The sequence below is a fragment of the Onychostoma macrolepis genome, chromosome 11 (genome assembly GCF_012432095.1).
Source record: "Onychostoma macrolepis isolate SWU-2019 chromosome 11, ASM1243209v1, whole genome shotgun sequence".
NCBI classification, from domain to species: domain Eukaryota; kingdom Metazoa; phylum Chordata; class Actinopteri; order Cypriniformes; family Cyprinidae; genus Onychostoma; species Onychostoma macrolepis.
Genome location: NC_081165.1, coordinates 12,661,019 through 12,805,197, shown reverse-complemented (window position 1 = coordinate 12,805,197; position 144,179 = coordinate 12,661,019). Strand labels below are relative to the sequence as shown.

Below are 144,179 nucleotides of genomic sequence, written 5' to 3'. Positions count from 1 at the left end.
AAAATTTTTTGGTAAACGGGTGCAGTGACTTTGGTTTTCAAAAAACGCAATGGACCAACACCAGCAGATGACATTGCACCCCAAATCATCACAGACTGTGGATACTTAACACTGGACTTCAAGCAACTTGGGCTATGGGCTAATATAAATGATGATCTCCACCCTTCCTCCAGACTCTAGGACCTTGGTTTCCAAATGAAATACAAAACTTGCCCTCATCTGAAAAGAGGACTTTGGACCACTGGGCAACAGTCCACTTCTTCTCCTTAGCCCAGGTAAGATGCCTCTGACGTTGTCTGTGGTTCAGGAGTGGCTTAACAAGAGGAATATGACAACTGTAGCCAAATTCCTTGACACGTCTGTGTGTGGTGGCTGTTGATGCCTTGACCCCAGCCTCAGTCAATTCCTTGTGAAGTTCACCCAAATTCTTGAATCGATTTTGCTTGACAATCCTCATAAGGCTGCGGTTCTCTCGGTTGGTTGTGCATCTTTTTCTTCCACACTTTTACCTTCCACTCAACTTTCTGTTAACATGCTTGGATACAGCACTCTGTGAACAGCCAGCTTCTTTGGCAATAAATGTTTGTGGCTTACCCTCCTTGTGAAGGGTGTCAATGACTGTCTTCTGGACAACTGTCAGATCAGCAGTCTTCCCCATGATTGTGTAGTCCCTAGTGAACCAAACTGAGAGACCATTTTGAAGGCTCAGGAAACCTTTGCAGGTGTTTTGAGTTGATTAGCTGATTGGCCAAAGACTTAAACTACTTCAGTCTGTGTGCACTGAATGTATTTAATACACGAGTTTCACATGTTGAATTGAATTACTGAAATAAATGAACTTTTCCACGACATTCTAATTTGAGATGCACCTGTATATAGAGAAAATGGTCCCACTTTATATTAGGTGGCCTTAACTACGCTGTACTTGCATTTAAATTAATCATTTGGTACAATGCACTTATTTTGTACACGTTTTTACATTGTACTAATATTTTTAAAAATACCTATATGTAATTACATCTGTGAGAAATCAGCCCAGAACTACACGGGAGGAGCTGGTCAATGACCTGAAAAGAGCTGGGACCACCGTTTCCAAGGTTACTGTTGGTAATGCACTAAGACGTCATGGTTTGAAATCATGCATGGCACGGAAGGTTCCCCTGCTTAAACCAGCACATGTCCAGGCCCGACTTAAGTTTGCCAATGACCATTTGGATGATCCAGAGGAGTCATGGGAGAAAGTCATGTGGTCAGATGAGACCAAAATAGAACTTTTTGGTCATAATTCCACTAAACGTGTTTGGAGGAAGAAGAATGATGAGTACCATCCCAAGAACACCATCCCTACTGTGAAGCATGGGGTGGTAGCATCATGCTTTGGGGTGTTTTTCTGCACATGGGACAGGGTGACTGCACTGTATTAAGGAGAGGATGACCGGGGCCATGTATTGCGAGATTTTGGGGAACAACCTCCTTCCCTCAGTTAGAGCATTGAAGATGGGTCGAGGCTGGGTCTTCCAACATGACAATGACCCGAAGCACACAGCCAGGATAACCAAGGAGTGGCTCTGTAAGAAGCATATCAAGGTTCTGGCGTGGCCTAGCCAGTCTCAGACCTAAACCCAATAGAGAATCTTTGGAGGAGCTCAAACTCTGTGTTTCTCAGCGACAGGCCAGAAACCTGACTGATCTAGAGAAGATCTGTGTGGAGGAGTGGGCCAAAATCCCTCCTGCAGTGTGTGCAAACCTGGTGAAAAACTACAGGAAACGTTTGACCTCTGTAATTGCAAACAAAGGCTACTGTACCAAATATTAACATTGATTTTCTCAGGTGTTCAAATACTTATTTGCAGCTGTATCATACAAATAAATGGTTAAAAAATCATACATTGTTATTTCTGGATTTTTTTTTTTAAGATTATGTCTCTCACAGTGGACATGCACCTATGATGACAATTTCAGACCCCTCCATGATTTCTAAGTGGGAGAACTTGCAAAATAGCAGGGTGTTCAAATACTTATTTTCCTCACTGTATGTCCACAGAGCTGCCCTGTGGAGAAAGGCGGACCAACTGCTTGTTTGTTTCGGTCCCCAAAGAGAGGTCATCCTGCTTCCAAGCAGACCCTCAGCCGGTGGGTAGTTGATGCCATCACTGTTGCCTATGAGTCCTCTGATCTCCCCTAACCATTGGGGGTCAAGGTTCACTCAACGAGAAGTGTGGCGGCCTCTAAGGCCTTTCTGGCAGGTGTGCCTATGCAGGACATCTGCAACGCTGCGGGATGGTCTACACCCCTCACCTTCGTCAGGTTCTGTGACCTAGATTTGCGAGCCACTCCAGGCTCCTCTGTTCTCTTGCCATAGCTGTACTCTTCCACACTAGGCAGGGATTTGCAAGTCTGGGGGCGTGGACATCTCGTTGTATGTAACCATGGTTCCCCGAGGGAATGAGACGCTGCGTCGCAGGGCCATACCTCCGGCATCCCTACTAGAGCTATGCTTCATTCCTAGAACCTGAAGCCGGCTGCACCTCACATGCTTTTAAGCTTCCTGCTCATGACGTCACCCGCACCTGACGTCTGGACTGATTGGAATGATTACACATATGATTCAGTGCTTGATATCGCTGAAAGGTGCTGCCCTACTGTTTTCAACGCAGCGTCTCGTTCCCTCGGGGAACGTCTCAGTTACATACGTAACCCTCGTTCCCTGATGGAGGGAACGGAGATGTTATGTCGTGACGGCATAGGGGATTTACTTGGGAGCCCCAATCATCTCTGACTACAGAGAAAACGCCAATGAATATTGGCTAGTAGATTTTGCATACCTGCGCCACTCCCCGTGCACACGGGTATAAATAGGCGGCAGGTGCATCCACTCATTAGGATTTACGCTGTGGAGCCGAGAACGAGTCCCTGGCAACCAGCGATGGTTCGAAATTGTGGCATGGGGACACAACGTCTCCGTTCCCTCCATCAGGGAACGAGGGTTACGTACGTTACCGAGACGTTCCCTATCTGTCGGTCACTACGAGTTATGTCGTGACGACATAGGGGTCCTATGGAAAGCGCCACAACCTTGTGGCATGCAGACCCTGACAAGCGAGCGCATGACAGACAAATGCCATGCGAAAGGTCGCAACCTTCCCATCGCCCCAGCGCAAATTCGCTAACCTTGGTGCCCGCAGGGACCACTGAGTACATAGCTGCTGGAGATAGCCAAGCCGCTGTTCCTTTCCCTACAGAAGTCGGAAGGGATTTCGATCTTCAATGAAAGATAGCTTCAAGACTTTCCTATTTGTTGTTACAGCTTGGCAGTAACGACGGGAAAGCGAGCCTTCCAGAGAAGGGCGCTACGGAGGCCACATCCTGCCCGAAGGGAGGTAACATGTGGAGACACTTATATGGACTACCTAGGGGGTAGGGAGGAGAGCTGCCAGCAGGGCCTGACAGATGGCTCTGTGAAAGGGAAGACACGGGCTTACCGTGAGGGAAACCTTTCCATGGAAGAATACACATATGGCATTACCCAAAGGGAATCAAGCCATACGGACACCTATCCCAGTACAGGGGCTGACCGGAGACCCAGGCGAGCTAATACAAGTACTGGGCCTGGCGTCAGACTGCTCCGCCCAGTCTGACTGCCGGGGGTGCTGGAGGAACTCCACCAGGGTGAGGGGGTGAGGGGGAATGGCGCAGCAAGCGTGACACTGGCCAGCTCTTCCCGCCACTTACCTGTACTTACCTGTTACCCAACACACGGGAAGAAACTGGCTTGACGCGGAGATTGTAAAATCTCGCGAAGATGTTCGGTGTCGCCCAGCCGGCAGCTCTACAGATGTCTGCCAGAGAGGCGCCGTGCGCCAACGCATAGCAGGAGGCAACACTCCATGTGGAGTGAGCCCTCACCCCCAGGGGGCACGGCTCGCCTTGAGATTGGTACGCCAAGGCCATGGCATCCACTATCCAGTGGGCCAGCCTCTGCTTGGAGACAGCCTTCCCTTTCTGCTGACCTCCGAGGCAGACAAAGAGCTGCTCAGAGCTTCTAAAGCTCTGGGTGTGGCCCACGTATATGCGCAACGTTCTTACGGGACACAGTAATGCCAAGGCTGGATCTGCCTCCTCCGAGGGCAGTGCTTGTAGGTTCACCACCTGATTGCGGAAGGGCGTGGTGGGAACCTTAGGCACGTATCCAGGCCGGGGTCTCAGGACAACGTGAGAGTAGACCGGCCCGAACACAAGGCACTCTTCGCTCACCGAAAATGCTTGGAGGTCCCCGACCCTCTTGATGGAAGTGAGCGCGGTCAGGAGCGCTGTCTTAGCAGACAGGAACTTAAGCTCAACTGAGTCCAGCGGCTCAAAGGGACCCCTCTGAAGCCCAGCCAGGACAATCGAGAGATCCCAGGGGGGCATCAGGGGTGGCATAGGAGGATTTAACCTCCTGGCATCCCTCAGGAACCTCACGACGAGATCGTGCTTTCCCAGGGACCGGCCGTCCACTGCATCGTGATAGGCCGCGATAGCAGCCACATACACCTTCAAGGTGGAGGGTGACAGCCTACGCTCCAACTTTTCTTGCAGGAAAGAAAGCACTACTCCAATCGTGCATCTTTGGGGGTCTTCTCGGCGAGAAGAACACCAGTTCGCGAACAGACTCCACTTCAGTGCATAGGCTTGCCTTGTTGAAGGAGCTCTAGCCTGAGTGATGGTCTCTACCACAGTCCGTGGGAGACCGCTCAAGTCTGCCGCGTCCCATCCAGGAGCCACACGTGGAGGTTCCACAGATCTGGACACGAGTGCCATATGGGGCCGAGCCCCTGAGAAAGGAGGTCCTTCCTCAGAGGAATGCGCCAGGGAAGAGCTGTCGCAAGGAGTATGAGTTCGGGAAACCAGGTCCCGGGTGGGCCAGTACGGCGCGACCAGCAGGACCTGCTCCTCACTGGGGGAAACGTATACTTGCGTAGAGCCCGAGGCCTGCTGTGTGCCAGTGCGTCCATGCCGAGGGGGGCCTCGGTCAGGGAGTAATACAGCTGGCAGTGAGAGGACTCGCGGGAAGCAAACAGGTCTACCTGAGCTTCCCCAAATCGACTCCAGATCAGCTGGATCGTCTCGGGATGGAGTCGCCATTCTCCGGGGAATGTGAGCTGTCGTGAGAGCGTGTCCTTTGCCAGGAGGACAGCAATCTCCTCATGCAAGACAGGAGCGTTCCGAGCTACCACTGAGGTCTCGAGAACGCCGCTGAACTTGGGAGGCCGCCTGGCGAACTGAATCGCTCATTGCTGGCCAAAGCCCTTGACAGTGTCGCCGAACAGCCCAGCCTGGGAGATGGGGATGTCGAGAACGCATGCTTTATCGACATCCTTCATCTCTGCCAGGTTGAACCAGAGATGGCGCTTTTGGACCACCATGGTGGACATCGCCTTCCCGATGGACCGCACCGTGACTTTTGTCGCCTGTAGAGCGAAGTCAGTCACCGTGCGCAGCTACTGCATCAACCCCGGGTCGGCACTACCCTCGTGCATTTGTTTAAACTCCTTGGCTTGGTGGACCAGCAGGATGGCCATGGCATGCAGGGCAGAGGCTGCCTGGCCTGCCGCACTATAAGCTTTGGCCGTCAGCTTACAGGCTTTGGACGGGAGACGCGGACGATTCCTCCAAGTGGCGGAGTTTCGTGGTCACAAGTGCACCGCGACCGCTCTCTCCACTTGGGGAATGCCCGCATACCCCCTGGCAGCCCCGCCATCGAGGGTAGTGAGGACGGAGGAGACGGACGAGCGGCTTCTGGCCGTAAAAGGGGCCATCCATGACTTCGTCAGCTCCTCATGCACCTCCGGGAAAAAAGGAACCAGAGTAGGACGCGGTTGTGAGCCGCGCCCCGCTCCGAGGAACCAATCATCCAGCCGAGAGGGCTCGGGACTGGGCGGTCTTTTGACCTCCAGCCCGATACTCTCGGCTGCCCGGGCAAGCATGGCCGTCAACTCTGGGTCTGGTGCGGCGGCGACCACACCCAAGGGGGGCAGCTCCGCCGCACCTCCATCCTCAGAGGACATAAGCCCATCCCCCGATGCTGCGATCGACATCGTATCTTCGGGCGGCGCACCGAATGAATTGCTGGCTGCCCCGTGGGACGAACAAGTGAAATCACCCAGGAACCGGACGGGACCTTCGCTGCTTGAGGAGTAAGAGTTCCGTGGGGACGTACCCGGCGGAGAAGCTCTTACTGTGACCCTCAGATCTCCCAGAGTGCCAGCCGGCGATCCTCTGCTCGAGCTAAAGAGACCGGGACGGGTGGCGGCAGAGGGTGCCAATCTTTTCAGAAAAGAAAGGCGAGATCGCAGTGACGTCATGCTCATGCGCCCACAACAGACGCATGAGTCATCCACAAACACATCTTCAGCGTGCTGGAGACCCAGACACTGAAGACAACGATCGTATCCGTCTTCCGCAGACAGAAAACGACCGCAACCAAGAGGACACGAACGGAACGGCATCTTGAAAAAGACGCGACCGTTCGTTATTTGCTCTTTTAGAATTTGCTCTTTCAGTTGAAGTGCCCAGGGGAATCACTGCTGAGAGGGACTCCGCTGACTGCACCGTGACGCCAACCAGGAACAAATAAAAGATGAAAGGCTTTGTGGAGATCAGCACTCTTCTCATCCACTCGGCTCCGAAGCAAAAATCTAATGAGTGGATGCACCTGCCGCCTATTTATACCCGTGTGCACGGGGAGTGGCGCAGGTATGCAAAATCCACTAGCCAATATTCATTGCCGTTTTCTCTGTAGTCAGAGATGATTGGGGCTCCCAAGTAAATCCCCTATGTCGTCACGACATAACTCGTACTGACCGACGGATAGGGAACCATGGTTACATACGTAACCTGGGACGTTTTCAGGCAACATGTGACAAGAATATAAGACTCTAAAATCATTCCTTCAATCAGTCTTAATTAGTAACACATTTCAACAGTTAAAGCTAATAATATGTGCTGTGAATTAATTAAATAACTTTATTTCATTAATCTGAAGTTGTTTCATGTCATTTTCCTTCACACATGAAAAACAACATGTTAAAGCCAAAATGTAAATCGAGCAAAATGTAATGATTTTACACACAGATAAATGTATACATCAGCCACATAACAGTGAGTATGTGTGTGTGTATTTGTGTGATAATTTATTGTGCACACATGAAATACCACTTTGCTTTTTTTCCCTGCTGGGGCAGGACAATGTAATTGAAACCTTTATGAGAATGGAGGGACAGGCAGAGGAAAAGCCGGGGAATGGGGAGGGCTGGGTCACCGAATCCATAACTCAATTTAATGGAACTATGGACTTGTGGCTGCGGAAAGTAAAACCAGAACACACGTCTTTATTTTCATTTTCAATAATGGGCCGATGACGCAGCAAAACTGCAATCGATTTCATGGTCAGAGCTCTTGTTCTCTCTCCGTCTGTCTCTCTTCCCTGTCTCACAATCAAAGTACTGTACCAAAAGCACCGGTTCAGAACTACAATGAACGCCTCTCTTATATATAAGAGAGTGCTTCAGTCCTTTAAACTTAATCACTTTTCTGCCATGAGCACCATGCTGTGTCATGTACTGCAGTGGACTGTACTAATAAATGCAGGAAGTGAAGTTCTGGGACTGAATCAGTCTTTTGAATGTCGTCTACATGAGAAGCATGATCTTTGTTAAGTGCAGCATTGTGGAGTGACCATTTAGTTATTTAAAGCCAAAGTAAATGAAATATCACAAAAATTCCCAAAGAACTAACGTAAGCACCAATCACGTATGTGAAAAAGATTGAGGCGGGAGTTACTTTTATTCTGTCTGCAGACTTTGATCCAAAAGATCAACTGAATGGTCTTTCATATTATTAATTATGCTTATTTCTGCCCTTCATTAGAGAAATATTTGTTTTTCATTTTCCCTTTAACACAGGGTGCTATATCATTCAACAACCACAAGCTGCATTCATACTGAAAGTACTGTATAAGGCTTACAGAAATCTAAATATAAAGTTGACAACATTATAGTATAATATTGATTACCACAGAAAATAATTGTCTCATCCTTCAGTTTTGTAGTTGCAGGCATATGAGAGAAATAAACCAGATAGCATTCTGAAACGTTTAGCTAATATTCTTAAATTATTCAGTAAAAACGTCTTTTTTTTTCTTTACCTATAACTCATAACTTTTGAATAATTAATTTTTGAGTTTACTGATGCAATTCTTATGATTTTTATGCACATAAAAATGGTCTGTTGATGGTCAACAAGCAATTCATACTAGTGTTGTGGCTATAAAAATGTATAACTTAGAATTTGTTTATTGTTTATTATTTGTATATTTCTATAACTGCAGATTTTTTTTAAAAAAAGGGAACCAAGAAACAAGTCATATTATTATTATTATTATTATTATTATTATTTATTTTTTTATTTTTTTGCAATTGACATAATGCCATGAATGCAAATAATAAGCTTAACTAGTGTTACAACATTCCTTATTAACCCACAACATTCCTTATTAACCTCCTGAGACCCGATAAAAAAGTTTTGGGAAAAAAACTATTGATTTTTTAAATCACCAATACATTTTTAGTTTTCAGGATTTTTTTTTTTTTTTTTTTTTACCAAACTTTGTATTCTCTGCAAAATGTGTGTAAAATTGCCATAAACGTTTTTTTTTTTTTTCATTATATATAATGCATCTATAAACTGAATCTAAGTTGCATATTAATGTATTAATGGGACAACATGTAATGAAAAAGAAGTGTAATAATGGGAGTAATAATTGACATTATTTTCATAATAATATATAATATTGAAATATAATTTCTTTCCCTATTCATTTGTTATGTCTCCCAAAATGCGTAATAAACATGTTTTTTAGTCCGGGTCCTCATATGAGGACATGTAGGAAATCAATGTCCTGTTTCATAACAGAAAGTCAGTATTTTGATTCGAAACCCCATAACATTTTCCTGAGATGTTGATTTATGACACACAGTTTTACAATTAGACATATTTAAATGATAATTACAAAATACAGGTGCTGGTCATATAATTAGAATATCATCAACAAGTTGATTTATTTCACTAATTCCATTTAAAAAGTGAAACTTGTATATTATATTCATTCATTACACACAGACTGATATATTTCAAATGTTTATTTCTTTTAATTTTGATGATTAGCGCTTACAGCTCATGAAAGTCAAAAATCAGTATCTCAAAATATTAGAATATTTACATTTGAGTTTGAATAAACGACCATCCCTACAGTATAAATTCTGGGTATCTCTTGTTCTTTGAAACCACAATAATGGGGAAGACTGCTGACTTGGCAATGATCCAGAAGACGAACATTGACACCCTCCACAAAGAGGGTAAGTCACAGAAGGTCATTACTGAAAGGTGTGGCTGTTTACAGAGTGCTGTATCAAAGCATATTAAATGCAAAATTGACTGGAAGGAAGAACTTGGGTAGGAAAAGGTGCACAAGCAACAGGGATGACCGCAAGCTTGAGAATACAGTCAAACAAAGCTGATTCAAACACTTGGGAGAGCTTCACAAGGAGAGAACTGAAGCTGGAGTCAGTGCATCAAGAGTCACCACGCTCAGACGTCTTCAGGAAAAGGGCTACCAAGCCACTTCTGAACCAGAGACAACGTCAGAAGCATCTCACCTGGGCTGTCGAGAAAAGAACTGGACTGTTGCTCAGTGGTCCAAAGTCCTCTTTTCAGATGAAAGTAAATTTTAGATTTCATTTGGAAATCAAGGTCCCAGAGTCTGAAGGAAGAGTGGAGAGGCACAGAATCCATGTTGCTTGAAGTCCAGTGTGAAGTTTCCACAGTCTGTGATGATTTGGGCTGCCATGTCATCTGCTGGTGTTGGTCCACTGTGTTTTCTGATGTCCACAGTCAACGCAGCCATCTACCAGGAAATTTTAGAGCACTTCATGCTTCCTTCTGTTGACAAGCTTTATGGAGATGCTGATTTCATTTTCCAGCAGGACTTGGCACCTGCCCACACTGCCAAAGGTACCAAAAGCTGGTTCAATTACCATAGTGTTACTGTGCTTGATTGGCCAGCAAACTCGCCTGACCTGAACCCCACAGAGAATCTATGGGGTATTGTCAAGAGGAAGATGAGAGACACCAGACCCAACAATGCAGATGAGCTGAAGGCCACTATCAGAGCAACCTGGGCTCTCATAACACCTGAGCAGTGCCACAGACTGATCGACTCCATGCCACGCCGCATTGCTGCAGTAATTCAGGCAAAAGGAGCCCCAACTAAGTATTGAGTGCTGTACATGCTCATACTTTTCATTTTCATACTTTTCAGTTGGCCAAGATTTCTAAAAATCCTTTCTTTGTATTGGTCTTAAGTAATATTCTAATATTTTGAGATACTGATTTTAAGCTCTAATCATCAAAATTAAAAGAAATAAACATTTGAAATATATCAGTCTGTGTGTAATGAATGAATATAATATACAAGTTTCACTTTTTGAATGGAATTAGTGAAATAAATCAACTTTTTGATGATATTCTAATTATATGACCAGCACCTGTATTTTCATGTTTCCATAAGAATGTCACTAAATTAATATCAGACATTTTTGAAGACCAAGGAGAGGGAGTGGTCATGGTGAAACATCCAATCATTTAGTATCTCTGAAAAGCACAGAATGCGCTCTGTACAGGACATCCAGACTTAAAACGGTGGCATGTATAGTCTAAGAGAAATTCACTAAAATATAATGTCCTCATATGAGGTCACGGGGTCTTAAGAGGTTAAGTATATCATTCTTGTCCTTTATCTAGTTCATCACATGTGCACACTGACAGTATCTCTTTAGAATAATGCAACGTCCTTTCTCAGCATGAGTAATGGAAAAATGCCAGAATTTGTCTCATTAAAGATTCATTTGTGTCCCATTAGAACTGCATTTCTGTTTACACTTCATGTTAACCACTGTGCCTCTTGTTTTTGTTTTATTGTTAAGAAAGTTAAAGTCATGGTTAATGGGGTACTTTGTTTTTAATGACAGCTTTCAAGGTTTCAGGTAAATTAATTAAACACTTTCAGATTATATATATTATAATTCTGGAGGTTGGTTTATAAACTCTCCTATAAAAGCTAACCTCCAAAAACATAATATAATAAAAAAAAAAAGTGTTCCATGTGACTTGTATATACGGAGTTCTGGCATGAAACTCTAGTTGGCGCAGTTCGATAGGTCTAACTCAATCTGATTTAATGACATCGTTATCACATGGCACAGCTTATTTGTTTTCTCCTGTATCAGTAGCCAATGAGCTCATTGCTCAATATTCAAATACCTGGCTTTTGTTTGCTGTAGCAGTTTGGCAGCGCACTTCAGAAACCCTCCACCTTCCCCAGCTCCACCTGTATAGATCTGCTACGAGGTGATTCATGTATGCTATATGGGGGTTATTTCATGTATGTTATTTTTGCAGCAGCAGTATTTCTTACATGCTCAAAGCAGCATGTTGTGGATGTAGCAGCAGCGTAGCAGATCTATTCCGCCAAGACCAAATACATTAACATTGTCATGTACATTATCATGCCAATCCCTCCGAGAGTTGTCATGACAGAAATACAGTTAGGTTCATATATATTTGGACACTGAAACAATTAATTTCAAAATCAAAATTTCAGCTGTGTATGCCAGCAGAACAGAATTAAAAAATAAAACAATCAAGATGAAATTGAAGTGTGCAGACTTTAAGCTTTAATTCAAGGGGTTGAACAAAAATATAACATAAAATTAGTAGGAATTACAACCATTTTTTATACACAGTCCCCCCATTTTCAGGGGTTCAAATGTAATTGGACAAATAAATATAATCATAAATATAATGTTCATTTTTAATATTTTGTTGAATCCTTTGCATGCAATGACTGCCTTAAGTCTGGAACTCGTGGAAATCACCAGAGACTGGGTTTCCTCCTTTGTGATGTTTTGCCAGGCCTTTACTGCAGCTGACTTCAGTTGTTGTTTGTTTGTGGGTCTTTCTGCCTTTAGTTTTGTCTTCAGCAAGTGAAATGCATGCTCAATCAGGTTGAGAGAATAACTTGGCCATTGCAGAATATTCCACTTTTTTACCTTCAAAAACTCCAGGGTTGCTTTTGCAGTATGTTTTGGGTCATCGTCCATTTGTACTGAAGTGCCACCCAATCAACTTTGCTGCATTTGGCTGAATCTGGGCAGAATACACTTCAGAATTCTTCCGGCTGCTTCTGTCCTCTGTCGCGTCATCAATAAACACCAGTAACCCAGTGCCTCTGGAAGCCATGCATGCTCATGCGATCACACTGCTCCACCATGTTTCACAGATGATGTTGTATGCTTTGAATCATGAGCTGTTCCAAGCCTTCTCCATACTTTTTAATTGGCTGATCTTAATTTAAGCTGTCCAAAGAATGCTTTTCCAGAAGTGGTCTGGCTCCGATGTTTTTTGGCAAAGTCTCAAGTCTTTGAGTCGATTGTCCAATTACTCATGGTCCCTTGAAAAAGGGGGGATATACATATTAAAGAGCTGTAATTCCTTAACCTTTCCTCCAATTTTGATGAGAATACCCTCAAACTAAAGCTCAGTGTGTGCACTTTAAGCCCATATTAATTATATAACTGTAACTTGAATATGTTTTCATCAGCAGCTAAAATAATACAAATTGTGCCTGTGTCCAAGTATGGACTTAACTGTATGTAGTCAATAGTGTATACCAGGGGTAGGCAACATCGGTCCTGGAGTGCCGATGTCCTGCAGAGTTTAGCTCAAACCCTGAAAAAAAACCCTCCTCTACCTGTAGCCCTAGTAATTCTGAAGACCTTGATTAGCTTGTTCAGGTGTGTTTGATTAGGGTTGGAGCTAAACTCTACAGGACAGCGGCACTCCAGGGCCGACGTTGCCTACCCCTGGTATACACTATTGACTACATACAATATATACTACCAAAAAAATCAGTAAGATTACAAATCTCTCTAATTTACATAATTTAAACCTGTGATGGCAAAGATTTTTTTTTTTTTTGCATCATTACTCCAGTCTTCAGTGTCACGTGATCCTTCATGTGCTCACATTTCTTATTTTTATCAATGGTGAAAATGCTGTTTAATATTTTTATGGAAACTGTGATAATTTTTTTTTTTTCCAGGATTCATTGATGAATACAACGTGTAAAGAACAGCATTTATTTGTTTAGGGTTTGATACATAAATATAAATTAATTTAGCTCAAAGGGAATCATTTGTGATTTTATAGGGAATTTGAACAGAATCACTGTTTTGTGGCTGATCACTGAGTCGGCAGCGATTCACTGAACGAGCCGCATAACATCAACTCAGCACTGGATATTAAAATCCAAAATATAGTGAAAACACTATTAATAAGCACAGTAACAAGATCGGCAGATTAAGACTTGTAAGCACAAAACACAAGATACTTCTCTTTTCAATATAAATAAGACTTTATTTATATAAAACTAAGACATAAACTAATCTAACACATGAACACACGCAGTCACACATTCACACGTTGCAGAAAGAGAGAAAGGAGGAGTTTAGAGAATGAAAATGTGATATCCCAAGTTTACAGCAATATGGGCTATTGCACAGACCTGAACAACCATCAATCACGTAATTAACCCTCGCATTGAGTTTCTAAATGAGGCTAAAATTTATATTAAATGCGCCAGTTCAGTTACACCTGGAGGTACTTGCTTGCGTTGCCTTTGTATTACAGGGATTCCCTTTTGTCTTCGTTGTTGCAGGAAAAGGGGTTTCCCGAGTTGGTGATTGGCTGGAAGTTCAGTAGTCGTTGAAGGGATGTCTTGGGCGTTGGCTGAGGATGCGGAGTTGGTCTGGCTGAAGTTTTGAGGCGGTCACAGGCTCGAGTTGAACTCGGAGACAAGGCGTGGCGGCAAAACTTAAACTGAGAACACAAAACTCGCAACGGAAAATAAACTAAAAGAAAAGAAAGAAAGAATATAACGAGACTAGGTGGTTTTTCTTCCCATCGAGGTGTTAAGAAGCAACTGGCCTGTAGGCCAGAGCACACTCAAGGAGCGCTAAAACAGCGTCAAAACGCGGTGACGAGAAGACAGAGAGAGAAGGGCGAGAAGGGCAAGAAGAGGAGATTTGATGGTGTCCTGAGTTTTTAAACTCGGCTTCTGGACACATCCCATCTGGTGTCTTGACCAATTAGATAGGCTATTATCTTAGCTAGGGTTGTTCCTTCCATCATAAATCAGCATGTTATCAGTCACATGGTCCGAATTTTACACACTCTTGCAAAGTATACTTTTGGATGTGATTTCTATAACCAGAATATGATACATTTGACAAAGAATCAGTTGGAAGAAACGTTTCAAGCTAGAATGGTCAAACTCATACATACCAAACACGAATAACCCTTAAAATCGTTCAATAGTTATTAAAAAGACATACATAATATGTGCTTAAAACATGATAGTCTAATGTGTGGGTTACATACATAATATAGTGTTATGCCTAGAAATGTCCTTTTAGGATGATTTTATATGCATATGAAAAAGAAAGTCTCTGTGTAATTCTGTGGAGACCAAAAGACATGTTCTTTGGACAGAGGAATTTCAGTCTGGTTCTTTGTCTGCTATGAGTGGGGGAAAAGTCAATCTAAAGAAGCTCGTGATTTCTCTCGTGGAACACATGTGATGGCCATCTCTTTGACCATTAATCTTGATTATTTACCCCAAATCTGACGATCTCCTTCCTGCGTTGGACTTATCAATAAGTATTCTTTTGTCTTAATGTTGCGAGCTGTTCTGTGAAAGAGGCTTGTTGGTAAGGCTTGCTCCAGACTCATGGCGCTAGGAATCTGATTCTTGACGTTGTCCTGTTTTCTTGGGCCCCTCTGGAATTTTGGCTCCTCATGTTTCGATGATCTGATCGAATCTTAAATTTATCTGACTCGTTCTGATCCTACATTTGCAATAAAAATGTATTTACTGTCACTTTTTATCAATTTGATATATCAGTGTTTTCATTTTTCTTTGATAAAATATTTTTAAAAACATCTCCATTTTTGTGGGGACAAACAGACAGACAGATGGTCATCACTTACATATCTCTCATCTTCACCAATATCTCATTACTATTCTTATACATTTTGGTGAGCTAATATTTTGCACACAAAACCACATATGAGCACAGGCCATGCAGCTGAATGAAAACCAAACATCCATTCATTCTGAAAGGACATTCTCCATCTATTCGCTTTAAAACAGCCTGTGGTCTAAAGCAAAGTAAAGGAGAACAACAGCTTTTCTTAAATGTCCTTGGTGCCATTTAAAGATAATGGAAATTGTGTGCTGTGAAGTACGCCAGGTTTCTCTGTGGTAATTCCTCTTTGCATTATGGGTTGAGGACTCGGCACTTACCCGCCCTACTGCTCTGATCATTATTCATGGCCGTTGAAAGCACACTCACACACAAACACCCTGAACGCAGCTCCTCTTTGGAGGTGGGGAGGTGCAACAGAAGAGAGTCTGCCAGAGATCCATAGAATTCCACTGTCAAAAGAGAGACAGACAAACAGACGGACTGTGTGTTTGTGTGTGCGTGTGCGTGCGGGAGGGGGGGGGATGCATGCGGGGGGGTATCTGTGGGTATGCATGTGTGGTTGCTGTGTTTTAGTGGCTACTAGTGCTACTACTTCAGTGCTTTCTAGTGTTTTGTTAAAGGAATAGTTCAGCTAAAACATAAAAATCTGTCATTATTTACTTACTACCTTCACAAACTAGAAATTTTTAGTTTTAATAAATAATAATAAACCAGTTATTTTTTCCAGAAATGGAGAATTTTTGAAAAAAGAATCTTCATGCATCTCTTGTCTATATTACATCAGCTCACCGCTCCTAAAAGGGCCACAAAAACACCATAAAAACTATAAAAGTAGATCACAAGACTGCTAAGATTCTTCTAAAGCCATATGGTAAGACTGTGAAGACGTTGGGAGGCTAGTAAATACAGAATTGTCTACAAATTGATTGCACTCTTAATTTGCTTCATATCCACACATTCACACAAAAAAAGTGATTAAGTTGTAAATAAACAAGAAAATACTGTTTCAGTCTTTCTACTTCAAATGTTCATGCTTATTTCAATGTTACTTCCCGTTTCTTTGTATTTGTGAAACTTACTAGCAATTTCTGAGTTCATTTTTTTGACCACCAATTTTATTTATTTATTTTTTTCAGTGATGTTAACATAATAAATAAATTAAATATAAAACATAAACTAATCAAAGTCAAATGAACAAACAAACAAATACATCAATTAATACATCAGTTTCATTTAGGAATAGCCTTTTTTGTCTCCTGGACAGTAATGTCTATATATCAATACATCCATTTGTATTTGCAGCATCATTCTTGTTTTTTATTTATATTTATCATCATCCTTTTTCATGTTGGTTTCCTTTGTGTACAAAGCTGTTGTATTTCATTTTGTATGTATTTTTGTATTTTATTTATTTTTAAAGAAAATTTCTGTTCCACCAAATCTCTTACTCTATCTGGACCAATGGCGTTTTGGCATCAGTTTTAAATCTGGAACCATGTGTCATCATGCAGTTGTTTAATCTAAGATCTGTGTAAATAGCTTTCACAATGGGGAAGATTGTGAGTAATGAGTAATCTTGGTCTGTTACTCACACAATGCTGGCTTCAGAAGACCTGGGGGCTGTTTCATAAAACTAGTTTACCAAATAAGCCAGGCTTATTTCAGTTATTCTGACTTATTGTCCCTTGATTTGGTTTCTGAATGTAAAATTACCATAGCTCAAGCTCAGTCACTGTGGCAACTTATGCTTATAACTGTCAGGCTAAGCTGAGCTCCTCTAACACTGACCAATAGGAACGCATTGATATTACCTCACATACTTGTATGTGACTCTCTCACATACAATTAGTTGACTTTATTATTAGTCCAAAAATAAAAGTATACAGAAAATGCAACTTAAATAATCAAATAAATGAAAAATAGGGTGCAACCAACTGTATGTAATTTATTGTGCCCAAAATGTAATTACCTTTTTTTTTTTTTTTTCTTTTTCATTTTTTAAGATATTTGAAAACATTTTAACATAGTTGCAACTTGCACATTTAGTTAATCAGCAGTTTCTAGCCATGCAGCCTTTTCTCTCAGGTTTTATGACAGCTGTACCATTTAGGCTTATTAGTAGAACATTAAAACATTACAATCTAAAATTACTCATTAAAGCATTAAAAACACTAAATTAAAAGTTAAAAATCACTGAATTAAAAATGAAAATAATAGAAATCAGACTACAATTTAACTGATAAGAGGAACACACATTTAACTCATTTGAGATAGTAGGGCTGTATTAGCTAGCTTACATTTGATTTACAGTTACTTCTATGATAAAAATACACTTACAGTGAGGAAAATAAGTATTTGAACACCCTGCTATTTTGCAAGTTCTCCCACTTAGAAATCATGGAGGGGTCTGAAATTATCATCGTAGGTGCATGTCCACTGTGAGAGACATAATCTAAATAAAAAAATCCAGAAATCACAATGTATGATTTTTTAACTATTTATTTGTATGATACAGCTGCAAGTAAGTATTTGAACACCTGTCTATCAGCTAGAATTCTGACCCTCAAAGACCTGTTAGTCTGCCTTTAAAATGTCCACCTCCACTCCATTTATTATCCTAAATTAGATGCACCTGTTTGAGGTCGTTAGCTGCATAAAGACACCTGTCCACCCCATACAATCAGTAAGAATCCAACTACTAACATGGCCAAGACCAAAGAGCTGTCCAAAGACACTAGAGACAAAATTGTACACCTCCACAAGGCTGGAAAGGGCTACAGGGAAATTGCCAAGCAGCTTGGTGAAAAAAGGTCCACTGTTGGAGCAATCATTAGAAAATGGAAGAAGCTAAACATGACATGTCAATCTCCCTCGGACTGGGGCTCCATGCAAGATCTCACCTCGTGGGGTCTCAATGATCCTAAGAAAGGTGAGAAATCAGCCCAGAACTACACGGGAGGAGCTGGTCAATGACCTGAAAAGAGCTGGGACCACCGTTTCCAAGGTTACTGTTGGTAATACACTAAGACGTCATGGTTTGAAATCATGCATGGCACGGAAGGTTCCCCTGCTTAAACCAGCACATGTCCAGGCCCGACTTAAGTTTGCCAATGACCATTTGGATGATCCAGAGGAGTCATGGGAGAAAGTCATGTGGTCAGATGAGACCAAAATAGAACTTTTTGGTCATAATTTCACTAAACGTGTTTGGAGGAAGAAGAATGATGAGTACCATCCCAAGAACACCATCCCTACTGTGAAGCATGGGGGTGGTAGCATCATGCTTTGGGGGTGTTTTTCTGCACATGGGACAGGGCGACTGCACTGTATTAAGGAGAGGATGTATTGCGAGATTTTGGGGAACAACCTCCTTCCCTCAGTTAGAGCATTGAAGATGGGTCAAGGCTGGGTCTTCCAACATGACAATGACCCGAAGCACACAGCCAGGATAACCAAGGAGTGGCTCTGTAAGAAGCATATCAAGGTTCTGGCGTGGCCTAGCCAGTCTCCAGACCTAAACCCAATAGAGAATCTTTGGAGGGAGCTCAAACTCCGTGTTTCTCAGCGACAGGCCAGAAACCTGACTGATCTAGAGAAGATCTGTGTGGAGGAGTGGGCCAAAATCCCTCCTGCAGTGTGTGCAAACCTGGTGAAAAACTACAGGAAACGTTTGACCTCTGTAATTGCAAACAAAGGCTACTGTACCAAATATTAACATTGATTTTCTCAGGTGTTCAAATACTTATTTGCAGCTGTATCATACAAATAAATAGTTAAAAAATCATACATTGTGATTTCTGGATTTTTTTTTTTTAGATTTTGTCTCTCACAGTGGACATGCACCTACGATGACAATTTCAGACCCCTCCATGATTTCTAAGTGGGAGAACTTGCAAAATAGCAGGGTGTTCAAATACTTATTTTCCTCACTGTATATGTAGGATTAAAATTCTATATGTCACATTTAATGTCCAACAACAAATATTTTAGCAGAATGTATATTTTATTCTGAATTATTGCACTATTATTCTATTCTGCTCCGTCTGTGTAGCGCGCATGCGCTCAGCAGCACTCGTTCACTCACGTAAGCCTCGCCCACTCCTGACAGCAAAAAAGTATATTTGCATGACTTTCTAGCATTTACAGATGAAAAATATACCTGTGACGTGCCAGTTATGCACTGAGGAAAACACAACATCTCAAATGCATTAAACAGCACAAATATTCGCTGTTTGAAATTATCCTGACTCATTGAACCTGGATCAAATTAGTGAGATTGCGTGAACTAAAATTGCTGTTTGTAAAACCGCTTTAAACCCGATTTGTTAGGTTATTTCAAGTCAGGTTTTGGACTTTAATCCCCGCATTTCTTAGCGTCTTTTATGAAACAGCCTCCTGGAATATAGTATAGTCATTTAGACCACTGTCACGCCATAGACTGTCTTTGTGTTTGTTTTTCTCCCCATGTGCTCTGTGACCTAGTTTTCCCTCTTGTCTGATTGTATCATTTGATTCACCCGTGTCCTGTTAATTATCCCTCGTTAAGTTTAGTATTTAAAGTGTTGTCTGCCCTAGATTCCCTTGTCTGGTGTTAACGTCAGTTTGTATGTCTGAGTTGTGCTATGTTAGTGTTCCTGCCTGCTGTTTGAGTTTATCCCACTCTCCTCGCAGTAGCAGACCCTGACAACCACTATATTTTCTTCTTTTTTTTTTTTTCTTTTTTTTATGAGCTTGAGCTATAATTGAACTGTCAATGAATGGGGAAAAATAGAATCAAAATAAAGAAAAGTAAAAGCATTACATTTTGGGGTGTCTGTTCTTGTGAGCCAAAAAGCTGGACACCTGCTTCATTAACGGGTTTGACTCACTATATTGTTGTAGCTGAGGACGTACTGTATCACGGCAATGTTCACACATGCTATAATGGATGTCAATAAATGCGCAGAAAAAATAGTAGCTCATATGGGAGATCTCTGTACATTTGGCATCTCTAGAAAAAGACGTCACAATGTCTTTTCAGCATGTGCTTTTAGAGTACGCCTCTAATTGGTCTCACAGCGTGATAGATCACCATGTAAGTGGGTGTCCTGCAAAAAGCGGCTACCCATAATTCAAACATCTTCTCCCAAAACCCTTGTTCTTTCATCTTTAATTTTCATTTCCTTGGCACACTGCTCTCTCCATATGGCCGATCCCTATCAAAAGCGTGAAAGCATCAGAGAATTCTTAATTGGGCTTTAATGTCTGGTAGTAATTAAAAATGAGAGGAACAAAATATAATGGACGCTCACAGAGTGGTTGTCATCCTCATCAGAGAGCTTGATTAAAATGTGATATGTCTTAAACATATTAAGTCTAATGAAAGAAAATAGTGGATTGGATTTTCCCCTACTGTCCACACTTTAAAATACATTATTCAGTAATTCAGCCAAAATGACTTGATTCTTATGACCCTCATAAAAGTTTTACGTAACACTTTAGAATACTGTTCCATCATTAATGAATAACTACACTAGAACGCATGCGTAATGCAATATTAGCACTCTAGTAACTATTCTCTAGTAACTACTCTGATTAATGAATTAGTAAGTAATAGTGCTTAGTAGTTCACTATTAACTAATCAGTAACTATTTTTTTTTCATACCTCCCCAAGAACTACTGTATACAGGTTGATAATTAATATGAATAATACATAATGTATAATTCATTCTAATGTAAAGGTCATGGTAACCCACTAGTAATGACTCAAGTATTACCAAATTATTCAGAAGGAATTACTAATTATTTGGATCAGTATTCTAAAGTGAAGATCGTGATAACTCCCTAGTAATTACTGAAGTCATTGTAAACTTTTGAGGTTTTTGTAAGGTCCTGGTTAGTAATTCATTTATCTAGATTTGGTAACACTTGAATCATTACTAGTGGGTTACCGTGATCTTCGCTTTAGAATACTGATCCAAATAATTAGTAGTTTCTTCAGAAGGATGTAGTAACACTTGAGTCATTACTATCCATAACCTTATATATATCTCAAAAGCTCACAATGACATCAGTCAATATTAGGAAGTTATGATGATTTTCACTTTAGAATACTGATCCAAGTAATTAGTAGTTCATTTAGAAGGATTTGGTAATACTTGAGTCATTACTAGTGGGTTACCATGATCTTCATTTTAGAATTAATTATTCATTATGCATAATTTACATTAATTATGAACCTGTATGAAGTAGTTCTTAGGAGTTCTCAGGATATATGAACAAAATAGTAGTTATTGGTTAGCTAATAGTTACCAGTTTCAACTTAGCGCTATTACTTAATAAATCGTTAATCAGAGTTTCTTGTTAGTTAATAGTAGTTACTACAATGATAATAGTGCATTAGCCATTTGTTCCTGTGTAGTTATTCATTAACGATGAAACAGTATTCTAAAGTGTTACCAAGTTTTAAAGAGATTGTATGGGAAAACAGTGTTGCACATCTGTTGAAATTGGACAATGGATCCATTTCAAACTCTACTGTGTCCGAGTGGAAGGCAAACGACTACTGAGCTTCTTGTTTTGTCAACTCAGGCTCATTGGAAATACGTGCCTCTGAATACATTTCTGCAAAACTGAAAAAAAGCAAAAAACATATGTATACATACAAATCGCTGCAGTTTCCAGTTGAAATAAACACTAGAGGCAGCAAAACTCCAACAACTTTTATTCCTTTTCACACAAAGTATGATTTACAGGTCCACAGTTTCGATTAATAAAGCCTAATTTTTGCACAATTACTTGAGGAATATCATGTTATGAATTCAAAACAATTTTAACATGCTGCAACATTTGAAAACTGATACTTTTGAATGTTAGCGTCACATATCCAGCTTCATATGTATGGGTTGTTATATTCAGTAGGTTTGTTCGGTAGCTCATGAAGTATGAAGTTCAACTTAAGAGGTAAAGAGTGAAACTACGGTTCCACAAATATGTTCAAAACGGCATATAAGGAGGTTCAAATGGCACGGTTGCATCCGCAAATCCATTTTTATACCAGTTTTGCATTTGTTAACACTATCCGGTAGGCTTAGAGTTGGGTTTGGTGTAGGGGATATTTCCAACGCGCATTAACTTTTAGCGACACTCACTGCATATTTGAATTATGAACCACCGCAACTCGTACCTGAAGCTACATAATAAAAACTCAGCAATTCGTGCCTGCATCAACGTAACAAAAACGTACCAGGGTCATGTATTAAACCCGCATTTTAGCACCACTTACTGGATGTTTCACTTTAAAACTGCCTCAAAACGTGCAGTAAGGTACGTAATAACGGTGTTGCAGAAATGTATTTAGAGGCATGTATTTCCGATCAGCTTGGCTTGTTTTTTGTCCAGTTAAATACAAGTTGCAATGAATTCTCTGAAAAATGGCTAGTCAAAATAGTAAATTTCAGATGACAGATGCCAAAAACAACTTCTTGGATCACATCCACAAGCAATAAAACACATAAGTGTAAATTAACCACAATAACACAGCTCAGAGACAGCTGTGAAACTCAAGTATCTAAGTAACGGATGGGCTATCAGATGATTAGGGAATTTGGGAGAGCTATGAAAAGATGCAAATGGTCACACTTTGTCGCTCTCATCCCATCATCACCATCTATTCTGTAGCGAAACAATTGTAGTCCACCCACAGACACCTGTCGCCCGTTGTTAAAAAGGAGTAGAGTTTTGGCTCCGAAAGATGCATGGGAGGAATATTATGATAAAGTACAAGAGAGAGTTGAGTCATGCTTTTGAAAGCCGACTGACAATCTGCTGTGTGCAACTGTTAAAACAGAGAAGAAATTTGGCTTTGCAATTAACTAGAGGCTTTTCTATGTGTCGTGAGAGGTTAGGTCATGTTTCTGAGTGAGGGAAGGGAGTCATGAGACAGACAGAGAAATTAAAGAGTGCTTTGAGCTTGGAGACAAATTGGCCGTTAACTTGATACGGGCTGTAAAATTTGGCTTCCGAGCAGCCGGACCTTGTAGCCTGAGAGTCGCCGTAGCGACAGAGGAATTGTGCTAATGACTCGGAGTGTTCCAGTAAATGTTATTGGTTAGACGCCCGAGCCATCGGTCTCTTCCCAGTCCAGTGAGCACACATTGTTATTAATCTCTCTCTCACTCTCTTGCACGCACACACAAATGGATGACAGTCGATAGAATGGAAAGTTTAAAAGACCAAAGACTTCAAGTCTCACATTCATCACTCAGGCCTGCAAACACACACACTCTTGCTCGTCTCAACTTTTCCGAAGCTCGCTAAAACTGGAATTATCCGTGCTGCAACAGTGATAATGCATCACTATGGGTTTGTTCTGAAACCTAGAGCTACATGTTGTGTGTTCTACTGTAACCCAAATGGCACATCATGATTTTGAAACACACTCCATGTACAATCAAATATCAATTAATCAAATATTTTGTCTTTGATTTTAAATAAACTAGAGCAAAGATTTTCCAATTTCCTTTTCTTTTCTTTTTTCAGCTGTGCACCTTTGACTTAAAATAAGTACCCCCTCAGATTTTAAAATGCCCGTATTATGCAATTTTTATGGTTCCTAATAGGTTTACATGCATGCAAGGTCAAACAACGCTTTAGTTCTCTCAAAATACGCATTTAATATCACCCCATTTTCCATCGATTCTCAAACAATTTGTTTGAAGAAGATTCAATCTCTCTAAACCCCTCTTTTTTGTGAACCTACTTTGCTCTGATTGGTTAGATGGCCCAGTCTGTTGTGATTGGTCTACCATGTACAACACATGTCGGAAATTACACGGCCATTGTCATAGTTCCGTATTTTGAATGCTTTATAGCAATTATAAACATCTATTATTTATCATACAGGTTGAGATTCAGTGGAGCCAGCTGGTCCAATAAACAAGTTATTGAGCCATTTTTTAAGAGCAAGTGTATTGTGAATATGAACTCCCCAAGATTAGAGGAGCAGTCGTCAGTATAAAGACGTGTTTGCATTCAAATTTAGCTATATTTCACACTGAAAGAAAAGCGATATTCAAAATGGCATAATAGGGGCACTCTAAGCTAATATTTAAATTATAAACAATACATTTGCTTATTCACAGTTCTGAATTCATTTAATAATTAGCCTTTCCCCCACAAACCCTAGTTTTGGACACCCTGTACACAAGTATACACATTTTAAAGTCTCTAAATGCATCTTATAGGTCTTACCTTCAGTGCAACTGCCACATCTCAAAATTTTATCAACAACTGATGCATAGAACCAAATCCCGTCCTACACTTCGTTTTTCTCAATAATCCTTTACAGCTGAATTTATGTCACAGCAGAAGGTCTGTCTCTACATCTGTTTCTTTGCATTTTTATTGATTTCACTAGTTTTTCCCAAAAGGTATTTTCCAAGATCTCAAATGACAACAAATATATTTCATTTTTTAACCATGAATATCATAAATTTCTTAGGATTAATGCATTTGGCTCAACAGACCTTGGCAAAAGATCAAGATACACTGAAAAATATAAGAAGTTAAATTTACTTAATTTTTCTTTTGCAAGTTTTTGCACGAATATTTTTTAAGTAAAATTTAAATAAGGAATTAAGTAAAATCTACTTAACTAAGTTATCTAAAATTAGTAAAGGAAATAAGTAAATTTAACGTGACCAGGTAGAGTTTGATGAGTAATTTCTACTTAATTATTTTAAGTTTACCCTACAATACTCAAGTACATTTCATTCAGTCAGGGTTTGTAAACTTTACTCAAGCAACATAGCACTGAAGATAATAAAAATGCCTATAAAGCATGTGGTTAAGTTACAAGCACGTATGTAAGCAATTAGACTGCTCGTTATTCATTTTAAGGTAATATGTTGACTCAATATAGCTATTAACTGAATGAACACAGAGACCTGAATACTTCGCACATGATACACAATGACGGTGACAATCAGTGAATAGTGTTTGAGTATGAATGGGTCATTTTGAGTAAAAAATGAACTCCAGATGTCACAAAACAGCAAGTTACTTAACCTAACAACAAAACCAACCACAAAACAGTGTAAATACTTCTCGAAAACTACAAAAAAAAAATTACCTTATTAATTATTCATGCCCAAGTGCATGATGGGAACATCGGGATCATGACGTTGATATTTACTTAAACAATATTTGTAAAAATAACAAACAATTCCAAGTAAAATATACTTATAAGTTCAAACTTTAAATTCTACAAGCTTAAATTGAGTACTAATATTGAATTTACTCTTTTATTTAAATTCTTGCCTGAACTAAATTATTTAATGTAGAAATTACATTTGTTTTTCTGTAGTATTTACTTCACCACAAAATCATTTTTATCAGTGTATGTAATAATGGGGGGCACTGACACTATGTAAACATGGTCAAGATGATCTGCTGATGTTCAAACCAAGCATCAGAAAAGGGAAGAAACGTGATTTAAGTGACTTCGAACAAGGCATGGTTGTTGGTGTCAGATGGGCTATGAGTATTTCAGAAACTGCTGATCTACTAGGATCTTCACACATGACCATCTCAAGGGTTTACAGAGAATGGTGAGCAGCAGTTCAGTGCGTGAAAAATGCCTTGTTGATACCAGAGGTCAGAGAAGAATGGCCAGACTCATTCAAGCTTATAGAAGTCAACAGTAACTCAAATAGCCACTCATTATATCCGAGGTATACAGAAGAGCATCTCTGAAGACACAACACATTAAACTTTTAAGCAGATGGGCTATAGCAGCAGAAGACCACACCGCGTGCTACTTCTGTCAGCCAAGAACAGGAAACTGAGGCTACATTTCGCACAGACTCACCAACATTCTGACAAGTCTGGATTTCTGCTGCAACATTCTGATGGTAGGTTCAGAATTTGGCATAAACAACATGAAAGCATGGATCCATACTGCACTGTATCAACGGTGTGTGGGATATTATCTTGGCACACATCGGGCCCTTACTACCAACTGAGCATTGTTTAAATGCTAAAGCCTACATGAGTATTGTTGCCGGCCACAGTGTACCCATCTTGTGATGGCTACTTCCAGCACGATACCTTACAATTTTACAAAGCTCAAATCATCTCAAATTGGTTTCTTCACCATACTCAAATGGCCTCCACAGTCACCATATTTCAATCCAGTAGAGCACCTTTGAGTCGTGGTGGAACAAGAGATTCACATCATGGCTGTCTTGTCAATATGGAACCAAAATTTCAGAGGAAAGTGTCTAGCACCTTGTTGAATCTAAGCAATCTAGAATTAAAACATTACTCAAGGCAAAGGGGGTACAACTCGGCCCTAGCTAGGTGCACCTAATAATAAAGTGGTCAATGAGTGTATTCTAGCCTTTGCAAGTAGCGTCTAGTGATAGGAAGACAACAAGGCATTTCTGAATCCAATTTGCGTGTCACATCCTGCTTAATATTTGTCTGCTAAATGACTTTGACTTGGTGGACAGCTTTTGTAAGATTTATAATATATATATAAAAAAATTGAAAAAAACTAATTAAAAGCTGCCAAGCTTTTTATCTCTTAAGAATTTCAGCCTTCAACTCAAAAAATTAACATGAGTTTGCAAAAACATGAACTTACCAGTCCCTAGGTGCACAATTTAACAAGACAATGTTAATGAGGACAAGAAGTGAAGCTGGAGATGGTGTGATAAAGGAAGTTTGCTATCAATGCAATAGAAAACAGGATAAAGAGCAGACTTAGTTAGAAGGTTAACAGCTCAACAAGACCATTCTAATAAGGATGGGAATTGTGTTAGTTACCGTCAAGAACTAGTTTAGCAGTAGCTGATTCCTAAAACCGACCTGAACCGACATGCGGTTTGATTTCGTCCATCGTCCTGGTGAAATGCGCTTAGCTCAGCACAGTGTATTCTGGGACTGCCTGTTAAAAGCACATGCAGATATTGACTCAGTTTGGGAAGGTACAGTAAGGTAGAGCAGCTCACTAGGTTTTGAAACAGATTACCATTAGTATAACAAAGGAAATTATTTAAATGTAATTATTTTTCACAACAATAAATCACCATAATAGCTATAAAATATATTTATGTCAACACTGATTAAACGGTCTGATATTATTTTACCTCTAAATGGAGTTGTTGCACATGATCCATGTGTGGAGTCTGAATAAAATTGCAATAACTGCGACCCTCGTTATGAATTCTCCCATTCCACCCACCTTTCTGCAGACAAAATATGATGTAGATATAGTTTGTGTGTGTGTGGCCACTATTCAGGTAAAGCAGCAGGGGGGTATGTTTAATACATGAAATGCACAGTTGGACACCTACTTGTCCAAATGAATACTTCAAATTATACAATATAATCCTCCTCTCACAATTTCAATTTCTCTTTCCCTCCACTCCATCACGCCCACACATAAACTCAAGCATACAAAATACGTTGTAGTTTTATACTTGTGTATACGTTGTTGCATCATTTTCCCCACTAAATTCCCCAATGGGATTACTTAGACTGGAATTACCTGATCTTAAGAGCAGGAGCTGGCCTTTTTTTCCAATTACATCTTGAGAGCATACCTGTGTGCAATAAAAAGTAAAAAATCCCCTTCAATAATACCCTGTTGGCACTCTCTATTTGTGTAAAAAGAAGGTGAAAAGAGGGGAGGGAAAATTCTCCATCTAAATTCTGAGGGCTGGAGTCCTTCAGGGTAAGTGCTTCTCGCCAGTGTCACATAAAACATGCTGGAAAGAGAGAAAGGCTTTGATGAGAATCTCCTCCAAACAGATGGCAGTGATTGAGAGATGTAAGAAACATGTAGAATTATGTAGAATTTAAAGCTGCAGTCCGTAACTTTTTTGGGTTAAAAATGATCTGAAATCAATATTTGAGAAAGTACGTAACCAGCCAGTGTTCAAAACTATCACCTCACTTTAGCCCGATTCACAACGGTTATCTTATAATAATGTTTTCTAATTTGAGTGGTAAGGGTAGGTTTTTGCCGGTAAATTCGAGCATGGCACTGCGTCATTACGTCAGGACTGTAAACATAAAGTAGTTTTCCCGGCTACTGGGCTATTGCATGTGAGGATCCTGCAGGTGATGGAACGTTTGTAGCCTTTTCTCACAGCAGCTGGAATAATTAAATATATCATTTTGATGGCGGATTGTAATCCAGAAAGGATTATGTGTTTATGAAACACATGTGAATGAAATCAAAGTATATTCCAGTTTTAAATGTGCTTCAGATTACAGATAGCCTGGGATTACACACGATTTGTATTTTAAAGAAAACCAGGTCGAAGGGAACATAATTAGCTTTTTGGGTTAAAAGAATTTCTTAATAAGAAATTTGAATGGTGTGACAATTAGATTACACTATACAGAAATTTTATCCACAAGCTAATACACACTATAGGTATAGTCAAGCAATGCTGATGTTGTTAACATTAATAATTTAAGAATAAAGTATAACAATAATAATTTGCACGGTTTGATGTGATATGAGCTAACCTATCTTTAGGTTTAATCACCACTGGTAGCGAGATTTATTGTAATGTTTTTTTTCCTCAGTTGGTCAAAACAAACGTGGCAGACTTCTTACTTACTTGTTCAGATGGCAATATACGGTGAAAATTCTTATTTGGGTCACATATTCCAAGGCGTAGGCTAGAATCTGTGATTGTGAAGTAGGCTACTACAGTAAATATCCACACCGGTGCAGTGACTGACTGCCACGGTTAGTCTTCAGAACATTAGATTAATCTGCGCTGAACCGTGCAGACTCACAAACCCACACATTAATATAATTCCGCTAACAGCTGCAATTCCAGGTTTTCAAACAGAGATGGCGACAAAGAGGCAAAACTTACAAACTGCAGCTTTAAAAAATAAATGCAAAAGATGTAAATAATTTGTTCCATGGGAAGACAGGAAGACACATTTATTTATTTCATATGCCAGAAAACAAACATTATAAACATAGCAAAAACAAACATTTTCCAAACAAAATTCCTAAATTCTAAATAAATAAATAAAATGGCAACTGCGAATAAACAAACAATTTCACTGGTAACACTTTAGTATAGGGACCAATTCTCACTATTAACTAGTTGTTTATTAGCATGCCTATTATTAACATGTTGGCTGTTTATTAGTACTGTACTTATAAAGCACATATTCTACATCCCTAATCCTGCCCAATACCTAAACTTAACAACTATAAGTTATTAACTGTAACTAACTATTAATAAGCAGCAAATTAGGAGTTTATTGAGGCAAAAGTTGTAGGTAATGGATTGTTAATGTCGAGAATTGTACCTTAAAATAAGGTGTGACCATTTCACCAATAAAACTTATAAGTTTGGGGATGGTAAGACTTTTTCACATTAAAAAAAAAAAAAAAAAAAAAATTGGTTAATAAATATTTGAATATTTTTAAAATGTAATTTATTCTTGTGAAGTCAAATCCTTCAGGCATCGAATATGCTGATTTGCTGCTCAAGAAACATTTATTAATATTAGCAACGCTGAAAATAGCTGTGCTACTAAATATTTTGACCATGATACATAGTTTTTCAGGATTCTTTGATGAATAGAAAGTACAAAAGAACAACATTTATTATACATTATAAACATCTTTACTGTCACTTTTGGTCAATTTACTGCATCTTTACTGAATTAAATTATTCCTGAATTATTACTGAATAAAATTCATTCCTTTTTCTATATATATATTGCCTTGCAAAAGTATTCATACCCCTTCCTTTTTTTCACGTTTTGTTTCTGCCTTATGTTAAACTGCTTTAAATTACTTTTTTCCCCACATCAATCTACACTCCATACACCATGATTGTAAAGTAAAAAAACAAAACATCTTTGCAAATTTATTAAAAATAAACAAATGAAATGATTCCACTGCATAAGTATTCATACCCTTATCTGGGACAGTTGAAATTTAGCTCAGGAACATTCATATTGCTTGTATACGTTACTACACTTCAAGTGAAGTTAACCTGAGGCAAATTCAATTGAATGGGTATGATTTGGAAAGGCACACACGTCTTAATAAAATGTCTAACAGCTGATAATGCATATCAGAGCAAAAAACAAGCCCTGAAGTCCAAAGAACTGCCTGTAGAACTCAGAAACAGGTTTGCGTCAAGCCACAGATCTGAGGAAAAGTTCAGAAAAAATTCTGCTTCATTGAAGTTTCACAGAAGCATGCAATCTCTGTTAACCTTAATGGAAGAAGTTTGAAACAACCAGGACTCTTCCTAGAGCTGGACTCCTGGCCAAACTGAATAACTGATGGAGAAGGGTTTTGGTTAGAGTGGTGACCAAGAACCTGATTGTCACTCTAGTTGAGCTCCTTGATCATATATGCAGATGTGAGAAACCTACAGAAGGTATAAACATCACTGCAACACTCTACCGATCTGGGTTTTATGGCGGTGTGGCCAATTTAAATCCTCTCTTCAGTTAAGATACACAAGAAAACACACTTGGAATTTACAAAAAAAAAAAAACACCTAAAGGACCCTCAGACTCTGAGAAACAAGTTTATCTGGTCTGATGAACCTCAATTCCATGCAAGAAACCAGCTCTGCTCATCACCTGCAGAGTACCATCCCAAAAGTAAGGTGTGCTGGCAGCAGCCTCATGCTGTGGGGTTGTTTTTCAGCGGCAAGGACTGAGGGTCTCATCAGAGTAGAAGAAAAGCTCAATGCATCAAAATATTGAGTTAGCCTTAATGAAAACCCAGTCCAGAGCATTCAGAACCTGTTCAGACTGGGCAGAAGGTTCACCTTCCAACAGAACAATGACCCTAAGCACACAGCAAGAGTGGCTTATAGACAACTCTGTGAATGTCCTTGAATGGCACGGCCACAGCCTGAGCTTGAACCTAATCAAATGTTTCTGGAGAAACCTGAAAATGTGTGTCTGCCCCCATCCAACCTGACAAATGAGAGGTGAAGAGGCGAGCAGAAGAATGGCAGATAATTGCCAAATGATGATGTGCAAAGCTTGTAGCATTAAACAAAAAAAAAGACTTGAGACTGTAAAGGTGTTTCAGCTAAATATTTAGTTCAATACTTATGCAATGTACTTATTTCAGTTGTTGTGACAATTCTGTTTTTGCTTTGTCAGTATGGTGTATGGAGTGTAGATTGATGTGGGAAAAAAGTAATTTAAAACAGTTTAGCATAAGGCAGCAACATAACAGTGTGAAAAAAATGAAGGGGTATGAATACTTTCGCAAGGCACTATATATATATATATATATATATATATATATATATATATATCACTGACCTCAAATGCTTGCACAGTGGTGCATCTTCTGCTATAAATAAACAAAATCAGTCAAATGCTAGAGAACTGCCTCCATTTTAAGGTAACATACTGTACACACACTCCACATTACTGCCTGTGGAGAGTGTTTCAAATCTATTCCATTTCAGTTAGGATGGTGTTTTAGACAGTTGTAGCCTATGTAAGCAGTGGACAGGAGTGCAACCCACTAAATTTTGGAACTGTTAATACATGTACACAGCTTTTCAATGCTGTCATCACTACCATCACTCTCCGTTAATACAAATTGACAGAAAAAGTATTTTTATCAAAAGATACAGATGTTGTCAAACTAGTCTTTGATAGTTAAACCACATGCCTGCCCAGTGGTTTTTATTTATTTTTATTTCAGATCAAAATCTCTCACATCATTTCGCATGATTCCTCACCCTCACACATGCCTGGCAGGAAATAAATCACATGCCTCTCATGTCTGTCAAGATCACATGCAGGCCTAAGGCACTGATTAAAGCTCGAAACCAAGGCTCTGAATCTGACCGCCTGGTGTTGTGGGTTCTGGAAGGTGGTGGTGGTGGTGGTGGGGGGTGTATGTCATACTGCCCTGACAGGTTAGGCTGTTTATAGGAGCCTCATTTAGATTCCCCCTCTAGAGGCAATGCAGCTCTGCCTGTCTGGTCCTGACTGACAGGTAAGTCCTTGTGGTGGCTGCTTGCCCGTGGAGCAAAGGGCAGCGTGATAGAAACAAAACAGTCTGCTAAAGCGGAAATTTCCTCTAATGAGTGCTTAACCTTGATGACATGAGGTCATATAAATATAGCCTTAGGCCTAAATACATGAGGTTGACAGTAAGACTGCTCCACATTACCATGCACCAGTATAGTGACATTGAAGATTCTATTCTATACTAAAAAAATAAAAATAAAATAAAATCCAATTTTTGCTCCAAAATTGCTAGTAGATTTCCCAAATAATTTACAAACAAATTGCAAGTAACAAATAAAAAATGAAATGCTAATGCTAAAATCGTATTTTTCTTGTAAGATGCACTCCAATAATTGTTTGTTATATTTACTTCATTTTTTAAAACAGTGTATTATATTCTATAAAAAAACACATCATGTTCAATCTTTAGTAAAATCTGATTGGACAGTCTAGGTGCAAAAACGATTTGTTCAATAAACAAAACATTTAAGGGAAATCTTTCCCACACAATTCTAAAAGTGCAAATTCTGTCTTCATTCACTGACTCTCATGTTGAACCCAACCTGTATGACATACTTTCCTCTTTGAAAGATGAAGAAATTGATCTTAACATAATAAAGTATTATAAATAAATATCCATTAAAACTTAAGAAGTCTTTCCATTTAGTCAGAAACACAACACAGTTTCAACATGTACTCTCCTGATATGGCACCATGCAAACCATGCTGGGAACTAGAAATCCACCAGTCTAGTCTAAGTTTTCAACAAAATTGACTCATGTAGTGCCAACTCAAAATGGTCATGTTAATTTTTGTTTTACACATTAATAAACGAACAAACAATAAATAAATATATACAGTATATATATATAACCACATTATTTTTTGTCACAACATATATATATATATATATATATATATATACACATATATGATTTTTTTAATTAAGTAAACTGTACAAGCTGTAAAAAAAAAAAAAAAACATTTTAAACGTGGATTGAAGCTTGAACAGGCCACAAAACATGGTCATCATTTAGTAGAAATGAAAAATGTTTGTTCCATGTTTGATTACATTTTTCTCATAGCAAAACCTGAGGCATCTTATCATCTAAATTTGTTTCTCCCTACTAATTCTGTCTTGTCATCATCCTAAAATTTAGCAGTGCAGTAAGAGCCATATGGAAGATTCCAGCAAATAGGGAAAGAGAAGAACTTGCTTACAGATGGTCATGGTCTAAATACTTTGATCGAATGTTGTGTGTTTGGCTCTGGCAACCCAGAATGACCCTCATTATTGGTTTTGGTTTTGGTTCTGCTTTTACAGTTAAAAGCCGATATTGTGTATCAAATGGTTTTATAAAATGACAAACATAATGAGGACTTCCCAGAAGTTCAGTCTATTTTCAAGTGATGAGCCTGCAAAATGCATGCCGCACTGACTCCAGGTGCCTTGCGATCCAAGCTTATAATTAAAGTAAATAATGAAGCTAAAGACTCATTCTTAATGAAATTGAAGAAATTGAGGATGCCTGGAAAAGTAATTGATTAAAATATCAAGTAAAACAGTGATCGATCAAGCTATTGATGAATCACTTGTTAGGAAGCCTTGTCAAAGATGCAGAACCTCATCAGGTTTTGTCGAAAAGGCCCAGGCTCCATTGATTAAGCATTATTAAAGGAATGCATGCTCTTGTATTGACTGCCTATTAAATGCATATCAGCAAGCAGCGAGTATGACAAATGATCAGGGTGTTTAGAGACTTCATTATTCATAAGCCATTCCAGGAAGATGCTGTAACAATGTAAATAATGCTCCCCTTTCCCTCACCAAACCCCTTGGGATGTGATCTAACAGAGGAAAGTGTAGTGGAAATGATGAGGAACTGTGTGTTTCAGTAGGAAGTAGGTGTTTAAATCCCTTCTATCAATCGCTGAGGCTTAAAGAGACAATCTGGAAATGCTGATCCCAGCAATTAGTGCTGTTTAATCACATGTGGGAGGAATCACATTAAACATTCACATTATGAGAGTGCTGATATTTTGATGTACCACCAGATGCTGATTGGAAATAAAAATGTGTCATACATGGTGCAAAAATAATCATGCTGGACCATCTTTTAAAATTGACATGACAGCTGCACTAAAAATTCTTAAAGCAAAACTTCGCCCAAAAATTGAAAATTTTGTCTTCAAAAAGATATTTGCAACTCTATCCAACTAAATGTGGCTGTTGATGTACAAAATGATCTCAAATTGCATAACTAAATCATGAAAGACAAGTCAAATGTCATTGGTTAAGTCTCATAACTAATAATCATTAATGTTAATAAGTCAAATGTATCTTAATGCAGCATATCTGAATGTATGTATGGCTTTCTGCAAATAACTATTAAAGTTTCAGTCTGTTCCTCACTCAAAGCTGTAGTATGGCTTCAGATGACTTGAATGTGTAGGGGGACAAACAGTGTGTATTACAAACAGAGTTTTTTTGTCTGTTTGTTTTTTAAATCAGGCAGTGTGTGAGTTGGCCAAACATATATTTTCAAGGAATATATAAATGGGAATTTTAGGGCACTGCTCATGCCCTTCTGTTCTCACAAGTGTGTGTTGTTTGGCTAACTAGTTAGTACTAGTACTGGCCTCATGTAACATCTTCGGTTCATACTTTCATTACAGATAATCGTCTTTGTGGTTGGTTGGTTGGTTGGTTGGCGGCTGCCTTTCTCTTTCTCAATGTTCTCCTTCTGTAATCCTGTGCTTGATTGGCGTGTTCACGGGTGCATGCGATTGGATTTTACCACAACAACTTGAAAGTATTGTATGTAGAATTACCACTAAAAATATATATTTTTATTCACTAACCACGCATGCATAAACCTTATTTTCTCAGAAATACAAATTTGTACATACGTGCTGATTACCTATTATTGTAGCCCAATTTGTGCTGAATACAGTGTAATCAGACTTTAGCCATAAATATATTTATAAGAAACTGAAAAAAGCACAAATGTCAGAATTTCTCCAGGACCCCAAAACCCTTCAGACCCCAAAGGATTATATGAAGCATGTGGGGCAACATTGACGCTGCTGCTTTGTCGGCATTTGTTTTTCCTGTATTTGCATTGCTTATCTGGTTTCTGTGTTAAAACTTCTCTCCAGCATGTATTTGTTTAGTTGATATTGTATTGTTAAATTTGTAAAATTGTGTTAATTTTGTCTTGTGTTTGTTTTCTTGTATAGGCCTATTGTTTTGATATTATGGGTTATGAAAGGTTCATATTTTGGTTTTGGGAGTCCCCAACAACAGGTTGGCATGCATGCAAAGTCAAAAAAACACTTTCATTGTCTTAAAATATGCATTATTTTTTTCCTTTTTTGCTCACAACTCTCAAACGGTTCGTTCAACGATTCATTTTTCCAAACCCCTCCTTTGTGTGACGCTACACTGTAAAAAGCGATAAGTTGACTTAACTTAAAAAAATTGAGGAAACCCGTTGCCTTAAAATTCTTAAGTAAATAATAATTTTTTGAAAAAAGTTAAGTGAACTTGACAATTCACTTAACTTATTTTTTAAATTATAATTTACTTATGAATTTTAAGGCAACGGGTTTCTTCAATTTTTTTAAGTTAAGTCAACTTATCACTTTTTACAGTGTAATCTGCGGTGATTGGTCTGATGACCCAGTCTGTTGTGATAGGTCTTCTGCGTGCAGCGCAGGTGGGGTGGGGAACACCCATCGCCACTTCACCACTAGCCATGGTATTTGCGTTAGCCCAATGCAGAAACGCATTGATAAAGCACTGCAGTTTGTACACCAACGTATTGCTCTATTCTTTATCAGAACTCCAAATAATAACAACGACAAACATTCACTATTCAGCAACACATTTCTAGACAATTGTGAGCGAACAGATATTGCTGTTAGACGGAGACCTACAAGCTGCGTATTTAAAATACATATTTTGCATGCTACAGTACAGAGTACATGACAGCAACAGTTTTAAAAGAATTACTCCACTTTCAGAATAAAAATTTCCTGATAATTTACTCACCCCATGTCATCCAAGATGTTCATGTCTCCCTTTCTTCAGTCGCAAAGAATTTATCAGTCACAGCTTATCTAGCGAAACCATCTGTAATTTTCTTTTAAAAAAAAAAGTTTATACACTTTTTAACCCTTTTTTGATTTTGAAGTTGGAGGAGAAAATAAGTTGGGAGTTTTTCGACATACCCTAACTGTACCCTAATTGATTTACCCTCACAGTGCAGAGCACAGCGTCTTCTCCACAGGAATCCGCTACGGTGTTTGAGGGAGGGGAGGTTCAAGTTTTCCTGGGTCTGCGCACGCAACAAGTGGGCGGGCATAAATATGCTAATGTTTCATGTTGACGTCACCTTGAAACAGCTAAAGATTTGTTTTAAAAACGACTTGTTTTCATGACTAGGAGTCGACTCTTTCTTTTGAAAGACAATAACTTTATACACGGTGCACTTTTAGATTTAAAACTTTGCAAGATGTTTTCATTCACTTAGAGCTGTGTTACACACTGCATGAAAGGTAATTTTCAAAAATCCATAATAGGGGCACTTTAATATTTCCCTATTGACAGGATGGCCTAGTCAGTTGTTTCTCCTTTCCAACCATACCCCTTGCTACAAATGCATGACATACTGTGATATCGTGAGGCTCTCTGATCATTCTGGTAGTCTCATCCCTGATGGTGTGAATTGCAAATTGTGAACTGGAACAGAACTGCCCGAGTAGAGATGAAAGAACGCCATTGTAAGTGGCTGCCAAGTGTCAAGCAATGTCAAAATACCATTCAGAGATGACTTCAATGCTTTCTCCTGTCCTCCATCATACCTACACAACAGATGCAGCCATGTGAATAAATGCTAAAACAGATCTTATAAATCTCTGATTATTTGCCTCCTGGATTTCCTGGGGACATATAGTGGCTAAGTGACTTGCTCAAGGCCAAATAAGGATAGAGGCATGGCACAGGGTTTTTAAAAGTGATTCTCACCTTGCTGGAAAATCTCAAGGGGATTTCATTCCCAAGTACATTTCCTGACCTGCAGAACACAATGAGAGCTGCACAGCAGAGCATGTGTCTGCCATAGTGTCTCATGCACAAGACAGCAGTGGTATGTGAAAGGTCTTGAGCCTTTAGTTTAACTTCTATGACGTGAATGACTGCACAAAAGCCCACCTTTTCTTCCTCGTTTCGCTTTGATGTCAAAAGCACTGCTTTTCTCTCTCTTTTTTTCAACATTCTGTCCTTGTTTGCTTCAGGTATGTTTGTCTCAGTTTTTCAGTCTCTTTCTCCCTCTATTCTCTGCCCAGCTCATCTCTCTAGACACCGTGCTAATGAGCCCAGCTGTATGTGAACATCAGCGAACCATTTATGGGAGCTTACGAGGCTTTTGCAGGAAAAGGTGTGTTCGGCTATAATTCAAATTATTTAAACCATCTCTCAAAAGCACTCAGCACTCATTCCCACCTTTCATTACATTCCCCACCCCCTCTATCACTTCATCCTGCTATCACCGGCTGTCGATCATTGGTTTTTCTTTCTTCCTCTCTGATGGAGCTTCTACTCAGCGTCATCCTAATCTGTAAATCTCATCTGAGATATTTGAAACTGTTGGTAGACTTTGAAAACCCCATTTACGAGAACTTCAAACCATCATGGGCAGATGAAAATCTAATAAAAGTGACAGAAAAAAATGTATATTAAGACAGAACCATTAATCATTTCATCAGCATGTTCCGGACTCCGTATGTTCAAAGATGGTGGATATCTCTCTTTCCATCTTTCATTTGATGCCAAGTCTGAAAGTCTCCATTTGGCTGAAGTAAATTGAAAATTATTTTCTATAGATTTGATAATTTCCTTCAAAAATTTGCAGTAAATTGTGAGGTCAAGGTAATTAAAATGGATCCTGAATAGATGCAAATGTTTCGTATCTCAAACTGAATTAGTTCCCATACCTTTAAAAAGCACTTAACATGACAGGTGTTTTCATTACGCTTGCTACCTTTCATTATGTTACGGCTGGAGATCGCATGGGGTAATGGAACTTTTGGGCGATATTCACGGTTGTCCTTGAAGACAACTTTCTTTTCAAGCTGTTTTCACCTATTTGAAGAGCAAACAGGTGCTTCCTGACAAACAAAGGGAGAAAGATGTCTGTATAAAGACGAGGTTCACGCCTGTGCTGAAAGCTCAGACAGGCAGATGGGTAATTTGTGTCTTGCAAGAGCATAGATGTGAAGTTATTCTCTTTGATTCTCTCTCGCACCGGTCGGTGCATCAGTAGAAATGTGGTGAATCCGTGCAACCTTAATGCATAAACCTTTACAGGAGATCAAATGCTGAACAAAATAAACAAATGTTTTACAGCTGCTGGTATACTTACATGCTTAATTTACAAAAGAGGGAAAAAATATGTTTATTCATAGACATAAGACATACGAGATATTTCCAGTCTCCAGTGTGGAGGTCAGTCTGAATATCAAGGATGCACCTGTGTTTTTCTTGCCAGATCGGGGTTTGTGTGAAATCTGATCCCCAGTCAGTTGTGGTCGACCACCACAGTATTGGCTTCTCGTCTGACATTTGTTCTCAGATCAGATTAGTAAGGAAAAGCGTCCTCCCCTAGGAACTAATGGGGTTTTTATCTCTGCGGTAAGGTATGTGAAGCTCTCTCCACTGTCAAAGGCACCGCTAACTTGTTATATGACCTATTGCTATCTAATACACATACCCACTTTCAGATATGAGAAGTAGTACCCTGAAAAGTGCTCTTTTGGACACATTCGCATAAATGTCTCACTACTGTCTGATTAGGCTCAAAGATTCTCATCCATTGTCCTTGCTGTTGTAACCATGGTTACATTTTCTACAAGTGTTGATTGTTCTGTTTCGCTCCCTGAATCAAACAAACTACTAGAACTACAGTACTGGATCCTGTATGCTCATTTTCTTGAGGGTTACTCAAAAAAAAAGAAAGTTGTGTCATCCTTTACTCTTTCCAAACCCTTAACCTTCTTCCTTCTATAGAGTGGAACATAAAAATATATACTCTGAACAAAATTATAAACTAAACACTTTTGTTTTTGCCCCCATTTTTCATGAGCTGAACTCAAAGATCTAAGACTTTTTCTATGTACACAAAAGGCCTATTTCTCTCAAATATTGTTCACAAATCTGTGTTAGTGAGCACTTCTCCTTTGCCGAGATACTCCTACCTGGCATATCAAGATGCTGATTAGACAGCATGATTATTGCACAGGTGTGCCTTAGGCTGGCCACAATAAAAGGCCACTCTAAAATGTGCAGTTTTACTGTATTGGGGGGTCCAGGGGGGTCCGAAAACCAGTCAGTATCTGGTGTGACCACCATTTGCCTCACGCAGTGCAACACATCTCCTTTGCATAGAGTTGATCAGGTTGTTGATTGTGGCCTGTGGAATGTTGGTCCACTCCTCTTCAATGGCTGTGCGAAGTTGCTGGATATTGGCAGGAACTGGAACACGCTGTCGTATACGCCAATCCAGAGCATCCCAAACATGCTCAATGGGTGATGACATGTCCGGTGAGTATGCTGGCCATGCAAGAACTGGGATGTTTTCAGCTTCCAGGAATTGTGTACAGATCCTTGCAACATGGGGCCGTGCATTATCATGCTGCAACATCAGGTGATGGTCGTGGATGAATGGCACAACAATGGGCCTCAGGACCTCGTCACGGTATCTCTGTGCATTCAAAATGCCATCAATAAAATGCACCTGTGTTCGTTGTCCATAACATATGCCTGCCCATACCAAAACCTCACCACCACCATGGGCCACTCAATCCACAACGTTGACATCAGCAAACCGCTCACCCACACGACGCCATACACGCTGTCTGCCATCTGCCCTGTACAGTGAAAACCGGGATTCATCCGTGAAGAGAACACCTCTCCAAAGTGCCAGACGCCATTGAATGTGAGCATTTGCCCACTCAAGTCGGTTACAACAACGAACTACAGTCAGGTCCAGACCCTGATGAGGACGACGAGCATGCAGATGAGCTTCCCTGAGACGGTTTCTGACAGTTTGTGCAGAAATTATTTGGTTATGCAAACCGATTGTTGCAGTAGCTGTCTGGGTGGCTGGTCTCAGACGATCTTGGAAGTGAAGATGCTGAATGTGGAGATCCTGGGCTGGTGTGGTTACACATGGTCTGCGGTTGTGAGGCCGGTTGGATGTACTGCCAAATTCTCTGAAACGCCTTTGGAGACGGCTTATGGTAGAGAAATGAACATTCAGTTCATGGGCAACATCTCTTGTGGACATTCCTGCAATCAGCATGCCAATTGCACGCTCCCTCAAATCTGTGGCATTGTGCTGTGTGATAAAACTGCACATTTTAGAGTGGCCTTTTATTGTGGCCAGCCTAAGGCACACCTATGCAATAATCATGCTGTCTAATCAGCATCTTGATATGCCACACCTGTGAGGTGGATGGAATATCTTGGCAAAGGAGAAGTGCTCACTAACACAGATTTAGACAGATTTGTGAACAATATTTGAGAGAAATAGGCCTTTTATGTACATAGAAAAAGTCTTAGATCTTTGAGTTCAGCTCATGAAAAAGGGGGGCAAAAACAAAAGTGTTGCGTTTATAATTTTGTTCAGTGTATATAAATATACAGTATATGAAAAACATGGTTTTCCCCCCATACAACCAAATCTAGTGCTCAGAGAATGTAGTGTTTCAAAATTATACTGAAGAATGATTTTTTTGTCTGTTTCTCACAAATTGTGCTCATTTGTTTCCCATGGAAGAAAGTAATGGCTCATACAGGTTTGGAACTGTAAATAATGTAAGTATTGAGCAGCTGATCTACACCTGAATATTGCCAAAAAATGTCCTGCTATTAACATTAAAAAGGAACAATATGAAAAAAAAAACACTTTTGTATTTGTATTATTATCTGCTTTTAAATGTGATAAATTATTCAGTGTGAGATATTAACTATTTCCCTTGTTTCAGGATCCATATCTCACCGTCACTGTATGCATGTGTGATGTCTGTGCAATTCACACTGTCAACACACACAATTAAAGTTATTGTCAACATTACATACAAGTTTTCAAACAATGCTCCATTATAACCCTCTTTATTTCTCCAGTTCCCTGTGTGCTCTTTCATTTATAGCATCCTTTGTTTCCCTCTTTTGTCTAAGTTTTGTGGTCGGTCTCACTGCATTTGTCATTGATACAGCAGTGTTTGATATTGATCAACAAAAGCTCAAAAGCCACAAAGAAACAGATGTACGGAAAGATTCCCAAAGCAGCCACACAAGCACAACCATGAACTGTAGCTCTAAAGTATTCATGAAAGCACAAATCCTAATGTGTGTGTTCATGCCACTGCAACATGCTTTTTCTGCATTACTCCAAAAACTTCAACACAAATACTTTAACCTGTTTAAATAATAGATAAAATGAAGCCTAGATGCATCACACTACCAAAACAGATCAATCATGCAGCCTCACTTCAGAGAGTGTTAAGTGCCTGGAGATGAAGGCAGTATCAACAGTTGCATTTATTAGTATTGATGAACCAATAAAAATTATTCTAACACATTTCTGACATGTTCATCACAACAGGGTCCAAAGGAGCCTTTTTGAGCCGATCACATGAGCTGTAAAAAATATCATGTGACTCTGGAGTTGTAGAAAAATCATTTAATGACAATGCTGTTTGACACTATAAGAACGTGTCAGGTACTGGTAAAATAACAACTATTCTATTTTTATTTTATTTATTTACTTATTTATTTATTTGAAAGAACTTATTTTATGAAGGGTGGCTTTACATTGATAACATGACAGTAAATACTTTTGTTTCTATTTCAAATAAATACTGTTCTTTAGAAGTGTCTATTCATCAAATAATCCTGAAAAAAGAAAAGAAAACAGTATCACAGTTTACACTAAAACATTAAGCAGCACAACTGCTTTTAACATTGATAATAATAAGAAATTTTATTTGAGCACGATATCAGAACAACTTTTGAAATATCATGTGACAATAAAGACTGGAGAAAATTGAGCTTTGCTATTACATACATAAATTATATGTTAAAATATATTCAAATAGAAAACTGTTTTTTAAAATGGTAATAATATTTCATAGTATTACTGTTTTATGGCATTTTTGATTAAATAAATGCAGTATAAGGGTCTTTAAATAAACAAACTTGAAATCAAATCGATATGCAAACCTAATAGAAAAATATGCTGCTGTAAAAAGTCTAGTAAGGTCAGGTCATGCTAACCAGCCAAGCCGATATGCAAGAATTTCCTCATTTTCATAAAATATATTTCTGTCATGAAAACTCTCGGAGGGTTTGACGTGGTAATGTACATGAGAATGTTAATGTTAATGTGTTTGGTCTTGGGAGAATAGATCTGCTATGCTGCTCCTGCTGCTGCTGCTGCTGCTGTGGCAGAGCAAATACTGAGACTTGCTACTGCCAATACATCCACAACATGCTGCTGTTTGCATGTAAGAAATACTACTGTTGCACATAACATATATGAAATAACCCCCGTATAGTATACATCAATCACCCCGTAGCAGATCTATGCAAGTGGAGCTGGGGAAGGTGGAGGTTTTCTGAAACACTAGCCAAGCATTTGAATGTTGAGCAGCAAGTTCACTGTCTGCTGATACAAAAAGATCCAATCAGCTGAGCCATGTGATAATGATGTCTTTATGTTAGACTAGGGTTGCCATATGTGCCGTTCATATGGGACACGCCCTGCCCAGGATTTTTATATTGCCTAAATCATCCAAAGTAGTTTGACCAATAACATGCAGGTATTGTACATAATCGACCAATCGTGGTGCTGCGTGTGAGAAGGTGAGATCTACAGAGAACGATCAAAGCGATGAAAACATGCGCACGTTTGTTCGTTCGTTTGACTTCGTTTGACTCGTGCGCAAGAGCGATTCGAACGCATAAGGAGCCGTCTGCTCTGCTCTCTATAGTTCTCATGAATGTCACACAACGATCTACCTGCACAGTGCAAAAAGCCAAAACCTGGATATTTTAGGCAATACAGAAATCCTGGCAAGGGCGCGTCCCGTAAAAATGGCCCATATGGTCACCCTATGTTAGACTAAATTTGACCTGTCGGACTGGGCCATCTAGAGTTCCATGCAAGAATTTTGGATGTAGAGATTTCTTGGATTGTTGTTTGCTTTTACTTATTAAAACATGCTTATTTGATGCTCTAATTAATTTCTAAAACTATTCTGTCTAATAAATCTCAGGATCAAAGCCACTAAGCTTTGGTACTGACATGAAGAGTTTGATGTACTGTACTAAGTTATGATTGCTGCAGAACTGCATCACTGGAAAGGGAAAGAACAGGACTGATACTCGTGGTTAAAGAGAACATAGATTCTCTTGTTCTGCTTTGGTTCTCTAAATCAGGGCCAAAGCCCTTGGGGGATAGAGGGCAGCATGTCCTCTGGCCTCTCTGGATAAAGTATATAAAGTTTTATCTCTTACCTGTCTCTCAAAAACTCCAAACTGCCTGGCAGAAATCCAATTAGCACTCTTAAGGCATAAGAGGCAGAAGGGGCTGACCTAATCACAGTGGAGATGCTGTCTAACAGATGGCATTATGGGATGTGGGGAGAACTGGGCAGATTTGTCAGTGTGCTGCTTGTTTTGCTCCTGGCTGATTCCAAAGGTGTTACTTTCAGGAAGCTGATGTACTGTGAGTGGTGGAAAGAAAGAGAGGAGGAGGTGGAGGAGAAGAGAAATAGAAGAACTATTCATGCTGAAGTATAAAGCATAAAACCCCAGAAATCTACTGGATTGAATCTTGGGTATTAATCAGTGTGAATTTATGAGTTAAGTTCAACTGGTGTATCGCACTATGAAACAATGTTTTAAAATGTAAGCTTTGTGTTTAGATGTTCTGGGTTGTTTCACCCTGTTTTAAAGATCAACCTAGGCCACATTTATACTGTAAAGCCTAATATTTTATATGTATATTAAAGTTTTAGGGTGTTTTCACATTAATTTCACACGTGCAATTTAACACATTAATTTCACACGTGCAATTTAAAGTCTGCATCTATTGTTCCCTACTGTGATGTACAGGTGCAACTCAATAAATTAGAATCTCGTGGAAATGTTCATTTATTTCAGTAATTCAACTCAAATTGTGAAACTCGTGTATTAAATGAATTCAATGCACACAGACTGAAGTAGTTTAAGTCTTTGGTTATTTTGTGATGATTTAGGCTCACATTTAACAAAAACCCACCAATTCACTATCTCCACAAATTAGAATACTTCCTAAGACCAATAAAAAAAAAACATTTTTAGTGAATTGTTGGCCTTCTGGAAAGTATGTTCATTTACTGTATATGTACTCAATACTTGGTAGGGGCTCCTTTTCCTTTAATTACAGCCTCAATTCGGCGTGGCATGGAGGTGATCAGTTTGTGGCACTGCTGAGGTGGTATGGAAGCCTAGGTTGATTTGATAGCAGCCTTCAGGTCATCTGCATTGTTGGGTCTGGTGTCTCTCATCTTCCTCTTGACAATACCCCATAGATTCTCTATGGTCGTCCTCATGGTCTGGTGAGTTTGCTGGCCAATCAAGCACAGTAACACCATGGTCATTGAACCAGCTTTTGGTACCTTTGGCAGTGTGGGCAGGTGCCAAGTCCTGCTGGAAAATGAAATCAGCATCTCCATAAAGCTTGTCAGCAGAAGGAAGCATGAAGTGCTCTAAAATTTCCTGGTATATGGCTGTGTTGACTGTGGACTTCAGAAAACACAGTGGACCCACACCAGCAGATGACATGGCAGCCCAAATCATCACTGACTGTCGAAACTTCACACTGGACTTCAAACAACATGGGTTCTGTGCTTCTCCACTCTTCCTCCAGACTCTGGGACCTTGATTTCCAAATGAAATGCAAAATTTACTTTCATCTGAAAAGAGGACTTTGGACAACTGAGCAACAGTCCAGTTATTTTTCTCCACAGCCCAGGTAAGACGCTCCTGACGTTGTTTCTGTTTCAGAAGTGGCTTGGTAGCCCTTTTCCTGAAGATGTCTGAGCGTGGTGACTCTTGATGCACTGACTCCAGCGTCAGTCCACTCCTTGTGAAGCTCTCACAAGTGTTTGAATCAGCTTTGCTTGACAGTATTCTCAAGCTTGCAGTCATCCCTGTTGTTTGTGCACCTTTTCCTACCAAATTATTCCTTCCAGTCAATTTTGCATTTAATATGCTTTGATACAGCACTCTGTAAACAGCCACACCTTTCAGTAATGACCCTTTGTGACTTACCCTCTTTGTGGCGGGTGTCAATATTCGTCTTCTGGATCATTGCCAAGTCAGCAGTCTTCTCCATTATTGTGGTTTCAAAGAACAAGAGATACCCGGAATTTATACTGTAGGGATGGTCATTAATTGAAACTCAAATGTAAATATTCAAATATTTTGAGATACTGATTTTTGACTTTCATGAACTGTAAGCTCTAATCATCAAAATTAAAACAAGAAATCTTTTAAAATGTTTTACTTTACATGCAATGAATCTAAAATATATTAAAGTTTCACTTTTGAAATAACTTATTTTTTCACGACATTCTATCTTATTGAGATGCGCCTGTATATCCAAGTGAAGTGGCATCTTGAACGAGGGAAAAAAGAAATTAGAGCAGGACTGTATATGTCCTTTTACTGCCATGGACAGAAAAAAGAAGTGCAAAGGGTCATACAGATATGGAACTGTAAATGATGAGTAATTGATGTGAGTTTTGAATTTGAAGTTCCAATTTTAATTTCCTGAATATTCATTCATTCCGTTTAATTTTCTGAATATGCATATATACTAAAAGTGTTTGAAGGACCCCTAAATTTACAATCCCAATTCCAGAAAAGTTGGGACGTTTTGTGAAATGCCAAAAAATCAAGAAGATGTTATTTGTTCATTGTCTTTCACATTTATTTAACTGACTAAAGTACAAAGAAAGAAATTTCGTTTTCAAATTAATTTTGTTTAGTAAACATAAACAAATTTTGATGGCTACAACACATTCAAAAAAAGTTGGGACAGAGGCATGTTTAAAACTGTGTGAATCCACCTTTCCTTTTAATTACACATTTTAATCATCTGGGAATTATGGATGCTAATTTTTAAATTTTTGTAAGCAAATTTTTGCTCAGTCTCGCTTGATACAAGATTTCAGCTGCTCAACAGTCCATAATCATCGTTGTCTGATTCTCCTTTTCACAATGGGCCATATTTTTTCAATAGGAGACAGATCTGCTCACATCCAGTCACATCCACATGTGACCATACCATGACAGACATTTGCTTTTGCATCTGATGAAAGTCTGGAAGGTCCCTTTGGTCTTTGGGACTGAGAACTCAGCATCCTTTTTACCCAGAAACCAATTGCGTAACTACGGGTGGGCCTGGGAGAGTCCGGGCCCACCCACTTTCATCTGTGGCCCACCCAATGAGAAGTTTGTAATTTTCCAAATGGATGTAATTTATTAAACGATACTAATAAACGTCTTATTTCACTGTAACTTTATTTATTAAAAATATTATACGCTTGTTTTCATGGTCAATTACAGGTCGTTTCTTAGTTTTCCCTCTTCATAGGTGCATATCATCGTACGCTTGTCAAAATGATGATTCGTCCGTTTCTGTTAGTCCCACCCACAATGTTATGTTTAGGACCTATGTTTACGACGTAAGGATATAATAGTAAAATGTGCACGTTTGTGAAGTAAAATTTGAAAATAGCCTAGTGAAGCAAACATAAACCAGATCAATTCTTTTAAAAAGTAAAAGTCTTAGCAATAAATCCGGACCATCTACAAATGAAACCCGACAGACCACCTGAGGGTTCTGGATTTATCGATCGGAAACTTCTGAACCAAGTGTGTTTGAAACATCATATTAGCATAGGTACAGTGTTTGATCCGCTAAACAGATGCATCCTTTGTGGAAAGAAACATAAACATTGTGCTAGATCCTGGTCGACACGACAAACTGCATAATTTGCAGCTGCACGCATATCTGCGGTCCTCGATATGCGTGAACTGACAGAGACGTGTGATTATGAAATCATCAATGAAGCCCAGTTGTTTCACACTGAGGTAATGCTTTTTAATAAACTTCCTTTAGTTAACGTTAGTTAATGCATTAACGTTAGTTAATGCATCTTTTTTAGTTAATGCATTAACTAACATTAGCAATACATTTGTTACCGTGACATGCAGTTTTCATATGCTACACACCTGGCCCACCCAGTTTTATGTAGGCCCACCCACTTAAACATTTCTGGATACGCTAGTGCCAGAAACAGGTTGAAATGTGGACTCATCTGACCACAACACACATTTACACTGTCTTTTTGACTATCTGAGATGAGCTCTGGCCCAGAGAACCCCACGGTATCACTGCACAGAATGTATGTATAGCTCTCTCCTAGAGTAACGGAGATTCAAGTTGCATTTATTGATGCAGCGGCAGATTGTGTTAAGTACTCCTGAGCCCATGTGGTAATATTTAACACCACAGCATGACGGTTTCTTATGCAATGCCATCTGAAGGCTCAAAGGTCATGCACATTCAACTGAGGTTTCCTGCCTTGCCCTACACAGACTAGGATTTCTCTGGATTCCCTGAATCTTTTCACAATATTATGTATGGTAGATGGTGAAAGACCTCAATTCTTTGCGATTTTGTATTGAGAAATGAGACTTGTTTGACACTTCTTTCCTGAAATTTGGCACAAAGACAGAGATGCTCCTTTTATACCCGAACATGATACCCTCACCTATTACCCATTCACCTACTTACTGTGAACTGTTTCAAAACAGTTTAATTTAGATATTATATAACCTTTTCACTTTTATTTTGCCTCTGTCCCAACTTTTTTGGAATGCGTTGCAGCCAACAAAATCAAAATGTGTTTTTATTTACAAAAATACTTTCAAGCAGTGGTGTATAAAGTACCTGAAAGCCATACTTAAGTAAAAGTACAGATATCTTACCAGGAAATGAATTTAGTAGAAGTTGAAGTTACCGTTTAGAATATTACTTAAGTAAAAGTCTTAAAGTATGTGATATAAATTGTACTTAATTATGAAAAGTATTTAAAAAAAAATAAAACATACTTAAGAATTGAAAGTAAAAGTACAAGTAAATGCAAAATGGAAAAGAAGCACATAAATACATTAAAAAAAAAATGTTTATACACAGTTTGAGTAGCAAGATTGTGTTTAGCTATTTCTTCAATTTTTTTTTTTTTATCTTTGGGTAAGAATAAGAAGCACCTCATAATTCATTCCAGTTTAAGAAACATTTCTGGAATCTGCATCTGAAGTGGCATTTAGACGTATTTACACAGTTTAGTGTATCTCAGAGGGGACATGGATGCATTTAAGCTGCAGTTACAAATGCATAAATAATGCTTTATTTTAAGTGTTGTTTTATTAACAAGTTTCGGGAGGAGCACGCGCAGATAATTAACGCAGCCACTCCATCATCAGCAATCACACCATCTATCCAATCAGCTCAAGAGAGAACCCCTATAAATAATCAAACCAGTCTTACCTCCATCAGTTCTAGTCTTTCAGCATCCCTCCACCACCCCGACTCCTCACCTTCAGCCTGTTCCTACCCCAGCATGGGGGGAACGCTCTGGGTCCGGGCTAAATGCAGAGCTCGGACCCCTCTCCCCGTACAGGGGGAGTACCCTGGGCTCGGGGGTAAGTACCGAGCTCGGAGCCCTCTCCCTGGACAGCACGCCAAATACGCATAAACCTTTACTCAGTTTATTATATGTAAGTGTGAACTCGTGAAACATAAAACGTTGAATACTGATAATTGAGATTATTTAAAATGCGAAAAAAGTCGAAATGTGAAATTAAAACCGCCAGTAGGTGGCAGCAAGTGACTGTTAATGAGTGAGTCATTGAGATTCAACCAATTGGTTCAAACAGCTGATTCATTCAGGAACAAAGCATTGGCCGTTTCTCAAACGGAAGGCTGCATCCTCCAGAGGTCGCATTTGTTGGCTGCATACGTCATCAAGCCTGGTCTATTTCAGTTAACTGAGCATTACATTCCCGAGTCATAAGCATATTACAACAATTTATGCTTAACTAAGAATAATGGTCAAATTTATAACTGTTAATGTTCTAAAATAAGATCTTCTTTATGACGTATGCAGCCTACAAATGTGACCTCCGGAGGATGCAGCCTTCCTTTTGAGAAACGGCCATTGACTGTGTTAATGAGTGAATAACTGAATCATTCATTCAACCGATTCATTCAAAAAGCTGATTCATTCAATAAGTAAACACCGTCCATTGATCAGAGAACTGGCAATATTGTGTCTAAAATGTAAGTCTGCTAACTTTATTAAACTTGTATAAAATTATTATTACATTTGTTATAATGCTGATATCTGGATTAAAAACGACACTCTATGTGTGATATAGATTAACTATATTAAATTATATAAAAATAAAAATATACAGAAGCATTTTTGCCATCTACAATTTAGAATGCCTTGGATTTTGAATTTCAATAGACTAATAAATCACGTGCGTGCACTCTCTGTGTGTGATTTGGTGATATACTCGATGATGTCAGATAGCACATCATTACAACAACACTTACCATATTATCGCAGACGATATACTGTATATTGCACAGCACACCCCGGCCTCGACTTGAGTGGAAAATGAAATCATCCGTAGTTGTGCGAGCACTTGTTTGCACACTAGCAAAGGTGTTTTTGGGCGTCTAACTTGCAAGTGCCTGCTTGCTTGCGGTATGTGTTCTTCCAATTTTATTTTGTAGTAAGTAACGAATATGCTTCGGGAAAATGTATCGGAGTAAAAGTATACATTTTAATTAGGAAATGTAGTGGAGTAAAAGTGAAAGTTGACAGAAATATAAAGACTCGATCAAGTAAAGTACAGATACTAATGTACTTAGTACCACACCCACTGTGTCTGTCGTTGGCTCCTCCCGTCACAGTGGAGGAGAATGCGGGCAAGGCGGAGCCTAGACAGCGCAGTTGGGCAACACCTGAAGACGTCATCCCCTCTCGCCCGCTGAAGTTCGTGGAGAAGCGCGTGGGACGGAGAAACGACGGAGACGGCCTCCCAGCCACCAAAGGGGTAAGTGACGTTTCCCCACTTGTCATCTTACCCTGTGGTTGGTTGAGGCTGTCGACTAATACCGGTTTCTCTGTCCCTGTTCCGGCGCGGTGCGAGAGGGAGGATCGCCCGGAGAGGAATCCCTGCCCCGGAATTCCTGGGTGAGGAAGGTAGCACTCCTGCGTGGGCGGCGACCTTATGACGGGGATGTCGCTTGGGGGACGGATCGGTGGCCCTCCCCCTCATCATCATCACCACCCCGTCCCTTATTCGCCGCCTTTCACCAGGCTCCCGACTGGAGTGGGTGGATGAGAGGAGGGGCGTGGGATCAACGTGGGCTGGCGGCGTGTGATGAGGCACAGCTGGACTGAATGAAGCCTCATCACCGCCGCCGTTAAATGCCGAGCGCCTCTCCTCGAGACCGGTCTCTTCCCCGTGCATGCACGCTGGTGTCCTCGTGGGTCCAGGAAGGGTGCGTGGGGGCGTCGCGCCACCGGAGATGTGAGCTGCAGAACCCGCGGTCCGGAGAAAGCCGCACCCGTGTTACGGCCGTCGGGCCAGGATGCCGGGCCGTTCAAGTCCTGCCAAAGGCCGAGGAAGAAGAGGAAGAGCCGCCGCTCAGAAGAAGCCGCCGCCCCTCGTAACCGGACCAGAGCGGAAGCGCGTGCGGCCACCGGACTCCGCCCCTTCCCTGGACCCTTCCCCTTCTGAACACTGCCCTCCTTCACGAGCCCCGCAGCACAACGAGGACACCAGATCCCCCGTTTTGTTGGACACTTCTTCCCCCTGGACACTTTCTTTTATCATTTTTGTTTAATAAAAGCCTCTCCGAGGCCTGACGCCACACCCACTGTGTCTGTCGTTGGCTCCTCCCGTCACACTAACAAAAATACTTAAGTACTGTGACGAAGTATTATGACTTCGTTACATTACACTACTGCTTTTAAGTTGGTCAGTGAAAACTTTTGCAATCTTTTCTTTGTACATTTGTCAATTAAATAAAAGTTAAAGAGAATTAACAAATCACAGATTCTCGATTTTATTACATTTTACAAAACGTCCCAACTTTTCCGGAATTGGGGTTGTATGCTAGGCCTTGTCCACCACTCATCAAAGACCTTCTGCACCAAACAATACTTCTGCAAAGATCAACCAAAGTGTCAACAAACTGCATCAGGACTCTCGTTCAAATGGACGATACATACAGATATCATACTTAGGGCCAGTTTTACTAAACGGGGCAAATTAACTCAAGAGCGCAATTCCAAAACAGCGCAGATTGGCATGGAAATTTCTGTGGGGGATTTACTAACATCAGGCAAATTAAAAAATAATTTACATATCGACCGACGCAATATACCAAGCACAGCGCAAATTAGCGTAGTAGCAAATAAAGAATAAATAAATAAGCCACAGTAAGTTGAAAAGGACCAGCAGCCAAAAAAATATAGGGTTGCAAGAAATTTTGATAGACCTGGTATTGCGTGACTCCTAGTTGAGGGTTACAAGTTAAGTCTCTTTTATTTCCTGAAGCAAATTAAAAATAGCATGGCTTGCCAAACAATGGTTTGACGGTTTGTGCTTAACAAGCTTATAGTAAAACTGGCCCTTAGTCTTATTAATTCAAATATTAATCTAACTCTTTTTAAAAAGGTGCGTTTGAACTAAGAACTAATGAAACTAATGTTTCCTTCATCCTGAGAATCTGCTGCATATCAAATGTTTCCATAACTTTGTGTTTTTATTATTTTCTCCTTCAGCTTTAACCCTTGTACTATATACCAAACTTTATGTGTGTGTGTGTGTGTGTGTGTTAGAATAGTTTACGTGTTTTGTGAAGTTAATAATCTTCTTTGTATCTATTCGATAGATAGATCGATAGATCGATAGATCATGTCCTCATGTCTTTCCTTCTTCTTAGAAACATTCTAGGAGGTCATAGTACAGCAGAAGTCAATGAGTTGTTTCTCCTTTTAAAGATAAACTCAAAAACGAGTAGTCATGTAACAATGACAAAATAATATCATGAATAAGAGAAGAATCAGATATGAGTGTTTAGACATAGCAGGTCAAAAGTCAAGATATCAGATACATATTGGATTTAGAACCTTTTCTGAAAATGGTCCAAATCGGGATAAAAAAAAAATACAATTTCATATGTAACAATATCCATGCAAGATATTGGTGAGGGGAAAAAAATCGTAATTGATTTACCATGTAAAATGATGATCAATACTATAAAAATAAATAAATAAAGGAAGAAAGAAAGAAAGAAATTCAGTATTTTGACTTCTTTAGCTTGAGTACTACTTCAGGTGGTGCTTGATTAAAAATATTGTTTCATGATCAATTGCTTTGCCATATTCCTTATTTCTAAATAACTATAAGCTGCTGAAAAATCAATTAATGTAAATGTTTAAGCTAGTTAGTGCTGGACTAGATCATCAATAATCATAATAATGCTGTTGACCAAATGTCATCCGTTTTGTGGGAAAGTTTACCGGTTAAGTTAAAAACCTTTGAAGTGGCACCTACAACATGCATCATTCAAAACTCATATCCAAGTCTTTTCAACAGAGCAGTGTTCTCTCTCGATCATCTGCCACATTAGCATCTGTGTATATATCTGCCATTTTCTTTGCCTGACTCCATTAGCGATGGCTGTATATCTTTGACTCCGTATTGACTTTCTTTCATCTTCTGGAGGAAACTCTATAGCTGTAGATTACAGACTGACCCTAAGGCTCCCTGATGAAGAAGAGAGAGAGAAACGTACGCCAACTAAATGTACACACACACACACATAGAAAAGCCTATGACAGGACGAGAAAATGCTGTCATGTTTCTTATAGTCTGAAAGTGTCTAATGCATTCAGCCAAGCACATGTTCCCTCACCCACTCAACACCGCCTCTTTCTCACTCACACACACACACACACTCAATTATACACGTGTGTATGATCTCCCAAGAATGAGCAAGTCCGTGCTCTCTGGAGACGAGTGGTTTATCGGCTTATCACTGCTGACTGACGCAGCTCTCGTTCCTTTTTTCTATCTCCTTATATTCCAGCACATTCAAACAGACTTATTGTCCTTCCTTTGAAAGAGAAGCCACCTCTAAACATCTGCTTCATAGAGAGCATTGCAGGTGAGCTAAATCCATGTCTCCACCGTCATTAAGAAAACACACACCCTGAAGAGACCAACAGGAGGGAGGATTTACACCATAGGATCATTTTCTGTGTCTGAATGCAAAATCGTGATGTGTGTGTGAAGTTTTATCGTCTAATTTGGCACTACCTGGGCTCCATGTCCAGACACCCGATACCACACACAGTTCAGCCGGGCAGGTAGAAGAGGAAGTGGAATGGATCGATACACTTGTTAAAGATTGCAGATAATGAAAATATGGAAAAAAATATATTCTCGGCCATCAATTTTTGATGAGAAGAAAGCCCATGGATGCAAAAAGACCCAAAAGACACAAATGTAGAAATAGTATACTGGATAAATAATTGAATGAGTATCCTCATTGATTTGTCAGTCTTATTTATTTTTCATTGTCTTCAACTATTTTTTTAAAGGCTAAAATCTAAAACAATGGATCTGAAGGTCATAGCTGTGCATCATGCATTTGCATTCAATTATGTTTTATCTTTTTAAAGCAAGCTGTCAACAGCATTAAATGGATATATCACACTAAAATGAAAATTATGTCATCGTTTACTAGATGATTTAAAAAAGCATCAGTGTTTTTTAATCCATTCAATGAAAGTCAGTGGGGTTCAGAACAACACTGAGACGCACTGACTATCATCATTCTTCAGAATATTTTCTTCTGTGTTTTGAAGCCTGAATACAAATTGGCAGAAGCAAAAAGCTACAGTTAGGCTATAAACAAACTACACTACGGTCATACAACTTCAGTTCACCCCCATTAATCAAACAACAACTCTTTTAATCGTTATTTATAATCTGCAAGTTGAAAGTTCAGAATAGTAAACAAAACGAAGCTGTAGATGCGGACTTAAGTTTACCTGCTCGCGTGATGATGTCCTCAACAACCTCTGTATTCTTATTTAGTCACTTGTTAGAAACCTTTTTTGTTTTTTCAAGACAAAAAGTAATAATTACAATTGGGGAAATACTGATTTATATTCTGTTGTTGGATGAAACATGAAACTATTTTTAGCTTCTTTTAATCATAGTCCTTTTTTCAGGCATTGAACCAAAATCCAATTTAAAAAAAAAAAAGACTTTGGGAAGTTTAAAAATGCTAACTTGTTTCCAGGTTTTAGAAATCAACATAACACTCTAAAAAATACGTTTTTGCCATATGATCCGTTTTGGGTTTCCCATGAACCTCTCAGTGAACATTACTTTGAAAACACTTTTTTTGTGTGTGTTTTTGTGAAAATAGCATATTTTCTTAGTGATAAATGGTATTTATACTAAGTGCAAATAGAAATTAATTATATTTATACTATGTTAAAATAGCAGGATTTTCTGCTATCTATACTGCTTATTGCAAATAGTGGCAATTATCTGCACCTCAGTATTGTAGTAGATTGTATTAAATAAAGTATGCAATAATAACATATTGAGTGTAAATTATCATTTTAATTGTAATTATTAAATGGATGCCACCTTATTGGAACAATAAAGCCCTCCCTACCCTTACCCTACCCGATACTTTATTTTCAACTTTTTGATTATTTCCTTCATTTTTATTGATGTGATATGAGATTTGAAAAGGGAGATAAAAAAACAAAAACAAATTCGAACTCGGGTCGATCACATCAAAAAGCATGCACTTTTCCATCGACGCTACCAGAACTGATGTGCAACAACTGTCTTTTGTAGTTTAGACTATAGCCCAATCACACATTGGTGGGTGGAGTTAGTGTACAGTAAATAGCCTCTGCCAACAGGGCGGGCTATTTGTACTTATAATGTAAAAAGAAACTTTTTTCTTACTTTGAATAACTAATCTGAATAACATTTTTTCCCCATTAAGATCTTTTGTGGTATGGAAAGATTCTGTGAATGGTAAAAGGTTCTTCATGGAACCAAAATGCCATCAAAGCACCTTTATTTCTTATAGTGTATGTTTGGAGAGACATGAGGGTGAGTCAATGAAGGCAGAAAAAATAAATTTTTGGGTGAGCTATCCCTTTAAAGCTCTTGACATGAGGAATAAAAAATGCCCACTGATCTTGCATTTCATATTTCAGTGCATTATTTGGCAATTATAAGTGCATTTCTAAGCTAGCAAGCATTCTGTATTGTCTAGTTACGCCTGAGACATTTTGCAGAGGTAGTTTAATGGTTTGTGCAAGACTGGCTAATTTACTTGAGTCTAGTTCTACAGATGCCTGAATAAGATACAAACAAAATACTTCAGAAATCAGATCTCATCATTGTACTATCAATGTTTGCTTTTAGATCTCCATGGTAACAGCATAGGAAATATGTCATTAGAATGCACCTGTTTTGCAGGCTTTCATTAGCTCAAGCTTAGTTTCAAACGCTAAGGGGGTTTAATAATATGCAGACCAGACGATGCTCTGCACGAAGGCACGAAGGAGACACGTTGAGACTTGCAAGGAGGCGTTGAAAATGTCTGCTGCTCCGTCAAGATAACCTTTACATCAAACAGAGTAACAGCTGAAACTCCCGGAGAGAGAGAATTTAGTATTCTACAGAATTTAAATATATGCAGAAACATCCTACACATTGCAAGGGCGGGGGATAAATATATAATGTGGAATAAAGCAGATAGCCACTAATAATTAATTAATATCATAAAGACAGTACTTATTTCCCACTTTAAAGTTAAGCTCACACAACACACTTCATAACACTGCAGCATCCCTTCAAATACAATATATACTCATAATCAATTACAACGTTCCTCAAGCTGACTAAAGGTTAAATAATCAAGCTGAATTTGGAAGAGCTTCACACTGCTTCTATAAAACAAGGTCTATAATATCTGGGGAAAGCTATTCTTCAATGGAAGTTCAATGATCTTAAATGTGCCACCTTTTCCTCATCATGAGCTGTCACGTGACTCAAAGGGACATTTACATCACGGCATCGCCGATGCTGACACTACAAGAGCATACAAAGTCCCAAGCCATTCACTAGCCGCTATCCTGAGCTGTGAGGTCAAAGATAGCAGAAAAATGTCAAAAATGTCCAAGTCAGTTTCACTCAAGGAAACAACTTCATCTTAAATAATTTATAAGATCTTGTCAGAATATTACAAAAGCACATTAACTTGCACCATTGAGCATTGCCACAAAAAGAACAATGATGCAGAGTACAAGTTACAGATGTTCAAAATCAGGCCGTGGTATAACATCTGCTATAATATAAAGGAACTTTTGAAAAGCTATCAATTCACAAAAATCCTATTTAGAACTATATAGTATAGTTTAAACATCTACTAGAAGGCTCTAAACTGTATTAGGTTAATCAGCCAAACCTTGACCTTTTTCTTTTAAAGCAGCCAGCAATATATCAAGACCATAGTTTAAGAGACAGTGTGTAACAATCTATTGCTTGCCATCACACACTCTCAGTAATAAATGTGTGTTTATATGAGTATATATAGATATTATATTTTCTGCCCTACTTTCATCACCCTACCATATCTAAAAATATATTGTTGCACTTTATTCAATATACTATACTTTCTCCTTAACTTCTAACTGTATTATGTAAGTACTTAATGCTGTAGCAATATCGCAGTCCTCTACACTTATTGCGTGTCTCAGTGTTTTAAAAGGTCTGGTTGGAGTAAACGATTAACTAAACACTAAAACATCACAATTCCAATTAAAATTGGTTGATCCATTAAATTAATTAAACTCCAACCTTGACTGTAAAGTGTTTATTTCTACATTTCAAGTCTACTGAAATGCAATGCATAGATATAAGCTAGAGTTCAGAAGTTTTTATTTAAAAGAGCTGTTTTCTATGTTAATATTTTAAAATGTAAATTATACCTGTGAATGCAAAGATGAATTTTCAGCATCATTACTCCAGTATTTAGTGTCACATGATCCATCAGAAATCATTCTAGTATGCTGATTTGGTCCTTAAGAAACATTTCTTATTAATCCTGAACATTGTGTTGCTTAATATTTCTCTAATATTTATATATTTTCAGGATTCTTTTAAAGTTAAAAATACCAGCATTTATTTGAAATAGTCAAATAAAAGTAATAGAACACATGAATAAGACGATAGAACCGAGATTGTGTAAATCATCACTTGTCTTGTCACATCAAGCCTTCTGAAAATTAACCGAAGAGGTGGAGGGCGGCAGAGTTCTTGCTTTTCCTCATCAGTGGGAACGATTCCCATGTCCGCCATTGAGTGAAGGGCAGTGGAGATGAGAAGGCAGATTATGCTAAAAAATAAAGGAGAGGAGAGATTGTTTGCAGCTTAAAGGGTACGCTTCATTTCTCTTCATTTACTCTGAATTACCCCGGAGTCCCTCGAGAGGCTTGTCTTGCCCGGTGCCCTTCAGTTCATTCTACAGAGCCTTGAGAAGTTCACACTTACTTTACCTTATAGGAAACTGAAGAGCCGTTGTGGATAGAGGTTATGTAAAGTTAAATGAATTCCATCTCCACACCAGCTGTTAACCTGTGGTAGATAATAGAGGGGTCGTGAGGGTGAATATGGAGGTTCAAATACACATTATTTGAACTAGCAATCATTGTAAACACCACAATTTTGCTGCATGAAATTACTCATATATTTTGTTTCATAACCAGAGATATAATTGCACTTTTTTCAGCTAAATTATTCTCGAATATTGTTCCACCCAGTTCTAATATTTGTCTAAAATGTATAACTTCCTCGTGGCTTATTTACAGAATACGTATATCTTTTTTTTTTCCTCCAGTCAAGTCAGAAGTGTTGCCATCAACTGTGTGACATCTTAAATGCATCTCTTTGATCTGATGTGCCTTTGATCTCCTCTCTGCTTTCTTCTTTGAATCGTAGGATATTCACTTTTGATTAGACGCAATACACGAGTTTTATCAAGAGTGCATGGATTGAAAGGTCAGACAGTGGCATATTTATAGACTCAATCATTGTAATTCAATTCTTACTTATTCATACACTCTTCTAAAGATACTGCCACCACAAGCTGTCAGCCAAACCAAACTTCTTCATTAGCAGATCCTACTGTGTTCTTCATCTGTACATCTAATCTTGAATCTTCAGTTCACGCTCAAAAATCAGTATACTGATGTAGTCAGACTATGTATGCGATATGTGTCAGATGGTTAGTGAAAATGAGTGGTCTGTGGGTGTAACTATATCCAACTGGTGAAAAGTGGTCAGTTTAAAAAGCAATATAAACAAAAGATAGACATATAATAAAGACATGAAACGGGCCTTTCATGTGTCATCAGATTTTATCTACTTCATTTCCTCACTTCTGTTTCTGCAATATTGAAGTGAATTGAACTCCAGCATGGAGTGGATGTCTCATGGCATTTCTCCCACACAGCCAAATCGCCCTCTACTCAAGCTCCACAGCAGGAGTTCAGTAGGTCAGACCTGTTTTAATGAGACACACAGACAGCATGCGTGAGAAAAAGAAAGACAGAGACAGTGTATTAGAAAGTCGTGTTCACATCCTTGCTGCTCTTTACTCTGGAAAGGATCAAACAAACATGTCCTTCAGATATTTACTCAGTCTGAAGCTCATGTTTTCTCATCACACACACACAGAGTACTCCCTTGGCGTACCAATATGTCATGGTGATTTCAATTCACTCTCTGACATGAAGGAACTCTTAATATCACCCCAACGATCTGTTAGCACCTACTCAACACCAGCCAAACAAAGTAGACCATCATGATCTGAACCATGAAAATGATTTGTATTATAGATATATGAACATTGGATTACAAGTCAAACATTTACAATGACATGTTTTATTGTTTTTGGGGAAAAATAACTTATGCTCACCAAGTTTGCATTTATTTGATCAAAAATACAGTAAAATATTGTGAGATATTATTACAATTTAAAAAAATTGCTTTCTATTGTAATGTATTTTCAAACATTTATTATTGTGATTGCATATAGATGATTTAAACCAGTTCATTTAGGGTGAGTATAATAAAATTCTGACAAATAGGTTTATGATTGATTGCCCTTTAAATATCAGGAGACAATCATATGTAACAGTCATTAATAATTGTCACAAGGGTCTTTGCCACTATGAAAATGTTTTGACTTGCTTGACATCCTTGTGGATGCAATCCAGCTTTAGTTAAACTTCTGATCTCAGCAAACACAAGGAAAATCCACCAATAAATGAGAATGCTCTTCTTAGACACAGGCCATAAATAATATAAATTGCATACAGAGTTGTATTAATCATGGCCTAACTGAATTTGAATGTTTTTTTTTTTGTTTGTTTGTTTTTGTTTTTTGCTTAAAAAAATGCAGCCACGAGATAAGGTTTGAGTCCACAACATAAGATTGTCGTTATATCGACAAAATGTTGTCGTGGCTTCAAAATACCACGACGTATCACTCACATTCAGTAAAACTAACTGAACAGAACTTGTTCTTTCCTGGACACTATAGTCCTCTGCCATTGAAATCTGCAGGACTAGTTCTCCAGGAGCAGGGTTGCCCTTGAGCTACAGCATGTCATACAGTTATCGCTATTTTATCAGTTTAGCATTTTTGGACATCCTAGTACTTTGAAGTTGTTCTTTTTGCAATTTATATGGGGAACTACGTGCATTCGGACACAGTGAAATAAGATAATGACTTCATCTGGGTTTCATTAGGAGGCATGCTACCTAAATCCACATCAGGCGCCCTTTTAATGAAAGATGATTTCGAAATTTGACGGCCCAAATTATGATTTTGTTAGGGTTCACTTTCCTAAAATAAAAAAGCCATATGCTATCATATGTTATCAGGTCTATTTATGGAAAGGTGAGAATCATAGGAGAATCATAGGTGAAAAATAACATTTAGAGTAAAATAATTGTAATTAATCACCAGTCTGTATAAAGTAGAATTAAATGCCAAAAGGTCCAACGCTTTTTGTTTTTTCTCTAAAATTTTCCACAAACTTCCTATAGCCCTCTCTTAAGACTCCTTGTTTTGAAAAACTCTGATTTAGGTTATCTAACCTAATAAGAAAGAAAGAAAGAAAGACATTTTCAGCTAGATAGTATATTTGTGGAGCTCTCCGTGGTCCTGAAATCGAGAGCGAGCCACTTGTATCCTCAAGCACATAGTATTCAAAAAACGAGTGACTGAGATCAGCACTGACCCAGAGAGAGAGAGAGAGAGAGAGAGAGAGCATCAAACAGAGAGCGCGCGAGTGTTGGATCAGTCCTTCAGAGGGATCTGAGGAAACGGCGGGAGGCGCGCGCACATTCGTGGTTGCACCTCATTGTGGCGGGAGTCCAGGTGCTACCTTCACGAGACTTAAGGCTTTTTTCCTAACGGTTTTAACGGTCGGAGGTACCTCAGAAGTGTGGAGCAGAGTACTTTTCCCAATATGAGATTCCACAACGGCATTGGAATTCTTCTCCTCACGACGTTAAGCGCGTTAACTTCAGTTTTATCGGCGAGTAACTGTAAGTTCATTGATTTATTCTGTCAAATACAACTGTGAAACAATATGTCGTTGTATTAAACCTAATCTAAACACGTTCAAACATGAGAGACCTGAAGAAATCCAGTGAGGCTGCTCACTGAATTAAAAAGCAGCTTGTAAGCAGCCTATACGAAAATTGCAGTGTCGTTTATTTATTAAGTATTAATGAATTAACATTCATTGTGTCTGTTATGTATTATGATTATGAGTTTTGTATAGCATTAGATAACTTCTCTAAAACCATTTTGGCTTTTTGAAGTGACTCGACATTGTTTGGAATGACGATTTTAATGCCTTCACTGAAATTTGCAGTTAAAAGTCCCATCTTCGTTAAAACCGTGTATAATTTTATACTCAAAAATATATGCTAACTTTAAATGTGGGGTGTGTTTAAGGCCATATATGTTATCACAACTGGTCTATGCTCACACAGAAATGTCGCGAACCCTCTGGAGAGTTAAGAGTCGGTTATTCAATAAAGATACAGAAATTATCACGTCAAAATAGAAAAGAAAGAAAACTACTCTTTTGACAACAAAAACAGAAATATACTCGTCTTTTATCTCTCTCTCTCGCGCGCGCGCGCGCACGCATATACACCGAGGCGTGCGTGAGCAGAAAGGCACTTCTTGAAAAGTCACGCGCTGAGTTTCTCGCTCTCATTTACCATTTCATTTCGTCTGTTTGGAAGCAAATACGAGGGATGGGAGGAGTACTACAGGGAAAAAAAATGCTGGCGATGCCTGTGAAGATCTGCCGCGATCGAACAGCCTCATATACTCGCACGAAAGGATGCAGTGAGTGTGTCAGGTGTTGACTACGTCCTCTCGAGAATAGTTAAACCTGAAATCACCTACACTAGGGAAAACTAGCAAATTGCGCATTCTAGGAAAATCGCTTATAAACGTACAAACAAAGATGTAAAAATGTAGAGAAGTGTGTATGTGAGTGTAAGGACAAAAATATTAGGTAACACTTTATTTTAGGGTCTCTTAACTAGTTGCTTATTAGCATGCATGTTACTAGAATATTAGCCATTTATTAGTAGTAATTAAGCACATGTTAATGCCTTATTCTACATGACCTTATTCTACATCCCTAATCCTACCCAATACCTAAACTTAACAACTACCGCACTAACTATTAATAAGCAGCAAATTAGGAATTTATTGAGGGAAAAGTCGTAGTTACCAGTGAATAAGTGTTCCCTATTCTAAAGTGTTACCGAATATTATTAGCTCAGTAAACAATAGAATAGCAGGCGTATAGAAAGCTTGGAAAATTCCCATTAAATCAGGGGGTAAAACTGGTAAATCTATATTACAAAATGTGTGTGCACAGGTTTTGCTATACCTGTGAGGGTTTGTTTGTTTGTTTGATTGTTTGTTATAGAAATCTGTCAAAACTAACTGGAACATTTTTGAGATTTTCCTCACTTGGAAAACAGGTTTGATTGAGGGTTAGGCTTGGGTTAGTGTTTAGTTTTAGCAAATAACTTCAACTCCATATGAAAACCACTATGGAGTCTAAGAGACTCATAGTCTATGAGTCCTCACTAATATACAGTAGGGCAACCAACACACGTTTTGGGGTACACTGAAAGACTGTTGAAAGTGCTGTAGAGCATTAAGTATGTTTGATTAGTGTGTGAGTGTTTTGAAGGTTGCAGTAGCCTGGAAATTTGAGAAAGAGTTTTAGAGTGCACTAATGCAGAGATTTTCAAACTTTCTTCATTCCAAGTACCACCAATTATTTTGATTTCATGGAGCTGCTCTCTTAAGCTTCTGGAAATATTTTAACAGGCCCATTTATAGTGTGTGTGTCAGTCCTGTCTTGTGTGTTTCCTCCTCTATGCCCATATTTGGTCTGTCCTGTTCCTTTCTTAATTTACTTTGATTGTTTAGATTATGTTCCAACTGTGTTTAGTTAATTATCCTGTGTATTTAGTTCCTGCCTGTTTAGTTAGTTTTTTTCTGGTCTACTCGTTACGTTCCTTGTGATCCTGTGTGTCCCAGCCTTGCCTTGTCTTGCCCTGCCCTGTTGAGTTTTGAATTAAAGACTGTATTTTGAGTTATTCCACGTCTCCGTGTTCCTCGTTCCTCCCCGCTGTGTGCACCGTGACAGAGTGAGTAAGGCATGATATTTTTAGTAAAATTAAATGGGTTATAAATTGTAATTTTACCGTGTGTGTGCATATATATATGTATGTACTGTATGTGTGTGTGTGTGTGTGTGTGTGTGTGTGTGTGTATATATATATATATATATATATATATATATATATATACCCTATCTTTGATATATATATATCTCAAAGATACTCTAGTGTATTGTTAGATGTATAGGTGTTGGATAAAATATTGTGAACAATGTGAACCCCATTATTAGGGTTAGTATTATTTGTTTACGCTACAGTTAAAACATATATGGTTCAAAGTTTTGCTTGCCCTGCCACAATATATTAGATAGTTATTTTCATTGTTTTTGAACCATGTTATCTTGTACTCTATGTGCATGCTGTGCGGACTGTAAACAGTGCGCAAGTGCTGAATTAAATTATTTAGCAACTTTACGCGCTTGAATGGTTTATAATTGTTTGAATGTTTAAATTGGCCAGGCTTAAAAAAAAGGCTGAAAAAATTATCAACTTTAATGAGGACTCAGTCCTTATTGTTGAACCCTGATATAAGTGTTGCACAAGTTGTGTTTAGCAGGGTTGAGGTAAAATAGGTCAGACTTCCAAAAATGGTAAATTATGGGAGCCAATTCAGCAGGAGCATCTGTAACCTTAGCAGCCCAATTGCCCAGTGTTTTAAGAACAACAGTCTTTACGATTGTGTGTACACAAAGTTTGGCAAGGCTTCATTAACAAAGAAGAATGGTGGGCAAAAACTGAAAGTGAATGATAGGATCCGGGAAGGATTCTGTCCAAACAACAGAACTGCTGCTACAAAGTGACAGCAAACCTCAGTATCTACCACGAAAATGACCACAGAGAACTTCAGAAAGCTACCATCTATGAAAGACCTGCAACTCCTAAAACTTTAATTCACAGACAGCAATGCTAAAATATAGAAAATATGTCATGATCACAAAACCTGGACAGTTGGAGCACCAAAAGGAACTTTGTTCATCTGACTTGAATATTATCAAACCACTGTGAGCAGTTTTGGAGAGAGGAGTGAGAAGCCGATTCCCTTCTTCAACAACTGGCAGATGTTCTGACAGATGACACTGGACACTGGAGACTATTCAGAAGTTGTATGAATCTATTATAAGAAGGTTGGAAGCTGTATCAAAGGAAAATGCTGGTAGAATACCTTAATAAAGAAGTATTGCCTATTTTGCAGTTGTTCACATTATTCTGTCCAACCCCTGTATTTCAAATTTATTTGTGTTGCGCTTTCACAATAAATTTGGTTCCAAAGCAGTTTTTAATAGAATATTGCCATAGAACGCTACAAAACTGCTAAGTGATCAAGCTAAAGACAACACAAATAAAAACCACAGTACTTTTAAAGTCGAATGTACAAGTGTGATTGGTGTGGTGTTTAGCGTGCAGTAAGAGTAGTGCGTGAGAGTGATGAGGTTGTGAGTGTTTTGTTGGAGGAATGTGGAAGGCTGCTGTCTGCGAGCAATCAGTACCGCCCATGTCAGGCAGAGGTGCTGCAGCTTCTGAAAGACAGAGAAGTGGCGTTTAACTCTCTCCCCGCTGAGAACAAAAGCCCTCTGCGGTTTTCAATCTGTCTCTCACAGACTTCAGCGCCCACGAACAGGTGTGTGAGTGATTGAACTCGTGGACCCTTGCCAGGAGAAAATAACTTTCCTTTAAATAAGTTACGCTTTGGAAAAAGTGCTCTGAAATAGACAGTAACTGTGAGATCAGGGCTATATGAAGAATCGGACAAACCCCTAGAGAAAACGTAGCTGATTAAACAGGGAGAATGCTTTTAACAAAACTTTAGACTCAAAATGGCAGGCAGAAATGGCTTTTAGTCGTTTTTACACCCTTTCAGCTTTCGGTAAATGAAGCAGCAATTATATATAAGCACTTTCACTTTGTATTGTGACAACGTCGTTCTAGAATCATACCACAGAAAAGCAAATTGCAGTCAGTTGTATGGCAGTGTGGTTTCTTAAGCATTTGCTAGGGGTTTACATGTATTTCAGGCACATGTGTGTTATCATTACACTGGTAGAGCAGCAGAATTGTTTATTTGCCTGCACAGAATGCGCTTCTATATTGTACACACAAACTTCTTAAAGAAACAGAAAACATGCTTACATAGGCTTCCAGCTGTTGATGTAGATTAAGGAATTTAGGCAGTCAAGTCTGCCTGAATTATGCTCTGTCTGTGTGCTTCTGAGTCATGTGTTTACAGTCTTTTCTGCTGAGTGTTACGTGTGTCTTGTGGGTGTTTATTTATGGAGCCGTTTTCAGTTGGTTTTCACCACATTCATGAAATGCTGGAGGGACGTCTTGATATATTTATAATCAGTTTTGGGCGTCACTCCAAATACTGAAGCTAGATTTTAAATCATGTAGCTTTTCAGCAGTGAAGCTATTTTATTGATTAGTAGTGGGGCAGAGCTGACAAACTCTACAGCATTACATTTTTCTGACAGTATTCAAGCGATCAAGTTGTGTTTTTCTCTCAGCTGTTGAATTGGACTGGACTTTTTTTATTAAGTAAGAAAACAAGAAGAAAAATCTTAGTTTATTAGAATACAACCCCAGCAATGCCTGATTCATGAATCACTCTTTTGAGCCAGGTCTTTTCAGGAAAACGTCATTTGGACAGTTCACTCATGCACTGAATTGTTTGGAGTGGTTTCTCACTCAGTAAAACTTGAACGTAATATATATGAGCATATGCTATAAAGTGATGAACATGCACACAGACACAGGCAGCTGTGAATCCTTTGGGACAGAACAAAGGTTATACTCACCTAATCCTCCATAAGGTATTCAATTAAAAAATGTCTTTCACCCTTAATTCCAGGGCCTATATTTTATCCTCCAGCAGATCCAGCTCTATGTGCTGGTGTGCAGGAGTGCCTATCTATGAAAAGCTCCAGAACAGTCATTCAACTCAAGACAGAGCAGAGCTGACGAATTAAGAAGGGCACAATCTCTATGTACTTTACGCTAAGCATGAATTTTAAATGTGAATTAAATGAACTACACAAATCCAAAGCAGGTTTGAAATGCCAGCAGCAGACGGGCATAAATAATCACAAAATGCCCTGTGTAAGAATTCATTTGTTTGTGAGTGGCACTGATGTCTGAAATAATCAAAATTCAGCTTGCCAAGAGATCAGTGTAATTGTTTTCTGCTGACCCTAAAGCAGCGGGTTTAGCCAGTGTCGTCTGCAGGGCGGTCCAGACGTTGCTCAAATCCAGAAGAATTTGCTGTAAAACTCAGGATGCATTTCATGTCAGAAAAAATTGACTTTAATTTGACTGTATTCTCACTGACCTCATCTTTACGTTGTTTATTTCTTGTGAAAAGTATTAGTATTATTAATCATGCATTATGTTTTAGCCTAATTGGGAGGTGTTACAAATACACTGAGACATGACAAGTAACGCATTGAATTAAATATGAAAATTTTAAAAGTAGAAAGACTGAAATAGCTTTTTCGGTCCCACTTTATATTAGGTGGCCTTAACTACTATGTACTTGCATTTAAATTAATAATTTGGTACAATGCACTTATTGTGTACATACATGTGTTTACATTTGTAGTTATATTTTTAAAAATACCTATATGTAATTACATCTGTAATTAATTTATGTTATTACATTTAGAATTAGACTGTTGACCCATCCCTTACACCTTAACCTACCCTTAAACCTACCCATACCACCAAACCTGTCCCTAACCTTACCCGTATCCCACCTCAATAGCAGCAAATGTGTTTTGCAATACAATATGAACACAATAAGTACATTGTACTTATTTTTTGATGCAAGTACATAGTAGTTAAGCCCACCTAATATAAAGCGTGACCGCTTTTTCTTGTAAAACATACTCTAATAATTATAAAGTTAGTTACTTACAACGTTGAAAAAAAATAAATAAATACAGTTTAATAAGACTGACTAATCTTGAGATTGCATACTCCTGAACAATATCTGCACTCGTTATCATCACTAGTACAAACTCATCTCATGTTAGGACTGTATGCATCATTAAAAATGTGTAGAGCTCAGCCTCCAGATATTAAGATTTAAGCATACATCGCGCAGTATGTAAGGCAGGCATGCTAAGTAGGGCTCTCTCCCGCTTGATGGCTGGATTACCTCTTGATTTCAGAGGAAGTAGCTCAGCCCAGAAACCACAGCTGACAGGCTTGCCTTATTCTGTTAAAATGTCAGGATTACTCAAAGTTATGTCTCTGAATTTTCTGAAACTTTGATGCCCAATGATGCACTAATAGATAAGAGAGAGGGCAGGCGAAAATTAAATTTGTATAATTAGATCATCAGGTAAACATGCATTTGAAGGTGAAAACAATTTGTGTGTGCAAGCATTTTATGGCCTATATTTTGTGAATAGAGTCAGCATAAACAGCTAACTATTTGCTCATTATAAGTTGGCAGTGTATACATATTACATGTTATTTATTTTCTCCAAACACCTAAGACAAGTACAAGAATCCTGAGTTTTCTAAATAAACCCATTACCTTCACAGTCACTTAAATTGCTCTTCACTGTCAATAACGTCAGAGCTGTATATAGTCTGGGTTGTCCTAATAGCCACAGCGTGTTTGTGAACTTTTAGAGGATAAGTAAACAAGGTTCTGCATAAAGAGATGTGTTTGGTGTCATATACTGTCTCAGGGAATTGCTCGTGTTAATTGTTATTCTGTGGGTGGATTCTTGAAGGTTGTTAGATGCTCTAATGTAATTTCTTTTTTAAAAAAGGTTACAGCACCACTTCTGTTTTAGAATGTTCACTCTGTTTTGATTCATCTCAGGGATTCTCTCTCTCTATTTTTAACATGCTTTCTAATTTAGCATATTGCTGGGCCTGTGCAGTTCTTAACTATGTTAGGTAAATTAAATGTTTGATTTTAAGGACATTTTGTTTACCTATGTGGAAAAAAAAAAAAAGTATTTTAATGTCCTTTGAAGTTTGGTTATTGGCAGAAAATATCACTGCCCTAGACCCCTTATCAGGGTTTGACATGAAAAAAGGGAAGGAAAAAAAAACTTTAGGGGGATAATAAATTCAGCAAATGTTTTTTTTTGTTTGTTTGTTTGTTTGTTTCTTTAATAAAGGCATACATGGAGATGTAAGCAGAATAGTTTGATTTAGAATACAACAAGGATATTATTTCTGCTTCAAACTGAATTTAATAATTCTTTATTTATCCGCCTACTAAAATTCTAAACTTAGTCTATTCTTCCTATGTGACGGGCAGCTCAGACAGAAGCTACACTGTAAAGAATTATTTTTCAAAGTTTCAAATAAATCAAAGATTTATGGAGTATGTTTTACAAGAAAACCCTAGTGTGTTACTTGCTATTTGTTTGTAATTGTTTGTGACATTTACTAGCAATTTCTACATTATAATTTTCTTCACTAAATTTACACTAAATGCCAGATACAGTTACCAAAATACCAATAATAACAAACCCGAAATACACAAGGACTCATATTTTGAAATGTCTTTAAAAAGCTTTACTATTGCTGGCTGCTCATTCAGAAAGATGAGGGAGATGAAATAAGCACTCTTACAACCATCTACATCATACTGTATAACAATGTAAATGCTATGAAGTAAACCTTGTCATAATTCATCAACTGTAGATCATGAGCAATCTATTTGCATACATATTCATTGATTGCGAACTGCTCTGAATCTGAAAGCTCATAGAACAAACAACAGCAGTCGCACTCTTGCCTTCCCGGCCATACCCTGATTGTTCGTTGCCATTGCCTAGTTGATTTCTTAGACTTTTTATGCACCTGCATGGACTTTTTTTATCCTCAAATGTGCTCCTAAATGCCCTTTTAAAGTTTATACACATCTATTTTCGGTCCCAAATTCTAGTGGAACACTTGCACAGCTGCATGAGGTTTAGATATGAGGATATCATCCTATAGTCTCTTTCTGCTTTCAGTCTATCTTTGTACTAATCTTAGAGAAACATGATAGATGAGTTATTGCAAGGATCCGGTCGGGTGGGGGAGTTTGGCGAAAGGGCCCTCCCAGTCACACACAAATGAAGATCAAAGAAGGCAGGCAGGGATTTACAGAGATTAAAGCAAAGTGAAGGACAAACAAAATCCTCCTGAGTTTTGATGAGGGGAAATTAAGGCCACGGCTCAGCATCGAATGAATGCAAACAAATAGAGCGCCTGCCAAATGACACATCTCAGGAAAAAAAAAACCTGCACATGCAAATAATGTTTTTAGCTTTTAACAATGATGTCATTAAATAAATAATTAACTATTATGTTAAAATCAAATAAAAAACTGCCATTATACCATTAGGGTCTGTTGTCATAAAAAAGGCTGTTTGAACTGTCATGTGGTGCGACATGCTTAATTCCATGTAAAACTTCTTTAAACAGCATTTTTCAAATTTGAGTATAATTCGTATGCATTTTTATTGACATTAATTGAGAGACCACATGAAATATTTGTCCTGTTAAAAATCCATTTGTCTCACTGCAGGACCATTAGACTGAACTAAGAGACATTAAAAGTGTTAAAATCTTGAAATCATTCATGGACTTTTGTCCAAAACCCTCTAGCCATTTTTTGGAAAGAGATTTCAAATTCCTTTCCTGTGGTTCGAAACTCAAAAAATTATATCATACATCAGATAACTAAAGCTCAAGGGCCAAACTGAGTTATTTGTCAGGCAATCTTATCAAAGCTCCTATTTACACTGCGAGTACTGCTGTCATTCTGCTGGGATATGATTTAAACAATGCCTGGCGGAAACACTGAGGAAACCCGTTAATCTGCCATTAATCTCCCACCTTAATCAGCGCTATCGTGGCGGCCCATCAGATGAGTGATCGATCCCGCTAGCTATAAATAGCTTAGAGCAGTGCGGGCTAAACAACTCTCTGATGTGATGTACGTTCATTAGACCTGGATGCTCGGGGTATTTAGCACATCCTGTCCTCTCAGTGATGATCATAATCATTTCCTCTCTTTTTCATCTTTCACTCTATCCAGCCTTGTTTACAGTTGTTAAAAGCTGTCCCATGATTCCTCTACACAGGGGTCGGCAGCCTTTTTTACATGAAGTGCCATGTCAACCTCTGAATTAATTGTATTTTATAATATAGACTGTATTACAATATGCAGTTGACCCAAAAAGTATAGGTACACTTTTGTATACCATTAAACCATTGCATAAAATGACAAAATATTATTAAAGTTTTTCAAAAAAACTTCTCTGAGCCACTTTTGCTGTTGATTTTGACTGGTTCCAAAGTGATTTTTAATGAATGCATAAAATCAACAGTGAATATGTTCGACTCTTTTTCTGACAACCAAAAATTAAGCAATTTAAGCCATTTTTATCATTTGAAACTTAACTCCTTGATAGGAAATGTTTTGCTTAAAACGTGGGACCACTGTAATAATACAATGCTATATAGAAGTATTATTGTTTTATTTAAATTTAAATTTTTTTGTGCAAAAAAAAACAAAACAAAAACGTCAAAACCACAGACCGAAGTGCGTCATTGCCGCTGCACTGCTGTGGGTGTGAGTAGGACTGCGCAGCTCCTGTAGAGCGTTCCAGTTTTAGTACAGTGCAGATCATTTTCTGGTTTGCGCTGTCTGTAGGTTGCGCAAGTAAATGGAACGGATCTTTGCGCTGTTCAGTGGGCCGTACAAGTACACAGATCCGCTCTCCAGTGATTCGCGCTGCACGATTCAACTGAGTAGTGCAGTTTCGTCCCACTTTTGGAGCATTTGGATTCCCAAACAGCTTTATAACTCAATAAAACAGTCTGTGTGATTCCAAAGAAGGGTTGCTGAAAGATTCATGCAGATATGATTGACTTCAGCATTTCTAAAATAAACAACAAAATAAAATTATATGCATAATATTCTTCTCACTCCTCTCTTATTGCCTGCATGCCAGTGATTACACCTCCGTGTTCCAATGGCGTCAAGCAAGCTTTCCCAAGTTCCTTTGCCTATCCTTTCTTCGTACTCGTTTCTTCACAGCCTTATTACCAGCATTCCCTTAAATGTTTCCTCTCATTTCTCTCTGCCATTCCCGCTCTCTTTCTCTCCTTTCTGTGTCCCTGTGACCACATGATTAAAGCACTCCTGCCCATGTCACAGTGAGGCAGCCCTGTAATAATGTCTGACCTTTTGAACAATGACCATGTGAATGCACTCTTAGGCAGGTCAGATTGAAGAGTCCTTCAGAGACACGGACCTGCCTGAAACATCACTGACTCAGGCCCACCTTTCTTAGGCCAAAAATCCCACATAATGTCTGTCATTCAGCTACTACAACATGCTGCTGCTCAAGGGTTATTTCATGTTGGAAAAAATATAATTATGTCCCTGTTGCTAGGCAAACACTTTACTGGCTCTGTGGTCTCTGTCATCGTTATGTTTAGATGTGAGTGTGTCTGCGTGTGTGTATGGCCAAAAGGGAGTGAGAACGATTTGAAATTGTGGTGATGTGGTGATTTTTAAAAAAATTCTGAAAGGTCAATGAGATGCTCCTGCTGTAGATGAAGAGGCTTGAAGAGAGGTGCTTTTGTTGTTTTAACTATGGAGCGCAATAAACCATTTTTTTATCAAAGATAAAAGCACACATTTTGATTGGCCAGGGGTCCAGCTGAGGGTACTTATGAAATCACCAGCAAAGGTGGACTTACAGCATTGTTTTTGAAGAATAATATTTCATTGTTCTTTTCAGTATAAGTAGTTAATTGCATAAATCAACATCACATAGATCAAATCCATTGAATGCTTAGTTATTAAATTGTCCGTAATGACCGTTGAGGATATTTATAAGTAAGATGGGTTATCATTATTTGGCCTGTTCCTGGACATCTGCCATCCTGCAAAGTTCAGCTCCAACCCCAGTCAAATACACTTGAATCAGCTAAATAAGATCTTCAAAAACACATTAATAATTACAGCCAGTTGTGTTGGAGAAAGGCTGGAACTGAACTCTACAGGATACAGAGGTGGAAAGTAATGAATTACATTTACTCGCATTACTGTAATTGAGTAGCTTTTTTGTGTACTTCTACTTTTTAAAGTAATTTTTAAAAATCTGTTATTTTACTTTTACTTAAGTATATTTTTTTTGAAGTATTGTACTTCGCTACATTTTAAAACACATTAATTACTGTGTTAAAAATTATTTAATTTTTTTTATTTTTTACAACATTTCAATAAACAAGAAGTTAATTAAGAGACTTGCGTTTTAGACAACATATTGCCTGTTTTTGCTCTATTTCGACAACAAAAATAATCCCAAACACAGCCACAGCACTGTTTTGTGTCTCTGAGCAACATGACGGTGTTTCGTTGCTGAATGAATCAACTGTTTAAGTGATTCGGTTCAGTCTCAGTGACTCACTTATTAACACTGACTTGGTGACACCTACTGGCAGTTTTAATTTCACATTTAAAGTATGTTTTGATTTATTTTTTTATTTTTTTTAAATAATTTCAAATGAGTATTCAACATTTTATGTCTTAGATAACAAAACATTATTTCTGCATTTGTAACTGCAGGTTAAATGCATTCATGCCCTGCATTAAACAGTGTGTATACATATATGCCACTTCAGATGAAGCTTCTGTGTTTCCTCTGCATTGCAAAGATGAATTTTGTTGATATTGATTTAGTTTGCCTGGTAACAGCCCAAATGTCTTCTAATTCTAAATAACTGATTCCTTTAATTAAAAACAACTAGTTTGAGATGTATAAGCCTGTCCCAGGGGTGTCAAACTCAGTTCTTGGAGAGCCGCAGCCCTGCCGAGTTTAGTTCCAACCCTGCTCCAACACACATACCATGTAGTTTTCAAATAAGCTTAAATGATTAGATTAGCTGGATCAGATGTATTTAATTAGGGTTATATCTAAACTGTGCAGGGCTGTGGCCCTCCAGGAACTGAGTTTGACACCCTTGGCCTATCCCAGTTTTGCGTCCCTCCCACTGTTAAAAAGTAACTAAGTAATTTTTACTCTGAGTAAATTTTAAATGAGCTACTTTTTACTTTTACTTGAGTAGATTTTTAGACTGGTACTTTTACTTGTACTTAAGTAAAATTTCATTAATATAATGGTACTTTTAGTTGAGTAAAATATTTTCGTACTCTTTCCACCTCTGACAGGATATTAGATCTCCAGAAACAAGACTGGGTACCTCTGAGCTAAACTTTAAGCCGGGACACACGTTGTCCGATGGCGAGCGACGGTCGGGCTAGTTTGTTTGGTGTGTTCCACTCATCGGCTCTCGTCAGCGGCAGTTTGCCCGATTCAACATGTTGAATCGGCATCGGGGCCATCGGCGAGAGGTAGAACTCTGATTGGATGTTCAGTTTAGTGAATGAGTCAGTGCCTGAGAATTAAAGCGAAAGTGGTGAAAACAAGCAGGTAAATGAAGGCGGTACAGACAGAAGGCTGTTTAAATGTTACGTGATCTTTCCCAATCATTCTAATAAGCAAATATTTTCATAACAACATCAGCTGCTTAAAATGATTAAAGTTATCAACGTTACTGATATTCAAAATAGTAAGCAAGTGCTGCTTTGTTTTTATGTTTCGTATATCTGCGTTTATCTCGTATATCTTTGTTTTGGTTTCTCCTTTTAAATGATGAATAGGCTATATACAATTGATAGCTGCAGATATAGACAGTTAATTCCTCTCACGCATGCGCAGAACGCACGTGTTAGTTTCCCGTCGGCTGTAGTCTGTACAGTGTGCTCGAGCGCAGCTTTTTGGTCCGACGCGAGGCGACAACACCGTCGGCTTTCATCGCCACTAGTTCTTTGAAGTCGGCTTGGTGTGTCCCGGCCTTAAGAGAATTCAGTTCTTTAAAGTTGTGATGAAACTGAAGTAGCAACAGATCTTTTCTTCTGTATTCACCAGAGAGAAGTTCGTTGTTTCACTGAAAGATCAAGTTATTATGTTTTGATTAAGAGTTACAGGGTCACATTTTTTAAAAATGAAACATTTGCTTAGAAGAATAGTTCCGAATAAGATCAATAGCATGCTCTTAGAAAATATTTTTTACGCCAGCCAATGGCAGATCCTGCCCACATTTGCTCTGAAGTTATCTGTCAATACAGTGCCTATGAATAGGTTTGTGTTGATAAAATGGTACAAAAAAATATATATTTTTTTTATTTTTTTCTGCTGGGTGTATGCGTGCTCTTATAGCTGTATTTGATAGCTTTCTTGGAAGAAAAGTATTGACAGGAATAATCATAGTGATTCGTTAATTCTAAAAACTGCAAGAAAACAGTACTCATTAATACCTCTGTGGAGATATAAGCCATGTTTTGAAATCTAAAGCCAATTATTTAGTTTTAAATGGGTTGCTTGAATGAGGTTAATGTAAAATTTTAAATATATATGGCAGGATCTGTAGAATTTCAACACAAATTCACTCTCTCAACTTTTGAAGTGATTGTCAGTTTCTCTCAAAATGGGTCAACAAGCAACCGAAGAAAGCTAGCAGTATCAGTTTCACAGTGTATCATGTACTATTCTTAGCCCTTGTTTGTTTGTTTCTTCCACATACAATGTTTCTAAATCTTAAATGGGATTATTAGTGTGAATATGTCCATCCCTAGTCTTTGCTTATGGTAATTAAACATTAGTCCAATTTTGTGTGCCCTTATCATCCGTAACATCTTTGGGTCTAGACACTCCATTGGGAAATTAACTTTATTTAATGAAAAAATCCTGTTAGAAATATCACTGGAGTCAACAAGACCTCCAGTGTGTTTATAATCCTGACAGTGGCTGTTTATTAATTTTCCCACGCAGAAAGGGCTTGATTACTTTCAGGACATGCAGAAGTTCAGAAATATGTGCTTCAGTGAAATTTATAAGGTCCTTCTTGTGAATTCAAACATGAAATATTTTGTTGTACCCATCAAATGATGTCATACCCTTGAGGGTGTCAAATAAACGTCAGGTATATCATTTATAATCCCTGAGGTTGTATTTTCAGTGCAAACAAATCAACCTCAGATGAACTTTGCAGAACATTAAGTAGGACATTTCATCACTTTTCTTCCGTGAACTTTCTTAAAATGCTACTTATTACAGGAGGAGTAAATCTGAGGGGGCTGCTGCGTGTCATTTGCTTAGCCGAGAGTGAAAGGACGATGCTGCAGCTGTTCTCTCTGATGCAGTGGAGAGCACTGCTGACTCAGATTATAGCTCCCTTATGGTGACAATAATGCATGTGAGCCCCTTCACAATGGTGAGACTTCTCTCTTTTCTCATTAAGTTGAAGAGAAAGTGGGAGTGTGTATGTGTGAGATGGAGAGCGAGAGCGAGGAGGAGGGAAAGTAGAAATTGAAGAGTGGGTGAACAGAAAGATGGGCGAGATTGAGGAGGAGAGAACAAAAGAGATGGAGAAATGGCCATAGGGAGAGTCAAAACGGGGAGTAGACAATTCAATGTCAAATGAGTGATTGTCAGGCAAAATGTTGCCACAAACGCAAAGGCCCTCTAAATAAGGATATATTTTTTACCCTGGTCCATGGAGAGTGCTGCAAAGTGCTTACGCTGCTGAAACAGGAGAGAGCTTTAAAATGCTCCCTGGACACAACTAATGGCTCCCTAACCTGCTGTTCATTGTTTTGTTATTCTGACGATACATGCATATTTTGGAGGCTCGAGACTAATGTGTTTGGGCTGTCGAGCTGCGGTTCATTAGAGTTCTTTTGATCTGTGTGTTTCCATGGAAAAGGCCGTTGAAGGATGCAAGAAAAGCAAATTACGCCATGTTATTTACCTTTAAGGTACAATAGTCTTACATCCGGTGCGGTCTCACATGACCTTCATGGCATTTAGTCTTTGTCCGTATAAAAGCAGTTGTGTGCTCAGGGTTGGTTGCATGGTTATCTGTATAATGTCTTTACATGGGTGATATATGATAAGCAGTTTGTAATTGGTTGTACATTCCTCGCTATACAACTGATGGCCATAGAAATGCTTTTTCAGTCTCTTTCATCCAAACTGAAAAGGGCCTTGACCTTTAGCAAATGGGTATTCTTGCCAACCACACTGAGTAAAAAAAAAAAAAATCAAAAGACTAAAATTGCCACTACCTTAATGAACTGACAAGATTTGAATGAACTGTCTGATTCAGCTGGTACTGTCACATAATGTACCGGTTTCAAAAATTCTCACATTTGAACCTCCCTTTTCCCAGCTTTGGTTTTGAATCCTATTATGAAACTCAAGATCTTGAAGGAGGATAAAATTCCTGACAATCCAGACATTTTCAAACATGAAACACTGAAATTAATTCTTTAAAAACAGACTGAGGTCAATGACAGACTGGCACTCACAATGTAAGCGGATGAAAGGCAGGCTACATGTGACAGCTTGCAAGACTCAAGACTTTAATTAACTCTCACAAACTGGCCATCTTAGCAGAGAGCAGATGTCTTTACATTACACCCTGCAATATGAGGCTCTGCCACTGCAATTAAAAGAGAGTTAAAGTTGTTTTGTTTCAGATTTGAACCCCATTAATGAGCTCAAATTATCTTTTTATTAAACTGTATCCGGCAAAACAAACAAACAAACAAAAAATATTTATTGCATGCAATAAGATCATTTATATAATCATTGTAAAATATAAATCATGTAATAATATTTATATAAGATTGAATAATCACTGCAAGGCTGCAATTAAATGGTTGCATTTTGTGATCAGTGATCAGATCGCACTGGTGTGATCACCGCATTGTTCATCTGATAAGATCTGCCATTTCTGTTGCATCTGAGAAACATCAAACGAAATGAAAGGGGAACGAAACCACACTATTCGTTTGAGCTGTGCTGCGTGGACCATTTATCAGCTCGAAGCAATATGTGCAGTTAGGAAAAGTCACAAAGTCTCAAGAAAATCTAAAAGTTCTTCAGATTGTGATGTAATTACACAATCAGCAAGTAAAGAACACTCCTTTTATAATCACTGAAGCATATGATATAGTATAGAGTAGAATATTCAAAATTTCCCCTATAAAAATAGATTTTTGCTTAATACTTTTAAAAGTAATTTTTATTTGCTCTTTTGTATTTCAAAAGTACAACTAAAGGTTTTTGGTTGTAATGCAAGTTTTCATCATATTTTTATCTAGATTACTGTGAAGAGCCACTGGTGACGACACTACCCCCATCTTCCTTCCAGAACTCATCAAAATTCTCTGACAGAAGGTCACCACACTATGCTAAACTCAACAGAAGAGAAGGTATGTGCTCCTGTCTTGTTATTTTCCTGCCCTGTTTGTACCAAATAACATCCACAGTTGTCTGTGTTTATGTGACTAGAGAATTAAGCAGAAGGGAAATTTGTCCTTGTCAGAAGAAAGTGTTGACGTAAAGCTTTTTTATGAATACCTAACATAATGCGATTTAACTTCCACAAACACTGCAACAAAGTATTATAAGACTTTATACTTTCGTTGAAGGGAATGTAACAGTCTGCTGGTGTCCATGAGCAGTACTGATGTGAAAAGCTCTGGTGATTAGCTGTGCCTGAAGCAACATTTTAAGATTTTAAAAGTCATTTCTCAAGTGTGACAAGACATAGACAAACATAAATTTCTAATGACAATATGCAACAACCATTCAAAATGTAAATTCGGACTCGAAGGAAGGTAAAGGAATTTTAAAAAGTTTTAGTAATCAGATGTTATTTGTCAAGGGATTTTTTTTTCTCCCTTAATGCTTGGTGTCAGTTAATATTCAAATCCATGTTTACACATTCTCATTCAGTGCTTTTCCAGGGGCTGCCAACAACATTGTAATCCTAAGCAGATAGTAAAAATCACTGGCACCAATAAACGCAGCCATGGTCATAGTTTTACACTACAATATTGTCAATTGCCAAAACTGTATGACCTTTTCTTTCTACTGTGGATCATAAAAGATGATATTTTGAAAGATGCCTGTTATTTTTTTATGTTATTTTTTTTAAAATCCATACAATACAATTGTGTCCAAAACCTTTTTGCGTTTCAGAGAAGAAAGAGAGCCAAACAGGTTTGGAGTGTGAGTAAATGATGACATTTTTTTATTATTATTATTATAATTTTTGGTTGAATCTGTTTAAATCAGAAATGCCAGTGGATGCATGTTTCCTGAACAACAGCAGCCCCAAAAACCATCAGGAATCAAATCCAGAAGGAGTATAATGGCTGCTCTTGATTCGCTTAATGATCCTGAAACACTCACTGTCGAACTATTATGCCAGACTGAGCTTTGGCAAAGCACAGGGTATAACAAGAGGACTGTATAAATTATGACTAAGCAAACGTGTTGTGGTTTTTACTTCAGGGAGGTGGAGAGCAGTTTGATTAATGCATCCTTACAATCAGCAGCTGATTACAGTCTGTAGAAGCACTTGAGAAAACTCCCCAGCCAATTAAGCAGTTAAGCATAGACATGTCATAAATACCAGCTTATGCCAAGGCCCTCTGAGAGCTTTGTTTTGTGCACTGTAAGATGCTTAACCTCATGACCCAAACACACTCCAAAAATGTCCTTATGATGCTTGGTGCCACTCACAAATGATCACACTACCAAACTCTGTAGTGGATTCGTAACTTTTTGAATCAACGGTGTCTTGCAGCGGTAATAAGTGGGCTACGATATGTCGGCTTGTCCCTGTCGTCCCCAAGGCGTTTCTTTTTCTCGTCATTCCTCTTGCTTAGTAACAGCAGGAGGTTTCCTTTTGCTCTGAGACACAGACAGGCAGTTCGTTCCCAGTCACTGCCAGCCTGATCCAAACGTGTACAGACACCAAATGTTGTTATCGTTTGATCTACCCATCTATTCATTATCTGCCTCTGATGGTCATTGGAATACAGGATCTGTAAGTTGTAATTTATGTCTGCGCTTATTATTTGTGTCAGTTTGTAAATTATTTAATAAATTAAATAAATTGCTCGGGCTAAAAATACATTTTCTGGATGCACATGCTGTATAAGAATGTTTTATCTTCCTCCTCATGAAGGCTGCACTGGAATGTAATGAGCTCAGAGTGTTCATCCTGACCTTTTGCGAAAATCTTCACAGATGATATGTACCCAGTCACTGAACAGCACTGATGAAGCATTTATTATCTGACCATCTTGTTCTGACTTGCCCCGAGGCAATCCTGTCACACCTGACCTTGAGGGTTTCCTTTTCCACCCCAGCTTGATGTTCTCTTGAAAAGAAGCTTTAACTTGAGCTAGGAGTGTGTGTGATATTGACCAAAAAAATCTCTCTATATTTTCTGGGGTTTTCTCGATAACTATATGATATTTCAAGAACTTTTCCACTATATATAGGCAATATTTTGACCTTTACAATGCCAATTGTTAGAAACTTACAGATGTATGCATTATGTCATGTCATGCTGATATTTGTGAAAAACCGCACTTTTGCTTGTGAGATTATTACTTAACTATATCATTTGATATAAACATAAGACAAAACTGAAAATGGCCCTGGAGTATCTAGAATTCCGTTGGAATTCTAACAGTACTAAAATAGGTTACATCACGCAGTGGAAGCTTACATGTCATTAAAATAATAATTATGAAATTGTTGTAGAAAAAAACATGCACAAATAACTTGAGCCTATTTCTTCGGCAGATTCAAAGGCTGCAGTTTCTGAAGATGTTCTGCATTCATTCCAGAAATTATTTTAGAAACCAAAAGAAAATTCTGCATTAGAAAACGTGGGCAGTGTTCTTTATCGTTGTTCCAAGGTACATGTAATTTCTTTGCTATCATGCGACCTGCAGAAATCAAACACAGCTCCTTTAATGTACCACTTGCTCGATTTATAGATTGTCCTATCTGCCAGTATAATCCTTCCTGCAGGTACCATTTACTGAATTCTGGCGAAATAAAAAGAAAAGGAGGTGGGTACTCAGTACATCTGCGTGGGTGGACAAATATTTCCAAGAATTCTGTGAAGTTGTTGTGTGTATGCGTGAGTGTCTCCTTTCTGAACAATCGATGCAGGAAAAATAAGACATACAAGTGTAGAAATATGCTGTGTAATTTCCAAATTGCCTTTTTTAACTGCTGTAACATTATACTGCGCTGAGGTCTGTCTGCTGTCCTCCAGGGATAAGTTGGTGATTTCTATCACAAAAAGAGAGAGGCTCAACCACAAAACTGCTGGAACAAATTTAATTCATTTTTTTCCTCTGACCACTAAGCTTCAGTCCTGTCAGCATGATGAACAAGAGTATGAAATCTTAGTGAGTGCTTGAATTGTGGGGAGAATTATGCCCCAAGTCTGTTCCTCTGTATTTTTTAAGGCACTGGCTCTTAATCTGTCCCTTTAGGTGGTGGGGGATGGTCTCCAAATGGAGAAGACCAACAACCTTGGCTACAGCTGGACCTACGGGACAGGTTGAAGGTCACATCCATTGCTACCCAGGGTCGGTGGGGCAGCTCTGACTGGGTCACTCGCTACCAGCTGCAGTACAGTGACTCTGGACGAACCTGGAGACCATATAGACAAGAGGACGTGATATGGGTGAGTCTAGCTAATTTCCAGAACATATGTATCTTGAGTATGCCTAGATATTATTAGGCATTGTTTAAATTATAGGACACAAATGATAAAGAGTGAAAAATAAAAACCATAGCAACCACGACTGACAGATAAATCCTCAGACACACACATAAACACTGCTGTAACGGAGCCTGTAATAACTCTAAAATGTCCAAATGGCACTACAGAGAATGCTATTAATGGTTTCATTTTATATATGAAAACTTAAAACAGTTTAAGTACACTCAGTGCCAACCTGCAGGGCATCAAAAGACACTGCTGAGACTGGGTCAGGTCCTTTTTATGTGTGTACAGTGATGTTAAAGATTAGAAAGAAACAAAAAATGCTGGACTCTGAGAGGAGACCATATTTAGGATATTCTTTGTATCCAAAGCTACAGAAAGTGTATTCTCTGATTTAGTGTGTGTATATATATATATATATTACAGGTGCAAAAAAAAAAAAAAAGAATATCGCGAAAAAGTTATTTTTTCTTTTGTATCTTCTTTCAAAAAGTGAATTTCATATATTCTAGATTCATTACATGTAAAGTAAAACATTTCAAAAGTTTTTTTTTGTTTTTTTGTTTTTTTTAATTTTGATGATTAGAGCTTACAGCTCATGAAATTCAAAAATCAACAATCTCAAAATATTAGAATATTTCCTAAGATCAATCAAAAAAGAATTTGCAAAAAAGAAAAGTTCAAGTTCTTTAAAGTATGTTGATTTATGCACTCAATACTTGGTAGGGGCTCCTTTAGCACAAACTCCAGCATCAGTGAGGTGTGGCATGGAAGCAATCAGCCTGTGGCACTGCAGAGGCACTATTGAGCCTTCAGCTCATCTGTATTGTTGGATCCACTGTTTCTCATCTTGCCATATGGGGTTCAGGTCAGGCATGTTGGCTGGCCAATCAAGCACAGTAATATCATGGTCAGCAAACCACTTGGAAGTGGTTTTGGCACTGTGGGCAGGTGCTAAAGTCCTGCTGGAAAAGGAAATCAACATTTCCATAAAGCTTGTCAGCAGATGGAAGCATAAAGTGCTCCAAAATCTCCTGGTAGACGGCTGCATTGACTTTGGACTTGATAAAACACTTTGGACCAACACCAGCAGACGTCACAGCACCCCAAATCATCACTGACTTCGGAAACTTCACACTGGACTTCAAGCAGCTTGGATTCTGTGCCTCTCCACTCTTCCTCCAGACTCCAGACCTTGATTTCCAAATGAAATGCAAAATTTACTTTTATCTGAAAAGAGGACTTTGGACCACTGAGCAACAGTCTTGTTCTTTTTTTTTCCGTAGCCCATAAGATTCTGACGTTGTTTCTGTTTCAGAAGTGGCTTGGTAGCCCTTTTGCTGAAGACGTCTGAGCGTGGGGACTCTTGATGCACTGACTCCAGCTTCAGTCCACTCCCTGTGAAGCTCTCTCAAGTGTTTAAATCGGCTTTGCTTGACAGGATTCTCAAGCTTGCAGTCATCCCTGTTGCTTGTTTACCTTTTCCTACCCAATTTCTTCCTTCCAGTGAATTTTGCATTTAATATGCTTTGATACAGCACTCTGTGAACAGCCACCCCTTTCAGTAATGACCTTCTGTGACTTACCCTCTTTGTGGAGGGTGTTAATGATTGTCTTCTGGACCATTGCCAAGTCAGCAGTTTTCCTCATTATTGTGGTTTGAAAAAACAAGAGATACTCAGAATTTATACTGTAGGGATGATCATTTAATGAAACTCAAATGTAAATATTCTAATATTTTGAGATACTGAATTTTTGATTTCATGAGCTGAAAGCTGTAATCATCAAAATTAAAACAAAAAAACTTTTGAAATGTTTTACTTTACATGTATTGAATCTAGAATATATGAAAGTTTCACTTTTTGAAATAATTTATCAAAAAATAAAAAATAAATAACTTTTTCACGATATTATTTTTTTTAGATGCACCTGTATATAGCTATTTTTATTTTGTTTTATTTTATTATAGTATATTGATAGTTTTAGTAATTTTTCTATTTTTATCCTAGTTACTAGCCAAAGCAACATTTCTGATACATTTTTCATCTAATATTCAAATTTATTTCAGCTTTATTTTAATTTACCGAAAAATGATTTTTAATAGTTTTAATTTTAGTCATTGATTACAACACTGACTCTCTGTAGAGCAACTGTGGGTTTTGCTTATTTGCATAATAATGCAACACTGTGATCTTTCATGGGTCACCTGCAATGTTGTTTTTTTTTGCTGGATTCTCTTACTCTGTTTGACTGTCAAATATTCCAACTTGTGTTTTGATTCAAATAACAAGGATCTAAATGCTGCATGTGGCATTGATGCAAGATGCAATGAAGCACAATGCATTATGATGAACTGCGTTCGGTGATAGAATTTTGTTTGGAATATGTTGATAAATTACTCTCCATGTCTGAGATCAATAAAACACACTTCGGGTCACTTAAGACCTGTCAGTGCATGCGGCACATACAAATGATTCATTAGACTATGTTAATTAATCCTGCAGTTCTCTAGTGGCTTGTTTCAGTGAAATGATTTTCCTCTCTTCAACACAGAGACAAAATTTAAATGGACTTGTTCTCTTATTTTGAGTACATTTAATTGTCATTAAATGTGAAATGCAGTGTTAATTTTCCCAGAAATGTCAATCAATCTTGTGTTTTTGTTTATTCCCATGAGGTTAAAGTTGCATAAAAACCACCAAATCCTAATAAACTGATGAGAGGGAGTATTAATTATGAATGTATTCTTAAACATCCAGAGTCCACTGTGACAATACTGGTGACACAGTGACTTGAGCATTAATTATCTTGAAGGACATCTTGCTAATTTGCTTAATTATTTTAGATTATTAATTAATAAGATGAATATTGCCCACTGGGATGACTTAATAGTAATTTGAGCAGGAAGAAACCCTATTGTGCGGCAAGAAACGCCTGTAGAGATACATGTGCATGTGATACTTATGTCAGTGACTTCTAAGATAATAAAAAAAAAAAAAAAAAAGAGTTGGCTGACAGAAATTCAGCATAGAAATATATATATATATATATATACATTATATACAGTATATAAATCAATCTATTCGGCCTCCAGTCTAACCATCAGGTTTCTTTTCACCTTGAAATATCAAGTCTGTCACCAACAGAGATGGTGTGAGCTTTGGTGTGGCCAAAAGGATACATGTGAAAGGAGAAGTTCCTTGCTGTTGGGCACAAACTGGCAGTAGGACCTTGAATTTTGCTTGTTTATAGAGGAGCAAACCATCTCGCAGAGGTGCCAGTCTGTGCCAAGGTGAGTTGCCATGCCAGCTGGAGCAGATGCCAATGAGTCAGACAGCCAGACAGACAGAATCCGATGCCATCTGTTTAACGCCAGAATACAGTCACACACTTTTCCTAAACTGAAACATGCTGCCCATTAGATAAGGGTCTCCTCATCACTACCTCCCACTAGATGCTAGCCATTAATCATGGTAAACATATGAGTTTCCATCAGTTTAAATCCAAATGGTATGATTCTGCTGCTTACACGATATTGATGAAACCATTCTCGCTGTGCGTTTGTGTATTAACATTTTTGGATTGGTAATATGTCTGCATATGGATAGACAGGAAGTATATAAAAAATCATCTATAGGCACTCTAGGGTTGAGGCTAATGGATGGAAGAAAACAAAAAAATATAGTGGTGATTCTGCAAAGAGACAAATTTGTCATGATTCAGTCAGCCTTTCAGAAGGACTGCTGAACTTTTCCATTTCCATTTTTTATTTTTTTTGAATCATGGACTTTTTGTGGAACAGATAACTCTCTCTCTCTCTTTCCCACCATCTGTGTGAGAGCTTTCTGGGGCCTGGAGTACAGCTGAGGTTTTATTCCTGCTGGCACAAAGCGTTTTATTCTCACCACAGCATGAAGGTGGTGCGCTTTGACAATTAAATCCTACATTAGCCACCATCCCCTCCATCTGCCTCCTCCCTTTTTTCACCATCTGTACTGTACCTTTTGCACCTTTCCTTTGTTTTAATCTATGTCTGTACCTTGACGTTTGCCTCCTGTATCCGTGTGAGAGAAAAGATAGAAATTGAGAACCATTATCCAAGTAAAGAACTAAAGACACTGGGTTTCATTCACTAGTCATTTTAATATTGCTTATTTGCACGTACATAAAAGACGCTCAAGCTGATTTTCTGCCAAAACAGGTGTGTACACAAAGTTTTTTTTATTCTTACCCTCATTCTAATATTAATTAATCTGGCTTATTATGAGCGAGGAAGTGTATATCTTTGATTAGTAATTAGCATAATACAAATCAAACCATGTAAGGGCTTTCTACACATACCCTTTCAAAGTTTGAAGTTAGAATTAAATAGAAAATTCAGAACTAAAAGGATGCATTAAACTCATAAAAGAGAAGTACAATATATATATATATATATATATATATATATATATATATATATATCCTTACAAAGAACAAGCTAGGCCTATAACAGTCAATGTCACACAATCATGTTCCCTCACAGAAGAAGCCAAATTACTTGTGTAATCATTGTCAGGTGTGATCGTGGTTAAATTGATGGTGATGCAAGTGTCTTAGGACACAGCTGTGATTCTTTTGAATGTACAAGGTCTATCCTGCTCATTAAGTGATTGGTAACATCAGGGTTTTGTCACTGAGACCTCACCACCAATTGGTATAAATTCAAAGCCTCTAGAAGTAGTCTTGAAGAACATGTTGCTCTTTGAACATGGCTGAGGTGAAGAAGCTTTTCCCTTTTCGATGGTGGCTGGAGTTACCGCCGGATAGCCAAGGACGTGGGATGCGGTTCAAGCCCTGTTAAGTACACTTTAGACTGCCATGATGCCACCAATTCACACCAGAACCGAAAGGAGAGTGGCAGAAAAAAGAAACGTTCAGACAGACAAGTGAAGCATCTCAAAATTCTCAGTCATAAGGACCGAAGAAAGACCTCACGAGAACTGCATAACGAGATCAACACCACAATGACTAATGGTGCAACAGTGTCTTTAAAAACTGTGCGTCAGAAACTGGGAGAATAAGGACTTGTTGGCAGAATAGCAGCAAAGAAACCATTACTGAAAGAGAAAAATTGAGTGAAACGCCTGAAATTTGCAAAAGAACTCAAGAAATGGACAAAGCAAGATTAGTATAAAGTGTTGTGGACTGATGAGTTCAAGTTTGAACAGTTTGGCAACAAGCGAAGTGTGTATGGAGAGGGAGAGATATAAAAATGAATGCCTCTTGCCAACAGTTAAACACTCAGGAATGGGTGACTTAATAAAAATTGATGGCATCATGGATAAGAAAGTATACCACAACATTCTGGTGAGGCACAGCGTACCATCTGGGAGTTGTCTTATTGGGCCTGGATTTATTTTCCAAGAGGACAAAGACTCTAAACATTCTTCTAACTATTGCCGGAACTACCTGCGATGGAAGGAATCTGCTAGAACAGGGATGTCAAACTCAGTTCCTGGAGGGCCGGAGCCCTGCAAAGTTTTTTTCCAACCCTGCTCCAACACACAAACCATGTCATTTTTAAATAAGCCTGAAGGACTTAATTATCTGGATCAGGTGTGTTTAATTAGGGCTGGAGCTAAACTCTGCAGGGCTCCGGCCCTCCAGGAACTGAGTTTGACACCCCTGTGCTAGAATATTGAAAATGATGGACTGGCCCCCTCAAAGTCTGGACCTCAACATCATCGAGCAAATTTGGGGTGAGTTGGAAAATAAACTGGACTGATCTATTGTACATTCAAAGGAAAGCCTTTGGCTTGAGTTGCAGAAGGCATGGGATAACATTAGTGTTGAAGTTCTCAGGGAATGTATTGACACTAAGCCAGAGAGATATACTGCTGTAATTGACCGTTTGCAAAGACCCACCCTCCTTAGTTACTGTTGCACTTTTCAAATTTGGTCATTTTTAAAGAAATTCAAACAATAAATACAATTTTGTGGCTCTTTAATGTGTCGTGACAGATCACCGTATTGCCTCAGTTAAAACACATGAACCGATCGTCTTTTCATATTTACTTAAAGCACGAAATGAACATGAATTAACATCAGAAAGTATTTTATTTAATTAAAATTTAAATAAACGTTAATCTACTCTCCTGTCTGATTTGTGTTTAAGGCTAGAAGGGATATACACTGAACAAAATTATAAGTGCAACACTTTTGTTTTTGCCCCCATTTTTCATGAGCTGAACTCAAAGATCTAAGACTTTTATGTACACAAAAGGCCTATTTCTCTCAAATATTGTTCACAAATCTGTCTAAATCTGTGTTAGTGAGAACTTCTCCTTTGCCGAGATAATCCATCCACCTCACAGGTGTGGTATGTCAAGATGCTGATTAGACAACATGATTATTGCACAGGTGTGCCTTAGGCTGGCCACAATAAAAAGGACACTCTAAAATGTGCAGTTTTATCACACAGCACAATGCCACAGATGTCGCAAGTTTTGAGGGAGCGTGCAATTGGCATGCAGACTGTAGGAATATCCACCAGAGCTGTTGCCCGTGAATTCTCTACCATAAGCGGTCTCCAAAGGCGTTTCAGAGAATTTGACAGTACATCCAACCGGCCTCACAACCGCAGACCACGTGTAACCACACCAGCCCAGGACCTCCATATCCAGCATCTTCACCTCCAAGATCATCTGAGACCAGCTACCCCGGACAGCTGCTGCAACAATCGGTTTGCATAACCAAAGAATTTCTGCACAAACTGTCAGAAACCATCTCAGGGAAGCTCATCTGCATGCTCGTCATCCTCATCGGGGTCTTGACCTGACTGTGGTTCGTCGTCGTAACCGACTTGAGTGGGCAAATGCTCACGTTTGATGGCGTCTGGCACTTTGGAGAGGTGTTCTCTTCACGGATGAATCCCGGTTTTCACTGTACAGGGCAGATGGCAGACAGCGTGTATGGCGTCGTGTGGGTGAGCAGTTTGCTGATGTGGAACGAGTGGCACATGGTGGCGGTGGGGTTATGGTATGGGCAGGCGTATGTTATGGACAACGAACACAGGTGCATTTTATTGGTGGCATTTTGAATGCACAGAGATATCGTGACGAGATCCTAAGGCCCATTGTTGTGCCATTCATCCACGACCATCACCTGATGTTGCAGCATGATAATGCACGGCCTCATGTTGCAAGGATCTGTACACAATTCCTGGAAGCTGAAAACATCCCAGTTCTTGCATGGCCAGCATACTCACCGGAGATGTCACCCACTGAGCATGTTTGGGATGCTCTGGATCGGCGTATGTGACGGCGTGTTCCAGTTCCTGCCAATATCCAGCAACTTTGCATAGCCATTGAATTGGAGTGGACCAACATTCCACAGGCCACAATCAACAACCTGATCAACTCTATGCGAAGGAGATGTGTTGCACTGCTTGAGGCAAATGGTGGTCACACCAGATACTGACAGATTTTCGGAACACCCGGACCCCCCCAATACAGTAAAACTGCACATTTTAGAGTGGCTTTTTATTGTGGCCAGCCTAAGGCACACCTGTGCAATAATCATGCTGTCTAAGCAGCATCCTGATATGCTACACCTGTGAGGTGGATGGAGTATCTCGGCAAAGGAGAAGTGCTCACTAACACAGATTTAGACAGATTTGTGAACAATATTTGAGAGAAATAGGCCTTTTGTGTACATAGAAAAAGTCTTAGATCTTTGAGTTCAGCTGATGAAAAATGGGGGCAAAAACAAAAGTGTTGCATTTATAATTTTGTTCAGTGTAGCTGCAGCTACTGGGAATGCGTATTTACATATTTTCCGAGCCGACAATATAACGTGAAGCCTATGAAAATGGTTTTAAAAAGTACATGGCGCTCTAGTTTCATCACTTTAGAGTGTCGCAGTGACCGTCTTTTTGCAGACGGGGCTTGATGTGGCAGGCGGGGCCACAGTGGGGGATTTTTGACAAAATCCTATAAACAGCCCAAACTCTTATAGTTTAACATACAAATGAAGATGTAGCCTATATGCGAACCAATATATTTTTGTGAAATTTTTTTTTTTTTTTTTAGCTCAATTTTTTCTTTAATATTTCTATTATTTAAGGGGATTTTACTAAATATTAACATCGCTGATACGCAAAAGTTTTGGTCAATGCACTTTATCGAATTCTCTCATCAGAAACAACAAAGTGCAGATGTAGCCTACCTACATGCGATGTAACCGATTAATTCATCATACACTGCAGACAACATCACTGATTATCGCTTATAGTTTTTTTTAGAGTGCTTACACTCACACTTCAGTAATATTCTTTGATAATGTAAATGTTCTTTGTTCGCTGTATAATTTGTTTGTTGTTTGAATAATAGTGGACATGCGTGTTATAATTAAACTTAAAATATATTTTTATTAAACGTGATCAGGTTAAATTCAAATTCAGACTTATTAAAATATTTTGTCATAATATGGATAGCCTACTTGCCTAAAATGTTATGATGTGCGTAGTTAATAGATTACATTAGGCTACAGATTAGACTACAGTGGTTTGAGAGCATTTGACCAGAGACTAGAGCACAATTAAAGAGCAGTGCTTATTGACGGTGGCCGTCTTGAGAAGCGAGAAAGCTTCAGAAAACAGCTCATAAAAAGGACGAGGACATGAATGGTTTTTACAAGTTGGAATGTAAAATTACGGTAATATCGCGTGAACATTCACATGAAATTATGTCAGTGTGAGGGGGAGATGTGGGGATGCGCGCTGTGAGGCTATATATTTCTGGTCAGTTTAATAAATCATCACAAAAATTAAGTATCTTGGGCAGGGGTGCATCTGCACATTTGCCGAGAGGTATGCAAGATTGGTGTCGGCGCCCCCCCTGTTTTCTAGTAGCTTCTAACACTAACTCGCGCAGAAAACTTTCTGCAAGTCAATGACCAAAAGCCCATTACTAGCTTGTGCATGGAAGGATACAGACTTATCAGGAGTGAAAAAAGGGACAAAGGTTTGCACCCCCTTCCCCCTTTTTTAATACCATAGGGAAAAAAGTGAAAAGTAAAAAAAAAGAAAAGTGTGTCTCACAACATCCCCTTTAACTCCTAATGACAGACCCCAGGCATTAGAACACATTTTTTATTTTCAAACACATGTAATATTGCTCATTAAAATGAATGTCATGATTCCCACTATGGCCACTAAATAGCAGCAGAGGGTCATTTATTGTCTCCTTTACCATTTCCACTCTGTAATACAGTTCTTTTCACATATTTTGCTAATGGATTTATATTTAGACATTATAAAATCACTATAACATTTAAAAAATCTCTTTTTTGTCAAAGTTCAGCATTGTTTTGTATTTAACCCCCTGGAGTCGTCTCATATTTTCCTTATGACCGCAAAAAGAGCTAAAAATTCTCCATGAGTTTTGATCGTACAGATAAGAATAAGGTATCGTTTGAAACTGCAAAGGGTCTTTTACTTGTGTATAGTCATAATAATAACAACAACATATTATTGTAGCCCAGTTTGTGCTGATTACAGTGTTATTAGACTTTAGCCATTTATATGTTTATAAGCAACTGAGAAAAGCACAAATGTCAGGGCATGTCAAAACTTCACCAGGCCCCCAAAACACCTTCAGACCCCAGAGGTTTAAGTATGAAGTAGCAAGAGTTTTCAGCTCATCGAATCTACTTGAATTACACAGATGGCCTATTTTGAATTTAAAAGTGAAATTCAGTGAAAAGTGGCTAGTTTGAATCCTTGTTTACAATCTTTTTTTTTTTTTTTTTTTTTAAATAGAGATACTAGCAATAGACATACTCAGAAATAAACTGATATTAATCGCTTTGCCCTAGCTGCCTTTCCACTATATCCGACGAACGACAAGCGACAGACCGGAAGTCATTCATTTCGAATGGAGAGTAGGGCGGGGGCTGCATGAAGTTCCGATCATATGCGTATGCGGAAAATTCGGATCCGATTTGAGCTTCGGATGCGTTAAAATATTTGAACTTCTGCGGCTAGACTGTATGCGACCGCCCGACCGGATGTGACGTATTCTATTTAAAACTATGAGCGTAAGGTTAGAATTACCAATATTTTGTTCAGTTTAACATTATTCTTTAAACAAATAAAATGGTGCTTTAGAATAATTAGGGCAGAAATAATTATTAAATTGTTACTTGCGTTGATTAGCCCCATAAAACATACTATGTTTTTATTTTGGGGATTATGATTTGTGACGATGCGTTCATACATTAATTATATTCATTAAAATTATTAATTTTACCGCTGGTGAATATGCAGAGGTGATGGTTGCTGCACGACCAGTTTGAAAGTTCTGTGCGACTGCCACTAGGGGGAGAAATGCGACAGTCGTGTCCGAATATCGTGTGCAGTGGAAAGGCGGCTTTAGCTAGTGGCAGAGCCAGGATGTTTTCATAGGGGTGGTGGCCAGGAAGGGGCCAGCAACCAGTCTGGGGTGTCACAGAAATCTTCATTATTTCAATATAGAAATGGATTTGACTATAAAATACTGGATTGTTTTAGTGCGTAAAACACAACTGAATACAGTTAATTTGTACTTAATTGTAACTCAGATAGTTGTGAATTACATCAAATATACTGAGTGAATGACTATTTTTGTATTGCCTAAGCTCCAGGTATTTTAATAAAAGGGCTCACTAGCTTTATTGCTCAGTACGCTTGGGTCTGGGTCTTAACACCCCCACAATCTTGTTCTCCATCATTGCATAGGCCCACTCATGGATGAGACATGCAGATAACTCTAGTCAACCTTCACTGAATTTTATATAATCAATTAACTCTGAAAAAGGTATCAGTCAATGTTTAACATTATATTAGTTGTCAAAATGAATTAATTGCAGCACTTTTGTCATACCTAAATCGAGCTCTGTACAAAGGAAAATAATGTAAGAAAGTAAAATGAGTTATTTTATGCATTTAAATGTGGTTTCATTTTCGTAGGCCCTACTTTACAAATTAACGACAAATTAGCATGTTTTCCACATTTAACTGCATTTTGATTGCATTTGGCTACTTGTGCATTAAATTATAAATAAAAATAATTCCATAGCGTATCATTTTGCACTCTATTGTGATCTTGAATTGCAGAATATTTCAGGCTGCATGCATTTAAGAGATGTTTTTAAATGTAATGCACATACATGCATGCACAGTTTTGCAGCTTTAATAGGCATTTTTGTAATTTTGTGACTTAACTGACGCTGTATTTCCTCGCAGTTCTCAGTGCGGTTTATTTATGAAGTGAACGTGCACCTCATATTCGCATACAGTTGAAGAGCACGCGCTGTGAGCACAGTAAAATGGCTGACAGGACAGGAAGTTTGTTTTACTGACATATAACAATATCTCATCAGTCCGCAGTTCCCTGTTGTTCTACTGAAGCTCATTTGGCACCTGTACCTTTTCCGCGCTTCTTTGACTCGCGCCTGGTGAGTGTGCGTCTGAAAAGTCTCCCGTTTGTTGTGGTCGCAAAGAGATACGGTGTTCTGTCGATTTGTGCTACCCTGTCAGATAATTTTTTCACAGAATGATTTTGGAAAAATGGCGCCACACATAGGGTGTGTATACTGCATACCCCATTTTTGCGCCACTGACCTTGGGGATGATCGAGGGGCAAAAGGAAAATCTCAGACCCGGCCCTGTGGCGGGGGGTGCTGCAGCATCCTCAGCACCCCTAGTTCCCGCGGCCATGTACAGCTCCCTATCGGGGCGAAGTTCACAAGATTTTGTCCACAGAAGGATAAGAGCACACGTTTTTACATATTATTTCACACTCCGTATTACACTTAAGTGCTGCAAGCCATGCATACAACACCAGACATGACAGGTTTTCTGGTGCGCAAGCCAAGTACCTTTTTAAGGAATTCCTTAGTTTATTGGCGTTACTGTGGCAGCCAACAACAGCACAGCACATATTTATATTTAGTTATATTGAAAAAATGTCTTTAAAAAATTTTTTTACCCTGTTTTAACATGGATTTCTTTGGAGACCGGCTGTAGATGTTGAGTAAGATGGCGCATAGCAGCAGCGGCACGTAATATCCGCGTTCTGATTAGTCAGATCGCCTGTCAATCAAGCTCTTTGCGAATGATCAATTGCTGCACAAGGTGGACATACCAAATATTAAACTTAAAAGTGAATAAAAACAGTACGACTCTCTTCATCATCTCACTTCATCAATGATTTCTGAAGGATCGTGACACTGAAGCCTTTAGTCATTGCTGCTGAAAATTCAGCTTTGCCGTCACAGAAATAAATTACCTTTTAGCGCATATTAATATATTGTTTTAAATTGCAAAACTAATATGTTACAGTATTACTTTTTTTTGCTGTAGCTTTGCTCCAAAAAAAAAAGACATTAGTGTACTTTCCTGTACATCCATTTAAAAAGCAATTGATACACAATAAACACAAATGAATTTTTATGCAGAATTTATTCTAGTCCATGTTGTAATTTGCATGCCTTTTTTTTTTACTCTGAACTAAGTATGACTTACTGTATAGAGTAATTTAGTTATTTAAATTCTAATCAAAGAATATTTAAATATCAAATCCATGTTTCCAAGGCCACTGGGAGCCTTTCACATGTTGCTCTAAATTCTGTTCTAAATTTAGAATAAATTTAAGGCATTCTTATTTATGAATCATTATTTCAGCATTAAAATATTAGCGTGCAAATATGCACACACGGTTAGTGATTGAGACCCATTGTGTATGTTCTTAATGACAGACTGTGGAAAACCCTCAAGGACGCATGCGTGCGTGTGTGTGTGTGCGTGTTTTAGAGCACACTGCTGATACCTTTGCCACTGCTGTAGTGTCAGTGTAATGAGGCATGGCATGAAGCAGCATGACAATACAGGAAGCCACATCCACTCTATATCTATATTCAGTATCCTCCTCAGTCCTTAAGTGCACACACAAAGACATACGCACTACATGAGACAATGGCCGAGATATTACACTCCAGCTTCTCCCTGCTCTAATGGTCATGTTCAGGCAAGAGAGACTGAAGTGACTGTTTGATGGCCATATCCTGTGCACAGCAGCATCCAGGAGAAGTAAACACCACTCTGCCTGATGCACTGTATGTTTGGGCACGCAAGATAAAATGTTTCAGTCCAATGCAGAGGCAATACCTGATATGTTCCAGTCCAATATTGTTGAACACAATTTACCGCCTCATTGTCCTGGTGCATGCAGACCTAGTTTGGTTGTTTTTTTCTGGCAAGGTGACACTACATATGTTTGCAGGCTGATATGAACAGCTCCAGATACAACTGCAGCCCTTTGTCTATCAAACATGTGCATTTTGGCTTACATTCTTTGCTTTCTCTTAAATTTATGGGTAGATCAGGAATGGGCAATTCCAGTCCTGGAGCATCGATGTCCTGTAGAGTTTAGCTCTGTCCCTAATCAAACACATCTGTCTTCAAGTCTTCAGAATTATTTAAAAATTGCAGACAGGTTTGTTTGATTAGTAATGGAGATAATGTTCCCTGTTATGTAATTATTTCCTATAATGGGGTGTTCAGCATCTTAGACCGCAAGCTGATTTCCGTGTTATGTTTCCCACTTGTAATGATGTTGTAATGATGAATGCCCAACTCAGAGGTACAAGTTTCCCAGGTGACCTGCAAGGCAGCATAAACTCTACAGGACAGTGGTCCTCCAGGACCAGAACTGGCCATTCCTGGAATAGATGTGCAACTGTTGTAGTTGAGCAAGATGCAAACAATGAGGAACTTATCAGATTTATGCTAGATATGTTTTATGTGATTATTTTTTGTTTGTTTTTAAGCCTGTTAACAGCAGACACTTATCCAAGTGAGAATAATACAATCATATGCTATTAATCTAGAACAAATTAACCGCTATCTGATTGTTAGCTACAGAAGGAACAACAAGAGAAAAGGAACAAGACGAATGAAGATTCATGCCAGCAACAGACATCAACTTTAATCACAGACAATACAATGAATGGGGATATGGTAGTACTAAGGGATTTTCACTAAAAATGTATGTAGATCTCTAGATGTACTTGCAAGAGCTTACAGTTGTGTCTTCCTGCATGAAAACAAGAAAAATGTTTGATTTTTGTATTTGAATTGCTTTATATTTCCCATCGATGTCCCTTTAAAAAGTGCAGCTGTGAGAGAGATTACTGGTGGGTGAATATTCACTAGTCTAAATGGAAAATGTTTAGGTTGAATCAGCTTCTCTGTGAGGTACAGAGAAGGAATGTTTAAAATGGATTGGCTGTTCAATATGGGATAGCAGTACAGTGTTAGCATTGGATTGCCTGCTGATGGAGGTACACAGGTAGATGTTTAAGCAGACTCTCCAGAAAAGAACAAAGCAGCAGTGAAGAGGTCTAGTTTTAAGGAAGCTTCTTTGAAACATTGCTTGAAACTACAAGCTCAAGCTTCCATTCAGTCAAATTGACATTTTTGAGGAAAAAATGCGGTTAGTGAAACTATCAAATGATATGTTTAATTATTAATTAACTCGGTTGTAATTGTTTATTAGAAAACTATGATGTGTGTATATATGCATGCAGTACATTTATTAAAATATAATGGAAACATCTTCATTTAAAATAATTTAATAATTTTGTCAAATTATTAAACTACTATTACATTATTCCTTATATGTCCAAATATGATTAGTTTAATACAGCAGGTCTATCATGCATTAGTCAGCCACTACACACAAGTTCTGGTTCACACACACTGACAGACAAACTAACCAAGATCTCATAGTTTTTACATCATGTCTTGCACCTAAGACCTTATTTTTAACTGATTTCATTATACCAGAAAATGGTTCCACCAGAAAGGATTTTAACTGTAGTCTTAATGGTTTATATTGAATTATTTGGACTAAATTGCAGGCTAATCATAAAACATATTGGAGAAAGTTAAAGCAGGGGGGCATAAAATACGCCATTTATTTCCTGCTGAATGATTATGTGTTGATTTATTACCAGTTGATGTGGCTCCTGCTCCTTGGGGTTGTGCATTATTTAGAAATACATCAAATGAAAAAGAATTGCTGGTTCATTATTAGAAGAAATGCCCCCCCACCCAGAGGAATACAGAGGTCACCTTGTTGTCATTTTGTATAAAATGCAAAACCTGTAATTTGGAAAATGTCAAATGAATAGAAAATTACAACTGAGGATTGCTAAAACTCCAATGATCTCTATAATTTAACACTCTTGAATTCTTTTAATGTTGTGTTTTGGAGTTGGTGGTTTCAGAGCCCGCAGACCCAGTTGTCAAGACGGGCAGAAGGCACTCTGCAGAGCTATTGTTTGGATTACTGTAGTGCCTCCCATTGACTCTAGTTGTCTTTTCTTTGGTTTGGGCTTATTGCGACATCTCTGAAATCAATTTCCTCGGTTCCTCTCCTCTGCTGCTTTGTGTTCACGTGATCCACCAGGTGTAAAGCCCTAGACTTGCACAAACCCACACGGGTGTACACATTCACACAAAATCAATATATTTCATTTCAGAACTCTCTCTTATCTGTTCCTCTGTGCTTGGATTGGTAAAGAAGATTAACCTACACCTTTTCACTAAAATAATACTATTGCAAAATGGTGTGGCAAATATGAAAGTCCCTTATCTTGTACCATAAAGATTGGCTGTCAGTTTCCTGTTAAAGCAATACTTGACATCCAGGATGAGCTTCCGAGTAATATTTTACTTGAATAATGCACATTTTCTCAGAGAATAAATATGAGTGCAGTGTTGAAAGAAATGCATTAATTTTCATCAAGTGTCTGCAATCTCTAATTCCATAATTTAAGTAGAATCTGTGGTGGTATTAAAATAGCAAGGGATGTAATTATTGATATTGATATCGTCGACTTGATTGCACAGATACAATTTAAACTGAACTGAGCTGGACGATGACATCATTGAACTCAATAATGAAATGCCTTTAACTGAAAATTGAGTGTTTAATCTTGTCATTTTACATTATTGACACACTATTTTCCTATTTTGATACTGGAAAGTAGCTTTGACACAATCTGTATTGTTAAAAGCGCTATATAAATAAAGGTGACTTGACTTGATATATTCCCATTGTGACCTGCTTATGTTTTTTTTTTGTTTTTGTTTTTTTCTGACAATTAAAACAAGCATTTGAGGTTGGATTGCAAATTTAATCTGCAGCAGCATGAAAAGGTCAGAGCAGTTAAGTTGTGTTATGTGCTTTAACAGTGATCTCCAAAGCTTTTCATAATGTTTCTTTTTCATTAAGCGCTTTGATGCCTTTGCTCTGCAAACCTCCCACTTTTTATCCCACATAATAAGATTTTGTTGTCCATTTAAAATCAATTGCAATGACTGGGAGGAGCTTTAGCGTAAGCCGCTAACAGCAGCTAATGTGGCAAGGAGGATTCATCACGTTGTGACAGATTCTATTAAACCACTCTAAAAAGGTCAATCAGTTCAGAAACGTGTTTATAGATATTTTCTCCCAGCCATTCTGGTATGCTGATCTGTCTCTGTCTGGCTCCAAAGTTGTTTTAGGTGTGGTCCAACATGTCTTTGTATTTCCACTGAGCTGGAGGTGACCATTGAAAGTATTGATTATGTTGAGCTCAAGCCGCTAAAGGCTTAATCAGATCGTCTTACTGTTGTGAAGAATATTTTAGCTGAAAGGGCTTTGGCTGCAACATGTTTCTTTTATCTCTTCCTCTCTTATTTATATTTAAAGGACTAGACATTTTTGAAGTATTCAAATGCTAAATAAAGAAGTATGACTCGACTAGGATCATGCACAAAAACAATATAAACTCAGAATAAGTCAAATGGGAATCTATAGCTCGAAAATTCTTCTCAATTTTCATACCTCTGCTTTCAAACAAGGGTCGATAGCTCAAAGTTAATTGACCTTATTCTTGAACTTTAGAAATGACACAAAATGTCAGATGTACCTTTTAAATGCAAAATAATAATGATTATAATTTAAAAATCGATACCTGCCGTCTGTGTATTGACTCTGTATCGGGATGAAAGAGCGTCACAGTGTTATACTATATTGATTAGCTTCCCCCCACTTTAGTTCAGAGCATTCAAATAGCACCACATTGGCCAAATAAAGAAACAAGGAAGTTGCTAGAGAACAATTCAGTTAGAATCCATGTAAAAGTACATGGTAAACAATATTTTGCAATTTTAAGCTTAACTTGGAGATTCTTAGGTTGATAGATTCTTTGCATATATCTAGCATTTTCAGGTGAATATAAAACACTCTGCGAGATACTGATATGCAGAAGACCTGGAATGCGTATGGCTGGCCTATATTTTGCGCTTTTCAAGTTTTATGATAGATTGAAAACAATTTACGGAACAGCTAATGTAATACAAATTTAGAGGGTTTGTTTGAGTTTTCTTTTGTACCTCCTATAACACACAAGGCTTGATTAATTTAAAGTTAAACTTACTTTATATAAAGGAACTTCACTTTGTTTGCATGTTAAACAAAGTACCATCTTCTTTTTTAATAGCTTTATTCAAAGCTTAAGAATTTAATTTAATTTTCAATAAGTGATATTTACAGTGTGTTGCTGAGTCCTCTCTGCTTTGTGTATCTCACTAATGAACGTCTCTGAGAAGCTATTGTACCTGTCTTCGTCTCTTTCTTGCTTCCTCTCACTTTACCTACGCTAAATGAACACATAAAACTAAGCCTATTGTTCAGTATGAGGATTAAACACCTAGCCCTTCATCCTTGAGTTGAGAAGGTGAATCACTTGAAAATTAAGTTTTCCTGTCGTCGCCCACTGGGATGTTGGGGGATGTTCAAAAAGCATTGCATTATTCCCTTCTTCTCTGAATAAAACATACATAGAGCATTGTTGAATTATGGATAGAATTTTTGTTTTCCACCATTTTTTCATGGTTTGTCTCCCAAGTAAATTTCTGAGCACAAAAGAGATGATACTATGGAAGTTGTTGCGGAAATATCTGAAGGTATGTCAAAATTGGCTGTCCACATTAAACCAATTCAGAAATGATCTTCCAGCATCCAAATTGATATAAAGTGAGAAAGAGAGTATGGCTTTTTCCAGAAATTGCTGAGAGTTTCTGAAAAGGTGAAATTTTAAAGCTTTTCCTTTGAAGAAAACCAAGGCTAGAAATTCACTGTAAGGTTTAACTAAACGAACCATAATTCTAATGATTAACATTTGATGATCAGCTGACTCCCTTCACCTTTCTGGCAGAATTGTGGTAATGTTTTTTATTTCTGTATTTTAATAATTAAAAGTAGACCATTGAATAGGCCAGTTCATATGTCCATTTACACCGCACCTCAGTCATGCTGGAAACTTGTCAGCCATTAGTCAGAGGTTTATTCATCCTCACAGTCTGTGAGCAAGGGCTTAAAATTCACTTGGCAAGCATTCCAGTCACTCTCTCCCACAGAAAAAAAGAGAGAGATCTTTCTCTCTATATAAGTTTTCTCATACTTTCCCATTGTTTCATCACACCCTTGATCTTTCATTAACTTTAATGATGCAGACAAGATGAAGGAAATGAGTTTATTCTGGTTTGTATGCTGTCGGCATGCGTTAGCTCGGTGAAAGACAAACAGACTGGCCGCCATCTTCCAAAAATCATTTGGCAACTTCCCCCTTACGAGCTTGGAGAGTGATTTATTTTCAAGGATCCTTTAATAAAAATGGCAAAACAAAACAGCCCAGCAGAGATGAATCAGCACACAGATGAAAGACTGAGAAGGTCAGAACTCATCAGAAAATCATTTAGTCTCATTTCATCATCGCTGGGGAGCAAAGAACCAAACTCAGAGTGGATAATTTGTGCTAATATGATGTTTGCATCGTACAAAGTATTGTATGCTAAATGGTGTCTGCAGGGCCTGGTTAGCATGGCAGCTGTTTTGTTGAAGAGTCTTTAATAAAGTGTTGCTGAACTACTGTATGTTGAAAACACCTATTTGTTTTACTCTACTGTTTGACCAGCATTTTGGTGAACAGCTTTGTTTGTCTGGATGGAATGTAATGGAAATGTATTCTAGTCTTTTATGCAGAAGTAAATTAATACTTTTATCAATCAAGAATGCATTAAATTGATCAAAAGTGACAGTAAAAGACATTTTATAATGTTACACCTTTCTATTCATCAAAGAATCCTGAAAACAAATGTATCACTGTTTCCACAAAAATATGAAGCAGTGCAACTGTTTTCGACATTGATAATATTAATAAATGTTTCTTGAGCAGCAAATCAGTATATTAGAATGACCATGTGATGCTGAAGTCTGTAGTAATGGTAGCTTTCACAAAAAAAATTTAAAGTATCCCCTTACCAATATCACTGTATGTGTGTGTTTCTGTGTGTCTTTGCGTATATTTACAGACATTTACAGGAAACAGTGACACAGACACACTGGTCCAACACAAACTCCCTCACTCAATCAGAACTCGATATATGCGTCTTCTGCCCCTTGAGGGAAGCCCCAAAGGAGGAATGGGTCTACGGCTAGAAGTCTATGGCTGCGCATACAGTGAGTGATACCTTACATGAACTGAGATGAGAGTTAATGATATTTTTCTATCCCATACCCCTAAACCTCACCATCACATAAAATTTTATTTATTTAGCCCTTTCCCCATTGTGTTTTTTTTTTTGTTTGTTTGTTTTTTTTTTAATAAAAGTAATTTACTGTCCTTTCCACAATGCAGGTAAAACCTGGCGCACACACACCAGAGAGCATGTCCTCCAACAAAAAACAACCCTATAGGTCGTTTGTGCAAGCGCCTTATTACAACCTATTTTTACGTTTTAAAGTTAAGGGCCCTCTAGCGCACGTAGAAATAATGGCAGTGTTGTGTTGCGTCTGTCATGACGTATGACTGTCATTACCAATCAAAATGCATGTTTATTTAAATGCAATGTGTGGACTTTTTACACCGATCTCACAGTAATTCGTACATATTTTACTAGGTGGCTAATTCGTACAAATGACCACACCTAACCCCACCCCTAAAGCTACCCCTTACAGAAATCATGCAAAATCATGATTTTTAGTGCACATTTTATCAGCACGTTCGTTCTCTGGGATCAAACCCATGATCGCATGATTACATATCATCGTATATGCAATGCTCTACCAACTGAGCTACACGAAACCCGAATTATAATGCAGATAAAAGAGTACAAAACATTATGTAAATGTCCTGTTGCCGATAGGGGCACAATTGTAGTACACGCTCTGATGGGTCGTATTTCAGGGATTTGGACAAACGACCTATACGGGCGTATTGGTTGGAGGACAGGTTGCACCAGAAGAAGCATATGAAGCATATCAAAAATGCCATTTCGTTGTCCATGAGTTTCTATTAGCATATTTTATACCATATTTAATTTTTATCTGAAGAAGTGAGCTGCATTCAGGCATTCAGCGCAGCTTCATTTTCAAATCAACAGGAAGTATCAGAGCACACGGATCTTGGAAGGTCAGAGAAAGTGCAGAGAGCAGAGGGTCTTCTCACATTCTCTTTGATCTCCTTTTGCTGTCTTCCTCAGAATCTGACGTGGCTGATTTCGACGGTCGCAGTGCCTTACTCTACCGGTTCAACCAGAAGTCCACCAGCACAGTGAAAGACGTGATTTCCCTGAGATTCCGGAGCCATCAGGCAGAAGGGGTTCTGGTTCACGGAGAGGGACAGAGAGGAGATTTCCTCACTCTGGAGCTTCAGAGAGGAAGACTCATTTTGCATCTCAATTTGGGTGAGAGAAAGAGAAGCGCGGAACACAATTCAGATTTACCTTCGATCATTTTATTCACACTTATGCGCAAGTGTCTCAATGGATAAGAAAGTGAAATTAGAAATTAAATAAAAGTACCTGAGACGTAACAGGTTTATGAAAATTCTGTCATTAATTTCTCTGTTACCTCATGTTGTTCCAAACCCGTAAAACCTTCGTTCATCTTTGGAACACAGGTCAAGATATTCTTGATGAAATCCGAGCGCTTTCTTAAAAAGATTTCACATGAACATTGTTAAAATAGTCCATGTGACACCAGTGGTTCAACCGTAATTTTACGAAGCTACAAGAACACTTTTTGTGTGCAAAGAAAGCAAAAATGACAACTTTATTCAACAATTTCTTCTCATCAGTGTCAGTCTTCGAACATCCATCTCTCTTAGTCCATCGTCTGTATATTCTGGTTCGAATAAGTAAAAAATTGCAAGTCATCCTCTCTGTCAAAATCTTCAGACTTGTTTAGGAAGACTGTTCAGCATGCATCTTCCTTTGCTTGTAAACAAGGTGCAGTGCATCTGGGTTCTACGTCAGAACACTGGCTCCTGCATCAGCAGCACCACACATATGCTTGGTACTCTCATTAACGCACATCGAAGACTGACATGGAAGAGACGAAATTGTTGAAGAAAGTCAAATTTTTGTTTTCTTTGCACACAAAAAGTATCCTCGTAGCTTCATAAAATTAAATTACAGTTGAACCACTGATGTCACATGAACTACTTTAATGATGTCCTTACTACTTCTCTGGGCTTTGAACGTTTCAGTTGCATTGCTTTCTATGAAGGGTCAGAAAGCTCTCAGATTTCATAAAAAATATCTTAATTTGTGTTCTGAAGATGAACGAAGGTCTTACGGGTTTGGAACGACATGACGGTGAGTAATTAATGACAGAATTTTCATTTTTGGGTGAACTATCCCTTTAAGTTCTGTAGTTTATGTTCCTATTCTGTCTTTTGCTGTCCCTGTACAGATGATGCCAAGCCTCAGTCTACTGGTCGCTCATCTTCTGTCATGTTAGGAAGTCTGCTGGATGACCACTACTGGCACTCTGTTCAAATTGAGCGCTTTAACAAACATGTCAACTTCACAGTGGATGGACACACACAACACTTCCGCAGTCCAGGACAGGAGGACACACTGGAGATAGACTATGAGGTGAGAGCTGAGTGTAAATCATAATAAATCTGAATATAATTAATTATTTTGATTCTGTAATTCATGTTATTTATTTATACAATACTGAAAATATGATTACAGGCTCTCTCTAATACACAACGGACACTAACGCAGCCAAATATTTTAAAAGAACTTCTTTTCATAACAGAACAAGACAATAAGAAGAAAAGAATAAGATCTATTTCTGTGACATGCATAAAGATATCCTGTTCCCTTGTTATCTGAAACCATGTTTCAAAACATTTTATTCAATCACTGTCACTGCAAACTTATGAAAGCCTCAAACAAAGTACCATAGAGAACAAAGTCAGTGATTCCAGGAATTTCAGCACAGCCAAACAAACACACGCAGACCCTTTGAAACACATACTACCATTCAAAAGTTTGGGTTCGTTAAGATTTATTATGTTTTTGAAAAAAAAAAGTCTCTTATGCTTAAACATACAGTAATATTGAGAAATATTATTACAATTTAAAATGACCATTTCTGTTATTAATAAGTAATTTATTCCAGAATTTTCCAGTATCATTACTCAAGGCCCAGCACCAGAGTGGGGGCTGGGGGCAGAGGTGGAAAGAAACTAATTACATTTACTCGCGTTACTGTAATTGAGTAGCTTTTTTGTGTACTTCTACTTTTTAAAGTTATTTTTAAAATCTGTAATTTTACTTTTATTTAAGTATATTTTGTTTGAAGGATTGTACTTCGCTACATTTTAAAACACATTAACTACTGAGTAAAAAAAAAAAATCACTCCCTGGAAACTCCTGCAGTAAATAATGGGCAGGAGAACAACCTGGTGCTAAAATCACCAGAAAGATGCAGACGGACAAGTCAGGCGTTAGTGGTGCAGACCCAACTGAAAACGAAACTCCGTCGTATTCTGCTGAAGTCGAACTCGAAGGAAATGAAGTGAACCCCTGGTCATATTAAAGCAAAATTATGCAGTGTAAGCTGTGTTTGCCTAGGGAGACCAAACTAGCTGCTTATAAAATCTCGACATTAACCCTTCGCAAGCATGTAATAATAATAATAATAAGTTTAATTTGTATAGCGCCTTTCCCAAGCTCAAGGACACTTCAGAATGACAAAACAATATAAGCAATCAGTACATACATAGATGGACAGTAGACATGTCTAGGACATGCGGTTGTAGTGGCAAACCATAGTAATAATACAGATAATCAAATACAGCAAACAATCAGATACAGCATTAAACCATAACAGTTTAAGAGGAAACACAGGACCGATAGTATTGGTTGAACAAATACGTTTTGAGTTTGGACTTAAATTTGTGCAGTGTGGTTATTGACTGGAGACACAGGTTCAATGAATTCCAAAATTTAGGAGCCATAACAGAGAAAGGTCTCCCTCCCATAGATGAAAGGCGAGATCTTGGAACACAAAGAAGTTCCCCTCCAGATGATCGAAGTAGACGAGAAGGAGTATATGGAGAAAGTAGGTCAGAGAGATAAGTAGGTGAAGCAAGACCGTGAAGTGACTTAAAGGTAAGCAGAAGAATTGTATAAATGATACGAGAAGACACGGGTAGCCAGTGGAGGTTAAAAAGAATAGGAGTAATATGAGCCGACCGTTTGGTGTACGTTAACATTCTTGCAGCAGTTTTGAATGTATTGCAAACAGGAGATGGAGCGTGCTGGTAATCCAGAAAAAAGAGCGTTACAGTAGTCAAGCCGAGATGTGATAAATGCATGTCCTAGTGATTCAGCATCTTTTGGGCTCATGAAGGAACGGAGTTTGGCAATACGTCGAAGCTGAAAGAATGCAGCTTTGGAGAGTTTGCTAATATAAGCGTCCAGATTTAGTGAAGAGTCAAAAATGATACCTAAGTTCTTGACGGTGGCAGTTGGAAAAATCAATGTAGCTTCAAGGTAAATTTTAGGGGGGTTAGTTATGTTTTTTGTTAAAGTTGGGGGACTGACAAGTAAAACTTCTGTTTTTGTCAAGTTCACACTGAGAGAGTTGGAGTTAAGCCAGGTTTTTAACTCGTTGACACATGTCAATAGAGTAGCAGTCTGGTGAATAGAGTCAGGTCGGCAAAAAGTATATATCTGAATATCGTCGGCATAGCAGTGATACTGAAAACCATGGCGGCGAATAATTTGTCCAAGGGGCATAATATAAATGATAAATAATAATGGCCCTAGAACTGAGCCCTGTGGCACACCCTGTTTAAGAGGGACAGTGGGAGATTTGTAATCATGCATGGTGATGTAGTATTGTCTGTCCGTCAAATAGGAGGAAAACCAGGCTAATGAAGCTCCCGAGATTCCAATCTCTGAGAGGCGCATGAGTAGTAGATTATGAGACACAGTGTCAAAAGCTGAGCTAAGGTTGAGTAATAAGAGTATGGAAAGGTTGCCCGAATCACCAGAAAGAAGGAGGTCATTTGTAACCCTTACTAAAGCAGTTTCAGTACTGTGTTGCGAATGAAAACCTGACTGAAATATATCAAAGTGTTTATTGTGAGCTAGAAATGACTGCAACTGAGTGGCCACAACCTTTTCCACGATTTTAGAAACAACTGGTAGGTTGGATATTGGACGATAATTAGCGTAGTCAGCTGGGTCCAGAGTTGGCTTGTTAAGTTTTTTTTTTTAAGCATAGGAGTGATAGCATCAGTTTTGAGTGAAACAGGAACAGTAGCAGAAATAAGAGACATGTTTACAAGATGTGAAATAGAACCAGAAATAGCAGAGGTACAGTGTTTCAAAAGGAATGTAGGTGCAGGGTCAGCATATTTCAGTATAAATTCATTAATTAAGGTGGGGTTTGTCAAGGAAAAGCTATCAAGCAATTGAATAGGACGAGCTAGCCCACAAGTAGGAGTGGTCAATTCTGCACCAAATGTCCCACATAAAGCATCCAACTTACCCTGGAAGTAGCCTAAAAAAGAACAACATAAGATTCACGTAGAGAGGCATTATGTATAGGAGGCTGAACTAGCCGGTTCACCAAGCTAAAAAGTGATTTAGGCCTATTGTTTGATGTATTTATAGTTTGGGAAATATAGGAAGAGTGAGCTGCATTCAAGGCAATTTTGTAGTGCTTAACATGATCTGAAAGTGCCTGAAAGTGTACAGTTAAACCTATTTTCCTAAAAAGGCGTTCAAGTTGTCTGCCTTTGGCTTTCATATCACGTAGCTCTTTGTTGTACCATGGAGCGGAGCGGGACATGGGAACAGACCTAGTCCTGATTGGAGCATGCTCATCCAAAACAACAGCAATAGAAGAGTGATACAGATCATATACCTTAGATGGACAAGTAAGATTGAATACATCAGAAATAACAGATGAAGCAATAGAGGCAGTAAGTGAATCAACATTGATAACACTGAACTTACGATAAGAGATGGTTTTGTTTTCAATACGTTTAGTTGGACAGGTTCTTGTAAAGTCAAAAATAAGCTTATGATCAGAAATTGGAGTAGCCAGTCCACTGATAGAGATATTATTTAAACCTGATGTACAGACTAAGTCGAGCATATGACCATGAGAGTGAGTAGGGAAGTTGACATTCTAATGAAGATCGAAACAGTCCAGAACAGTCTTTAACTGAGTGCTATTGAAACAGGGTGTATCAACATGGATGTTAAAGTCACCAAGTAAGATGACCTGGGCTGATGATGCACAAGCAAGTGTTAGTAGTTCGCTGAGTTCTGAGAAAAAGTCATTTTGCTGTTTAGGTGGTCTATAGATCAGAATAATTGTGAGGGGACAGTTTGAGCCGGCCTTCAAAGCCATGTATTCAAAAGTCTCAGTACAGTGAAAAACCATCTGAGTGAGTGTTATGGAGTTACGACAAATGACCGCAAGGCCACCTCCTTTACCAGATAGACGCGGCTTAGACAAGTACTGATACCCATTCGGTGTAAGCAGATTAAGTTGGATGAAATCATTAGGTGTTTGCCAAGTCTCAGTAAGAAATAGCATGTCCAAGTTGGTATCTGTAATTAATTTGTTTAGATAGGGGCCTTTATCCGAGATTTACTCCTGTATTGCCAGTAGAGTTGACAGTTGAGGCTGACTTTTTTACGTAGACAAGCGCTCGCGATGGATGACAGTTTCTTGATAGATGTTTTGAATTGACCAAGGTTCTGTTACTAGACCAGATGCACGGAATAACCGAAGGTTTTGGCTGCTGAATAGTAAAAATCCTTTTAACTGAGCGATGTATATAACGCGGACATCGGATAATCCTGAGCGAGCGGCAATGCTCGTACGTCACAGACTCAAGGCGTGGGTGCCCGTCGAGCACCCTGAGTTCACTAGGCAGATATCTAAATTCCATGTTGGAAGGTAATCCGATAGCGGTAAAGAGAACCAGAGACAACGCAAGTACTAAAGCCTTTGACTTGTTGGTGATAGCCATGAGAAAACCGGAAGTCAGCAGCGCCACGTTAGCCAGAACCACAACCATCCCAACATCAATAAAAGCTTACAGAGAGGAAAGCTACCCAACCAGACAGTAAGCCAGTAGAAGGACTAGTAAGAAGAGTGTTAGCTCACCTCACAGTCAGTCTGATAGATGCAGAAATCGAGGGGTGAGAGGGCTCACAGCAGGCTGACAACCAGGAGTTCTCAGTGGCAACAACAAAGTACACCAGCCTAACAGTAAAATAAATCCAGTTTGCAAAAAGCCCATCAGCGAAGCAGGGAGAGTAAATCCAATATAGTGGTAGTAGTAGTAATGGTATAGTATCGAACACAGACGATCACAAACAACACACAACCTAGCATGGAGCGGCAGCCAGACGTGCACAGCGTTCCCACACAGGAAGTCACAGGTGTTCCTGTGTGGAAGACCTGTGTAGAGGAAAGGTAAATACTTGCATCGTTGCTTTGGTGGTTAAAATGAAGCTTTGACAGTTTGGCAAAAGGTTTTGCACAAATTAGACAAAAAGGCAGTGATGCAGGGTGTGCGATATATATCGTCTGCAATAATATTGTAATTGTTGTTTTAACAATGTGCGATTTGACATTATCAGTATTTTGCCAAAAACCAAACAAAGCACTCCTACAGAGTGCCGTGACGTCTAGTAGATTAGACTAGTGTGTGCGCACATTTAGAGTGCGTTCTTTCACTGCGTGATTCAGGCTGTTAAAATGCATTTAGAATGATCACAAAATTGAAGATATGGGGGCAGAAAATTTATATATTTATATAATTTCATATAGTAAATCAATATCACACAAAGAGTGCTGTTTTTTTCCTCCAAAAATCAGTATGATTACATATTGATTTTTTTATTTATTTTTTTTTACAACAGTTAAACAAGAAGTTAATTAAGAGACTTGCGTTTTAGACACCATATTGCCTGTTTTTGCTCCATTTCGACAACAAAGATAATTCCAAACACAGCCACCATAGCACAGTTTTGCGTCTCTGAGCAATGATGGTGATTCGTTCCTGAATGAATCAAACGTTTAAATGATTCGGTTCAATCGCAATGACTCACTTATTAACAGTGACTTGCTGACACCTACTGGCGGTTTTAATTTCACATTCAAAGTATCTTTTTTTTTTATATATATATAACATTTTATGTCTTATATATCAAAATATTATTTATGCATTTGTAACTGCAGGTTAAATGCATTCATGTCCTGCATTAAACAGTGTGTAAATACATCTAAATGCCACTTCAAATGAAGCTTCTGTGTTTTCTCTGCATTGCAAAGATTAATTTTGCTGATACTGATTTAATTTGCCTGGTAACAGCCCAAATGTCTTATTATTCTAAATTACTGATTCCTTTAATTAAAAACAACTAGTTTGACATGTATATGCCTGTCCAACCCTTTAGGTTTAGTTCCAACCCTGCTCCAACACACATGTAGTTTTCAAATAATCCTAAATGATTCGATTAGCTGGATCAGATGTGTTTAATAAGGGTTATATCTAAACTGTGCAGGGCTGTGGCCCTCCAGGAACTGAGTTTGACACCCTTGGCCTATCCCAGTTTTGCCTCCCTCCCACTGTTAAAATGTAACTAAGTAATTAGTAGATTATTAGAATGGTACTTTTACTTGTACTTAAGTAAATTTTCATTAATGTAATGGTACTTTTACTTGAGTAGAATATTTTCGTACTCTTTCCACCTCTGGCTGGGGTGGGGAGGGGATGGCCAGACTTTAGTTTAGCGTGTATAATAGTCTAACTCATAGTGTAAAATAGTCTAACTGATTGCTTTTAGATGGAAAAGCTGCCCATAACTCCTGGTCTAGGATCTGTTTTCTTCTAATAATAGAATAACTAAATAGATTTGGAAAACAATCCAGTATATCTTCTGCTTTGGAAAGCGTCAAATGATTTTACAATGCATTTTCGCAGAGGGGAGCAAAGTAGCCAATCACAGACGTGTTTGTCGATTTCTAAAACGCAATGGCCAATCAGAGGTGTTTAGGTTGGAATCCACGCACTCACCGCTTTTTGTCCAGCGCCGAGTTCTATCATGCTCGTAACGTCATTAAAAAAAAAAAAAAGTTTCATTGTGTGGTCACATTCATGGGTTAAAATGGAACTTTGTAAGATCGTGATGAATGAGTGACATTTTTTAATAAATTTAAAGGGAGCACTCTTTGCATGCTGTATACGATAATATATTCAGAATTTAAATAAAACTTGTTTTTCATGCTTGACAAGCGACCACGTACGACACAGAGATAGCTAGCTACTACACTATATAGATCGAGATAATAATTTCAGAAGATTCTGATTCTGCAACCGAGCCTGATCCAAACGCAGGATTTAGGTGAGGAAACGGTTATTAATTATTTGTATTGGCTGCCATGCCAAATCATGCACCTGGTTGCTTTTTTTATTTTTATTTTATTTAAAAATTTTTAATTTAAGTGTTAGTAAATTATTGTAAAGTGTTACCCAAATAATGCATTTTGAGAGTTTACTTGAAACCAACCGCACCCCAAACCATTCCACCTCCCACCCACCCCCCAAGAAATATAAAAGCCCCCAAGTTGTGCGTCCTGGCGCTGGGCCTGCATTACTCCAGTCTTCAGTGTCACATGATTCTTCATAAATCATTACAATATACTGATTCACTGCTTAAGAAACATTTCTTATTATTATAAATGCTGGAAACAGCTGTGCTATTTTTGTGGAAACCATAATACATTTTTTTAGGATTATTTGATTAATTGAAAGTTGACTTGAACAGCATTCTTTTGAAATAGAAAATTGAATTTTGTAACATTATATTTATACTGTTACTTTTGATTAGTTTAAAGCAGTATTATTTCTTTCAAAAAAAAAAAAAAATATATATATATATATATATATTGGGTAGTGTAGATGCTCAGACTGCTATAGGCTGAAGGGCTGAAGTGTTTTTCTCATTTTCTTCCTCATTTATTTTTGGTTTTTATGTCCTTTTAACCTCCACCCTATCTTCTATCCCTACATTTTTTCTTGTGTGTGTATAAGTTGAGTATTTCAAACATGAGAGTACACATCCCCTGTTTTTTTTTTTTTTGTGTGTTTTTTTTTACTCATTCCCTCTTAAATGATTAATGGGTTCAATACTGAATGAAAATTGATACCATTTATAATAGATTAACCTCGTTACAAACAGCTGAAATATTTACCACTTCCCTCGCTCTGTTTTTTTTTTTTTTTTTCTCTCTCTTGTTTTTTAAAGAGCTTCCAATCTTGACAAGGGCAGCAGTGTATATAATTTTCTCATGGAGATTGTGAGTGCCTGTTTGGTACGTTGTAGCATTACTATCAGTTTGCAGCACTCAAAATAACAAGCAAAAGTGCACCTACACCTCTATCAAAGCCCAACTAGATATATTCTCTGAAAATACAGCAATCAAATTATTGATTTTATTAAAAGCTTGGTAAAACAGGCCCAACAAAGTAGCCTTCAGAGCCATTCTTTGCTATTCTTTTCCTATTCTTTGTTACTGATCTCTGGGATATGTGGTTGTTTTGTGTGTTTGTGTGTGTGTGTGTGTTGTGTGTGTGTGTGTGTGTGTGTGTTTCTGTGTTTATGTGTCCTTATTCAAGCTCAGTTTCGGAGGAATCCCTTTGCCTGGTAAGCCTGGGACGTTTCTCCATGAAAATTTCCACGGCTGCATAGAAAACCTCAACTACAATGGCGTCAGTGTTATAGACATGGCAAAAAGACGGAAGCCACAGATCTATACAGTGGTAAGTATGAACTTTTACAAGTGATTTTGTAACTGTAAATATTGCTTTTCCGCATGCCCATCAATTGTGAGAATCAAATGGCACCTAGTGAGTTTGAAGGCCATCAAATTTCACTCTCTGTCAAGGTTATGAGTTGAAATCTCTCATTCATTTCACAAAGAAATGTGAGACCACAAAAGCATTTTTGCTTTAAAAAGCATGAAGCATAACTTTATTCACACAACAAGCCTTTATATCTAAAGCAGTTTACAACAGTGTCACATGGCAAATTACAGTAGTTTTGTGTGTATCTGAATTGTGTTTCTGCAGTTGTGTGAAGTTGTGTGCATTGCACCATAAAAGAGCTCTCTTTCCCTAATTAACAAGCTGTGAAGTCTCTTCTCTTATGCATTTCTCTCTCGCTCTCTCCGGGTGGTCTAATACACTTACCACAGAAGGAAAAGAAGAGCAGTGCCACATTGTGATCTTCGTTTTGTCTTTCCCTCCCGCTTGTCAGAGGCATTTTAAGATAAAGATCTTACCAGCTTATTACACTACAGTACATGCATAGATTGAGACGTTCCACACGTCACTGACTAAATAATGTTCATGCAGTGATATAACTATTTATTGTTTATACATTAAATTGTATACCATATCATTTAGGGCTGTAGGATATAATAATTATGATTATTGACTGTGATTAACAGGCTGTAGATTGTTGTTTACACTTTCAAAACAATCTAAGAAATTTAACTTCACAAAGGTCCACAAAACAATAGTTAAATTAAAAACAGCGCATTCATGCACACAATTTCCTTTAATGTTGTAAATAGGAAACCTTCGGCAAAAATTTGATGATTTTACAAAATGAAGGTTCCCTTGGGTCCTGAAACTCTTAAATTCAGTTTGATCAAATTTAAGGTCATAAAGTACTAAATACCTTAAATGTACAACAAAGGTCTTAATTATAATTTTAAGAGGACTTACATTTGGAGGAAATCCATATACTGTCTAATGTGATTATTAAACTTCAGAAAACTTCAGTTCTTTTTAATAGTGCATTATGCATAAAATATGTTGTTGTTGTTGTTTTCTGGATATTACTGGTATTTTGTTGCACAATGAACTTTCATGTGTCTGGCATTTTTTTTCAGTGTAAACTTTTGGAGCTTTTCTTTTGGCTGGAAAAAAACATTATCACATTCAATATATATTTATATATTAATATCAGCACAATAATCTGTTTATTGCCTTTCTTTAAAAACATTATTGTTATATGAGAAAAATACAATATTGATCGACCTCTAATTTGCATGTGTTGATATATAACTACCTAAACCAACTTCAGTATATGTGTATATTGAATAAATCACAACTTGTGCCTGTTTAATTAAGTAAAGGAATCAAAGATTGAATCTGATGATTTATTTTGAGATTTTTGGGGGTTTGTTCTGTATGGACATACAGTATTAATGTTATTTGTGAAGGTCTTAAAAAGTCTTAAATTTGATTTTAAAAACCAGTTTGTTTGGTCCAAGACTTTAAAGTCTTTACTGAAGAATTTTTTGGCATGTCTATGATAAATTTTCTCGGAGAGCCTCCGGAAGAACACTTGCACTCTATCATGTGGTTTGCCATGGTTTTGCAATGAGATTTTTGTTTACTAGATTTCCAAAAAACATCTGACTGTTTGAGATGCCCCCACAAGGGTCCATAGACCCCAGTTTGAAAAATGCTGATCTATCAAGTGTTAAACTGTTTGCTAAGGTAAAAGATAAATGTTTTTTTTATGTGTGCTTTTAACTCTTCTACCAGCACACATATTGCTTCAGTAATTCACTTACTATGCACCATGTACCCATGCCCACGTGCATTAATACTATTTAACCCTCCCTTTTCCCTTTCTTCCACTACCGTTTCAATTCTCCTCTCCACATTCTCATCCTTTTGTTTCATTATCTTCTTCCCTCCCTCTTCCTTACTAAGGGCAACGTGACGTTCTCATGCTCTGAGTCTTCCTCAGTCACTGTGACATTCCTCAGTTCCACGGGCAGCTTCCTGATGCTCCCTGCAGATTACAGTATGGAGAGTCTCTCTGTACGACTGCAGTTCCGCACTTGGAATCAGGAAGGGCTGCTGGTCTCAATCCCACTCTCTCGTGTTCCGGACACCATTAACCTGCTTCTGCAGCTCAGCCAGGCTAGGCTGCGCCTCTTGCTCTCTGGAGGGCCACAAAACTCTGCTCAGGTTTTCAGCGGTAAATTGTATATAGATCTTTATGAATTCCATGCTGTGGAATATAGTCATAAAACTGGAATTTACTGTATAATGCGGAATGTCATAGAATTTGGCAAAATTTGGATGAATAAAGCAAACGTAGGGCTGTATAGTGAATCGAAACACAATATGGACTAGTGTCTGTGAATATTAAAGTGCAAAATGATTACTGAAATATGTAGTCTGCATGTTCTATGTGTCTCAAACACACGTGACGCTCATGACGATTTCAGTGTCTGTTGTCTCTCTATATGGGGACATGAAGACATGAACTTCATCTCCAGAGCTGCTCTGAGAGTCATTTCACCAGATTTACATCATTTAATTTGATAAAAAAAATATTGTCAGATATAAGCAGAAACTTAAATGTCATGGCAACCTGTCAAAAAGTTTGATTTAACTTGAAGAAATTGTGACTAGTATATTACTAAATGTACAGAAAGTAGATCATAATATAATACTAGCAATAATAATAATAATAGCTGATTATTGATAAAACTGTAATTAAATATTTTTGTTTAATGGAATTTGGGAAAAATAAAATAGAATTCATTGTGGTAACTGTGTAGGAGCAATAATTAATTTGTGGATACATTTTTGTTTCCATATGGGATCGCCCCAGCATTCATTCTGAGGACAACATTGTTATTCTTCCACTGTGTTGCAGGTCAGAATTTGAGTGATGGACAGTGGCACTCCATAGCCGTCGAAGTCAATGGTCAGAAGGTGTCTTTAACAGTCAACAACCAGAAGCCTGTCACTATGGAAATCAGTGGGCTAATTCAGAACATGCAAAGAACAGCCATCTTCATTGGAGGTATAGCATCAGAAATTGAATTAGCTAGTTCATCCTGATTCTTAGAAAGGGTTGTTGGCTATATTCAAATGCAGAGATAGTAGCTTATTTTGATCTGTTATCCACAAAGCTCAGTTCTGAACTAGCCTGATGGCTGCAGACAAAAAGTGGCTATTACCCAAAACATTTTCCTGAATGCAAGGGACAATTTTCTTCTACCTTATTAACTCTAACCTCCATCAACTGAACATTTCTCATATTCCTGAATAAAATACAGGCTTGGCAAGCTGAGCGCGTTCTTAGGGTCCTTTCATTTCACATGCATAGCTGTTATTCCCAAATCTCCTGCTTTTTTCTTGAAGTTTTTTTTTTTCTATTTAGTTCATTCAGGCAGCTCAAACCACATTCAATTACTGTAGAGGATAAATGCAGTTTCTTTAAAGCTGTTATTGAAATCTTTGACTCAAACTTTCAATGTCTTAACTAAGACCTCTAAATCTCTCATTTTGCTTACTTCAGGGACAATGCAGTCCTGCTGAGATTTTATAAGCTGCTTTGCATGAATTTCTCAGAACAGAGATTTTTCTTTGTGCAACTTGGTATTAGTTGTGGATGTTGTTTTTGATTTGAAAGACAGTAAGTTGGGATTTTCCATTATTTTAGGCTGCCCTTTATTCCAGAGCAATTTCAACTGCGAAAACCCCAACAGAGGATATCAGGGCTGCCTTCGTCTCCTTTTTATAAACAACCATCAAGTCAACTTCCTACAGATTCAGCAGGAAAGCCTAAGCAACTTTAGCCAGATTAGCTTTGATGTCTGCAACATACAAGACAGGTCAGTTTTCCCCATTGATTTTCTTGTGTTCACAAAGTTTTCTTACCTAGTTTTTATTTTTTTATTTTTTTTGTGATTCACTCTGCATGATTTCCAATATTATATGTAGTGATCAAATGTGTAATTTGGCTTATAACCAGGCCCATATGGAATTTGCAGAATTTCTTTGACTTTTTCATTCTTATTTTGGAGGAAAATCTATGGAGTTCTTTGGAATGTGTATAGAATAGAAATGGGTTAAACAAAACTCAAAGCTCAAACAAAGTGATACACTCTTATTCTTAGCTTGAAGTATAATCAAATCAGTCAAAATATGTAATAATCAAACTTGCAAAGACCATGGGGGATGTGTGGAACCTTGTGAATGATGACTGTTCCAATTCTCTGGATCCCATGTGGGCCAACTCATAACCTTGCATACTTTCAGTTTTTTATCTACATTTGTCAGGTGACAATTAAATATCTTAAACTACTTATACTCAGAAAAGAGTATGCTCAATAAGCTGAGTGATTTTAGTGGGGTTTTTTTGTTTGTTTGTTTGTTTGTTTGTTTTTTTCATGTCTGTAGCACAAACATACAGGATAAGCTATATACGGTAATAAAACGTTAGGATGAGTGTGAGCAATAATATTAGTTATTAAGCAATATTTAGGCATTCACCATTGTTTAAAAACTGAAATGATCACTGCAATTGAACATGTTCATCCCAACAGGTGTTTGCCCAATCTGTGCGAACACGGTGGTCAATGCATCCAGTCATGGGACCAATTTTACTGTGACTGTTCTGGAACAGGATACACAGGAGCCACTTGCCACAACTGTGAGTTATGCAAAGCCCCAAAACAGCCCACGCCTGCATGATTACTCAGATATCAGCTTGTTTTCAGTTTTTTTTTTTTTTGATAATAATTTAAATAATTAAAATTGAAATTAATACATTGTCAACATTTTATATGTGCTAAAATGTATTAAAAAAAAAAAAAAAAAAGTGTTTAGCAATTGTCATCTACAGCTGCCAAAATTGTGTAGGAGTAAGTACCCTACTAAATTTTACAGTCAGATCTTAAATTAACTTCAACTTCAATTAATTTGTTATTATGTTTCAGTAAAGTTGATGAGGTCCATCTTTCCCCATATTGTTTTTATTATTCATATAAACTGTATTTACTATTTAAAACAATCCTTATTGGATTAGTCCAGTGCTGCTTACTTTTTATCTTTAAATCATTAAGATTAATTAGAGTGTGCATAATGCATCACTTGACAGCTGCAAGTCTATGTGTCATGTAATGATGATTTGAAACTGCGCACTTACCAATTTATCCATTTCATTTTGGCATCTGTGTCTATGAAAGTATTTAGAGTAATTACTTTTGGCAGATATATTTTTACGGTTCCTTGCTGTAATCAAATTTGTTGGATCAATATGTTCTAATCTGCCGCCACATGCACCGTTTTATCATACGCTCATGACTGTACATGTTCTCTGGAGGAGAGAGAGGCACGACAAAACCATCTGCTAGACTTATTGCTTTAAAAGAGCGAAAAATATATTTCCTTTTTACAAGTCCTGCTGTGCGATTCACCGTCAGCAAAACAACACGTGCAGCAAATTAGCTCACTCTACCACACAGAGGACTTCTCTGTCATGACGAACAGGTCCCAAGTAAACAATAATTACCTCTGTTTGCTAAATGAACTGTTTGATATTATTATGCCATTGTTAGGAATATTAAGTTGATATAAATCAAAGAAGTCTCGTTTGCATGTCAACACTTTTTATGTGTGACTGATTTAACAGTTATGAGCTATTAATGGAATTCAAGCAGAGTGCTCTGTCTGAAGTATACTTTCTGAATAGCAAAAGCTGACATGTGTAATTTACCTTACAAGATTACACTTTAAACTTTAAGGCAAGAAAACAATGTTCTTGATCTCACTTTTGTGTTTACCTCCTACAAGTTCAGTATCCTTGTGCCAAGCATGTTGATGTGCCAAAATGCAAGCGTTCTGTAATTAAACACAACATAAAAACAGCAGCAGATTTATTTCCATCATTTCTATGATTCATCATTTCAGCAATATATGAGCGATCCTGCGAGGCCTTCAGGAAAACAGGAAGCCAGTCGAGTGTGTTTACAATCGACCTTGATGGGAGCGGACCTCTAGAGCACACTCAAGTCAACTGCACCGTGGCAGGTGACTGACCCAAATATGCATACTCAGCTTTGCACATTTCTAGACGTATTATACATTGATGTTCATCATCTTTCACATTATTGAATGATGAAGCTCAAAGCTCAGCACTTCTCATTTGCAAACCTGATTCAGTGCATGGACAGGTGTGACCTCAGCATGTGTGGGGGACTGCCTGGAGAAATCACACATCTCATTAAGTGAGTTCAGCATCTCATGCGGCTGTCTAGTTCAGCAGGTGGGATCAGGGTTGGCCAACCTTCCTCTCAGTCTCCAGTGAGGCAGATTTTTTGCTCAGGCACCACACAAACATCCCTGATTCAGCTAGACTGGATCCAGTGATGTGGATGACGAGTGTTACCAAGACATTTAGATGGCGTGATATTGCTGTGGTTTAGATGTTTCTGTGTGATATCCTAAGACTGTGGGGGAATAATTAGTATCTAGCGTTGTTTATTTTCATTGATATATGATGGATTATTAGTTTTCCATCACTTAATCATAATTTAAGCAATGACTCCAGCCATGATTGCTAGACACTGCACACTTGAGTGGTTTGGAGGAGCTTAGTGAGAAATGCAGGTTTTTGACTGATAATAACATAGAGAGCAGATGGACTTCACAAGTTTAATGAATATGACCCTATACAGTATGTGCTCTTTTTTGTAGTAACTTCACACTGTAATAAATAAATAAATAAATCTGCCTGCTGTGGTAGTTTTGTGTAATACAGAATTATTAGAATTTATTTTGGTAAGTTATATAATGTTAATATACCAAACTACTTGAATTACCAAAATCTTTTTAATAATAATAATAATACATTTTATTTATGGGCGCCTTACTTGACACTCAAGGACCAGGAAACATGCAAATAAAACACATAAACAGTTATCAAGCAACAATAAATTTCAAAGCCCACATTCAGTTCTTTACAACCATTAAGAAATACATAAAAAATATCACCAGTATGCCTGCCTAAAAAGATGTTTACCTTAAAATGTACTAATATGAATATCATAAAAATACAAGTGGCACAATAGTAAGCCACATGATGAATCGGGGTACATTGTAATTGGCCTGTCCTTAAAACATGCCCAGTACTCATATATAGACATTAACAGGGTCATACACACATATGAGAGAAAAATAATAATAATAATGAAATAAACATTAACTAAAAAACATGGCAACACTTTAGAATAGGGAACACTTATTCACTATTAACTATGACTTTCCCCTCAATAAATTCCTAATTTGCTGCTTATTAATAGTTAGTAAGGTAGTTGTTAAGTTTGGGTATTGGGTAGGATTAGGGATGTAGAATAAGGTCATGTACAATAAGGCATTAAATTGTGCTTAATTAGTACTAATAAATGGTTAATATTCTAGTAATATGCATGCTAATAAGCAACTAGTTAAGAGACCCTAAAATAAAGTGTTACCAAAAACATACATATAACCTAACAGGCCCTAACATACACTACTGATAACATAAAATGGATGAAACAAAACATTTAAATAAATTATATTCATATGTGATGTGTCACACACACTTTTAATGTGAATTATATGGCAATTCACAATTTTTAATCAGAAAAACAATATATTTGACTGTAATTTACAAATAAAAAAATAAAAAATCAATGTGTAAGGTAACTTAAAGTTAACCAATTAACCGTTAACCAATTAAATTTTATTGTAGCATTTTACATTCTTTTTCTAAAAAAAAAAAAAAATACAAGTATTTTTTTTTATTATTATTTATTTATGTTTTTTTTTTTTTTTGGAATTGACATCTAGTGATGAGCTCCTTATAAACGGTTTTGATATGGCAAGATATAGCTCTTTATAACACCTTACCAAGACATGTAGGGGCAAGCAGATGCATCCTCTATCACCGGGAACAATGCATTTTCTCACATCTTCTGTCAGGTTTCATCAACAATTTCACCGTCCTTGGTTTTTGGCCTCTGACATTACTCTCCGCTGCATCAGATGCTAGACTGATCTGTCTCTGAGATAAGACTGTAATACATTATATCATCATGCAGGGAAATTCAAGCCCCATTATGTCAGTAGCAGGGAGGAGGGCAGGTGAAGGAAGAAAAAAAGTCAAGGAGCATGTCTGCCTGCAGAGACAGGCAGTGCGTACTAGCTGCGAATGATAGCTTCATTTTTCTTAGTTTCATAGGCAGCGGGCTTTGGCTCTGAGCAAGCTGAGCAGAGAAAAGTAAGCACCAGGAAACTGTCATACGCTGTGACCACCTGCTGCATGTTGGCGCGACTAAGCTGGCTTTATTTTACAAAGTTAGCTTTTATCGAGCTTTAGCCAGATTGCAAAGTTAGCTTTGTCACAGTGAATGCATTAAAAGATCCAAAGTCCCAATACAAATAGACTTTTTCTCTGAGGCGACGCCAACAAGCACTGGCAAGAAAATCGTTTGAAACTGACCTCAATTACAAGAGCTATTAGCCATACTAATTCTGCAAACCGACACCTTTGGACATCACATGCAGCAATTTCAATTTGCATAGGGAAAGGTACTAGTGTAGACTGCCATACTCTCATCATTTCACACTCTCCTGAATGAGTGACCTTCTGTTCTCTGCTTAATATTCATCAGGTATTTGCATATGACTCCATCACACCGTTAATCTCTCATTTTCATTCACGAGCACATACGGTCGATTGAGTGCAGACTTGAGAGGGTTGATACACGATCCGAGTCAATGGGAATTTCAGTCTTTTTGTGTGTGTGTGTGTGTGTGTGTGTGTTTCTTGCACAGAAGATAAAGTTTGGACCGTAGTGGGGCACGATCACATGAGGCCCATCAACATTCGAGGATCCACTCCACGCAGCCCTTTCGTTCTCATCTTCAACTACACCATCTCGCCGTACCATCTCCGCTCGCTCGTGACCTCTTCAGAGCACTGCCAACAGGAAGTGAGATATCGTTGCAGGAAGTCTCGGCTTTTTGACACCTGGGGTTGGTCTTGCTTTATTACTCTAGTCTGTCTTATTGTTTTCATGTACTTTAGCACTAAAATGTTGTCTTTCTTATGAAGTGCGTGATTTATGTTACCTCAAGAATTCTAATCCTCCAAATTCGGCTAATATGTTCCTCGGGAACAAAAAAGTACCTCACAGCTAAATGATTCACAACAGCAGGTTATTACCACAGATATTAAAGGGGCTCAAGTGTGACATGACGACGATGCACGGTGAATGATGATGTTCACTTAAAAAGCGGTTAGAATGTAATTCTTGTCATGCAGGGATGGTTATGGGACGTGATGAGAGTATTTGAATTGCAAAGGCATGCATAAAGCCTTAAAAAAGATTATACACTGGTACTCTAAATTATTCCATATGTTTTTTTCTCACACCGCTTTAATACTTTCGACTTTGCGGGGTTGATATGCTTAGGCTTTTAACTGAGTTGGAGTTAACTTATCCTCAAACACTCGGCTCATACTTTGGGTTCATTTCGATTCAAAGGAATGAGATCCAGTGAAGCCTTTGAGCAAAAGATCAACCTTTGATCAAACATCGCTCAAATGGTGAACCTCCAGCACTAGACATCTTGCATATCTGATTGCCATTTGTCATTGGCTAAGCTCTTGGGCAGATCTCTGCACCGCTGTGATAGCAGATGTCTGGTCACGCACATTGTAGCAATACTATAACGGCTACTTGACTGACAGGAGTCTCAGAGCCCATTACTGACCAGCAGGGGAAGGAGACCAGATGTCATCATGCATGACTAAATTACATTAGATTCCAAACAGTGTTGTCATTATTTGCATAATTATTTACTGCCAGATAAGTAAAAATATTATTTTCCTTGGGGCATTTTGTCCATTTTCAGATGGAACTCCTCTGTCATGGTGGCTGGATAGAGACGGAGTGAAAAGAACATATTGGGGAGGATTTCTGCCTGGGGTCCAGCAGTGCTCTTGTAGTTTGGATGGCAACTGCAGGGACATGAATTATTTCTGCAACTGTGATGCAGACCAAGACACCTGGTAAATCTCATTTTCACAGTGAATCACAGTTGCCAGTTCTGTGTAACAAAACGAGCCCAATGGCCAGTAAAATAAATAGCCCAATGACCCTAACCCAGATATCAAAAAATGTCCAGTCACTTTTATGTTATACACTACGTAATAAACAGTTTGTTTTTTAATAAAGGACCTCACAAAGGCTTCCTCTATAAGTATCCATCTCTCAGAAAACATAACAGCACAGTTTTTACCACACACATGGCACTGAATGAGCAGTGTGAAGGTAATAGGATTGTTATTTTTCATGGAATGAAAGAAGTCTGAGGCAGATTGCAGAGATTTAGTCGATTAAATTGCTGTATAGGAAGTGCACTTTAACACCCTTCATTAGATTTTCTGTTAAAGTGTCCAAGACGCAGTAGAAAAAGCTTAATACTCGCCATAGGGCAAGTATTACCGTTTTTTAAGCAACAAGTGAGGCACACTCACTCCTCGGAGGGCAATCTTCTACCTCAGAGAGAGATTAAAAAGATTTTCTCCTAGCCTTTCGCTCATTACCTCATCTCTTGCACATTCTCTCATTCTCTTTCTCCTCCTGCAGGGCAAATGATACTGGTGTGCTGTCTTACAAAGACCATTTACCCCTTAGTGAGATCGCCATTGGAGACACAAACCGGACAAACTCACAGGCCGAGCTCCAAATTGGACCGCTGCGTTGCTATGGCAACCGTGGGTGTTTTGTTTACCAAATTTAAAAGGGGAATGGGGGGTAATATGGCTCTCTATTGAATATATTTACATATTTCAAAATGCAGAAGACATGGACCCTTTTTTTATCGAATTCGGTGCACAATTTGTTTTTCAACACGCTGTGTGCTTTCTTGCCTGTCCCTCTGCTGCAGGATTTTTCTGGAACTCTGCATCTTTTTACCAGGAGTCCTCCTATCTGCATTTCCCCACCCTGCAAGCTGAACTGAGTGTCGATATTTCACTCTTTTTCAAAACTAGTGCTCTCTCAGGAGTCTTCTTGGAGAATCTGGGTGTCAGAGACTTCATAAGGCTGGAATTGAGTTGTGAGTGCTTGTTTAAATATTACTTGCAAAAAAAAAAAGACTGTTTTTCTTATGCTTTTTTTCAAGAAAATATCTAAATTGTAAATGTAACTGTAGCAAAATTGCACGAGAAAAATGACAGCGTTATATAGGAAAAATTATTTATTTGTCATTTTAATTGGAAAGCAAGAGAGAAACAAATTACATAATAGTTCATTTTAAGTATAATATACTGACCTGAAAATAAGGGTTTTAGCATGTTTGTTGTGAAGAAGTGCTCAGAGGCCTTTTCAAGAAGTACATTCAGTGAACTTTCAATGAACTTCATTGTAATACTTTTGTTTAAACCACACAGTGTGATTTATTTTTTTTTTTTCCCCTTTCTTTCTCAGCTCCATATACAGTGAACTTCACTTTCGACCTAGGGGACGGACCAGTCATCCTTACCGTTCAGTCACCTGTAGTCTTGAATGATCGTCAGTGGCATTATATTCGTGCTGAACGAAATGTGAAAGAAGCTTCTCTACAGGTTGACTCCTTGCCGCCGAAGCTAAATGAAGCACCATCTGAGAGACCTTACTGCCTTCAGCTCAGCAGTCAACTGTTTGTGGGTGCGCAGACATGTAATCGAGCAAATGTCACTAATAATGATAAAATAACATTGAGTGTACTTTAGCTTGAGCTAAGAATACCTCTGGGAACAGAGAAAATTGAGATCATTTAAATAGAAGGAAACTGTGATCATATTTATAAGTCAGGAACCATGGTGTTGATAAATGTTGCAGGGTTGAAGATCAGTGCAAAAATATTATTACAGGGCAAGCGTTTCACTGGCAACTTTGCAACAACAAATAGATGTGTTCAAACTGTAAAATGTATTTATAAGCATGTGTGCAAATAAAAAGTATTAAATTCAGTTTGATCAAATTTAAGGTCATAAAAGGTCAAACATTTCTTAAACTGTATAACAAATTAATTATTATAAAGGTCTTAAATTTGGGGATGGGAAAACAGGAATCGTATTATGGCATAATGTGATTATTAAACTTTGAATTAATTAGTCTCTGAATTAAATGAATGCAAGCACTCCACGTCTCAAAGTAAAAATGTGGCATGTTCTTGTGGGCATTCTGTGGGCTTGCAGTTTCAAAACAGATGCAGTAAGTGAATTCCGCACATTTATACCCAGCTATTGCTTATGATCAGCTGTTCATGGATTTTTTTTTTTTATATATATATTTATATGTAATATGTCGTAGATGCTTTTAAGATGCATATTTTATCTCCCTCATTTGTTTGAGTGAGCAGCTGGAAGTAGTAAAGACCTTTTAAAATAGGTCCCTATGTATTTTGATCATGTGTATAATCAAAAATCCCGTATTGCACAATAAACAGCATCTGAAATTTAGATCAACATTTAAAATATAAATAATTACATAATTATTTAATAAATACAGTCTGAAGCCAAAATATTTAAAAAGCTAGTGTACTTTTTGTATTTAAATAAATAATTTGTAAATGCCTCCTTATATCTCGTAATTAAGTAAAAACTAATTATTTTATAAATTTTAATTGTGTCCATAAAGTTTTGTGTTAAGCCCTCACACCACACCACATTATTTGCAGTCAGTGTGTTTTTCAGTAAACTTACCTCTACAAACATGGTCAGGAAATGTTAAATGCTGTCACTCCCTTAAATACAGTGTCACAAAAAGCTGATCATTTTGAGAGTTCAACAGAACATGCAGAGAAAAAGTCAAATAAAGCATTTACAAAACCTTTATAGAATATGAAGGCGTGATCATTTAATGCCATACAAGCAGGTAAAATTGTAACCTATAAAACCTATTAATGTGTAGTGGTCATGAATAGGAGCATGTAAATTGATGTTAAAGTATGGTTATATATTAATCAAATATAAAAAAATTTGTTTACACACTTAACAGAGTATTTGATAGAAAACTATCAAATAATAATATTAAATTTAGTAGCTGGGACACACATAGCACATAAATAGAACTGTTTTTCTGAGAATGGCACTATTATGGACTTCAAAAGCCTTAGCTTTCTAATTTGCCTATGACAATTAATGTACTAATGTACTCTCCCCATTAGGAGGAACCGCTTCTAGGCAGAGGGGCTTTCTGGGCTGCTTACGTGCCCTCACCATTAACGGGGTTACCCTTGACCTATATGAACGTGCAAAGACCACCCCGGGGGTGAATTCCGGCTGCCCGGGTCACTGCACCAGCGACAGCGTCTGCCATAACGGAGGGAGATGTGTGGAAGAGAGGAGCAGTTACACCTGCGACTGCACGCAGACAGCCTTCGACGGGCCACAGTGCCGAACAGGTGAGGTTACGATGGCCTCCGGGCGAGCTCGCTTTCATTGGTCTTGCTGCACCAATTCAAAAGAGCTGAATGAAACAGGCACTCTGGACTTAAGCACGCCTCAGACACCTGTAGCTTTCAAACGCCGTAGTGTTGGCATTCCTGATGGCGGAAGTGTTTTCATTTGATTTACACTGTAAAATCACACAATTAGATCAAAGCCTACAGAGAGAAATCAAATCAGGACTCTATAGGAGTTGATTTAATATCTGTTTAATCCAAGGCTTGCGGTGAGCTGTTGGATGTAGCATGAGTCTCACAATAGGAGACGTTTGTACCAAAAATGTGTACACCAGGAATGAAAGTCAACCCACTATATACTCTATATACTAATACTTTTCGTTTTCTATTAGATCAGGAGGGATGACAACATGCCCTTGATGGCATATTCACCTTGAATTCCTTGAGGCTGTGCTGACAGGCCTTGGCAGAAAAGCTTTAACTGACAAATGGAATTTAATTACAGCGGCCATTCATCTGCCTCATACCCGTCCAGCAGGTTGTCAGTCAGATTAGTGATGTAATGGCTTTGTTTCTTTACAATGCGATTTCGCGACGGGTCCGCTCAAGCCACGGCTGTTTACTGCTAACTAGAATAGATGACCAGAAAATGAGAAGAGACAGACAGAATCAGTAGGACACCTCTCCGCCATGGTCTCAGCTGTGGTTGGGGAGGAAACGATGCTAATGTTGTTGTTTTTTTTATAGCTCTAATAATGACAGATGAGACATAGAGTTCATTGCCTTTGCACACAATCTGAATTTGCATAGAGATGATGATGATGTTCTCAGTGAAGTTCACCAGGGACTGTTTTGTCTCTCTGTGTCCATCACAGCTCTAGCAGCTTCCTTCGAAAGTGGATCTTCAGTCCTGTACACTCTCCAGGAGCCATTTTCCGGAATACTGAATGAGGAGGCCAGAAGATCACCGGCTGGTTTCCATGATGCTGAAGTTACCAAATCTCAAGAGAAAGTGTCGTTTGGGTTCTTGACACATCATGTGCCAGCTTTGATCCTGACAGCGCACACTGTGGACCAGCACTATATGGCTGTTATGCTAACATCAAACGGTACCAAGTCATACATTACTCTAAACCTTGGGGAATAGTCATAATTTGCTCATCCTGTTACAAAGCTATATCAAGCTTCAAAAACGACAATTTCATTCATTCATTTTTCCTTTGTTTAGCTTAGTCATTATCTTATTTCATTGAGTAGAAAAGAGCAGCCACAATACTACAGGTTAAACGTCATGCAGGTTTGGAGGGACATGAGAATGAGTAGTGTGTGTGTGTGTGTGTGTGTGTGTGTGTGTATGTGAAATGAGGAGGCAAAGTTTTTTTTATCAAATGTAAATCCCTGTCACATTTTCTTGTTTAAATTAGCAAAAAAAGAAAAAAAAACAATTCTATTTTATATTTTTACATTAATAATGTAATCAGTATTCTATTTATTAAAGCTAAGTATGAATCTCATCAAGCTTGTGTTTTTAAGCATTTTACATTTATTCCAAAATAATAACTCAAGGCAGTAACAATTTAAACAATATATTTTATTTGTTTACTTATGTTAGGCTTCTCTTTTTAATAATTAACTTTTAACTATTTTTGAATTTTACAGGTCAACAGTCATCACAACTCAGTAAATATTGGTCACAGATGCGGAGATTTACTTTAAATTTTAAAACTCACACAGATCATGTTTTCAGGCCATTTTAAGTCTTATTTTGATGTAACAAAGTGGTTGTATCTAAGTGTGTGAGTTGTTTACTTGCTTTTTTAAATTCCCATTTTCCCATTTTAACGCCATTATTTTATTCAGACTGGTTCGCGAATGCACACGAACACGAGAGGTGGGATTTACCGCATGAACCAATCATAGCCGAACATAACCAGTCATTTCCAATCATATCGCGATGGAGGCATTGCCTCCTCTCATGTGACTTTCCCCCATTCATTCTCAATTACCCCCCACCCCCAAACTCATGGCATTTGATCAAAAATGCAATAAAGCCCATTATATTGTAACATGTTAATTTAAAATAACTGTTTTCTATTTCAGTATATTTTAGTCATTCTTTTAGTCTCCATTGTTGCATGATTCTTCAGAAATCCTTCTAATATGCTGATCTGATCAAACATTTCTTATCATTATCAACATGCTGCTTAACATTTTTTCCAGAATTTCTTGATTAATAGAACAGAATATATTTTAAATCATTATTATTATTATTATTTAATCTTTTGTAATTCTATAAATGTCTTTACTTTCACTCTTGATTAAAGTAATGGATCCCTGGTGAATAAAAGTTTTCATTAAAAAAAAAAAAAAAAATACTGACCCCAAACTTCTAAATGGCAATATATGCAATATCTGTCTTCCTTTGAGCTCTAAAAATGAAATTATAGCTATGCAGATTAGATTTTTACAGAGCATAAAATACATCTGAGTTTTTCCATTAATCCTAAAAAAGTCAAGGGGGCTGTTTACACCTGGTCACTTCATGCATTTTGTCTGATCGGATTGCTATCCGATCGTTAAAAGACCAGGTGTAAATGCCATCCAAAACGCATTCGAGACGGATATAAATCCGATCGCTCAAACCACTTCAGGACGTGGTCTGGGCCACATTCCAGACAAAACTGGACAAGTGTAAATGCATCTGGTTGTTGAAACCACATATGTAAATTTTACTTCTCCCAAAATGTTAAAATAATAAACGTGTGAGAGCCTGTTATAGGCTATATGACATTATGGTCAGATATGACTGTGTGAATGCAAGACGCATTGCCGCGGACGAACAGCTGAGCATCTCTTCAGCAAGCCGACGCGCAGACTGCCACGAAAGAAACTAAAAGTGAGACGCAGACGGTCAACACACAATCATCTTCATTAAAAGTAGTAAGACAAACTTATCTTTTCAGTGTTGATGCCGCGTGCTCTCCTATTGCGGCCTTTGATCTTGAAATGAGCTGATAATTAATAAAATTCAGCGCTTATCTTTTGATTTCGTTGACGTGAACTCCGTTAAATTTAAATATAGCACGGGAATTGGAAATCGGATTTATATCCATTTTGCTATGACACATTTATGTGGCCAAGTGTAAATGGAAACGTTTTAACAAATCAGATTGATATCCGATCAGCGAAAACGCATGAAATGACCAGGTGTAAACAGGCCCAAGGAAACAAGTTTTTTTAATTTATTTTTTTAGCTTTTTTCTTAAATTTCATACCGTGTACCTTTCTTGTTGGCATGTACTGTTTCAACCTGGCACCTCAATATGCTTGAAAATCACACATATCCATTAAAGCGCATCGTATGCACATATGCTCTATTTCTCTCTGTGTAACACCCACACCTTTTACCTAAAGAGCACAAGGCATCTAAATGGAAGGCTCTTCCAACCATTGACTCATCACCATTTACAGCACTCTTTCACACCTCTATTTTTTTCCAGTTAGTGGAAAAGAATGTGTCACCATCTCATCAAGAAAACACATTACTGGTTAACATGTCTTGCACAGCAGATAGCAGAAAGATTCAAATCAATCTTTAACATGGAAGGATAAAAAAGAGAGAAAGGTAATAAAAAGAAAGAAGCACTGAGGAGAGGAACAGGAAATGCAGAATAGAAGGAAAGTATTTTTAAGGGAAGCCAGGAAGCAAGCAAATACTATAAAAATAATCAATTACAGAAATTTTTGTCAATTTAAATTGACAGAGAGAATAGTATCATTATTCAGCTCAAGTCAGTTCAAGTTTCGTACTCCTCTGATAGTCAGTGCAGTCAAATCAGTATTATTACTGAATGTCTTTTAAACCCCAACTGAGAAAAGGGAGGGTTAGTAGATGCAATTAGTCATGTTACGCCTACAAAGGAAGTAATAATTCAGATGAGAACTCTTCAAGTGCAGAGGTGATTGCGAATACTTGCTTGGTCCTGTTATCCCAAATGACTGTTAAACATGTTCAAGCATTCATAAATCACAAATTGTTAATTGCAGTGAAATGACAGAACACTTAATTAATGTACAGAGAGTTTTATTGTCTATTTTGGGAACTATTAGTTTGCAGGTGCACTCATTCGCTCTATTTAAAATAAAACTTTTTTAGGCCACAAATATTTCTGTAAGCTTCCATTCAAAAGCTTAGAGTCTAAGATTTTTTTTTTATGTTTTTTGAAGACGTGAAATAAGTCTCTTATGTTCATCAAGACTTTGTGGCATTTATTTGATCAAAAATACAGTGAAACACTAATATTGTGAAATATTATCACCATTTAAAATAACTGTTTTTGTATAATTTTAATATATTTTAAAATGTAATTTATTCCTGTAATGCATTCTTGTGAATTTTCCTACCTGGTCACATGGCATTTACCTACCTGGGTGCACTTTTTAGCGTGACATGAAATGCGTACCAATAAGTACATATCACTGCAGTTTCCAAAATAAATGAACACTTTCACACAGATTTACAGAGTTGCGATTAATAAAGCGTAATTTTCGCACAGTTACTTGAAGAATATCATGCTATGACTTCAAAACAATATTTATATGCTGGGAGATTTTTCATAGATGATAAGTTTGTTCGGTAGCTCACGGAGTATGGAGACGGACTTAGGAGACGAGAAGCACTGGTTCGAATCCCGTGTGACTATGGTTCGGCAAAGCAGTTAAAATCTGCATAAAAGGAAGTTCAAATGGCACAGTTGCATGAGCTTATACGTTTTTATATCAGTGTTGCATTTGTTAACACTATCAGGTAGGTTTAGGGCTGGATTTGGTGTAGGGCATATTTCCAACACGATAAAGCATTAACCTTTAGTGACAGTCCCCAGATATTTGAATTCTGAACCACCACAATACGTATCTGAAGCAACGTAATAAAAAAACAGCAATACGTACCAATATCTACGTAATAAAAACGTGCCAGGGTTCACATATTGAACCTGTGTTTTAGCGCCATTTCTATTTGAAACAGCGGCGAAACGTGCAGCAAGGTACATAAAAACGGTTTCGCAACGGAAACTGATACATTTTTTAGGATTTTTTATATTTATTTGATTAAAATACTGTAAAATATTTCATATTTAATGTCAAGTCACATTAATGTATACAGTGCTGTATACAGATTGTTTCAAAGCAGTTGCACAGTAATAAAGAGGAAAATAGAGGAAAGTGTTGATGTTGCTAAATTAATTATGAAATAAGTTCAATTCAGCTATAAGCAGCTATACAGAACTCAACTACAGTGTCATTATTCAGCTCAAGACATTTCAACGCTGATTCAGTTTAACTCAGTGAAGATGTTGCAAAGTTCATCAATTATGAAACAAATTCCATTCAGCTATAAAGCAGCTACACAGAAGACAGTAGTGTCATTATCCAGCTCAATTCAGTTCAATTTGTGTTCTCATGAAAGTGTCAGTGCAGTCAAATCACTGATATTACTGAATATTAATTGTCTTTTAAACTCCAACTGAGAAAGCTATAGGCGACAACGACTATGAACCAAAACTCCATCAGGTGTCCTTGCTGGATAAAAATATTAATTTCTTATTTAACAAAAAAATAAATAAAAAAAATTACTGACCCCAAGTTTTGAACATTAAGTCTTCATCTTACATTTATAAAAGATGCTTCACTTCTTATATGTAAAACATTTTGTTGAATAAAAATGAGTTTTAATGAGTGCACTTTTAAGTGTAAATGGATTTATTATATGCTTTTCTGGAATAGTTCATTCTAATCGGTCAATTGCAACATTCTGTGGTCATATATTTTTCAGCCCAGTCTCATGAAAATACGTATAAATATATACATATGATACGCATCTACACCACAACCCTAATCCTACCCATCGCATACAGTAGCATAGACATGCCAAAGTCCATTTTTGCGTATCAATACCATGAGTTTTTGTTTTTATTTGCCGTACTATTATACGCACTTTCATGAGATTGGGTTTATTACATTTACATTTAGTCATTTAGCAGACACTTTTATCCAAAGCAACTTACAAATGTGGACAACAGAAGCAATCAAAACCAACAAAGGAGCAATGTATTTTAATATAATAAATAAAAAGAAAACAAGTAATAAAAAAAAAAAAGTCAAAAGAATAGAAAAAGAATAGAGAACGCTAGTGTTAGAGGGTCATTTTTTATTATAAATAAAAAGAAAACAAGTAGAATAGAAAAAGAATAGAGAACGCTAGTGTTAGAGTCTTTTTTATATTTATCAATATTATATTATGATCACTAAACATGATCAAATATTGTCAGACAATTTCCTACATATTTATTCTAGTGCATATTACTTGTATCAACATACCATAATTTATTTTTACTTAACTGAATGATTTCAACTCAATATTTCTTGTTGGAGTTTGTATTGCAACTCATTACTTTGTAAATTTAAAACATTATTTCTCCTTGTCATGTTACAACTCTGCATTTATTGTATCGAACAAATACCTTATGACTTTAAGTAAATAGCTTTTACTCTGATTTCCTAGGCAGCCTGCAAATACGATACTTGTTGAACAAAGAAAAACAAACAGAAACGTTCAGCCCAGTGTCATCCAGTCTGGCAGACGGACGGTTCCACTGGGCCAAAATCAGTCGAAAGGGACAGGAGCTTTTTGTCCAGGTGAGTCTTTGTCTCCATTGCAATAAGTTTTTGCACAATGGCTTGTATCTGATTTCTAAAGGGGTGTTACTTGACCTCCTATACTCGACTCTCTACAGGACTGAGACATAAAAGTGACTTTTATGATTGTCTGATAACTTATCTGAAATTTTAAAGATGTTGTAACATATAAATGATATTTCTAAAAGCATGTCATAGCGACCTGAGATGTTTTTTTGGGGGGGGATTTTGCTTTTTTTTTTACCTGTGACCAATTCAAATCTATTACTGGTATCAATCTTCCCAAGTTATCTGCCATTATCTGTCCTGTTCCAGATTGACAACACAATAACCCAGCAGTACAGCCTGTCTCCTGGCTCTTCTCTCAGCCCGGCGAGGTCAGTGATTCTGGGGAGAATACAAGGTGAGTTTCTGACAGGCTTTTGAAGAGGACTCCATTTCTTCATGTTCCTTGTGTGCTGATTCACACATTTCTATTTCACTGATGTGGCATCAGGTGTTTGAATCCAGGCAGGTTAGGACAGGGTGGGTGGTTGTCTGGGTAGGGAGGCACACTTTTGACAGCGCCATCACAGGTGAGTTGCCAAGTCAAAGCCAAATGGAATGTCTCAGTGTTGCCTAGGAGACTGTTTCTTTTTACCTGGTCTGAAAGTGGCATAAACCCCAGTGCTTTGATAGAGGCGAGTGAACATTTAATACAAATTAGCAATAAAGCACTCGCACAACTACAACAAGCTGCTTTTAGACTCATTATTCATTACAGACACAAAATAGAAAAGGAATTCTGTTTTAGAAAGGCTTTGTAGACATTAAAAAAGGGACTTGAGTAATATAATAATGACGCTTGTTAAAAAGGTTATTAAGCAGATTAGAGGTTACTTGTGTGATTCTGCAGTCGGCTTATTTTAAAATTAAAGCTGTGGAGTGGTTACATAAACAGTTTAACAGCTGACTTTGAATTCATTTAAAGGTGAAATGCATAATTACACTCAAATTACTCTCCTTGTCTCCCATTAGTCAGACAAACAGCTAATTTCACTCCAAACTCATGCCATTTGTTGAGCCAAAGTCACTAACATAGCTTGTTTTGGTTACTCTTTTCTCAGAAGAGTAAACATAGAAATAGTTTATATATACAGTTGATTACGTTCAAATCTTGTTTTTAAACAAATTAATACTTTTATTCAGCAAGATTGCATTAAATTGATCAAAAGTGACAGTAAAGACTTTTTTTCTTTTTTTTTAAATAATCAAATCTTAAAAAATCAATTTCTGAAGGATCATGTGACAGTAATGGATGCTTAAAATTCAGCTTTGCCATCATAGAAATCAATTGTATTTTAACATGTAAATATTAAACACATCACATTTAAGTTCAGTTGCTCAATTCTTTTTCCTGTTTCAGGTATTGACATTACTGATAAGGAACTGGTTCAGGCTGGATTGAGAGGGTTTATTGGCTGCTTGTCCTCCGTGCAGTTTAATCAGGCTACCCCTCTGAAGGCAGCCCTGCAAAACAGCCAAAGCCCGTTAGTTACTGTTATCGGCCGCCTGGAAGCATCAAGTTGTGGGACGATATCCAGCTCGAACACGTTGAGCGATACACACACACGGTCAGGTAAATGATCCTTTTTAATAGTTTCCACACTGCAGTGAGTCTAAAAAATGACAATGTTTTTCAGCCTGCTGAAAAGAATAACAAAAGCCAGTTCATTGTCTTCCTCTCGCTCTCGTTCTCTGCTTGCAGATGACTCAGCAAAAACAGACCGAGGCAAAGATCCACTGAAAAAGGCTGATCAAAACGACTTGGCACTAATCGGAGGTATAGATCCCCATGATACTGTGCTCTGGGAAAAACTTTTCAAAATAATACTCAGATCTGACAAGTAATAATCCATCCTTAGAAATGAAACTGCACAGCCTCATTCATCTTTAGTTATATTAGAAGTTTTATTTCATGCTGTTCTCATTTGTTCCACTGCAGCACTGCATTGTAGAGCGATCAAGCTACATTTATGAAGCCACACTATTGCATTCAAAGTAGTGAACCAGTGTAATTTATTCATATTTAGCATGTTTTCATTTTCCTTCGTTTATCTAATGAACAGGAGTAGTGGCTGCAGTGGTGTTCATCACCCTGTGTGCGTTGGCCTTCATCATCCGCTTCCTGTATCGTCACCGACGGACTCCAGCGCCCCCCATAATCACCGGAAAGATGCACCGACCAAGCATGGAGCATCCTCCGTACCGGGCTGCACTGGACCTGCACAAACCCAACCACGACAGCAAAGAATACTACATCTGACCTTGCCATCTCGCGCCTGGCCTTTAATCGAACAGCCTGTCTCCAGTGTACATGCTAACAACCCCACCGCACTGTATTATCTACACTGCAAGCTGAGCAGCCAATCAGAGGCCAACAATGACCCAACAGGCACAAGAAATTACAACAGAGACATTTTGTTTGTTTGCTTATTTTCTACGAAGAGAGTCAAGCTTACGTGAAAGTAAGCGTGCGCCCGCCTCCTGGATGATGACAGCTGTATATTGTTATTTTACGGGCATAATAATAGGTTATACATGCACAGCACACACACACTTTCCAAGCAAAAAGCACAGCAGGAGGACTGAAGCATCACTCTGAATTGTCTTTATCCAGTGTGCCTGCTCAAACCTGTCTGTCTCAGAGCCTGCATATAGAGTGGGCTTAAGCTAATGGACTGAAACCCCAGCGGAGAGGGTTCTGAGAGAATGGTTTTGTGGCAGAGCAGCAGACCTTCCCAGATGTTGTTTTAAAGGATCGATCATTGCTCAACATGTCCAAAAAAAACAAAAGATTAAAGACGTCCGCATCCGACAACCCCGCATTTGATGTCGAAACTATTGACTGGTGCAAGGAGCCGCTAAAGGCTGGGATTAACCACCAAAGGACTATAAGAATATATCAGCGGCGGCTGAGGGATGGAATATGAGTCATTTGTGTGTATCCCAATTCCCATGGGCCGGGCAGATTCAGGCAGTTTAATTCTCTTTCCCACCCTAATCGAGGTGGTCTCGCAACTGAGCGTACCCAGCGTGCCCCAGGAACGAAATCTCGTCCTTATTGAAGTGCATTATATCTCCTGACTAGAAAAAAAACAATAAACACACACACACACACACACACACACACACAAAAACAACAACAAAAAAAACACTTGCTTTCTATTGAGAATGAATTATATGGCTGTTTTTTTTTCTTTTTCTTTTTTCTATATGACTATTGTAAATGAATGGTGTATATACATTTCATAATTATATTTAATAAATGGAGCTTTCTAGGAGCTTATGAGTGCAGATGACCTATTGAAATGGTTTTGGTATATTTATGCAGAAATTAAAGTGTGTATGGCAATGTATGGAATACTGTGCTTAGGCTCAACATAGGGATTGTTTCTGCTTGATTGTTTCAGGCCAAAATTTTCACTAGCTCCAACACATATAATTATAAACTTCACATTTTTATCCATTTAAATTGAGAATTTTATATTGTATTTTTAAGATAATTTGTATATTTACAGGTTTGCAAAGCATAAAGATGCATGTATACTACCATTCAAAAGATTGGTGTCCGTAAAAATTGTAAAAATATTTTTCAAAGAAGTCTCTGTCATCAATCAAAAAAAATGTAATACAAACAATATTGTGAAATATTATTACAATTTACAATGTTAATTTTAAATAATTAAATTTAAATTCATTTAAAAAGTAATTTACTCCTGTGATGCAAAGCAGTGTCACATGATCCTTCAGAAATCATTCTAATATGCTGATTTGATGCTCAAGAAACATTTCTTCTTATTATCAATGTTGAAAACAGTTGTTGCTTAATATTTTGTGTGTGGCGGGGGGGAATCAGGATACATTTGAAATATTATTATTTTTTTTTTTTAACTTTACTGTCAATTTTGATCAAAAATTGCTTAATAAATATGTCCATGTTCAAAAAACGTTACAGATATAGCACTAACAAATACGTAGCATGTGACATTTCTATCAACTGTCACAAAAATCTCTCATAATGGCCCCAGGCCACCAGACTATTCATATTGTTGAGCCCTAGTGGATTGCCATACTACTCTTATTATTTCTGCAGTGCATATAGTATGATTCTGTGCATAGTGTGCTATTTTTCTGTTTCCGTGTAATACGACCTTGCGAAATGTGCAGTATACAACAGAAGCACATTGCGCTGGGTACTCTATTCTACAATGCAGTCTGTTTGACCTTCTATTTCCTGTGTGTCAAATGAACTCCTAGTAATATAAGCCAAGATGGAGAAGAAAAAAAGAGAGCGAATCGATTGCGAGCCCTTAGGATACAGTGGTAATGAAACAACTTCTCTTGGCCATCTGCTGTAACAGGTAGGCTGTAGACAAAGCCAAACAACACCTCTCAAGGCGGGATGCACCTGATTGTCTGACAATCACAGTGATCGCACCTTCAAAAGAAGCCCTCTGTTATAGGCGGCTTCACAACATGTGAACGCACTTGACTGAAGTTAGACTACCAGTCAAAGTGCGAACAGGATTCCTTGTGATCTTAAAAACTTTGAATTGCTGGCTTGCTCTATGCTTTGCTTTGTAGGCCTATATTGTTGTTTCAGCCGTGAATTCGCAGAAATAGAAGCTGTTGTTAAATTGAAACGTGATTTGCTGCTCAAGAAACATTTCTTATTATTATCAATGTTGAAAACCGTTGTGCTGCTTAATATTTTGGGCTGTCCTTTAAGGCTATCGACACTAACCCATTAGTGAACCAATATGAACCATTATTATTAAAATATTACCTTTTTACTGTATTTTTTCCATCAAATAAATACAGCCTTGATAAGCACAAGAGACTATGTCCAAAAACATAAAAAAAACCTTAATTGCAAACTTTTGACGGGGTAGTGTAAAATATAAGTTGTGATTGTTTAACATTTGTGGCCAGTACATAATTTAACATTTGTATGATTTCATGTTTTTTTTGTTTTTGTTTTTGTTTATTACATTAAAATGTAGAAAATTGTATTACAAAAAATGTGCAAGAGACAGAGGCTAATGTTTCACATGACTAACTTGTTCTGCTATTTTCTCTGAGCCAGATAAAAGGAAAACAGAGCGTGTGGAGAAAAAGAAACCTATGAAGATTGAATTATCGATGAGCCTAAATTCAATTCGCCCCCAATATGAGTGGATATCTGGAGAAAAGTCTAAACCTGAAAATGCAGCATGTAGAAAAATGCAGCCGCGCTAACATGAGAGTGGGTTTTCAGATGCGTTTTTAATCAACACCAAGCCTTAAAGCAAGAAGAAGGGAAGAAAAAGATAGTGAAAGGGAGATAAAAAAGAAATAAATTGCTCTTTCTTCTCTGCATGGCTATTTGGCTTGAAAAGAAGCTGAAAGATGAATTTCTATGAGAGTTAAACTATAATAGTTCAATTGTGTGTCATATTCATTTTTAATGCATTCACAGATGCATTGCGGCAAAAGTACATTTGCTATTATAGGTGAGGTGGATGAAAGCTTTAGGCGGCGCAATATAAGTCCCAGTCTGTTGATTGAATATGTTTGAACCACCCAATTACTATAAAATACAATTATAGTTCGCATTGATTTTAATTGGATGCACAGTGGACAGTTGAACGCCAGGAGAGGAGACTAAATCACTGCTGGTGACTAAATCTCTTTTACTTAATGCCTTGATTAAACCCATCACCCTCCGCACTTAACAAAAGCAAAACAATTTTGATACCGTCGATCAGCCTCTGGGGAGTCCTGGGAAGCCAATTAACCTTGGCTGCCATTTACTTTGGGATGAGATCTGAGGGAACTCTAACCCAGTGTGTCATCTGTTATCTGCTACATGATCTCATGGGGAAAAGCTGGCATAAAGTGCGTAATTAATTTTTCTGGAACTGGCAGCATTTTTAAAAAGTCAGCTGGACCAGTGGATTTGGGGGGTGGCTGGTATGAGTTCTGGCCAGAGGTCGTGAAGCACAGGAACTTCAAGCGTACTTGTGTGCTTTTAACAAGATTAATTGGTGGAGTTGGCAGCTTCATCTGCATTGGCTTGAACGAGTGGTCCAAGTGAAGCTTTAATGGCATTGCAAGATAATATCACTCACATACGTGATGAAGAAAGTCTAGTGCAAACTCAAGAAATTGGATAATGCCTATACTGTATATATATCTTCAAAGAGAAAACTGAGGGGAAAATAGCTTGAAAATGTTCCAGAGATATTTATTTATTTAATTGTTTGTTTTTTATATACATAATATCACTATACATTACAAATATGTGTCTACTTAGCTGACCACCCACTGATTTTGCACAATCTGAAGCTGAATTAAGAATACTAATTGAGGTAGTTGACAGATACAGAAATGTAATTATTATTTTATAAATACAAATAGAATACATAGTTCAAAATGTTTGCTGCCAGTAAGATTTTTATTTTATACTGATTGAGATAGATTTGATATTAGCAGACATGAATTTATATACAGTGTAGTATTATAATATATAGGTCAAATTTTGAATTGTAATGTATTTATTTATTTATTTTCCAAAATTTTGGGGTCACTAAGATTATTTATTTGTTTGTTTAATATTTTGTTTTATATATATTTTTAAAATGCCAAATATTTTTATTCAGCATGAACACATTAAATCAAAAGTGAGTTTACAATATTTCTTGAGCAGCAAATCAGCATATTAAAATGATTTCTGAAGGATCATGTGACACTGAAGACTGGAGTAATGATGCTAATATTTCAGTTTTGCATCAAAGGAATAAATTACATTTTTAAATATCTTAAAATAGAAAACAATATTTTCCATGATCATGAAATTTTTCCCAGTCCGTTTTGATGCAGCAGAAATTTCGAACGGTATTTATTTTATTATTTTTATTTATTTATTGTAAAATTTATGTTGGACATTTTGAATGTGTGTCAACAAATCACTTTCCCATGGTACCAGTCACATGTGCAGTTGTCTGAACACATGACACTGTTTTGTATTCTCAAGGCTGCTAGTAAATCTCAAATTGCAGCAATATTACTTGAGCCTCCGCACACTCGATTTGCAAACTTGGCAGGGTATGGGAAATGAGGCTCCACTGTAGCGCAGAGGGGTACAGTCACACCTGTTCACACACACACATACACATATACACACAGACTTTACATCTGGCGGCCATCGCTTTTTTTCTGCCAGCTACGAGATTCATTGATTACTCAAGCAGGATAATTGTGTAAATTTACTGAAAAATTGCCTCTGCCCATGCAGTTGAGTTACTGGAGCTTGGATTTTTTAATTTAATTTTTTTTTTTTAAATGTTGTTGCTGACAAGCTACAGGCTCAGTGCTCAGCACATCTCTGAAGCGGCTGGATGTGCCGGGCAACATCTTTTCCCATCAGGCATTCCCGCTGATCGGCCCCGCAGGCGTGCACAGATGAACCCATCCGCGATGTGTTTTCTCCCTCCTCTGCTGTGCTGGGAAGCATATTTATCATACACGTTTGTTAGAGCTTAGAGTTTAGGGTGTAAATATTCATGATCTACAGTATCAGACTGTTGCCTGAGAGCAATGCACCATCAGGGAGGTCAAATGGATTCTGCTGTATGTGGAGTTTGCTTTTTATTTGTGCCAAGCAGCATTGTGAGAAATGTTCTGGGTTAAAGTTAAGCTCAATCGGCAACATTTGTTGCACATTTTCTATTAAAACCGAAAATAACTTCTACTCATACTTTAGTTTTTTTTGTTTTTGTTTGTTTGTTTGTTTTTTAAAGGCAAATGTCATGATTAAAATAAGGTACTTACAGTGCAGCATCTGGAAAGTTACAATGCCAACATAATCCCATTTCTGTTAAAGCTCTTACATTAAAGGAATATTTAACCCAAGCATGAGAATTTGCTGAAAATGTGCTCACCCTCAGGCCATCTATTTTCTTATTAGGAATTTTTCTGAGAAATTTAGCATTACACCACTTGTTCACCAATGGATCCTCTGCAGTGAATGGGTGCCGTCAGAGCAAGTGATGTAATGCAACCACACTGTAAAAAAAAAAAAAAAATTAAAAATTAAAGTTAACTTAAAATTTTAAGGCAACCAGCTTCAGCAGATTTTTGAGTTTGCTCAACTTATTTTTGTGGGAGATTCTGGTTGCCTTAAAATTTTAAGTTGGCTCAACTTTTTTTTTTTTTTACAGTGCAAACATTTCTAGTGAGTTTGGAACTACACAATGGCTTGGAGAAACTCTACTTCAACTCAGTGATGTGAACTTTTCAGGTTGTCCTTTGACATATATTTTGTGCTAAAATCAGGACTATAACTTGGCCTTTCCAAACATTAAATTTCTTCTGCTTTAACCACTCAGTGTTAGACTTGTGTTTAGGGTTGCAGGTTCTACTTTCTGTCCACAGAATGAACCTTGACATTCTTCTGTAGAATGTTCTACTATAAAGCAGAATTTATTCTGACTAAAGCGTGATGAACTTCTGCTAACCTACACTACCGTTCAAAAGTTTAGAGTCACAAAGATATTTCTTGTTTTCTTCTTCTTTTTAGAAATAAATAAATAGTCTTCAGCAAGGACACATTACATTTATCAAAAGTGACAGTAAAGACATTAATACTGTCACAAAAGGTTTGTCAGCTTTCTCAAAAATACTGAAAAAATATCCATAGTCTGTCATTAAGAACATACACAATGGGTCTCAATCACTAACCGTGTGTGCATATTTGCACGTTAATATTTTAATGCTGAAATAATGATTCATAAATAAGAATGCCTTAATTTTATTCTAAATTTAGAACAGAATTTAGAGCCACGTGTGAAAGGCTCCCAGTGGGAGGATTTGTTATTTAAATATTCTTTGATTAGAATTTAAATAACTAAATTACTCTATACAGTAAGTCATACTTAGTTCAGAGTAACAAAAGGCATGCAAATTATAACATAGACTAGAATAAATTCTGCACAAAAATTAATTTGTGTTTATTGTGTATCAATTGCTTTTTAAATGGATGTACAGGAAAGTACGCCAATGTCTCATACTCACCAAACTGAAACTACAGCAAAAAAAAAAAAATGTAATACTGTAACATATTAGTTTTGCAATTTAAAACAATATATTAATCTATTTTAATATGCACTAAAAGGTCATTTATTTCTGTGATGGCTAAGCTGAATTTTCAGCAGCAATTACTAAAGGCTTCAGTGTCACGATCCTTCAGAAATCATTGATGAAGTGAGAAGATGAAGAGAGTCGTACTGTTTTTCTCCACTTTTAACTTTAATATTTGGTACAGTTTCCACAAAAATATTAAGCAGCACAACTGTTTTCAATACTGATCATAAAAAATGTTTTTAAGCACCAAATTAGCATATTAATAGCAAATTAGCATATGTCAATATGTGCTAGTAGAGTGTTTATCACTCACTAAAAACCTGAAAGGGTGACAAGCTTCCATCTTGTACTACACTTAAAAGGCACAAGCAGCAAATAAACACGTTCATGAAGACATGAATGTCCAAAACATCAAGAGAGTATGTGCTTTTAGCATAAACGTCAGACAGATCAAATAGCTTGATTTAAATGAAATTTCCTTCCTTTGGTTAGATGGCTTCCTCAAAAACCAGAGGCAAGTGCATTTTTCTGACCTGTCACATGCTGCTCATGCCAGTAAAGAAGAGATCAGTGAACAAGATGAGGCTCGGTGCTCTTAGAGGTGGAAAAATGTGTACTTCAAAGTCCATTGAACAAAGCCATCAGTGAGGGGTCTAATAGTGCTTTCACACAAAGCAGCATTTCCAGACGTTCCTCAGCTGGAAGTGTTCCCAGAATGCATTGTCAGCCTCATGCTCTGTTTAAAAAAGTCCCAGTAATAGAACATGTATTGACTGCCGTGACAATTACAGGTGTGTCAAAAGTATTTACAGTCATTTGCTGCAATTGAAAATGTTAATCTCACAACAGATCAACAAAAACGTATCTCGGTGTGTTTCAACACAAAATGTTTAATCCAGTAAACGTTTCATTCACAGTGCTTGCCTTTCAATGGTGTATGATTTAAACCAAATAATCTTAATGGTTAATCAGTGAATCATTTGGTAAATAAACACTTTTCTATAGATGCTATATATTCTATAGAAGACTAGAAAGTTAAAAAGAACAGCATTTATTTGAAAAGTATTTAATTTAGCTATAATTTAATATTTTAAATGTCATTACTGTCATTTGATGTGTCCTTGATGGGGGAAAAAATCTGTAAAAAATCTTAATCTTTAAAAATAAATAAATAAATAATATATATATATATATATATATATATATATATATATATATATACACACACACACACACACACACATATATATAAACAGATTAAATATAATATATATATATATATATATACACACACACACACACACATATATATAAACAGATTAAATATAATATATATATATATATATATAAAACATTTTTTTTTAAAGTATGTACAGTTAAAAGTCTACATTAAAATTTTATATTGCAGTATTTTAAATGGATAGTTCACCCAAAAATGAAAATTCTGTAATTAATTACTCACCCTCATGTCGTTCCGAACCTGTAAGACCTTCATTCATCTTCAGAACACAAATTAAGATAAGAGAGCTAGAATTAAAATAGAATTAAGAAGAGCTTTCTGACCCTCCATAGACAGCAAGGGTCCTACCATGTTCAAGGCACAGAAAGGCACCAAGAACATCGACAAATTAGTCCACGTGACATCAGTATTTCAACCATAATTTTATGAAACTTCGAGAATACTTTTTGTGTGCAAAAAAAACGAAATAACGGCTTTATTCAACAATTCTTCTCCACCGAGTCACCCTGACGTCCTAAGTCATCCGCCCCGAACTGCTTGCATATACGACAGTTAGCGGAAGTTAGAGAAAACTGTTTCTAACGTTTTATATATGGATATTTTTCTTATAAAAACGTATCGATACGCTACAGAAGGCCTTTATTCAAATGTTATTTTTTTTGGGGGGGGGGGTGAACTCAGTCAAATTTGACTGAGTCAAATGATGAGATTTCAATTTTTCCTTTGTCTTTGGAGTGTTACAAGCTGTTCGTACAAATATAAGATCTGTAAAGTTGCACAGACTAAAGTCTCAAACCCAAAGAGATATTCTTTATAAAAGTTAAGAATCCTAAAATGCCTCATTTAAACATGCTCCCACAAATCTATGTCATTGTGTTGGAAGATTTGCATAACACCGCCCAAATGTTTACGCAAAAAGAAAGAGGGCGTAACTTTTATTCTGGCTGTATTATTGTTTCCGCCACCATGTCGTGGAGATGCTGTGTGCTTCCACATATGTTAAGGGGCGTAACATTTCCATCACAGTGCTCCAATCAAGGATTTTTGAGGCCGATCACTGATCACAGATCATAGATCACAGAAAGCAGTATCTGCCGATACGATCACCGATACCGATCTTTTTAAAGCCCTTTTTTTATCATGTAGAATTATTTATAGTGATGAACCAATCAAGATTTTTAGACATATATTCAGGGCCTGAATTTCATTTTTGAAAATGAATTCCCCTCTTAGGTGACTCTTGTGAGAGGGGATTTTTTTTTTATTTGAGGGGTGGAGGAGGGCATTTTTTAGACATTTTTCAAAAATATATATTTATCACACCTAAACGTTTGATCATGCAATCGTGCAATTTTTGCAAAATAGCTTACACACAGAACAAGCCTGTTTTTATGAGCTGTATGTGAGATGGGCCTTTTACACCTGGTTCACACATACCATGTGCAGTATGCAAGCGGTGCAGAAGCAGCACTGACAGTGCTTTCACACAGGTGCACCTGATCCATGGCTGTTTACTACAAACACAACATTTATCCAATATTTTGATTTCAAATCCAAACATTGTTACTTAAAATGCTTTTTCAGCATTGTGATTCTTTTTTACACAGTACAGGAATACAGTCTTTCATAAATGTGTTTAAATGCAATAAATATAAGAAACACATTATTCAATGCTTTTTACTTTTGCATTTACTTCTAGATTTATATATTAAGTTGCTCAAGCAAGTGACAAAACATTTAAACTACTTTTCTTACATTATCACAAACATTCTAAATTAAAACTTACCATTGACAGAAAGTCAGCTCTACTGCCTTTTCTTTGGCATTTAAATGGTTCATAAAGAACGAGTGCTGCACTTCTGCAGATGCACCGCTTCTGTGTGAACACTGTTAACATGAGCGCAGAAATGAGCGCAGAAAATATACGCACCCCATACGCAATGCAAACGGTGTGTGTGTGCACGTTTTGTGACAAATGAGGACATAAATTTGCATAATGACAAGTGTACGACATAAGTATTACAAGGAAAAGGTGACCTTTCAGGACATTACCCCATGTCCCCACTTTATAAATCACACAGAATGGAGTGTATTGAAAATCTGAAATAACACAAAGTTTCCTGTAAGGGGTACACTCTCAGAAATAAAGGAGAAATAAAAGCTGTCACTGGGGCGGTACCTTTTCAAAAGGTACATGTTTGTACCTAAAGGGTCCATTTTGGTACCTTAAAGGTACATATTAGTACTTAAAGTGTACATATTTGAACCTAATAGGTACAAAAGTGTACCTTTTGAAAAGGTACCGCCCCAGTGACAGCTTTTGTACCTTTATTTCTGAGAGTGTAGGGTTAGGTGTAGGGTTGGTGTAGGGCAATAGCACATACAGTTTGTACAGTATAAAAACCATTACGCCTATGGAATGTCCCCACTTTGCCCAGAAACAAACATGTGTGTGTGTTTTTGAAATTGTAAAATGCAGAAAGTTTCCTGTAAGGG

The 144,179-nt window shown here is 37.9% G+C and overlaps 1 protein-coding gene and 1 long non-coding RNA gene across 7 annotated transcripts; one reads left to right on the top strand and one right to left on the bottom strand.

Moving 5' to 3' along the window:
- Positions 1 to 57,709: 57,709 nt before the first annotated feature.
- On the bottom strand, positions 57,710 to 61,624 carry LOC131549829 (uncharacterized). 2 transcript variants are annotated; one of them, XR_009273498.1, is made up of 4 exons: positions 61,486 to 61,624; positions 58,858 to 58,981; positions 57,976 to 58,054; positions 57,710 to 57,815 (listed from the first exon to the last, which is right to left on the bottom strand). It is a non-coding gene; the product is annotated as an uncharacterized LOC131549829 (long non-coding RNA). The 2 variants fall into 2 exon arrangements; XR_009273497.1 differs by lacking the exon at positions 61,486 to 61,624 and adding an exon at positions 60,925 to 61,033.
- On the top strand, positions 60,833 to 134,447 carry cntnap5l (contactin associated protein family member 5 like). Of its 5 annotated transcripts, none has more exons than XM_058792342.1 (24): positions 60,833 to 61,036; positions 77,409 to 77,519; positions 80,616 to 80,809; positions 100,299 to 100,446; positions 101,469 to 101,672; positions 102,682 to 102,866; positions 110,939 to 111,082; positions 113,051 to 113,321; positions 114,009 to 114,158; positions 114,801 to 114,972; positions 115,687 to 115,793; positions 117,053 to 117,172; positions 119,960 to 120,160; positions 121,043 to 121,199; positions 121,780 to 121,907; positions 122,081 to 122,251; positions 122,623 to 122,841; positions 124,346 to 124,582; positions 125,458 to 125,691; positions 131,145 to 131,278; positions 131,594 to 131,681; positions 132,684 to 132,896; positions 133,026 to 133,100; positions 133,387 to 134,447. In XM_058792342.1, the coding sequence occupies exons 1-24, from the start codon at positions 60,958 to 60,960 to the stop codon at positions 133,581 to 133,583; spliced, it is 3,939 nt and encodes a 1,312-aa protein (XP_058648325.1). In that variant the 5' UTR covers positions 60,833 to 60,957; the 3' UTR covers positions 133,584 to 134,447. The 5 variants fall into 5 exon arrangements, 3 of the variants coding, with proteins under 3 accessions (XP_058648325.1, XP_058648324.1, XP_058648327.1); XM_058792341.1 differs by lacking the exon at positions 60,833 to 61,036 and adding an exon at positions 61,753 to 61,853; XR_009273495.1 differs by lacking the exons at positions 60,833 to 61,036; positions 133,026 to 133,100; positions 133,387 to 134,447 and adding exons at positions 61,753 to 61,853; positions 126,443 to 126,473 and having other exon boundaries at positions 132,684 to 132,729.
- Positions 134,448 to 144,179: the final 9,732 nt, after the last annotated feature.

Bases quoted from the DNA above. Each gene is read 5' to 3' on its own strand.
- cntnap5l (XM_058792341.1), top strand. From the start codon at position 61,760: ATGGGAGGAGTACTACAGGGAAAAAAAATGCTGGCGATGCCTGTGAAG. The intron at 80,810-100,298 runs GTGAGTCTAGCT...GTATATTTACAG, and splicing joins GACAAGAGGACGTGATATGG to ACATTTACAGGAAACAGTGA. The intron at 115,794-117,052 runs GTGAGTTATGCA...TCATCATTTCAG, and splicing joins AGGAGCCACTTGCCACAACT to CAATATATGAGCGATCCTGC.